This window comes from Notolepis coatsorum, assembly GCF_963971535.1.
Source record: "Notolepis coatsorum genome assembly, chromosome: 13".
Taxonomy (NCBI): Eukaryota; Metazoa; Chordata; class Actinopteri; order Aulopiformes; family Paralepididae; genus Notolepis; species Notolepis coatsorum.
Window position 1 is genome coordinate 103325425 of NC_140177.1, and position 117930 is coordinate 103443354.

The following is a 117930-nucleotide window of genomic DNA, read 5'->3' on the forward strand; positions in this document are numbered from 1 at the left end:
TAGTATATGAAACTCAAAATAATAACTTTATTTGTATAGCACTTTTTCATACATGCCCTTTGTTATTAATGTTTCACATTTTGTTTATCATTTTGGAAATAAATTCTATTTGAATAAATGATATTTTTTAAAGCTAACCTCACCTTTTAACACTTTGATCGCCATGGTTAAATTCATAATTTACCATCCCTAGCCAGCTCTATTTGTCTATGGAGAGGTTCCCCTTCTTTGCAGGGCTATAACTTTTTTAATTCTATTGCTAAATTGACATTATTATGGCCCTTTCAATGTCCTTTATCCATTGTTCAGGGTGTAGCAACGTTATACTTTTTCATTCACATATTCATACTAAAATATGGTCTAAAGTATAAGTATGTTTTTATCATTTTCTGCAGCTTTCTCCAGAACTTGATTTATAGCCCCAAATGCATTATATTGATGATCAAATACAGTTTGGTAGCGATCGTTGCCAGATAAAAAATTTCAACTGGAGGTACTTCTAGAAGTTACTACGTATCGTCTGATGATGACCGGATGGGCGGGGGGTCGTTTATAATTCCGTGGGCAACGTTATATCATTCACCTAGAGTGGGTCATATGATCATCAGAGCAGTTTATATGGAACACGTTAGAAAATAACGCTGGATCTTACCGTATCTTCCTCGCGCCGTTGGACGATCAGCTTGGAGTAGACAGTTTTCGATTATGGGATGTTGATCTAGATGAACCATTTCCAGGTTGTATAATACTATATACGTCCAAATAACGTTGTTTATTGAGTTAGGGCGAGCGATTGATTATCCAGTGTGTCGAGATGGAGTCCGGCTAATGATCGCGAGTGCCCGGACGAAATATGGATGAGCACTTCCTGTTTGGCGCGTCACTTCCTGCACCAGATGGCGCTCTTGAACCGTTAGAGAGTTGAGTGGAGATCAGCAGTATATCTCAGGTCCCCGGAGGAGAAATATGATTTCGATCACAGATTTTTGAAATATTGATATCAAAGACGTGTTACGGCGTCTTCGGCAGAATGAGCATGGCGGGCAATGACGAGTTACGGCGTTTCCGGCGATTAAAGTGTTAATTGCCAAATAATAACATACACTCTTACCAGGGGTCAAAACAATGCCATTTACTGCTTTTTATATAGAAATAAAATGTATATTATGCATAATTGAGTTTGGAATTTTGGACCGGCCCTCCAACATATTTTCAGTTGCTCATTCGGCCCCCCGGGAAAAATAATTGCCCACCCCTGACCTAGGATCACAGATGCATCACCGGTGGCCTCTTACAGACAAAGGATTGGCCTATCTCAAACCCTGTCTGATCACAGTTGTGATTTGAGGATCAAGAAAAGAGGGCGGGTGTGAAATCAATTGGAACGCCACAACTAACGAGCTAGACTTGGATTCATAACAGGTTCAGATTCTTGGACATGCAGCATCAAATATACTTGCCCATTGTATTGTTACTTAATTCTAATTATTAGTGTATATAATTGACCACATCTGCCCAGTTGTACAGCCCTGGCCTATTCCTATTTTTACTTATAATTGTTATTGTACTATATTCTATTGTGCTATATTTAATTTAGTTTATATCCCATATATAATTTTATTCAACCTCTTATTTACAGTTGTACAGCCCTGGCCTATATTTTATTTCATAATTATATTATTCTATTGTGCTTAACTTAGCTCATATTTAATAAAATTTTACTCCACCTCTTTATTGTATTATCTGTCCGCTAATGTCGCACCGATAACGTCCAAAGCAAATTCCTTGTATGTGAAAACTACTTGGCAATAAAGACCTTTCTGATTCTGATCAAAAAAGGGAAAATCCGCACTCACAAAATACGTCTAAAATCTAAATGCTTACCGGCCATTAACATGGTAAAACGTGGTTAAATGCCAGCACCCACTTCAATGATAGCGTTGTGAACGCATAATCTCTGTCTTAAATCATGTCTATGTGTCTAATCTGCCCGTCGTTTATCAATGACTTGTTTGCAGTCAACATTGTCGAAACGGATTGTTTTTTTTTAATCGCTTCATTTCCGTTTTATAGCATTTTGAAAAGCCCTCGTTTTCAAGGAAAATATAAAGATTCCGTGATAATCAGCATTTACTGGAATATTCTGGCATACACAAAAACGGTCATTTTTCTGCCTATTTATGAATCGTTTTCAAATAAATGCTAGATTATCGATAGTATATGTGTGCTCATGCACGCTATAGAAGCGGGCTGAAATGTTGATTCTCTCATTTCCTGATCAGCGCACACACACACACACACACACACACACACACACACACACACACACACACACACACACACACACACACACACACACACACACACACACACACACACACACACACACACACACACACACACACACACACACACACACACACACACACACACACACACACACACACACACACACACACACACACACACACACACACACACACAGGAAACGCTGATATCTCTGTGAAAAAAGCTCTGATTATCCCAAGACTGGTAAAATAGATTCCTTACCTCAGATCAGATGTTATCCAAAAAGATTATTCCAATTCCTGATCGCCATTCCAAATATCGATTGCGTTTATTGATTCAGCGTTGGGTGCTGGAAATACATAATCCACGCTGTTCTGATGGTCGGCGATCACAATGGATTCTTCAGTCGGCTTGACGGAAAAGTAAAATGAGGAAACTGCCCCTCCCCCCCCCCCCCCCCCCCCCATCATCAGTCTAAACTAATGAGGTGCAGTACCACAGGGAGAGACGATAGGGGGCGGCATCTTCCCAATTGAGCTCAGAGAGACTCTGCAACACTAGCGTGAGGCTCGATTGATGAAATATGAATTCAAATCGACGAAAAAAAAATACGACAAACAAACGCTATATAGCGTTGCCGGCACTCAAAGGGCGGCATGAACTAACGACGAAACACGTTGCTGGCACTCAAAGTGTTAATGAACAGCAGCAGACAACAAACCAACAAGTTTCAGACCTCGGGCCTTGTCAGTGTTTAACGAAAAAGAAAAAAAAGCATATACACTTATTTCTTGAGCGAAGTTTCCCCTTTGTGACTCCTCCTAAAGCATGCATTAACAATGGACCCCCAAGCGGGAGTTTCTAATATAACAATAGGGTCCCATATGAAATGATTGGTACATCAAATTATCTAAGAAATTACTGGAATAATCGTATGATCTTGAAAAGATGAATGAATGCCACTATAATGTCAACAGAGTAAAGAAGTCACATCTTTTGTCCGCTTTCAATATTTTGCTTTAATGTCTTTGGACTATTTTGTCTTTATTCAACTGTGAAACGCTTTGCATCTATGTTTTTGTAACTGAATCAGCTTAATATTTTCCAAAACAATAAGAATTTGAATGAAAAGCAATATCTTCTATTACGTGCATATGAGGGCAGGGTACAGACAATAGTAGGATAACCTTTACTTTTGTTTAGTGAAAATAGTTATACCCACATCATGGCCAATCATGGATCTACTCATTTATCCACTGCTGCCACCTAGAGCATGAAAAGGTGCATTACAAACACAAGAGTGGCAAATCTGATTGAATCATTATTGAAATCCTCATAAAGGGTTTCACCATTCAAAGAGACATGACTGATTGCCATTGCCAGTCAAAAGTATCTATGTTGACCAGTTGTGTTTCAGCATAGTCCACTGTGTTGCTTTGTCTATTGCGAGACTCGAGAGATAAATAGGCACTAGGTTAGACACCTCCTACCATTCATGACCCCTGGTCTGCATCCTATCATTCACGACAGTCTGTTTAACACTGCATCCTATCATTCATGACAGTCTCAGTTTAACACTGGTCTGCATCCTATCAGAACTATCACTGTCAGAACTCGGGACGCCCCCCCCCCTGGTGCCCCCACGGTTGAAAAACACGCACTAAAGTGCCCTTTTGAGTGGCGAAAAATGATGGGGTGTGCCCTATTGGTGCTCTTCCAATGGTCTAAACTTGACCATGGGCCCCCACAGTTGAAAAACATCACACAAAAGTGCCCTTTTGAGTGATTTTGTGCCCCACGGTTAAATAATGTCATGCAAAAGTGCCCTTTTGAGTGATTTTGTGCCCCACGGTTAAATAATGTCATGCAAAAGTGCCCTTTTGAGTGGAAATAATTAGAGGATGTGCCCTATTGGTGCCCCTCTAATGGTTAAACATGACCATGTGCCCCCACCCACAGTTGAAAACATTGCGCTACAGTGCCCTTTTGAGTGGCGAAAACTAGAGGACGTGCCCTATTGGTGCCCCTCCAATGGTTAAACTTGACCATGTGCCCCCACAGTTGAAAATATTGCGCTAAAATGCCCTTTTGAGTGTCGAAAATGAGAGGACATGCCCATTGGTGGCCTTCCAATGTTCTAAACCTGACCATGTGCCCCCCACAGTTGAAAAACATCACGCAAAAGTGCCCTTTTGAGTGAAAAAACTAGAGGATGTGCCCCTCCAATGGTCTAAACTTGACTATGTGTCCCCACAGTTGAAAACATTGCGCTAAACCTAAAGTGCCCTTTTGAGTAGCAAAAGCGAGAGGACGTGCCCATTGGTGCCCTTCCAATGGTTAAACTTTATTATGTGCCCCCACAGCTGAAAACATCATTTCTAAAATGGCATTTTGAGTGGTGAAAATGAGAGGACGTGCCCATTGGTGCCCTTCCAATGGTCTAAACTTGACCCAGACGGTTAAATAATGTCACGCAAAAGTGTTAGCTACAACTCTGACCAGCCCAGTCACTATATTCCATCCATTTAAATGTTCAGTTTTACAATACAGTACGGCTCAATACACACAATTGTTAAGGGGATGCAGACCAGAGAAAGACTTTAGTCTTGTTTACATCAGGGTCCCCCATTTTCAATTCATCAGGACATATATGACATACAGATAAACTGACAGCCCTAATTACAACCTTTATTTAATGGTTAATATTTTGATAAAAGGTAATTTACTATATTTGTATGGCATTTACACTTAAAGTAGAAAAACAAAAGTAATCTGTAAAATAATAGTGAATTTCCTGTGAAAAAACATTTATTTTTTACAGTACGTTACACACACAAATGCTACATTATGACACATTTTACAAAGAAAGTATATTTAGATTCAAAGACTATTTTAATAGCTTTCTTTGAATACAAGGTTTCTCTCCTGTGACGTACAAATGTTCAACAAAACCGCCAACATTGACTCAGCTAGACCTCTGTTATATCTGCAGCGCTAACAGAAATAAAAACAACCCAGGCCTATGTTAAAGTGCAGCTTGGCTTAGAGCTTTTTTCCCCCAGGGACCCCCAAACATCTCTGATGAAATTCCTGGAGCCCCCTCCTAATAAAATACCATAAAATAATTTTTTTTTGTCATTTTAATACTTTTTTTGTCATTTTAATAACAAACTGCGTATACACAGGCATATGCATCATAATTAGACCCACTATGCTTCTTTGACTTGTGCCTTCAATCAACAAATCTCATCTTGGACCATATGCATTTCAAAATGTTGGCCAATATTCAAATCCTGTATTCATCCTCTCAAATCAGGCCCTAATGGTGAACGGTTTGCATTTATGTTGAATGAAGTAAGAATCCACTGCAGTAAAAATATCCTCACCTCAAGTGGTGGTAGTAAGGTTGACTGACATGAGAATGTCCTGCTTCAGATCCTCATTTTCGATATACTGCACATAAACGATGAGCACAGCCTCGTCTGCGACAGTTGTAGTTTCATCAAGTTGTATGGCAAATGGACCCTTTCTAAGTTTTTCTGACAGCTGCTGCTCGCAATCACTTGACATCTTATCAATTCGGTCTTTCACTACATTGTTCGAGAGTGGTACTGATTTTAGTTTATCCGCCACCTGTGGGCCGCACAGTTTCTAAACCATTTTGTTGCAGGCTGGTTTGATGAGTTGCTCGCCAATATTGTGCGGTTTCTTTGCTTTTGCAATTAAAAGCGAACACTCAAAGGAGGCTTCGGTAGCCTTCTGTAAATCACTGCCACCCCTGCTCCACGCTACTCTAACATCAACAGGCTTGTTCGCCTTGAGAGACTGTTCTTTCCTCCGAAAAAAGTCTGGATCCTTCCCAACGGTTTCTGGGTGCTTAGACGCCTGATGTCTCTTCAGCTTGCTGGGCTTCAGGCTCGAGTTTGCCAACTTTTCTCCACAAATCACACACTCAGGTCGTTTGTCTGGTCCCTCAGTGAAGCCCATGGTGATGTAATTTTCGCGATTGCTGTAGGTCCCAACTTTTTTTGCAGATGAGCTGCTGTCATCTCCTTTTCGTTTGTCACACATTTTCGCCTCTGGCGGCTGACTGCAGACGAGCCGAGAAAGTTAACTAGCGTGCTAGGCTAGCTACGGAAAGTGATAGTCAACTGATTCGCGTTTTAGCGGCTACCCGGTAGCCTACTGTTAACGTTAAAAAATCATGTCTAGATGTTTATTTATTTATCTTTATTTTTTATTGTAGTGGAGAGACTATTCATGCTTCTGATGATAAAAATATGCTAATTAAATATTTCTCTGAAAGATTTTTTTTTTTTTTTAAATATAAAAAAAAGGGGACCTCAAATCATCTGTGGTCTGGCGGACCCCCTGCGCCCCCTGGCGGACCCCAGGTTGGGAATCACTGGCTTAGAGGATAATGTCTTGTATGAACTACCAGTAATATAAATCATATTAACAACAAAAATGTGTTACGCCTTCATGTCAGATGATTTTCAAAAAGGAAAATGTACTCTGTCGTCTACTCTACGCCATCCTAGGTTGTCAAAGTGGGCAGGGGTGAGGTGGGTTCTAGACCCATGTTACTGACCAGACACTCTATATCAGTGATGTCCGTTTACTGCAGAGTGGCAGCGCTAACAGAAATAAAAACAACCCAGGCCTATATTAAAGTGCAGCTTGGCTTAGAGGATAATGTCTTGTATGAACTACTCAATCAATCATGTACCTCGGCGCGGCTGAATAACAGTAGCAGTGATCGCCTGCTGCGTCCATCGCGTGTATATATGTGTGCTAATATGGCGTGTTAGCGTTAACACTATGATCGCCGGGGACGAGTTAAGACGTCATTCCTAGCCATGCTCAATCTGCCGAAGACGCCGTAACTCGTCTTTGATGTCAATATTTCAAAAATCTGTGATCGAAATCATATTTCCCCTCCGGAGCCCTGAGATGTACTGGTGAGCTCCACTCAACTGTCTAACGGTTCGAGAGCGCCATCTGGTCGCCTATTGCTTAATAACAGCGGAGCAGTGCTGCCGTTGCTTCCGCGTTTTCCCTGATTGGCTGCGACACGCCCCGCGGCAGGCGCGGCAACCGCAGAGCGGAGCAGCAGAGCTTGCGGCATTATGTAACCGCCCTAATCCGCCATGATTTTCATTCGAAGCTCAGCTCACCTGGCAGCGCAGCGGTCCTGCGGTCCGTTGTTGACAAGTTCGAATCCCATCAATTTTTTTTTAACGTGTATTCTTTCGCCGGTTAAGGTTAGGCATGGTTAAGGTTAAGGTTAAGGTTAGGCATTGTTTCGGAGTTGGTTAAGGTTAGAACGGTTAAGTTTAGGCGCTGTTAAGGAGCTGGTTAAGGTTAGAGTTTGTCTTAGAGAATGGCAATATTCTTTCTATGGTTAAGGTTAGGCATGGTTAAGGTTAAGGTTAAGGTTAGGCATTGTTTCGGAGTTGGTTAAGGTTAGAACGGTTAAGTTTAGGCGCTGTTAAGGAGCTGGTTAAGGTTAGCGTTTGTCTTAGAGAATGGCAATAGACAGCCTATTTCCGCACTGCCGCTCTCCCGCGTTGCCGCGGTCACATGGTCAAATTGTCACATTCTTGCACTCCTCCGCTGTTAGAAAGCAACACGCGCGCCAAACAGGAAGTGCTCATCCATATGTGCTCCGGGCACTCGCGATCGGTAGCCGGACTCCATCTCAACACACTGGATGATCAATCGCTCGCCCTAACTCAATAAACAACGTTATTTGGACGTATATAGTATTATACAACCTGGAAATGGTTCATCAGGATCAACATCCCATAATCGAAAACGGTCTACTCCACGCTGATCGTCCAACGGCGCGAGGAACATACGGTAAGATTCAGTGTTATTTTCTAACGTATTCCATATAAACTGCTATGATGAACATATGACCCACTCTGAATGAATCATCTAACGCTGCCCACGGAATTATAAATGATCCCCCGCCCATCCGGTCATCATCAGATCATACGTAGATCATTCTAGAAGTACGTCCAGTTGAAATTTTTCATCTCGCGCCGATTGCTATCAAACTGTATGTCATCATCAATATAATGCATTTGGAGCTATAAATCAAGTTCTGGATAAAGCTGCAGAAAACGATAAAAACATACTTATACTTTAGACCATATTTTAGTATGAATATGTGAATGAAAAAGTTTAACGTTGCTACACCCTGAACAATACATATAGGACATTGAATGGGCCATAATAATGGCAATTTAGCAATAGAATTTAAAAAGTTATAGCCCTGCAAAGAAGGGGAACTTCTCCATAGACAAATAGAGCTGGCAAGGGATGGTAAATTATGAATTTAACCCATGGCGATCAAAGTGTTAATATGTGATTAATTTGAACCAAAGCGTGTTAATATGTGATTAATATGAACCAAAGCGTCGAACCAAGCGGGGATCTCATGCGCATGCGCGAGCACCTGGGCGACGGAAAAGGAAATGCGCATTACCGTACTGGCGTATGGCAAAGAATGCGGAAGCGCTCTTGCATGGGATTAAGCTACACACAAACAGGTACCTTGCTTAGCTGATTCTATGCTAACCTGTGTTCTCAATTTAGAAATAAAGTGTACAAATTATTTTAGGATTATTTGCACAAAATACACCCTTTAAAGTTCAGTGTGAATTGCTTTTTAAAGCTAATTTAAGAGTGGTAGTAAACCCCAAAATTGGCCATTTTAGTTTTAGTTTTTGAGGACTGCATACTTTTTTTTCCAAACCAAAATACTATACTTTATACTTATACCACATGCATGAGCCTGGATTTTGTCACCTGAAAGGGCTATCGACAGGCAACTAATGGGGCTTTAATTCGATATATATATTAATGTATTTAAAAATATGCACAACCGAGCCACTAGAGGTCGCCAAAGTGCAGGTGGGCAAATCGTCCTCAAGCATGTGAGGTTTTAAAAGTGGGTTTAGCATTGGCCTATATCAGGGGTCAGCAACCTTTTTGACATGGAGTGCCTGTTTGAAATATAGTTGTAACTAGTGTGCCTCAACAATATTCCATGCATCGTAATTTTTTTTTCTCATAATCAGGTATTTTTAATGATAATTTTTACATTATTACATCATTATTGTTATTATTAACAATATTATTATGATGGTTGTATCAACCCTAAATCTGAGTTGGGGGGGGGGGGGGGGGGGGGTGCAATGCAGACAAACAGCTGCATACAGTGAGACCATTTCACTCACATTTGCCCAATCATTTTTGGACACATCACACACCATCGGTGTGTGTACTGTACGTGTGCTGTCGTAGCTCCACCTACAGGCCTAATGGAGAACACCAGGAGAACACCAGGATGTGAATGGAGGGTGAATGTGAGGTATATCGTGTAAATAAGTTTTGATTGATCGCAAGACTACACTGTAAAAAAAATAATAATAATAAGTTACCAGAACTTAAAAATATTGAGTTCAGTTACTGTGCATTAAGGTTTTCAGTTTTCAATCCATAATAAGTTAACAGAAAAATAAGTACACAACCACATTATTTCAACCTAATAAAACTATGTTTATTGTCATTGTTTTAAGAACACAAGTTGACTTGGTAATACTCACATTTTGAGAAAAAAAAATGGCTTTTAACATGTGCAATGTTCAATGAAATAGAAAAATAAATAATACAATTTGTTGATTAATCCCACTGGTCACAATGGTGACCGTAATAATGTTTTTGTTATAAGGCTCTGCAAATGTTACTGAATGATGTAGCAATGTATTTCCAGCTAAATTGAAATAATAAACAAATAAAGGGTCTCAATTAAATATGTGGTAGTAAAAAGAACCTGTGGGAGGATTTCAACAAGATAAATGCGACAACAGTGCAAAATATTTCACTATAATATTTCAAAGCAACAAAAAAATATATATATATAATATTTATTTGTATTTTTTATGCTGCCCCCTGTGCCTATGAAAATGCCCCCGCGTGCCTATGCAGGCACACGTGCCTAGGGTTGCCTACCCCTGGCCTATATTCTATGATTACAGAATGCCAAGGAGAGAAAGAAATCGGAAGAATATTAAAAAGCAGCTGAAAAATGCTGCGAGAGGCAGCTTCTCTTTGAAAAATTGGGTCCAAAGCAACAATAGTAAGGGAGGAGATAAGGATACAGGTATGTTTTTGTAAGTTCTCACTACTAGATACGTGTACAAGCTTGTCTCACATAGCCATAGTTTGGATTATAACTGAGAATCTGGTGCTAACATGGTCAATAATGTTTATTTTAGACAGAAAATGTGTCTTAAACATTTAAATTGACCAACCATAGACCCTTTTTATTCAGTTTCAGTTTATTTTTTTTAAAAGGACAGTACACATTGATAAACATTTCTGTAAATGTGTCAGTTTTAGCCAGCTGGCTAATTCGCAACTGTAGTCCTTTTGGCAAGATGTTATGAGACCGACAATATACGTAGAACAGAAACATTAACAGTGCAACACAGTATTTACAACATAATCCAACATAATAATAAAAGCAGTAATAAAATACACATTGAAATGATTAAAAGTGATTACATGTTTGATTGGTTAATAACCAGGTCTTGAGTTTTTTTGTAAAGGTGTGGTAGGTAGCACAGTCTTATTTCAGTTGGTAGGGTGTTCCAGAACTGAGTGGCTCTGACTACAAAACAGGACTGACTGAAGGAGCTGGACCTAAATGGCACAGTACAGTCACCTCTCTGGGTAGATCTTGTGTACCTATTATAAGATGTTTTTTGTTTGATAAAAGTACTGAGGGGTGGGGGGGGGGCTTGCCATTTAAGATCTTGAATAGTAGGCAGGCATCAGTGTATTTTGTGAGGTTTTCCCAGCTGAGGATTCTGTACTTGAGAATGTGACAGTGGTGATAAGTATATGGTTTTCGGTCCAGCACCTTGGGGGCCTGTTTATACAGAGAGAATGGGTGTCATGGTTGTGTTTTTTGCATGGGTCCAGCTAGTCATACAGTACATGCGATGGGAAATGATCATTGCATTCATATAAAGAAGGGCAGCCGTGGATGTTAAACAGTTCCTCATGAATCTGAAATTTTACTAATTGTATTTGACAGTGTGGGTTACTCTCCTGCTTGTTGAATGATAATGTAGAGTCAAGGATAATACCAAGTTATTTAAATTGTGAGACTACTTGAATTGGCTCTCCAGCAACAAACACTCCAGGATTATCAGATGTTGGATTGGATTTTGTGAAGTACATACAAACTGTCTTCTTCACATTAAGACATAGTTTGAGACTGTGAGCCAGTTGCTGACATTCACCATTGCAGCGTTTAGTTTAACAGCTGCCAGTTCTTTGGTATTTGCATGGATATAAATAACAGTGTCATCTGCATACATTTGAATTTCACACTCTATGCAAACAGATGGAAGATCATTTATAAATAAACTAAATAGGAGAGGCCCAAAGATTGATCCCTGGGGCACACCCATTGTATTGCTCAGGAAGGGTGATGTTTCACCTCTGACCCTAACACATTGAATTCTGTCAGCAAGACAAGACTTCACCCAGTTCAGTGCGCCAGTCGAAAAATTATAGTTAGCAAGTTTGCAAAGGAGTATCTGATGACTAACAGTGTCAAATGCCTTCTTAAAATCTAAGAATATGGCACCGACGACACCTCCTTTGTCCATCTTTTCTTTAATACTCTCGAGGAGAAAGCAGTTGGCTGTCTCGGTGGAGTGGTTGGTCCGAAAGCCAAATTGCATTGGGTGCAGAGTGTACAGGCTATTATTAATATGGGAGATTAGCTGTTCAATAATGCATTTTTCAGCAACTTTGGAGATAACAGGCAATATACTGATTGGCCTAAAGTTACTCACTGTGCTTGAGTCTCGTGATTTAAAGACTGGTATAACAATGGCTGTCTTCCAGTCATTAGGGTATTTATATTCTTTAATAGAGGCATTCACTATTTTTGTTAATGGTTCAGTGAATGCATCTGCATTATTTTTTAGAAAAAGTGAGTCCAGACCAAATACATCCTTAGACTTATAGTAGGGTCATCTGTGGCACTTCCGTGACCGTGGAGTGCGAAGGTCCGTTTCTCAATGGATTTGTCATCTAGGAGGGTTAATAAACAAATTTAGCCGGGGTGTATTTTTTAAAAAGGCGGGAAAATTCGTGAGAGACCAAAATCCCAAATGGCTGCCGTGGAAATTAACTTTTTAATGGTTTGACCTATAATGATGCACAATACATGGTTTCAGAGATTATTTTGATCAAGGAATACATATTTGGTGTTTATATAATGATTTGACCTATTGTTGACCTTCAAATGCAAGATGGCTGCCAATTTTGAGCTCCAAAATGGATTTTTTTCAAAATCGTCACAGAGCCTTCATATTAGCTCTAATAAAAGCTCTGCTCATGATGAGTTGAGTTATGGACAGAGGGGATAGGTGGCTATCTTCCACCATACTCCATCCATCTGTGAAAGTTGGAGACATGATCACCCCCGTTTGCTTCAGCAGGGTGGGTTATTGGCCCCAGATGCTGTTTCCACAAGGTTGTCTGACTGCTTTGTCTGACCTCTCACCCTAGACCTGTCCGGTTTGGTAAAACCTGCTAGGATTTTCCTCCTACTGGCATAGCTCTCAGGGTTCACTGAGGTACTCAAGCTCCCTTACCACGACAAGGTGAACAGTCAAAAGGGAGGTGTTTTTTTTCTTCTTTTTTTTAATATATGTTTTGTAACTTTTGTATAACTATGGTGCTTCAACAAATAGCACTCCAAAATAATAATTGATCAACTAGTAGCCTAATTAAGGGCAGATTTGGAGGCAACAGCATCTCCCTCTGGCTGACACAGCAACTGAACCATGTAATGTCAAACTGAAAATATAATTGTTAGAATAAAACACACTAATGTTCACATCAAAATATTAAAAAAGAAAGGAAATAAGGGTAGAGAGAAAAGGCTGGTAGAAAACACAAAATACAGAGTAGGGATGGATATAAAATAAGCTAAGCAGATGATATAATGTAACAACTTGTTGATGGATGATGAGAACGGGAGACAGAATCACTATTCTTCATCAGAATCGGTTGATTCTCCACACCGACTCATTCATCATCACTGCTACTCTTATCTGAGCAGTCATGAGATGTGAGCTGCTGGGGCAAGGGGGGAAGGGTATGACGCACTGGCCGGCACTTCCCATTCACTAGTTCCTAGCCATGACCAATGGGGGAAGGATGTTCTTGAAGGTTGTAATGGAGCTGGCAATATGTAATGTAGTTTGTCCTTTCCACATGAAGATGCAAGGAGTCCTCATCAGGTGGGAGACGAATCATACACTTCTTCAATTTGTGCCACTTGGAAGCTCTGGCCTGGCCACACGTAACATCTGCACTCTCAGCGTAAACAATTGAGAGGACAAATGCTTTCATATCTGCTCTCACTTCATCTTTCAATTCCAGACTTCACCCACTCGTCCCTGGAGCTCTCTTGCCTCAGGAACAACCATCACCTTCTCCAACACCTTTTTCTTTCCATGCCCATAGAAGCCTGAGGTGTGGTCACTGCCACAGAGAGGTATAATGATGTCTGCAACCTCTTCAGAGAGCATTGCACGGCAGTTGATACATGCATTCTTGCGCTTGATCAGCAGATCACCTCCGATTTGTTTTGCGAGACATAAGCTGCTTGGACAAACACGTCTGTGTCTCCGCAGTCTAGAACGGGTCCAGTGTAGTTGGTGGTCCTCACCTTTGCATAGGCGGAGAGCAGCATTGTATCTGCCTCTGGATGTTTGAAGACACTCTCCATTAGCAATGCCAGTGCTGAGGTTGGTTAACACTTCTCCCTCACAGTATATGATATCACCCTGCACTTGACCAACTTGTGTTTTCAGCTGTTCTTTCACAAGTTTTTGCAATCTGACCTTCTTTCCTGAGTTGACCATGAGTTCACTGAATTCAGCAGCACCTGGGAACCTGTCTTCGGGTTTCAGGAAAACATTTGGGATGTGTGGATGTTTTGCTCATCATCATGCTCATCATTCTTGATGCTGAAGGGAAGGTCATACTTGTCGTTGATGAGAATGATTAGGTAAGCATTGGCATGGCGTGAGAAGATGATTGCGCAGATTTTATGCAGGTAGAACCAAACCGCTTCCTAGCCTCTTGGTCCTCAGGTGTGGGGGTGGCAAGCCGCCATATCAGACCCATGTCTACAATGCTCACATAGTTCTGCGGTTCCTCAGGAGCTCTAACAACTTGCTCTTCACAGTCTTGCGCATTGACCCATCCACATTGAAGAGTGAAAGGCACTCCTCTGTCACTCTTCTCTCAAGGGATGATTCAAGTTGTATCATACCAGGTCCCTCTGCTAGGTCCACCAGGGCCGCTAGTCCTGATCTCTCCATATGGGCCACCTGCATATGAGCACCAGAAGGTGTGCAGCTCTTTTCACTTGCAAAATTCCATCTCTTATTCCTGTGGATGGTTGCAGTAAGAGGTTTGATCTTGGTGAACACCCGCTCTTGCAGAAAAGTCTCAACCTGAGCTTGGCCATCTGGAATTACAGTCTTAAGGTCATGCAGTAACTCTGGTGAGGCGACAAGGCCAGACTGTAGTGACCTCAGTGTAGGTGAGGAGATGTCAAATGGATCAGCTTCAAAATCCCTCATGCATGCCTGCAGGTCCTGAACTGCTTGCTCATCCTTCTGCATCCTTGCTGGCTGGCATTCGACATGCTTCCTGTGACGACGCTGGCACTGGAGGCCCCGCTTCACACTTCACCCTTGCAATGTTGTTTGCATTCCTTGTTGTTGAGAACAGTTGTTTCTCATTCTTTAAAAGCTGAGTCCATTCTTGCTTTAGCTTTGAGTTCAGATTCATAGTTGTTTCTATCCAAAGATTGAGGGGCTGGCAGGAGTAGGGTAGCCCTGTCATCGACTGGGTAAAGTGATTGTTGAAGAACTCCATTTGTTCATCGGACAGTGAAGAGAGCATTGCCCAGTAGTCTGGCAACCACCTCCCATAGTCATGGTTGTCATATGCCATCAGTCCTGGCAGCATGTTGTAGGTTGACGATAGGTACTCAGAGCCATTTCTTGCATGACATGCATCAAGACATTGTACAAGTGGGTCAGACATCTCCAAGAACGAGACCCAAAAGTCCCCCATGTCTGTGCCAGGCTTCTCATAAACTCTGTTGATCAGCTCCATGTCGCCATCATTCTCAATATCACAGTAAGCTGTCTGTAGAGCCTCTTGAGTTTCAGTCAGTGCATTCCGCAGAATGTTGAGGTTCTCCTTGATGTCTTCCGATAGTTCTTTGTGCTCAAGAATCTTTGACAGTTGATTTGGGATAAGAACCTCTCTCAAGAGCAGGATGCACTGCACGCCCCGTCTGTAGTGCTTTCCTCGTAGTGCTTGGTCTACCGACCCCTCCACTACTACCCCTGCTGTAACCAGAGTGTCTGCCATTCCAGAGCCCTTGAATCTCTTGTAGATGGCATAGATGTAGGACATCAGCTGGTGGAAAGCTCAGAGGATTGGGATGATGTCCTTGAACATTTCTGGATTCTCCACCTTGAGCTGAGTGATCGTCTTGTAGGTGGGCAGGTCACCAACAAGAAAGGAGAATGGAATATTCTTCAGCCGCATGGCCTCCACATGTTTCACCATGATGTCATTCACCACTGACTTGCTTGGAGGTTCATTGTATGTTGTGTGGTAGTAAGGCTTGCTCGTGTTGGGTGGTGGATGACAGCAGGACTGGGCACCACTGTATCCTGGAACACGCTGCTCTTCAGGTGGTGGTCTTGTACCATGATTGTCTACACGAGACAGTTCATGTATCACAGAGCGAGCACGCTGCGGAGCTGACCCATCCACTGGTGGATCTACCCTGGGACGAGCAGGTGGCTCACTCTTGCTACCAGGGGGGCATCTGTACTGGCAAACCTTTGTCAGTTCTGCACACTTCTGCTCCACATCCATCAGAGCCCAGTGGTCATAGAGGAGCAGTGTATCTGCATAGCTGATGCAGACACCACTCTTGTGCAGAGTGTCTACCAGATCTTTACTCCTCGTCATGCCATGGACATTTACGCCCAGGTTGATAGCAGTGGTAGTGTGCTGTCCAGTGAGGTGGTACATCCGGACCCAGAGTTTTTGTTAACACCAAAGTAAGATAAATAAATAAGTAGCGCACAAGGGTTAAATTCAGCTCAAGCAACTAACCTTGCTAGCTTTGCATACAGAATACTATTTTATGTTAGGCTATAGTGCAAAATCTTTTTTGGTTCATTATGAAAATGTGATGGTATGAACTGGACACCATATTCTCAGTAGCCTACCCTATTTAATGGAAAACCGCAAATCAGTAACTGTTGTTTACACACAAACATTGACTTTATTGACCTCAGAGATTACTTCTGTGTACTTATACTGTATATTATTCAACTCATCATGAGCAGAGCTTTCATTAGAGCCCAATATAAAGGCTCTGTGACGATTTTAAAAAAAAAATCCATTTTGGAGCTCAAAATTGGCAGCCATCTTGCATTTGAAGGTCAACAATAGGTCAAATCATTATATAAACACCAAATATGTATTCCTTGATCAAAATAAGCTCTGAAACCATGTATTGTGCATCATTGTAGGTCAAACCATTAAAAAGTGCATTTCCACGGCAGCCATTTTGGATTTTGGTCTCTCACACATTTCCCCCGCCTTTTTAAAAAATACACCCCGGCTAAATTTGTTTATTAACCCTCCTAGATGACAAATCCATTGAGAAACGGACCTTCGCTCTCCACGGTCACGGAAGTGCCACAGATGACCCTACTATTAGAGCTTTTGAGGGATTTCAGAATGTTGCTAATTTGGGCTTCAGTGACCTCCATCAGGGAAAACACTGGCTGGGATTCATCTCAGAGATTCATCAGACGTGCAAAAAGTGGTCCTGTTTGACTATGGGCACTGTCATGCTAACAGAGTTCACAAAATAGGAGTTGAAAAGAGTTGCGATTTGTACTGGTTCTTTAATCAGGGAGCCACTCTAACACTTTAATCGCCATGGGTTAAATTCATAATTTACCATCCCTCGCCAGCTCTATTTGTCTATGGAGAAGTTCCCCTTCTTTGCAGGGCTATAACTTTTTAAATTATATTGCTACATTGCCATTATTATGGCCCATTCAATGTCCTATATGTATTGTTCAGGGTGTAGCAACGTTAAACTTTTTCATTCACATATTCATACTAAAATATGGTCTAAAGTACAAGTATGTTTTTATCGTTTTCTGCAGCTTTCTTCAGAACGTGATTTATAGCCCTAAATGCATTATATTGATTAGGGGTGCACCGATGTATCGGTCGGGTGGTCGGTATCGGCCGATAAGTGCCTTGTTGACTGCAATCGGCCGATAAGCTCGAATGTGCCGATGGCAGTAGCAGATAAATATCCATCAATTTGTGTAGCGTCAAGACAAAAAAAAGTTCACTCGCGACCTACCTGCACAACGCCGCCCCCGGCCCACACACACACACAAGCTACTGCATCAAAGTTACTACTTATGATTAACAAGGCATTCGTTTTTTCATACTAGCTCAGTTCCTTCCGTTGCTCAGAGCCCTGAGTTTTACCCATTCTGCAATCTGTTAATAACGTTTTCAATCAGACACATGTATAGAAAGGCTTTGTTTTATTATAACATTAGTTGCAGTAAAATCATTATGCCTCATTTAAGTCATCCTGCAGAGCTAAAAGCTAAACGTCGGCCGCGCCGTGTTGTTGTTCTAGAAAACCTCTGTCGTCAAAATCAATGGCGGACAAAAGCAGGAGTAAAAAATGCAACACACTTGCCGATTGGTGGTAACAGCAGAGGCGGGTGCAAGCGGTGTGTGACGTAATTGGCAGAATCGACTGTCTCGCTGCAGCCCAGCAGGTAGACCATGCTGGGAGAACTAGTATCTAGCTGCAGCCCTGCAGAACATACTGGGAGAGAGATAGTGCTATTTCTTGATGTTTCCTTTTTTTAAGTAAGTAAAGAGGCCTATGTTCATATCGGTGAGCACAATTTGTAAGACAAATATACAGTAGTTTCATAAAAAAGAAAAAAAAATAACAAAAAAAAAAAATTACAAAAAAAAATTATATTTAAAAAATATTTAAAAAAAATATTTTGCCACAAATATCGGTATCGGCGGCACATTTTCATATCGGTGCATCCCTAATATTGATGATGAAATACAGTTTGGTAGCGATCGGCGCGAGATGAAAAATTTCAACTGGACGTACTTCTAGAATGATCTACGTATGATCTGATGATGACCGGATGGGCGGGGGATCGTTTATAATTCCGTGGGCAGCGTTAGATGATTCATCCAGAGTGGGTCATATGTTCATCATAGCAGTTTATATGGAATAAGTTAGAAAATAACGCTGAATCTTACCGTATGTTCCTCGCGCTGTTGGACGATCAGCGTGGAGTAGACCGTTTTCGATTATGGGATGTTGATCCTGATGAACCATTTCCAGGTTGTATAATACTATATACGTCCAAATAACGTTGTTTATTGAGTTAGGGCGAGCGATTGATCATCCAGTGTGTTGAGATGGAGTCCGGCTACCGATCGCGAGTGCCCGGAGCACACATGGATGGGCACTTCCTGTTTGGCGCGCCCCTCCCTCTTGGCCGATCTGCCGATCGGCCACCAGATGGCGCTCTCGAACCGTTAAGACAGTTGAGTGGAGCTCACCAGTACATCTCAGGGCTCCGGAAAGGAAATATGATTTCGATGACAGATTTTTGAAATATTGACATCAAAGACGAGTTACGGCGTCTTCGGCAGAATGAGCATGGCTAGGAATGACGTCTTAACTCGTCCCCGGCGATCATAGTGTTAATTTCAAGCTGTTTTGTTGAACTTTGACTGCTGCCTGATAACCTTTTCAAATTGTTGATTGAATTCCAATCAAGGCAAGAGGGCTAGTGGTGGTAGTGCTATATGACATATTATTTTATAATACAATTATAACATTGTAGGCTACAGTACGAATATTATATACAGTACAATTATATTACTATTATAAAACAAATATTATTTGCTCCACATTAGATAAAGACAGTACAGACAATGAAGATGGAGATATTCAAGAGGGAAATAATGATATCAGGAAGAGAGATGGTGAAGAAGTGGAGGAAAGAGAAAATGCAGATGATTCTATGGAGAGAAATTATGAAGAAGTGGAGGAAAGAGAAAATGCAGATGATTTTATGGAGAGAAATTATGAAGAAGTTGAGGAAAGAGAATGCAGATGATGCTATGGAGAGAAATTATGATGAAGACGGTCATGGAGATGCTAAAGAAAGTGAGGATGAAAATGATGATAGGGAGAGAAATTATTCAAACGACACAACAACAAATAACTTGAATGCTCTCCTGTTGCCATTAAAATATCCCACTGATCCAGCCAGTATCCAGGTACAATATATTAACTTTAATGGAGAGAATGGGGAAGATAGAAAGGGGGGAGGGAGAGATAGAAGAGAGAATGAGAGGACATGATGAGAGAAGGAGAGGAGAGGACATGAGGAGAGGAGAGAAGGAGAGTACAGGAGGAGAGAAGGGGAGTACAGGAGGAGAGAAGGGGAGTACAGGAGGAGAGAAGGGGAGTATAAGAGGAGAGAAGGAGGGAATGGGCGGCTACGTGGCGTAGTGGGCAAGGCGCTCGCCACGAATGACGGAGACGCTGGGCTTGCCTGTTCGAGCCCAGCGCTCCACATTGCTTTCAGTTTAGCTGGTCGTTCATACTAATACACATTGGCCGTATTAGGGGGTGGGAAACTGATGGGTGGGGATCGGGCGTTGTGGACAGCGACTCCTACAGGTCGGTTGGTGCGCCTGCGCAGTAGAATCAGGAAGTGTCGGGGGCAGCGTGAGCCTCCCACGCGTTACTCCTCGCCACTGAGAGATCGAGCTGCGCAGGTGAAAAGATGCGACTGCTGTTACCTCAAGTACCGGAGGGGACTTGTGCTATGTATGACTTAGTCCACATTGCAGCCGGCTTGTGGGAGGCAAGAAACAGCGTTCGTGACAGGGGAGGGTTGAATTGGATGATACGAAATTGGGATGGGAGAAAATATAGAAAAATGGGAGAAAAAGTGGATCAAAAAAAGAGGAGAGAAGGAGAGGACATGAGGAGAGAAGGAGAGTTAGGAGAGAGAAAGGAAGAAGCTCAACGGCACTCAAATTAACTTTAACTGTTAAACTGTTTTATATCCTGTAAAATATATGTTGTAAATAGCTTTTAAAGAATAGCTTCACTATTTTTCAACCCAGACCATATAAAATGCTGTTTCCCAAATATTTATATTCCTCTGATATCTTTAGCGTTGAGAAATGTACCAGTGCAGCAATGGTTTAGGCCAGGGATCGGCAATAGGCGGCCCGCGGGCCGACATTGGCCCGCCAGCAATAATTTCTGGCCCGTCAGATTATTTTGAGAATATGATATTTATTTTACGCGCAGGAAATATTCACTCGGGACGCCAGGGTGTCTTTTATTGTGAAGCTGTATCTATCTACCGGCAGTCATCAAAAGCATGTCTGTCACTATAGCCAATGGAAATGCTAGAAATTGTCACGTGGACTGGGAGAACCAATGGAATAGTCCCACCGGGTCGCATGTATATTTTCCTAACGCACTTTCACTTCCGCGTTCGAGATGGAGCGAGTAACAAAATGTGTTAAAAAAACAAAACAAACATCTTTTGCAACGGGGAAATATAACGCTTCTTTTAATAAACAGGAGCCATACTTAAAATACGGGTTTATCGCAACAGGTCGGTGATTCTTGCGTGCCGAGCCGACGTCCTCTCTGCATAATATGTGGCGACAACAACAACAGCAGCGAGGCAATGATGACAACTGTGTTCAAATTGGCATATAAAGTAGCTGCATTCAACGGCAATCTGGAATTGGAGGGCGGCGAGTGGATATGTGACATGTTTCAAACATTAGCAGGGATTTTGGAGGACTTAACAACAAACAAGGTATGGTGAGTTGTGTTTTCATGCATTCTGTCTTCTGATCTGTTCATCACGCGCCGCGGTGATCTGCAACAGCTGAATGAATGAATGAATGAATGAAAACTTTATTTAACAGATTGCAGAATGGGTACAATACAGTACGGCGCAATACACACAATTGTTAAGGGGATGCAGACCAGAGAAAAACGTTTGTCTTTTTTCACTATATTAAATTAGCCATTGTTTTTGATCCTGGCCCGCCAAGCAATGGCTTGGGGGAAATCTGGCCCGTGGCCAAACCTAATTGCCGACCCCTGGTTTAGGCCTTCAAACACCATGATAATCTACTTTTCAAACACCATGATAAATCTAAGTTTCAAACACTATGATAAATCCACTTTTCAAACACCATGATCATTTACTTTTCAAACACCATGATAAATCTATTTTTCAAACACCATGACAATGAGGTGAAATAAACATTTGAAAGGTGTATTGTTCCCTGTGTGTTTTTATCATGGAGGTGTGGTTATACTATTAATCTGGAGTGTCTATGTTATTCTAATGTTAATCTTAATCAAGGATGAAGACTATCTCACCATACATGACACATCATATCTTTTTGCTCACTGATGGGGTCCCATGTTGTGCAGTAGGTGCCCTTTTTTTCTTTTCACCCCTGCCCTTCAAACAGCCTGAGTCCGCCACTGTACGTGCGACTTCTGTTCATTGATTTCAGCTTGGCGTTTAACACCATCATCCCCTCCAAGCTGATCACCAAGCTCCACGACCATGGCATTGACCCCTCCCTCTACAACTGGACTTCCTGACCGACAGACCTCAGCATGTCAGACTGGACAGCCTCAAGTCCTCCATTCTCATCCTGAACACTGGTGTACCGCAGGGCTGCATGCTGAGCCCTATTCTCTACTCCCTCTTCACTCACGACTGCAAACCGGTGCATGGCTCAAACACCATTGTCAAGTTTGCAGACGACACCACCGTGGTGGGACTAGTCAGCAACAATGACGAGTCGGTGTACAGAGAGGAGGTCTGGTCCAGTACCTAGCTCTGTGGTGTGCTAACAACAACCTGGACTTCAACACCAAAAAAAACGAAGGAGATAGTGGTGGACTTTAGGAGAAATAAAACAGGCACGTACAGCCCCATCCACATCAATGGAGAGGAGGTACTTGAGCGGGTCTGTAGTTTCAAATTCCTGGGAGTCCACATCTCTGAGGACCTGTCCTGGACCACCAACACCTCGACCCTGGTCAAGAAGGCCCACAAGCGCCTCTTTTTCCTGAGGAAGTTGGCCAAACTCCACCTACCCCCTCCCGTGCTAGCAAACTTTTATCACTGTACGATTGAAAGCATCCTCACCACCTGCATCTCAGTCTGGTACGGCAACTGCACCGTTAAGGACCGGAAATCACTGCAGAGGGTAGTGAAATATAATTATTATTATTTAAAAAAAAATATTACAAGTCGATTATTAATTTCAATATAGAATATTTCACGCCTGAGTGGAACATGGAAAGCCAAACTTTCCCCCACTGTACCAAACCCGTACCAAACCGTGACTTCAAAACCGAGGTAAGTACCTCTAGTATATATAGCCATAGCTTATGTAGACTTTATTTTAATTATAATTTTTTATTCTCACCATTGTACATTGTGCTAACCATTGCACTTTACTCTACAGTTTTATTTATATGTGTCTTATATTGCAACTTACTGTTGATTGTCACATCCTGGTTGGACGTACACAATCTCGTTGCACTGTCTTGTACTGTAATGACAATAAAGTGAATCTAATCTAATTTATCTTGTATTTTGCACTAGAGACTCATATCACTGGACTATCTTGTGTTTGTACTTTTTTTTATTATATATATTGTATTTGTATCTATACTTTAAGTGTATCTATAGCGTATATAGATACTGGACTGTAGGACTCTGAAGCTATGTATCCCCCACCCTGTATCCCCCCCATGCTGCCTTGACACCCGAATTTTCCCAAGGGGATTAATAAAGGATAATCTTATTTTATCTTATGCATGACAGTCTCAGTTTAACACTGGTCTCCAGCACTGGTTATCAAACTCTTTTTTTCAGGATATTTTCAAAATAAATACATTTGGACCCAAAATGTATTTGACTGATTTTTTGGAAAGGCTAATAGGCCTAGTAGCCTACAATGTTTTATTCATGTCTATTTTACAATGGACTTAAGAGCTTTGGCTTCATATGATGCTTCCAGAGAATCATTTTGGGACCCATTTCAATCTTCCCAAGACCCACACGTGGGTCCCAAACCACACTTTGAAAAGCTCTGCTCTACAGTAGATATTCCCCCATAGTTTACACAGAGAGGGAGGTGACCTCACTCACAGCAGCCCCCCCCCCCCCCCCCCCCCCAGAGGAGAGACGAGCCATCACAGAGGGTCAACGAGGTGAATGAAATGCTGTCCCAGGCGGCCCTCTGCTGTGCACCGTTTGTAGTCCCAATAGGTGTCAGCAAGCCATGGCCTTACTTGCTACAATTTAAAATCCCTTGTACAGGAGGTAGGTCTGGAAAAACATCCACAAGCCTGTAATCAAATGGGCAACGTTCCTCTCACAGTCCATCAGCCACTTATTGTCCAAAGGGTCAATAGCCCACAGTTGTCCAACAGTCCACAAGCAAATGAGCCAATATTGGTACAATAGTCCACAACAGCCATCCTGGTTTAAGTCAGCCTCCTCAGCTTGCACATGTAGATGGGTCCAAAATTAGCAACCAGGTGTGGCACGACCATTTCCCCCAGGTGGAGGTCTGTGGCGAAGTTAAAGGTGTTCCTAAACAGGTGCGTCAGGGGTCGAAGGTCAACGACCTGAGAGTGGGTGTGACCAGAAAAAAATTCATGAAAATCAGGGCTTCACCTACATTTTACATTTCTAGTTTTGGGCTTATTCAGAGAGACTTACAAGTGAGATATAAAGTGTGTGTAATTGTGTATAAACCTAGTTAATTAGTGAGTCAGTGAGTGAGCATGTAGGTATGTTGTTAGTCAATTAGTGAGTCAGTGAGTGAACATGTAGGTAGGTACTAGTTAGTCAATTAGTAAGTCAGTGAGTGAGCATGTAGGTATGTAGTTAGTTAGTTAATTAGTGAGTTAGGTAGTGAGTAAGTCAACAAGTGAATATGTAGTAAATTAGTGAGCGAGTATGTAGTTAGTGAGTAAATCAGTGAGCAAGTATGTAGTTAGTGAGTAAATCAGTGAGCATATATATGTAGTTAATTAGTGAGTAAATCAGTGAGTATGTATGCAGTTAATTAGTGAGTAAATAAGTGAGTATGTATTGAGAGAAAACGGGGTTTATTCAATGTATGTGATGTATAGATTGGGGGGACCACAGCTAAAATGGTAGATCGAAATGTGCATGGAAGCAGGAGACGGTGATAGAACGGTGACCAGTGGATTGAATACACTGCCAGCGAGGGTGTTTTGTTTTGCATTCCTTGGAAGAACACAGATAAGAGTGTACTGTAGGCCCAGAGCGAGGGAGAGGGGTTTATTTTAATGCAACAGTGAATGAAACGTTTAATGTGTGAAAGGTTAGCAGTTGTCATGACAACACGTCGCATGACAACCAGAAGGCGGGGCCGTCGTTGCGACGACGAACATCTATGAGTCGAACGGTGTTTCCGGGTGTAAGGCAGACTAAAATCTGACTGAGACTAAGAGGGAAGGAACCAGGAGAGACTCTTCCTCCTCCACCACGGAGGGGGGGGGGGGAATGGGAGAATGCCACATCATCATTACAGTAGCTTCGGCTAACACGAGGAGGGTTTCAGGCTAACGACCAGGCCTGACCACTATTGGACATAACAACAAAAGGACGATAGACGAACACACCGAAAGATCATTAGAATAGACTCTTCAAGGACGATACAATTTGATAACATCCGATTATGAGGTTCTGTTTATAGCAATAAAACAACGCTTTTCCTCATAAGGTATCTCACGGTGTCGAAGTGTCGAATTCTTACGGAGGTGGAGAATTATTATGGTTTATGGATTGCACTAACGGGGGGAGATAAGGATCTTATCTACCAGTATCGGAGACGTCAGGACCATTAAAAGTACACAACGCAGAGGAATTGGATGGAGGGCCAAACAGACGAAGACGTGATACTGGCCAGTTTGATCAGAATCTTACAGTTGGTGCCGATGACAGCCGGATTTGCAAGAGATTAAAACAACGGGAACAGTTGGTTGTTGATGACAGCCGGATTTGCAAGAGATAAGAACAACGGATAAAGACTTTTTCAATAATGGGACGACAGTGGACGACAGTCATCGTGTGTGGGAGAATCATGATCGAGCAAGGCCGGCCAGCCCTGGGAGAGAGCGGCAAGTCGAGCGGTCAGGAGGCGAACCAGCGCTGTAGGGGAAACAGCGCTCCGATCAAAAATGTGAGTTCACTGTGCACACGGTTGTTTTGATCTTTTAAGCCAAATAAAAACGAATAGATAGTGCATCCGTAAATAAGGAGCGACAGAGAAGCCAGCTGTAATAATATGAACAGAGAGCCATGGTGTTTTGAAAATCGAGGGTGTTATCAACAGGATAGAATGAAAAACAAACGGGACAGGCTGCACGGTTTCTGGTGTTGGGAGTGTAAATGCAGGAGGAGAAAGGGGGGGGGGGGGGGGAATGCTGAACCAGACTGAAATCTGTTATGGCGGGATTGTTATGACAAGACTGTCGCCTGAGACGGCCCACCTTAAACTGGTCGCTGTGGTCTCAAGACGGCCGGAATTTGTCGTAGCGGGAGGAAAGTCGATCGGGTGTTTACCTTAAACTGTGTATTATGTCCGATAAGCAAGAGTTTAGTCCGGGAGAAGCGTCCCCTGATATGGAGGAAAACAGCAGTGTTTTTAGGCCTTGGAAGGAAGGGCAGCGTTTGTTTGTTTGAGAGAGTAGCCATTATGAGCGAGTCAAGATGGCCGCAAAAGGGACCACGAGGAGATAACAAAGGATAAAGAACCAGGAAGTGACACGTCAACTAAACCACCATGGAGGAGGAGTAGGTCGCCACCTAGTGGCGGAGGGGGGGGGTAGTGCTGGGGAGTTTTCATTACCCATAGGGGAATATTTAGATATAGGCCTGTACGACCATCTAGTGGCGGAGTGGGGGAGTGATTCAATAGTGAATCTAATGAGCACAGAGAGTGGATCTATTATAATAATAATATTAGATATAGAGTTTAATTATACAATGGATTAAATGAGAATTGCACAGAAAGATGGTGCAGTTATTTGAATGGGTTAATTATGGAATTAAAGAGGGAGTTTGAATTCCAGTGGGGCCTTCTCACACCTAATAAATAGGCAGAGTCTTGAGGGGACACGTCACCAGAAAGAACTGGCACGCGCTGGGGGTCACCCGTGGGACAAACGTAGAGCGCCGAGTGGGTATCGTTTAGCTGCTGGTGTCACGCCGGAAGACAACAAAACAGGGAACAGCCCTGTAGGATTAGATATGGGTGTTGAGAAGGTGGGGGACTAATAGAGAACAAATAGCGCCATGGGCTGTAGGACACTCACATCGTCCAACAGTCTGAAAGGGCGTGGCCATGGCAGGGGCTTGCAGAGGAAAAAAATATATAGAACGAGCTGCAGACCCAAAGCCACGGTAGACTAATAGCAAAACAAGGGAAGTCGAATGGACAGACGACTGCCGGTGTTGTGTTTCTGCTTTCAAGGGGGGAATGACACCGACAGCGATGGAGATGACCAGGAGGACAGACTGGAGGAGGAGGAAGCCGCAGGGGCCAGGCACCGCAGCCTGGTACACAGATCATCCGCGACGAGAGAGGAGACGGCGGCGGTGGAGGAGCAGATGTGGAGAGGACAGCCAGAGACACTGAGCAGGAGCAGACCAGGGGAGACATTTTTGCCTAGGGGACCGCGCCCTGGGAGGGGGACCAGCTCAGGAAAGGAGCCGTCACTGAAAGGGGCCCTTGCCCTAGAAGATGGGACCGGCCCAAGATGGGAGGTGTACTGTAAGAGAGGGAAGGGAGCGCTCTGATTTGGACGTGGGGTACCTAATAGGGGGGCCGAAGGGTTTTAGGTGTGTCGTCTGAAAAGTTGCAATCTGTGTTTTTATCTGTCTCTCTCTCTCTCTCTCTCTCCTCCATGACCGTTGTTTATCCTTTCTGGTTTGGGTGTGATGCGGGTAATGGAAAACGAGGAAAAACAGCAGACGGCGGGGCCCTAATTGTTATGAGTCTATTTTTGGGTATAATTAATTGAAAAACCAAGTAGTCTGTTGATTCTGAAAGTTGATTGAGAATCAAAGGGGGGAATGAGAGAAAACGGGGTTTATTCAATGTATGTGATGTATAGATTGAGGGGACCACAGCTAAAATGGTAGATCGAAATGTGCATGGAAGCAGGAGACGGTGATAGAACGGTGACCAGTGGATTGAATACACTGCCAGCGAGGGTGTTTTGTTTTGCATTCCTTGGAAGAACACAGATAAGAGTGTACTGTAGGCCCAGAGCGAGGGAGAGGGGTTTATTTTAATGCAACAGTGAATGAAACGTTTAATGTGTGAAAGGTTAGCAGTTGTCATGACAACACGTCGCATGACAACCAGAAGGCGGGGCCGTCGTTGCGACGACGAACATCTATGAGTCGAACGGTGTTTCCGGGTGTAAGGCAGACTAAAATCTGACTGAGACTAAGAGGGAAGGAACCAGGAGAGACTCTTCCTCCTCCACCACGGAGGGGGGGGGGGGAATGGGAGAATGCCACATCATCATTACAGTAGCTTCGGCTAACACGAGGAGGGTTTCAGGCTAACGACCAGGCCTGACCACTATTGGACATAACAACAAAAGGACGATAGACGAACACACCGAAAGATCATTAGAATACTCTTCAAGGACGATACAATTTGATAACATCTGATTATGAGGTTCTGTTTATAGCAATAAAACAACGCTTTTCCTCATAAGGTATCTCACGGTGTCGAAGTGTCGAATTCTTACGGAGGTGGAGAATTATTATGGTTTATGGATTGCACTAACGGGGGGAGATAAGGATCTTATCTACCAGTATCGGGAGACGTCAGGACCATTAAAAGTACACAACGCAGAGGAATTGGATGGAGGGCCAAACAGACGAAGACGTGATACTGGCCAGTTTGATCAGAATCTTACAGTATTTAGTTAGTGAGTGAATCAGTGAGTATCCATGTAGTTAATTAGTGAGTAAATCAGTAAGCGAGTGTCGTTATTTATTAAATCAGTGAGTGAGTATGAGTATGACGTTAATTAGTGAGTACATCAGTGAAAACAAGTATGTACTTAGTGGGTACATCAGTGAAAACAAGTATGTACTTAGTGGTTACATCAGTGAAAACAAGTATGCACTTAGTGGGTACATCATTGAAAACAAGTATGCACTTAGTGAGTACATCAGTGAAAACAAGTGTGTACTCAGTGAAAACAAGTGTGTACTTAGTGGCTACATCAGTGAGCAAGTATGTGTCTATGCTTCCCACTAACCTGCAGGTGAATGCCGTGCTCCTCCTTGGCCAGGCGGAGGGCTTGCTCCACCACATACTGGTTCTGGAGCTGGGACAGAGAGCAGGTGGAGTAGACGATCTCCCCGCCTGGACAAGCTGCCATGACACCAGCCCTGTGGGTGGAGGTGGAGGGACACAGAGATTAGAGACACACCGATGCCTCTACTTCACAGTCCATACTGATTCTAAGTATTAAACATTATGTATTGGTTAAGACGGGTGCCGACCTCATCCATTACTTTCACTGTACAACATAGACTGAGCATTCGCTTGGGGTTGGTTGATGACTGCATTTATTTATGGATCCAAAGACACAACAAATCCAAGGGATGACATGCAAAAGTGACACTTATTTCCAGCATGGTCCCCGATGTTATCACCAAAGGACATACACAAATAACATAAAACAACACGTAAAGCAAAAGTCCAATACAAGAAATCCATATCTAAAAACAAGACTATTTTTATTTCTTTATTTCAGATCCCCATTAGTCACTGCCTCATCAGCGACTATTCTTCCTGGGGTCTGGATCCAAACATATAAAATTAAACAAGAATAATCAATAAAACAACCTAAAAAACAAAACAAATATCAATAAAACACCAATCAAATATACAAACAATTATAGAACATTAAACCAATCAAAATCAGACATACAAACAAATATGTATGCCAAATTTTCTAATATAGAACAATAACAAATATCAATAAAACAACAAACGAAGACATCTCAGAGAAAACTAAAACGTGCTCAAAAACAGCACGACATTCCATACACTCATACTCTAATACTCCTCATAACCACTAGACAAAGACATTCCAAATCAACACATAACCCAACACAAGAACCCATTCATTAGACACAGATTAGACTAGGGATGTCCCGATCCGATCACGTGATCGGAATCGGCGTCGATCACGTGCTTTTCAGAGTATCGGGGATCGGGAAAAAATAATAATAAAAATCGGCAGTCAAAAAAAGAAAATTTTTATTCAACAAACATGACCATGTCCACGTCTTAAACTCATACGGAGGCCTTAGTTTTGGTTTTAAATTACATATAATATATCATCATTAATGTATTTATTGTCACACAGAGCAGAATAATTTTCCACAACAAACACATTCCCCTTTAATTTTCACCGTTGCAACAAACACCCCTTTAATTTAGACGCTACACGCTACACGCGGCTCGACCACAACAACAACAACACGTCGCTCCCGAAACACGGTTAATATCCACTGACTTGAGCAGCTAGACTTAATGTCAGAGGTTTGGAACTAAGCATTTAAAAATAGAAAGTCAAGCCAGTTGCAATGTTTGCAAGGAGGACAGCCGGCTGGAGGCGAAGTTTTCAGACTAACTTTTGGAGGATAACGTTACGTGACTGAGGATGATCGTCGGCGTTTCAGACCAGAATGGACCATTACGTAAGTCGAACACTGAATGTATACTAATGTGCAAACATATATTGAAACTTTTAATATTTCTCATATGAAGCAGAAGCACATTTCTCAGGGTGAATGTAATAACAAACGCCTCCGCGCTCGCGCCCCGGATATAGGCAACAGATGGGCTTGTCTCGCTCCACCAGTTTCTGACAAATGCGTCAAAATTGATTACTAATGTGAAAGATCGGATCGGAAACGATCGGATCGATAGATATTTAAAATCACATGCTCGGGATCGGATCGGAAGCAAAAAAAGGCGATCGGGACATCCCTAGATTAGACCCAACCAAAATCAATCTCTTTCTGCATTACAGCTACTCTTAGTCTCCTCTTGAATCCCACCTTACTGGTAATTGAAACCAAATATTGTGGAAGTCTATTCCAGTAGGACATTGCCCTGTACATTACAGTTCTACAGCTTCAGTTCTGGGTCTCTGCAGGGCGAACCGACCCCTCAAGGCTTGTCTAGTGCCATAGCCATGACCATCACTAATAAGCACCAGCTGCAAAAAGAGGCACACAGGTTTATGTAAAGTATAAATATTTCTCATAAACAAAATAAGACTACACACTAGTCTCTCCTAGTGGGGATGGATCGGCCACACACTACGCAAACCAAACACCAGCACCACCAGACAGGCCCTTAGATGGAACCCCCAAGGCAAAAGGAAGAGAGGCCGGCCGAAGAACACCTGGCGCAGGGACTTGGAGACAGACATCACACAGAGCGGACTGACATGGAACAAATGGAAAGCAAAGCACAGGACAGAGGACCCTGGCGAACTGTTGTCGACAGCCTATGCTCCCCCAAAAGGAGCGATAGACGTAAGTAAGTAAGTAAGTAACACTAGTCTCTCATTGACTCATCCATGACAGTTCCTTGTGCATTTTTTCAACACCGTTTCTAATTGAGCTATGCAATGCAAGTCTTGCAGCTCGAGTAAGCTGTATTTGTCTTGTTTGGATGCATTTGACCAGATTGCTGGACAGTAGTCCAAATGTGACAAAACTAGTGATTGTATGACTTGCTTGGTAGCTGTGTCAGTTAGAAAATAGGCATTCGGTCTAATAATTTAAATACTTCTGCTCATTTTTGTTACAATATTGTTAATGTGAGTTGACCAAGAGTGTTTAATCCATTATAACTCCAAACAATCTGGCCTCCTTAACTTGTTCAATATCTGCACCCGGCAAAGAAATATTTAATCTGTGATTCTCTCTCTGAGCATGCTTTGAACAAATAATTAGACATTTTGTTTTGGATGCATTTAGTTTCAGCTTATTTACCGTGACCCATTCAGAAATCTGCATTAACTCGCTTTGAAGAAGACTGCTGAGGTCTTTGGCATTGCTTGCCGAAGCATATATTGTAGTGCAGTGGAGGTTTCTCTATGACAACACGTGAAACACAAATTCACTCATAATTATTATTAATTTACATATACCTATATATATAAAAATATATATATATATATATATACATATATTTTTTTTTAAATTATTATTATTATTATTTTTTTTTTATTATAAATGTTTTCCTCTGTAAAAAAATGCCAGTGAATTTTTTTTTCTTCAAAAATGGCCAAAATTGACAGCTCTGAGCAGGCCTGCACTGCAGTATTGCCTGCAGTAATTATTCGTGAAGAAAACTTCACAGGTGTGACCCATTGTTAAATAAATAATAAATAACAGCGAATCAAAATAGGCTATTAACTTCATCTAAGAACGGTCTGTGCAGTTAAACTCTTGCCATTGAATGGAGGATTGATTGATTGACAGCCCTTGACATCCAATACACGGAGGTTGAATATGATTGGCAGCCTTGCAAATCCAATCAGAGATTTCTGCATTGCAAAGTCAAAATGGGTCCAGCTGCATGTGAGGAGGATAGGTTTAGCTCGGGCCAATCTCAAGTTTCTCAAGTTTCTTTATTAGTTGTCATACAGAAGTACAGAATACTTTTATACAAAATGTAACATAAAGAAGCATTTTGTATAAAAGTATTCTGTACTTCTGTATGACAACTAATAAAGAAACTTGAGAAACTTGAGATTGGCCCGAGCTAAACCTATCCTCCTCACATGCAGCTGGACCCATTTTGACTATGTGAAAGTTGAGACTATGAGAAAGTTGTTGTTTAGTAGTTAGTAAGCTGTACAGCTATAACAAGTCAGGCTAAATTAAACTTTGCGCCAACATTAGGACCGAAGTATAAACCAGCAACTGAGCAACATGAAGAAGTGGATTTATGCATCTGGATCAGAAAAAACGTTGTGGATGAAAAAGTAAGTAGTCTACAGTGCTTGTATGCTAACAGTAGCTAGGCAGCTTAGCCTACATCACAATGATAATCACCAAGCTAACTTACTGTACACACTGTAGGGCTGGGCAATTAATTGAAACAGAATCGCGATATCGATTCATAGACCTATGCAATCTAATTTCTAAGTTATGACTATTTTCTTTTATTAAAAAAAAACGTTTTTTTTTTTTTTTTATTATTATTATTTTATCTGGGTTGAACATGATTTGTGGAACTCCCTCTGGTGTTGTGGTCGTGGTATTCACTGACCTTTGGGAAGTATTTCGACATGCACATGGGTATCTTAGTGGTGTAGTGTATCTTGTAGACCAGGCCCATTGCAAGTTGCTGTACTCTGTCGTCTACTCTAAGCCATCCTAGGTTGTCAAAGTGGACAGGGGTGAGGTGGGTTTTAGGAGTAAGGTCAAGCAGTAGTCTGACCAGTTTGTTTTGTGATGTTTGTAATCTTGTTTTTAGTGCCTTTGAGGTGCTTTGGTACCATGAGGTGCAAGCATAGTCGTAGTACCCTTGAATGAGTGCTCCTGTTAGAGTCTTCAAGGTATTCTTGTTTACCAGAGAGGAGATCCGGTACAGGAATCTAGTTCGTTGGTTGACTTAGTTTTATTACATTGGATCCCATTTTGTCACAGGAAAGATTTGCCTCTATAGGATGGAACCCAGGTAGGTAATTTCATCTTTCCTTTTAAGATAAGATAAGATATTCCTTTATTGATCCCCTTGGGGAAATTCAGGCATCATAGCAGCATGGGGGAAGGGTACAGGTAGTGAAAACAACACAAGCAGTGTAAACAAATAGGTCAATATAATTTACTATCTAACTAACTGAAATATACATTATTCATTATTCACAGTATCACAGTATCCACATAAGGTGCAGTATGCATAAGGTAGTGTTATTGTCCTACTTGGGTTCCTATTAGTTCTAGGTCGATGTCTGGCAGCAGTCGCTGCCCACTGTTGTGGAGCCTGATGGCCACTGGTATGAAGGACTGTCCGAGGCGGTTAGTTGAGTGTCGGGGGGGTATGAGTCTGTGGCTTCCTTGTCACCTTCACCTAATATGTTTTGATCTGGTCAGGTGTGCTGTCACCTAAAATGTTTTGATCTGATCAGGTGCGCTGTCACCTAATATGATTTCATCTGGTCAGGTGCGCTGTCACCTAATATGTTTTCATCTGGTCAGGTCCGCTGTCACCTAATGTTAATATGTTTTCATCTGTGTCCACTGACCACTGACACACAGTGGGGGATGTTTTAAAAATATTATTTAATATATAATATAATATAATAATTTGGTCAGCAGCCTCCACTGTTGTAGTGTCATCTGCATAAATGGAACTGCTTGCATTTTTTAAACTAAGTGGCATATCATTTACAAATATTGAATATAATAATGGTCCAAGGCAACTTCCTTGAGGAATGCCACATTGTAGAGTTTTAACGCTTGATAAAGTTCCATTAAACAGGACACATTGTTGTCTCATGAATAAATAACTTTTCATCCAGTTAGTAGCCGAGTGTTTGAAACCATAATCAGCTAGTTTTGTAAGCAGCAGTTCATGATCAATGAGATCAAAAGCTGCGCTAAAATCTAACAGTACTGTACCAACTAATAATTTACAGTCAATATTTCTTAGCCAATCATCAGCCAATTGTGTAAGTGCTGTGCATGTTGAATAGCCAGGTTTATAAGCATGTTGAAAGTCAGAATTTATGTTATTAAGGGAGAAGTAATTTTGAATTTGTTTGAATGCAATTCTTTCCATAAGTATACCTAAAACAGGTAAAATACTGATTGGCCTACTATTTGGTCCAGTGAATGATTATTTTCTATTTTTTGGTAGAGGAGTGACCTTAGCTATCTTCCATATTTGCGGATAAATTCGTTCCTTAAGACTCAAATTGAATATATGACATATCGGACCAGCAATACTTTCAGCTGATCGCTTAAAAAGTCTACTGTCCAGATTGTCGTGACCAGAGGGTTTGTCACATTTTAATTCAGACAATAGCTTTTCAATTTCTGAAAGATTTGTGACCAAAAATTCAAATTCACATTCTTTGTCCTTCATGATCTGACTTTTTATAATTTAATCTGATAAGTTACCATTTACAGGTGGCATGGTATTTACTTTATTTGTGAAATAGTTATTGAAATAATTTGCAATATCCATTATAATATGATCTCCATTAACGTGACGTCTCGTCTTTTCGTCAGGGGAAAAAGCTTTGTTGACGACCATATTTAGTAATAATTTTCGTTGACTAAATTAACACTGCTAGTATGTAACAAAGTGTTTTTTTGCATCACCTGAAGTTTATTTTAAAATTTAGTCAACAGACCACTGTCGCTCGCGTAGTCAAAATGACACTGAAGCAAGGATGACACTAACAGCTTTTATTTTTTTAAACTTACATTTTTTATTAACATTTATAGACAAACAACACTTACACAATACCTACAATGACATCAACAACACAGCAGTACATCCACATGGGCCCCTTGAATTCGGCCACGCTCAGCCTACTAGACCTCCATGAGAGGGACCCCCCCCCCCCCCTCCCGCCATCCACCCCCAGAAAAAGGGCTCCCCCACATCCCAGGGCCGTCCCCCGCGGGGCAGAGCACTCAGCGACACGGGTACCTTGAATTTGATTGGGCCAGGCCCAGCAGGGGTTCGAGGGGTGGCACTCCCCCCCACCGAGCCAAGCCTGCTACCTCCCATGTCACCAAGCACCCCACCCCACGGCCGATGACCCCACAACATCCAAGACCCCCCCCTTCCCGGGCCAAACCGCGGAAACGATGGTCCCCCTCCCCCGACATCCCCTCCCCTGAGTTAAGCCCATTGGAGCCCCCCATATCCCAGGCCGCTGCGCTCGCAGCCGGGCCCCCAGCGACACGGGTCCCTTGAATCAATTGGGCCAGGCCCAGTAGAGGAAAGGATAGGGGACTCCCCCCCACTGAGCCAAGCGCGCTATTTCCCATGCCACCGAGAGCCCCACCCCACGCCCACCGACCCCCCAACACACAGGGCCCGGCCGGGCAAAGCCCAGCCGCTCTGATCCCCCTGAGAAACCCCTCCCTCCCGCCCTCCTCCCCGAGAGACACCCCCATTTCCTGGTCCACCATGCGCGGAGCCAAGCCCCCAGAGCCCCCACCCGCCCACCAGGCCCCCAAGCCCAGGCCAGCAGAAGGCCAAAGCACCACGCCTCAATGGCCCCCCGACCCCCTGCGACCCCAAGCCCGGTGCCCCCCCCGGCCCGGTGACCAGACCGCCCCGGCCACGGCGGCCGAGGACCCCAGGAACCCCCCCCCCCCCACACCAATCCCACAACACGCAAGGCCCCCCCCTCCCCCGGGTCGAACCGCTGGAACGATGGCCTCTCCCCCCCGACACCCCCCCACACAGAACCCAGCCTGCCCACCTCTGTACCTCCTCCCATGTCACCGACATCACCGCATACATTTATGAAAATAAAACTAACACAAGAAAAAATGACATGAATATAAATGGTTATATGGTTCGCACTATTTCCCCGGTTGGCGGTTTGGAGGGGGATCAGCCCTCCCACTGGAGAAGCCCCCCCCCCCCCCCCCCCAGAGACGGAGATATCCCCCAAAGGAGATTCTCCAAGCCTCTCTTCATGTCCAACATTTTTAATTCTTCTCCTTCATATTTGTCCATGTGCACATTTAAAGCAACTGCTATTCTAACATAACTGAAGAAATAATATATAAGAAGACTAAAGACAATTGGCACTTCCCAGGTAATTATTTTTAACCCCGTTTGACCCCCGTTGGCGGGTTGGAGGGGTAAGGCTCTCCTGGAGAGGGCCCCTCCTATAACGACGGAGATATTCCCAGTGGGGATTCTCCAATGTCCCTATTATTGTCCAACATTTTATTTGAATTTTTATCTTTCATGATGGTACATTTCCCGAGCTCCCGGTCAGGTCTCTGAATGTGATTACTCCCAGTGGTCTGTGTGTTATCCGCTGTGTGTCTCAAACCATAACCTCCATTCACTATCAAATAATATGCTTAGTTGTGCGTCCTGTGTGTTAGTGTCTACAGTTTAGTCCAGTACGTGTTATTTGTATTATATGTCTCGAATCAAGTCCCAATTTCCCCAACTAATGTGTTTACCTTGTCTGTATTGCCAGTGGTCTGTGTGTTGTCTGCAGTGTGTCTCGAATCATTGAATCTTGGTCGGTGTGTATGACCTCAGTGCTCGAGTCCTGCTTGGTGTGTGAGACTTTGTTATTAGAGTTCTGGCTGGTCCGGTTGATCTCGGTGCTCGGATCCCGGTTGGTGTGTGTGGCCTCCGTGTTGGTATCTTGGCCGGCCCGGGCGGCCTCCGCGCCTGCATCTCGTGTGCGGATGGTCCGGCCGACCTCGGTGCCCGAGTCCTGGTTGGTCCGATTGTATCCAGCGTCTCCCTGTCCCTCCCCCGGGGGCCGTCCGTTTCACCTCTCCCAAACCAGCCTCCATGCTCCTCCGAACACCCCGCACTGCATCGAGTCCAGTCCGCGTGTTGGTCATGTTAGCTTGCAGCTCCTTCTCCAGCCAGGCCTCGCTGCGGTCCAACATCTCGTCAGCTTGTATCCCTTGCTGCGCCATTTTCATCGTGTTAACCTCCATGTTAGCTTGCAGCTCCTTCTCCAGCCATGCCATGCCGCGCTGCGGTCCAACGTCTCACTAGCTTGTATCACTTGCTGCGCTACATTCATCGTGTTAACTTCCATGTTAGCTTGTAGCTCCTTCTCCGGCCAGGCCTCTCTGCGGTCCATAGCTTGGATAGCTTGTGTAGCTAACGCGCTAGCCCGTGTGCTCGCCTGAATGCTAGCTGCCCCCCACTCCAAGCTAGCTATTAGCTCCTCTGCCCACCGCGGCATGGTCGCTTCTCTCTCGTTTTTTCTCGTGTTCATCCTTCCTCTTCTCTTATATCCTTGAATTGTCACTTTTTATTTCGTTTTGAGCTGTTTTACTTCCTCTTTTTCACTAACAGCTTTTTAACAGCAAATTCAAAAAACCTGGTATTCCGATACAGGAACTTGAGTTTTCCTGCACACTTAGATAGAATGTTGGCAGCACTAGATTCACATGAGAGAGACTGCTCTAGTGTATGTCCTAGGTACTTGACGCAAGTTTTCCCTGTGATTACTGCTCTGTTACAGGGGACTTCCATGCGATCGGCTTTGCCTAATCTCCTTGTTGTGCCAAAAAGGATCTACTCAGTCTTGCCTAGATTGGACAGCTTGTTATCTATGAGCCATTCTCTGGCACTTTCTAGCTCAGAACTCAGAGCTCTCTCAGGCCATGTTTAGACAGAGAGAGTCTGAACAGAAACCGCAAAAGTCATCTTGCGGTCTCACTTTTAATGTTGCGTTTAGACTAGTGTTTTGGGATGGAATTCTGCGTGCAGACGAGGCTGTAACGACTCGAGACGACGGAGCCCCGCTGTCACACGATTGGCGCATATGTCACATGACGTGCTGTGAAGACCCGCCCTACTCTGCCTCTGATTCGCAGACTGTGGGTGGGGGAATGTGATTGGACCAAAGCAGAATCACTCACAGACAGTGGCTCCAGTCACTAATAGTTGCGATAGCCGCGGCACAGATTCTTGTGTATTTAAAAGTACTGCCAATGTAGCCTTCAGGTGATCGCCATGGATAGAATCAGACATGCTTTGTTTACGCTTCTAGGCTACTGGCGCATGCCTGTGATGTAAGCAGTACGCAACGAGAGTCTTGAGAACCCTTTCGTCATAGTTTTATGCGGTTTGACTGTTCAGATGAGAGCGCGAAGGTTTATCGTTTCTAGGATTTCCACCCAGGAAGGTGGTCTCACTTTTTTGCCGATTCTCCCGGCAAAAACGCTGTTGCCGTATAAACAAAAGGCACATTCAAAGAAATATTTTGCCGGTTTCACCCGCGAGCGTTCCGTCTAAACATGGCCTCAATCTCCCTGACATCCCTACCTGGCACCAGAAGTGCTGAATCATCTGCATACAATAACAGTTTATGTTTCACAGATGCTGGCATGTCATTGACATATATCAGAAATAATAGAGGACCTAAAATGTATCCTTGAGGCACCCCACATTAGGGCTGGGCGATATGGCCAAAAATGATATCACGATATCGATAACGATATCATATCACTCGATATCGCTCATTATCGATTTTTTTATGCATTTTTTTTAACACTTTGGCTGCCATGGGTTAAATTAATGATATACCATAGATTGCCAGCGCTATTTGTCTATGGAGAAAGTCCCCTTCTTTGCAGGGCTATAACTTTTTAAATTCTATTGCTACATTGCCATTATTAGGGCCCATTCAAAGTCCTATATGTATTGTTCATTGTGTAGCAACGTTAAACTTTTTCATTCACATATTCATAGTAAAGTATGGTCTAATGTATAAGTATGTTTTCATCTCTTTCTGCAACTTTCTCCAGAACGTGATATATAGCCCCAAATGCATTATATTGATGATGAAATACAGTTTGATGGCAATCAGCGCGATATAAAAAATTCCAACTAGACGTACTTCTAGAAGTTACTACACGTCATCTGATGTTGACCGGATGGGCGAGGGGGCGTTTATAATTCCGTGGGCAGCGTTATACCAATCATCTAATGTGGGTCAAATGTTGATAAAAGCAGTTAGTATCGAAGATGGTAACGTTACACGCTGAAACTCACCCCAGTCTCCGCGCGCCGTTGGGCGATCATCGTCGAGTAGAAATTTTATCATTATGGGATATATTATTACCCGGTCCATCTCCAGCTTGTATAATGGTATATACGTCCAAATCATGTTGTTTATCGAGTTATTGGCAATCGATCGCTATGTAGAGTGACGAGCTAGAATGCCGGAACCTATCCCGAGTGGCCGGAAGCAATACGGACATGTAGCACAACCTCCACTGTGCTTCCTGTTAAGCGGTTGCGCGATCGGCCACCAGATGGCGCTCCTGAACCGCCAGAGAGCTCAGTGGGTCCTGCTGGTGGTTCTCAGACCAGCGGAGGGACATTATGGATCAGATCGCAGATTTTTGAAATATTGATATAAGGACGCTGTACAGCGTCCCCCGGCAACTTTAGCATCGCCAGCAATGACGCTGTAAAGCGTTTTTAGGCAGTCAAAGTGTTAACAACAGATGTATGTTTATTTTGCAGCAGTTCTTTGTCGTTGCCGCCATCTTTAGTGTTACATCCCCTCACACTCCAGTTCTCAGGCTGCAGCTGGTTTGAAAAAGAAAGTAAACAAGCTTCTCTGCTGGCTGTGGCTCCAGGGGAGTTGAATAGGTCTGGCTCTGCTAGTTTCTTTTCTATCTTTTGGCGCTTTTTTGGTGGACAAACCACTGCACATGTGCACCGTGATTCGTCACTGGAGACTAGCTCTGCTAGCACACATAGCCTACTGTGTACAGACGGTTTCAAACTGTATTTTAAATTAGAAAGCAAACAAAATAAATGGACAAGAGAAAAATAAATCTCAATTTGGTCAGTATTGTCATTTGGACAAGCAAAGCCATTACTTAAGTTGCAGGCAAGAAAGACAAGTCTGTCCACTGTCTCTGGTTTTAAAACTGCCCTGTTGCAGATCACAAAAATAATAATACAAATAAAAATAAAAATCATGCACTCTAGCTTTGACGACAATATAGTATGGTTCACGGTCTAAAAAGCTTTCTGGAGGCCAAGCAAGATTATTCCAACATAATTACTATCCTCAACATTTTGCTTGATGTAGTCAATCAGATGAATGAGACAGGTCTCTGTGGAGTGGGCTGCTCTGAACCCTGACTGGTGTTCATACAGACACTTGTTGTCTACTAGATACTCCTCAACCTGCTCATAAACTAGACGGTCAACCATCTTAGACGTAACTGTTAAAATAGAAACCGGCCTATAGTTTCCAACTTAGATTTCAGTGAGTTTTTCTTCATTAAAAAGGATGAAACTCAGGCTGCTTTGCTTTGCCAGTTTGCAGTATTGGGTATATTCAATGGTATAAATTCAATTATAAGAGGATGGGGTCATAGAAACGTTGGGACAAGGTTCCCCCGTTACCATGGAGACAAATCACACTGTAGCGCTCTCTCCCAGTGCTGAATACTTTGCGAGAACCGTCCACTCCTTGGAATTCCAACTCTCACAAACTGATATTTAGGGCTCGTTTGCAGCCTTCATGGTGCATTTCAATCAAAACCATCTTACATTAATGATAGAATCGCAACATCCTGTTGCAGGTGCATTTTCGAAGCGGTATTGCCCCATACGGACAGACGCTGCCCTCGGACCAATATCCCGTACCAGTATCGGTACAGTCCCCCTACTTACAGCAGCAGGTCCACCTGTAGCCGTGGTAACCTCCGTCTCTCCTGAGACCTACTCTTCTGGAAGATGTTGTTGTCTTCCTCAAGCACAGAGTGTCTGTCTGTGGTGCAGGGCGCGTCCACCAGGACCTGAGGACACACACAGAGTGTTCACAGAGTGTCTGTCTGTGGTGCAGGGCGCGTCCACCAGGACCTGAGGACACACACAGAATGTTCATAGTGTCTGTCTGTGGTGCAGGGGGCGTCCACCAGGACCTGAGGACACACACAGAATGTTCATAGTGTCTGTCTGTGGTGCAGGGGGCGTCCACCAGGACCTGAGGACACACACAGAATGTTCACAGAGTGTCTGTCTGTGGTGCAGGGCACGTCCACCAGGACCTGAGGACACACACAGCATGTTCACAGAGTGTCTGTCTGTGGTGCAGGGGGCGTCCACCAGGACCTGAGGACACACACAGAATGTTCATAGAGTGTCTGTCTGTGGTGCAGGGGGCGTCCACCAGGACCTGAGGACACACACAGAATGTTCATAGTGTCTGTCTGTGGTGCAGGGGGCGTCCACCAGGACCTGAGGACACACACAGAATGTCCATAGTATTCTCATGACATGTCATGCCTACCAATATGGCGCTATGCCACAGGTCAGTGGCCACAGTTGTCATTTAATGTTAATCACCCGTTATTACAATCACCAGTTGAATACCATTAATAGCCTACGGGGTGACACAAGTAAAGGTAGGGTGAGACAGATATACTGTATAGGTCAGCTGATATTATCAGCCCATATATAAACCTTTTACCCAAATACTGGTATCAGGTAAAGTGCTGTTGGAATGTGTTCCACCATTAGAATTCCTCGCAATACCAGAATAAATGCCGTTGTTGTTGTTTCAGTTCTGATGAACGTGCATCACCGTCTATCTTTAGCATTGATACATCCAAACTTATTTTATTCAGAAATCATTGTATTTGTTTGAGCTTGCTTGGGAATGGTGTTGTGTAATAAGAGATCTGGCTTTATGCAAATCATGTGTGGTGGTATGCCACTACGTGGAAATTATCAAAATGACATAATTAATAAACAGCTACAATAAGGTCTGGGTTATGGCAGCTGAACATATACAGGTGCGTGCAGCTCAATAAATTAGAATATCGTGGAAAAGTTATTTTATTTAAGTAATTCAATTAAAAAAGCTAAACTCTCATAGATTATAGATTCATCACACACAAAGTGAAATATTTCAAGCCTTTATTTGTTTTAATTTAGATGATTATGGCTTACAGCCCAAAATTCAGTATCTCAGAAAGTTTGAATATTACATAAGACCAATCAAAAAAGAAAGATTGTAATATAGAATATGTCGGCCTCATGTATGTTTACTCAGTACTTGGTTGGGGCTCCTTTTGCACAAATGACTGCATCAATACAGCGGAATATATTGACTTCCACGATATTCTAATTTATTGAGCTGCACCTGTATATATAGATCATTATTATTTGTATTTATTGTCACTTACTCTATGAAAGGTGTCTTTCTCAATCTCCCCCCCCCATTGTGTACCATCGAAGGACGTGATGCGAAGACGCTCTGCTGCCAGCAGCTCCTTGGGAACGTAGCTGTTCAACACCCTCTTCAGACGCAGGGTCCGAGAGATGGAGCTGTCGTTCACACACAGAAATCCTATGGTGTGTATGTACACACACACACACACACACACACACACACACGGCAGTTAGTGACAATTGATCAGTGAAGTGGCAGTATATATATTATTTTTAAAGTAGAGTGTTTTTGTCCACTGAGACAGTAGGAAGGCTGAGTAGGGGAGACACAGGAGAGAAGGTTCTTTATTGAGACAGTAGGAAGGCTGAGCGGGAGACAGAGTAGGGGAGACACAGGAGAGAAGGTTCTTTATTGAGACAGTAGGAAGGCTGAGCGGGAGACAGAGTAAGGGAGACACAGGAGAGAAGGTTCTTTATTGAGACAGTAGGAAGGATGAGAGGGAGACAGAGTAGGGGAGACACAGGAGAGATGGTTCTCTATGGAGACAGTAGGAAGGCTGAGCGGGAGACAGAGTAGGGGAGACACAGGAGAGAAGGTTCTTTATTGAGACAGTAGGAAGGCTGAGCGGGAGACAGAGTAGGGGAGACACAGGAGAGAAGGTTCTTTATTGAGACAGTAGGAAGGCTGAGCGGGAGACAGAGTAGGGGAGACACAGGAGAGAAGGTTCTTTATTGAGACAGTAGGAAGGCTGAGCGGGAGACAGAGTAGGGGAGACACAGGAGAGAAGGTTCTTTATTGAGACAGTAGGAAGGCTGAGCGGGAGACAGAGTAGGAGAGACACAGGAGAGAAGGTTCTTTATTGAGACAGTAGGAAGGCTGAGCGGGAGACAGAGTAGGGGAGACACAGGAGAGAAGGTTCTTTATTGAGACAGTAGGAAGGCTGAGCGGGAGACAGAGTAGGGGAGACACAGGAGAGAAGGTTCTTTATTGAGACAGTAGGAAGGCTGAGCGGGAGACAGAGTAGGGGAGACACAGGAGAGAAGGTTCTTTATTGAGACAGTACAGTATGAAGGCTGAGAGGCAGACAGAGTAGGGGAGACACAGGAGAGAAGGTTCTTTATTGAGACAGTAGGAAGGCTGAGCGGGAGACAGAGTAGGGGAGACACAGGAGAGAAGGTTCTTTATTGAGATAGTAGGAAGGCTGAGCGGGAGACAGAGTAGGGGAGACACAGGAGAGAAGGTTCTTTATTGAGATAGTAGGAAGGCTGAGCGGGAGACAGAGTAGGGGAGACACAGGAGAGAAGGTTCTTTATTGAGACAGTAGGAAGGCTGAGCGGGAGACAGAGTAGGGGAGACACAGGAGAGAAGGTTCTTTATTGAGACAGTAGGAAGGATGAGAGGGAGTCAGAGTAGGAGAGACACAGAAAGTTCTGGCAAGACTCAATCCTATGCTAGCATGGTGTTCCAGAGGTGAGTCTGGCCATCTCTGGGTAGAAAGAGAGAGATAGCGAGAGTGAGAGACAGACTGTGCTGGCAGCAGCACCATAGTGTTAAATAGAGAACCAGAGACAGACTGTGCCATCAGCAGCACCACAGTGTTAAATAGAGAACCAGAGACAGACTGTGCTGGCAGCAGCACCAGTGTAAAATAGAGAACCAGAGACAGACTGTGGTGTCAGCAGCACCACAGTGTTAAATAGAGAACCAGACTGTGCTGGCAGCAGCACCACAGTGTTAAATAGAGAACCAGAGACAGACTGTGCTGGCAGCAGCACCACAGTGTTAAATAGAGAACCAGAGACAGGTGTGGGATGAGGGAGTTCTTCTTACGTACGTATGCCCTGGCTCTGAAGAAGTGCCAGAGTCTTGCCCCCCGGAGCAGCACAGAGGTCTAACACGCTGTGGCCATGCTGGACGTCCAGTGCCAGGCAAGGCAAGATGGATGCCGCATCCATCAGGTAGTAACCTAGCAACCCACAGACATCTGGCCTAAAGGGGAGCAGGGAGACAGAGCCAAGTGGCTGAGATTAAAATAAGTCACTGTCTGATATTTTCTTCTTCTTTGATCTTTGATTTTCCCAGTGCAGGCGTTTCAGCTAGTAGGTTATTTTAAAACAGTGCTCACTGACAGTCTTGGTAAGGCGATGTTATAGAAGAGCTTTTTGTTGACTGCGAAATCTCTGGTAGAGGCATGGGTATTTGAAACATTTATTCTATACACACCCCCTTCCCTCTGGGAGGCACTCACTCACTCACTCACTCACTCACTCACTTGTGGCAACAGAAATGTCCGGTCCGCGTGAATGCCTTCTACAACAGAACTGCGTTTCCGCGTTGCTCTGATTGGCCACTGACCCCACGTGACCCTACCCAATTACACGCCCCCTTATCGATGCGTGTTATGCGACGCTCTACAGCTCTTTCGCTGACTTCCTCGCAGAACAGCTGTTTGCGTATTTATAATATTGGAAACGCCGCGCTGTGAAGCACCTCTGTATTAAATGCCGACAGCACATCTGTATTAAATGCTGACTCATCAATCAATCAATAACAACATTAACGATAACGTTAACGTTAGCATTAGGCTAACGCCAAGCTGTAATGTTACCAGTCTCGCGTCTATCTGCTAACGTTAGCATTAGGTAATAACCAGTTTAAAATGGATGGTGATTACCTCACGTTGTGTCTATTCTGCTAACGCAGACTCATCAATAAATCAATAACAACATTAACGATAACGTTAACGTTAGCATTAGGCTAACGCCAAGCTGTAATGTTACCAGTCTCACGTCTATCTGCTAATGTTAGCATTAGGTAATAACCGGTTTAAAATGGATGGTGATTACCTCACATTGTGTCTATTCTGCTAGCATTAACGTTACTAGTACAAACAATCAAACCAAAACATTGACATCTAACTTATCTTTAGATATTTACTCAACCTCTAATGTCTAACTATGAATGAACACAACACTCTAACTTAACATCTTTAGCTGATAAAGTACTCAACCTCTACTGTCTTTAACTATGAACAAACACAATACTCTAACTTACCATCTTTAGATAATAAAGTACTCAACCTCTACTGTCTTTAACACTTTGAATGCCACCCACAAGTTTTCTCGTGTTATTACCACCCGGGTTGAATGCCCACTCACGAGAATATTGGTTTTATTAGTTTTAATTTTTTTATTAGCGATCTGAAATCATATTGCATCAAGCGAGCCTACCATTGGAGATCCAGTCACCCCAGGCGCTCAGATGTGGAAAAAAGCGCCCCCTATCGTCTCCCAGATGGTAAATCACCCTTTTGGATTGGACTCAATGAAAGTGAATGGTAGAAAGGATTTCTGGCTCCACATCTTACGTCTCACTCACGCAGCCGGCATCGACCGGCATCACTCCGGAGCCTGAAGAGCAGCGGGATTATGTGTTCTACTGTATACACGGTTGATCAATACAATGATCGAATTTTTCGAATGGTGATCAGGAATTGGAATAATCCATTTGGATACCATCTGATCTCAGGTAAGGAATCTATGTTATCAGTCTTAGGATAATCAGACTCGTTTTCACGGATATATAAGCGTTTCCCCTATATGTGATATGGCTGTTTTGACTGTAAAAGCCATCAGGAAATAAGAGCAGCGATTATCAGCGCGCGGCACGAGCGTGCGTGCGCACACATATACTATCGATTATCTAGCGTTTATTTGAAAACGATTCATAAATAGGCCGACAAATGACAACGTTCTAGAATATTCCAGTAAAAGGCGATTATTATAGAATGTGTTGTTTTTTCCGCGAAGACGAGTGATTTTCAAAATGCTATCAAACGGAAATGAAGCGATAAAAAAACAATCTGCTTTGACAATGTTGACTGGAAAATTAGTCTTTGATAAGCGACGGGCAGATTAGACACAGCCATAATTTAAAACATAGATTAGGCGATATTAACATTAACATAGGGCTGGGCGATATAACGATAAATATCGCGATATATTTTAATAATCGATATCGAAATAAAAACAAATCGAAAAATCGTTTTTTTTCTTTGTGACCTGCAACAGGGCAGTTTTAAAACCAGAGACAGTGGGCAGACTTGTCTTTCTTGCCTGCAACTTAAAGTAATGGCTTTGCTTGTCCAAATGACAATACTGACCAAATTGAGATTTATTTTTCTCTCGTCCATTTATTTTGTTTGCTTTCTAATTTAAAATACAGTTTGAAACCGTCTGTACACAGTAGGCTATGTGTGCTAGCAGAGCTAGACTCCAGTCACGAGTCACGGTGCACATGTGCGGTGGTTTGTCCACCAAAAAAGCGCCAAAAGATCGAAAATAAACTAGCAGAGCCAGAACTGTTCAACTCCCCTGGAGCCACAGCCAGCAGAGAAGCCGGTTTACTTTCGCTTTTAAACCAGCTGGAGCCTGAGAACTTGAGTGTGAGGGGATGTAACACTAAAGATGGCGGCAACGACAAAAAATTGCTGCAAAATAAACATACATCTATTGTTTAAAAAAAATTAAAAAAATAATCGATAATTATCGATAGAGAAATATGATAACATTATCATATCGTTATCGCGATATGATTTTTTGCCATATCGCCCAGCCCTACGTTAACATTGGAGTTGATTTGGGCATTCAAAGGGGGTAAAAAGGAAAACACGAACTGGCTCTCAAAGTGTTAACTATGAACAAACACAACACTCTAACTTACCATCTTTAGATAATAAAGTACTCAACCTCTACCGTCTTTAATTATGAACAAACAGAACACTAACTTACCATCTTTAGATAATAAACTCAACCGAGTAAAGTGTAGACAAGTACACTCAGTCCTACTGTAAGAGCATGGGTCTGAGCCCCAAGTACACTCAGTCCTACTGTAAGAGCATGGGTCACACTGAGCCCCAAGTACACTCAGTCCTACTGTAAGAGCATGGGTCTGAGCCCCAAGTACACTCAGTCCTACTCCTACTGTAAGAGCATGGGTCTGAGCCCCAAGTACACTCAGTCCTACTGTAAGAGCATGGGTCACTCTGAGCCCCAAGTACACTCAGTCCTACTGTAAGAGCATGGGTCACTCTGAGCCCTAAGTACACTCAGTCCTACTGTAAGAGCATGGGTCTGAGCCCCAAGTACACTCAGTCCTACTGTAAGAGCATGGGTCTGAGCCCCAAGTACACTCCGTCCTACTGTAAGAGCATGGGTCTGAGCCCTAAGTACACTCAGTCCTACTGTAAGAACATGGGTCACTATGAGCCCCAAGTACACTCAGTCCTACTGTAAGAGCATGGGTCTGAGCCCTAAGTACACTCAGTCCTACTGTAAGAGCATGGGTCTGAGCCCCAAGTACACTCAGTCCTACTGTAAGAGCATGGGTCTGAGCCCCAAGTACACTCAGTCCTACTGTAAGATCATGGATCACTCTGAGCCCCAAGTACACTCAGTCCTACTGTAAGAGCATGGGTCACTCTGAGCCCCAAGTACACTCAGTCCTACTGTAAGAGCATGGGTCTGAGCCCCAAGTACACTCTGTCCTACTGTAAGAACATGAGTCACTCTGAGCCCCAAGTACACTCAGTCCTACTGTAAGATCATGGATCACTCTGAGCCCCAAGTACACTCAGTCCTACTGTAAGATCATGGATCACTCTGAGCCCCAAGTACACTCAGTCCTACTGTAAGAACATGAGTCACTCTGAGCCCCAAGTACACTCTGTCCTACTGTAAGATCATGGGTCACTCTGAGCCCCAAGTACACTCAGTCCTACTGTAAGAGCATGGGTCTGAGCCCCAAGTACACTCCGTCCTACTGTAAGAGCATGGGTCACTCTGAGCCCCAAGTACACTCAGTCCTACTGTAAGATCATGAGTCACTCTGAGCCCCAAGTACACTCAGTCCTACTGTAAGATCATGAGTCACTCTGAGCCCCAAGTACACTCAGTCCTACTGTAAGAGCATGGGTCACTCTGAGACCTAAGTACACTCAGTCCTACTGTAAGAGCATGGGTCTGAGCCCCAAGTACACTCCGTCCTACTGTAAGAGCATGGGTCTGAGCCCCAAGTACACTCAGTCCTACTGTAAGAGCATGGGTCTGAGCCCTAAGCACACTCAGTTCTATATCAGGATCTCCCTGTGAAAGCATACCACGAGAAGACTTTAATTTGAGACAATCTCAGATTGTCACATCTCCCCCTCTTAACGTGTGCTACGACCCTGCCATAGACCCGATACAGTCCAGTGATTGCCTTGCTGGACAAACCATAAGCCCAGAACATAGAGTGTTGTGTTTGTTCATAGTTAAAGACAGTAGAGGTTGAGTACTTTATTATCTAAGGATGGTAAGTTAGAGTGTTGTGTTTGTTCATAGTTAAAGACAGTAGAGGTTGAGTACTTTATTATCTAAAGATGGTAAGTTAGAGTGTTGTGTTTGTTCATAGTTAAAGACAGTAGAGGTTGAGTACTTTATTATCTAAAGATGGTAAGTTAATGAGTCAGCGTTAGCAGAATAGACACAACGTGAGGTAATCACCATCCATTTTAAACCGGTTATTACCTAATGCTAACGTTAGCAGATAGACGCGAGACTGGTAACATTACAGCTTGGAGTTAGCCTAATGCTAACGTTAACGTTATCGTTATTGTTGTTATTGATTGATTGATGAGTCTGCATTTAATACAGAGGTGCTGTCGGCATTTAATACAGAGGTGCTTCACAGCGCTCACAGTGCGGCGTTTCCAATATTATAAATACGGAAACGGCTGTTCTGCGAGGAAGTCAGCGAAAGAGCTGTAGAGCGTTGGATAACGCGCGCCGATAAGGGGGCGTGTAATAGGGTAGGGTCACGTGGGGTCAGTGGCCAATCAGAGCAACGAATATTCACGCGTCCGGTCCTGGTGTTTCTAAAGGAATCTACTGTGTGAAGGGTAGGATAAGGAGATCATACTCATCAGACAAGATATAAAACTAACGTGTCAACCAACAGCCAGAAACATATTTACAATAGAATAGGCAGACAGAACACAGGTGGACAGCAAAACTGACAACATTTCCCCTTATTTGGTTCACAGCGAATGTTCATTAAACAACATGATCAGAAGACCTTATATCAAAAGCGAAGTCACTCAAAAGTATGCACTTTGAACTGCAATCCCCTGTATGAAAGGTGCTATACAAATACAGTTTATTATTATTAAAAGTGAAGTAACTTGAGGATATGAAACTAGCAGTGTGGCATCAAAGTCTCAAGAGGTGCATCGTCCTGGGAAGAATAATAAATCCTCACCTAGCGGGCTTGAATTGTGTGATATCCCCTTCAGGAAACACTAGACACTTGATGTTGGGGCTGAGGCGGAGGGATGACAGCTCTTGACTGGCACCATCACTGTCCAATGGCTCAACTGGAGAATGAACGGAACATTATACAGTAGTTAGTTCAGACCTTGCATGTGATTGGCTGAATTCTCAATCTGCACGAACATGCCCTCACTGATAAATATCATTACCATTTAGTGACTTTTGAAGTATGTTTATGCAACACTAGAAGTGGTTAATATGCCATTGGGGAATCTATACGTGGTGATGGGGCCGGTCTGTGGCAGCCCTTCTACCATGCTGAGCTGGGTCACAATTAAAGATGAATGGAACACAAGGCCCATTTACTGTCCTAGTGGTTGATATTTTCACTCTGCCCCAGCCAAATCAGTGATGGCAGAATACCTATTTTTTCCCCCTAGGTTAATAATCATCAGTGTTGGGCAAGTTACTTTAAAAAAGTAACTAGTTACAGTTACTAGTTACTTCCAAAAAGTAACGAAATTACTTACTCAGTTACAAATTATAAAAGTAACTAGTTACTTCAGAAAGTAACTATTGCGTTACTTTCAAGATTTTTTTTACATAAACAACATACACAAATCTAAACTATTTTAATGTTGCTGTGGGACAAAGTGAGACTAGCCTCCAATCAAATGCCATGTATGTAGATATTATAATTACTATGTTTATATAGTGGATCATACAAATACAAACAGAATAGATGTTTTGGAACTTTTGATATGTATTGCCCCTCAACAGGCCACAACTGGGCAACATTAAATTATGCTTGTTAAGCAAAAATAGATAACAAATATATACTGATTGATTGAACATTTTAATTAACAGATTGCAGAATGGGTACAATACAGTACGGCTCAATACACACAATTGTTAAGGGGATGCAGACCAGAGAAAGAGTTTCGTCTTGTTTACATCAGGGTCCCCCATTTTCAATTCATGACATTTATGACGAAAGTCTTTCTCTGGTCTGCATCCCCTTAACAATTGTATGTATTGAGCTGTACTGTACCCATTCTGCAATCTGTTAATAAACTTTTCAATCAATCAATCAATCAATGACACACAACATACAGATATAAGAATCTAATCGAATCATCTAAACAAATCTAATCATGACATTTAAGACATGCATGACATACAGAGATATATATATCTCTGAGCACCTGAAGCCTGTGCTATTAAACCAGGAAGTGCAACACTGTTGATAAGGCTGTCGGCACTGCAGTAGAGCCACTCAGTGCCCTGCGCTGCAAAGAGTGAACACAAAACGCTCATGGACCCGCGGTCTCATGTTGACTGAGTCGCTTGTGTTGTTCGTTGGATTCGTTTTGGATTATTTGGGCTCAAAACGTACACTACACGGACCGCGGTCTCATGCTGACTGATCAGTGATCGCTTGTCTTGTCGCGCTGTGTGTCAGACTCTGGATGCTTTAGACACCCGCCCACCTCCACCTCTGATTGGCTTACCATGACATTTTATTCAACCTCAGCCAATCGTCAGACATGACATTTTATTCAACCTCAGCCAATCGTCAGCATGTATGCTTGGCTCGCGCACTGCCCACTAAACAAGGAAGAACATATTATTGCCTCTCGGCGCAGAGATCTGTCTGATGAAAGAAACAAGTTCATTCATAGTAACGCGCCGCATTTTTTTGCAGTAACGCTAACGGCGTTATTAAGATTGGAAGACTCGTTACTGAAAAAACGAATGCCGTTAGTAACGCCATTACTTATAGCGCCGTTATTCCCATCACAGATAATAATAGATTGGATTTTAAGAGAGAAGCGCCTTTCTCAGAGTCAAGGACACTGTACAAGGAAAGGATGGAAAAAAAAAAGATAAAAAAAAAAGAAAGATTATGAATATCTGTGTATAGTAACAGGAAAAAACAAATAAGATAAAGAGATAAAAAAATTAAGCAAGGTGCTGTCCAATTGGATGAAGTGGTTGAAATTAACAAACAAAACAAGCAAACAACAAAACAAAACAACGGAATCTGTGGCTTAAAAAGAGTCAGGGGTGGGCTACTTGGGAGCGGGGCCGTGTTGCGTGAAGGCAAGTATGAACAGGTGGGTTTTTAGCTTGGTTTTGAAGAGGTTGATGGTGTCAGAGCCTCGGATGAGGGGGGAGAGGGAGTTCCACAGTCTGGGGGCAGCTACAGCGAAAGCTCGGTCTCCCAGTGTGGAACGCCTGGTGCGGGGGATGGTGAGGAGGTCGGAGTTGGAGGAGCGGAGACCTCGTGCTGGAGTGTAGGGGTGGAGTAGGTTGGTCAGGTAGGAAGGGGCCAACCCGTGCAGGGATTTGTAGGTGAGGAGGAGGATCTTGTAGGGGATTCGGTAGTTGATGGGGAGCCAGTGGAGTTTTTGCAGGGTGGGGGTGATGTGCTGCCAGGGTTTGGTGCGCGTGAGGAACCTCACAGCAGAGTTTTGGACGTACTGTAAGCGATCCAGGACCTTCTTGGAAGCACCAAGAAGGATTCCGTTACAGTAGTCGAGGCGGGAAGTGATGAAGGCGTGAATGAGTGTTTCCGCTGAGGTGTCGGCGAGTGAGGGGCGGAGGCGGGAGATGGTTCTGAGGTGGAAGAAGGCGGATCTGGTGACAGACTTGACGTGAGGGTGAAATGAGAGGGTTGAGTCCAGTATTACGCCCAGGTTCCTTACCTCCGTGGAGGGGCAGATGGAGTAGCCATCCACGGAGAGAACAAGGTGGTCGATCTTTTGGAGGAGGGCTGGGGAGGCTACAACTATTAGTTCGGTCTTCTTGCTGTTGAGTTGAAGGAAGTTGGTGGTCATCCATGTTTTTATGTCCTGGAGGCAGGCAGTGAGGGAGGGGGGAGGAAGGGGAGCCGAGGGTTTGGTGTGGAGGTAAAGCTGCGTGTCGTCTGCGTAAAAGTGGAAGTGGAGGCTGTGTTTCCTTATGATATCACAGAGTGGGAGGAGGTAGATCATAAAAAGGAGCGGACCTAGCACCGAACCCTGGGGAACACCCTGTTTAACAAGTGCTGGAGCTGACCTGGACCCCCCGAGGGAAACATACTGCCACCTGTTGGTAAGGTAGGATGTGAACCAGGACAAGGGGGTACCAGTGATGCCAAGGACACTTTCCAGGCGGTCTAGGAGGATTGAGTGTGAGATGGTGTCGAAAGCAGCTGAGAGGTCCAGGAGGATGAGGATGTTGATGTTGCCAGCATCAGCAGCCATGAGGAAGTCATTTGTTACCTTGATCAGGGCGGTCTCGGTGCTGTGTTTAGCCCTGAACCCAGACTGGAGTGGTTCAAACCATGTGAGGCCATGTGACTCTGTAGCTGGGTGGCTACTGCACGCTCAAGGACCTTGCTGAGGAAGGGGAGGTTTGAGATGGGGTGGAAGTTGTTGAGGTTATCGGGGTCCAGACCGGGATTTTTTAGGATTGGGGTGACTGCTGCCACCTTCAAGTCAGCAGGGACGGAGCCAGTGGAAAGGGATGAGTTGATGATGTCTACCATGAGAGGACAGAGGGCAGGCAGGCCAGCCTTCACCAGGGTGGTGGGCATGGGGTCCAGAGAGCAGGTGGAGGATTTAGAGCCCGACACCAGCTTCGTAATGGAGTCTGTGTCCACCAGGGAGAAGGATGAAAAGGATGGGGATGGGGCAGAGGGTCATGTTTAACAACTGGAGGTGTGGGGGACACAGGAGTAGACTGTCAAGTCAAGTCAAGAGTTTTAATTGTCACGGCATACAAGTATACAATGAAATGCGGGTGGTCTTGCCCGCAACGATGTGCAATACAGTGGTACAACATATAATAGAATCCAATAAACAACAACATTGTGCAATAAACAGGCAACAGGTAACATGGTGTGACATCTCGGTATCTGTACATAGTTATTTACAGAGCATATAGCAGGGCTGTACGCTAAGCTTTTTCACTAGGGGCACACTTGCCCCTAAATGAGAAATTTAGGGGCAAATAATATTTTTTAGGGGCAAATTTTTAAATAACTATTTTACCATTATAGTAGGGCTGGGCGATATGGCCTCTAAATGATATTGCGATATTTTTTGGCCATATCACGATACACAATATATATCGCAATATTTTGACATTTCCTAAAGCACTTAAAAATGCTTGATTTAACCCTTTGATGCATACAGTCACGCCAATATGATGATTATAATAAGTCCCTGCAACATATGTTTGCATTATTAAACCATGAAGATGCTTTAAAAAATAATTTAATGAAAATGTACTAAGAGTAGTCTACTGACACACTAATAAAAAAAATTATTTACATCTAAGACTATTTATATAAAAACTCTTGGGTGCCCTTTTTTTGCACAGTACTGTGTTTTCTATCCACTTTAGCCAAACACACACACACATATATATATATATATATACTACTGTGAGAAAATAATAATTACACACAAAGGGATAATGGCTTATAGCAGACTTAATGATTTTAGAATATTTCAGATAATGAAATTAAATGTTTATCATCAACTATCCAGTTAGTATTTATACTGTCTGTAACGTTTGGCTACTTTAAATCATTGAATGTAGAGAGAGAGCGAGAGAGAGAGAGGGGGCGAGAACGCACAAGAGAGCCAGCCCCCCCCCCCCCCCCCCCCCGGGTTTTGTTCTAGGTTCGCGTTTTGATCGTCTAAGCTGCCGTAGGTGATGACGTCACACTCGAATGTAAACAGGAAGAGTCTAACACGGAGATGGAAAGTCACAGTGGTCGATGATATACAGAAACGAATAACTAATAAATATGAAGTTATGTTTAAACTTCTGTTGTCAAGCGTTGTCACTTGTCAATATAACCCACCCCCTTTCCTCACTTTTCCACCGTCCCTGCTTCACTCGGGACCACCAGCTAACGTTAGCCCATTGCTCGTGTCAATTAAATTGCATGTTATTAAATGTCCGCGCTGGTCTGTCTAATGAAATTACAACCGCAACATTATGTCGCCTGTACAGCCCTGGTTGTAGGCTAATGTTAGTGTAGTGAAATGCGAATGAAGGGGTGAAATCACTATTCGCAAGCTTGCGAGTAGATATAATTTTTCATTCGCACCGGCCAAATTAGGGGGCAATTTGCGACGATCTCGTCGCAGCGTACAGGCCTGTATAGGACATGCTAGGTAGCTTTGGTAGTGCAACACACTGTTCCTGTTGTTATACTAATTTAAAGTGGCCTTTCCTTTTGGCCATAAGTGTGCGTGTGCGGCATGAGTGTGTGCCCGCTCATGTTAAAGTGTTAAAGTGGCTGCTAGTGTGTGAGCGTGTCGTGTGTGTGTTCATGTGTGCTTGTGTGTGGATAGTTCAGTGTTCTGTGGCACTCAATGTTCATTGTTCAAGGCTCTGATGGCCTGGGGGAAGAAGCTGAGCCTAAGCCTCTCTGTCCTAGTAGCTGGGGTTCGCAGGCGTCTGCCTGACCTCAGCAGCTGGAACAGGCTGTTATTGGGGTGGTGGGGGTCTTTCATTATTCTGCAGGCTCTGGATTTGCACCTCTTGTTGTATAGAACCTGCAGGGGAGGTAGTGCAATACCCGTGGTACGCTCGGCTGAGCGCACCACTCTCTGTAGGGCCTTCTTGTCCTGTGCCGTGCTGTTTCCATACCAGGCAGTGATGTTTCCGGTCAAGATGCTCTCTACAGCTCCTGAGTAGAAGGACTGGAGTATCTTCCCCGATACTCTGAACTTCCTTAACTGTCTCAGGTGGTAGAGGCGCTGTTTCGCCTTCTTTACTACTGTGTCTATGTGTGTTGACCATGTCAGATCCTCTGAGATGTGGACCCCCAGGTACTTAAAGCTGCTCACCCTGTCCACGGTAGCCCCGTTAATCATCAGTGGTGTGTGTGTCTCCTGCTGTCCTCTCCTATAATCCACGATCAGCTCCTTGGTTTTATCAATGTTCAGGAGCAGGCTGTTGTCCTGGCACCAGCGTTCGAGTACCTCAACCTCCTCCCGGTAGGCCTTCTCGTCGTTGTCCGAGATCAGCCCCACCACCACCGTGTCGTCTGCGAACTTCACTATGGAGTTGGAGCTGAACTTGGCCACACAATCGTGTGTGTAGAGTGAGTACAGCAGGGGGCTCAGAACACAGCCCTGGGGGGACCCGATGCTCAGGGTGATGGTGTTGGAGGTCTGACCCCCCACCCTGACCGCCTGGGGTCTTTCACTCAGGAAGTCCAGTACCCAGGCGCTCAGGGCGGAGCTCAGACCCAGCTCGATCAGCTTGTCCACCAGTCTGGTGGAGACTATGGTGTTGAACGCTGAGCTGTAGTCAATGAACAACAGTCTCACATAGCCCCCCTTCTGACGGTCAAGGTGAGAGAGGGTGCTGTGCAGTACCTGGGAGACCGCGTCGTCAGTGGACCCGTTTGTCCTGTATGCAAATTGCATAGGGTCCATATCACTGGGGAGGGAGGCACAAATGTGGTCATTGACCAGCCTCTCGAAACATTTCATGACCACAGAGGTGAGTGCCACCAGTCTGTAGTCATTTGGACATGTTGGGGAGGGTTTCTTCGGTACAGGGATGATGGTAGACATCTTGAAGCAGGCAGGGACCACTGACTCCGCCAGGGATTGATTAAATATGGCGGTGAACACCGGGGCAAGCTGGTTGGCACAGGACTTAAGTATGCATCCTGTTATACCATCTGGGCCAGCAGACTTCCTGGTGTTCACCTGCATAAATGCTCTTCTCACACTGTGTTCCGACAACGAGAGAGCGTCCCCGCCCCCCCGCGGTTGCCCCCCCCCCCCCCCCTCCACAACAGCCGGCGCGCCAGTGACGTCACTAGCCAGAGAGCTAGCGGCGACACTGTCTACACCAAACCGAGCGTAGAAGGAGTTGAGTTTGTCCGCGAGAGAGGCGTCGTCGCTCCCCATTGAGGGGGCGCTGACTTTGTAGTCAGTTATTGTCTTCAGTCCCCGCCACAAGCCTCGTGTCGTTTTGTGCCATTTGTGTCTCCAGTTTATCAGCATATGTCCTCTTAGCAAGTTTAACAGCCTTGCGCAGAGTATAGACTGAAGCCTTGTACTCTTCCATGTTTCCTGACTCTCTGCCCAGGTTATAAGCCATGGTGCGAGAGTTCAGGGCTGCTCTAATAGTACTGTCCACCCACGGTTTCTGGTTTGGGAAAACCCGCACCTTTTTCGTGGGGACAATACTATCAGCGAGTGTTGATATGAAGCTCACAACGGTATCCGCGAACTCATTGACGTCACTGGCGCTTTCTCAAAACATATCCCAATCCGTGTCTTCGAGCGCATCCTGGAGCGTGGCCTCTGATTAGTCAGACCATTTTCTTGTCTCACGTGACACGACGGCGTCACGTGATCTTTGTTTGTAGGCAGGGAATAATAAAATGGAGTCGTGATCGCTCGCGCTTGCAGCACCCATCAATGGCGGAGCCGCTACAGCTTTGTAGCCGGCTCTGAACGGGGTGTAACAGTGGTCGAGTGTGTTCCTCCCTCTCGTGGAGCAGGCGATGTGCTGAAAAAAGGACGGCATCACTTTCTTCAGATTCGCCTGGTTGAAATCCCCAGCCACTATCAACGCCGCGTCTGGGTGCTTGATCTGGTGTCTGTTGAGGTGGTCGTGTAGTTCCACCAGCGCTTTGCCAGTATTTGCCTGTGGAGGAATATATACGGCGGTCATGATGTGGAACGGACGGCTGGAGACTGGAGCTGCTGGTAGATGGCTGGTAGATGGCATCGATCTCGTTTTGGAAGAATTCCGTGAATCTGTTGCAGAGATCAGAGGAGGTGGTCTGGAGGGGGTTGTCGGGGGGCTTGAGGAGTTTGGTGATGGTGGAGAAGAGGGCTTTGGAATTCCCTTGGCCTTTGGAGATGACATCAGAGTAGAAGGAGGACTTGGTTTGGGTGAGGGCGAGTCTGTAGGAGATGATGTGGTCAGAGTAGGCCTGGGCATGGACAGCGAGGCCTGTTTTCCTGCAGCGCCTCTCCAACTGGCGGTTCCATTCCAAAGGTGTATAGATGTGCTCGTGTCTCTTCCTTTTTTTTCTCTTTTTGGTCTTTTTCCCCCTCCATTTTCCTCCGATTTTCTCCCATCCCAATGTTAGTCGTATGCCAATTCCCAGTCCCTTCCTGGTCGCTGCGCACTTACCCCCCACAGTCAGATCATCTGGGAGAGTGGAGGCTACCACGTGCTTCCTCCGACACACGTCCAGCCAATCACCGCTTCTTTTCACCTGGCAGCGCGGATTCTCATCGAGAGGGCGTAGCGTGTGGGAGGACCACACTATCCCCCTCGAGTCCTATCCGCGCTTAGCAGGCGCCCCGACCGAACTGTAGGAGTCGCTGTTTACAACGACCCGGACCCACCCCGCCAGCTTCTCCCACCCTCTAATACAGCCAATTGAATTAGTGCAGACGGCCAGCCAAGCTGGTGACAACCCCGGAGCTGTGAGCTGGATTCGAACAGGCAAATCCAGCTCACAGCTCCGGGGCTGGTGACGAACGCAATCTCCGCTCGGCCACCTAACCGCCCTGCTCGTGTCTCTTCCTCATGTCTCATCATCAATCCCTCAGTGAAACATCACAAGGAAAAAATACAAGGAGACGAGGCAGAGGAAACAAACTACTACTGGACATCAGAGATCTTTGAAAACTATTTCTGCATGAGGACAACACACACACACATCATCAACTGGAGGAGACAAGCGAGGAAACCTCAGGCTTCATCTGTGCATTTCCTACAGTTTCAAGTTTCAAGATTCTTTATACAGAAATACAGAATACTTTTGTATGAAATGCTTCTTTCTGTTTTGCTCCTGAGAGTGTGCTAGATAAAATAGAAGTATAATATAAGTACAGCTTTGTAACCGCCTTAAAGTTGGTGGCACACTTCCAGCTTCCAGGAATCGAGGACTAAGGGCCCTTTCTCACTCACCCTATTCGTTTCTATTTCGTTCCGTTCTGGCCCGTTCCGAGATCTGAATCGAACTCCCCCCCCCCCCTCTCCCCCCTCTAGTTTGCGTACACACTGCAGTCTTGTTTCGTTCCGGGTTCTGTTTACGGTTTGCCTTTTGAGCGTTTACGCTTGCCGTAGGTGATGATGTCACGTTCGAAAATGTAAACACAGGAAGTGTTAACATGGTGCTGGAGACTGAATACTGATATAAAATGAATAAATAAGCAATAAATATGAAGTTATATTTGAACCTCTGTTGTCAAGCCTTGTCAATATAACCCACCCCATTTTATCACGAATGGATGGTGTTGTAGAGTTCGCTTTTGTGCGTTTCCCAGGGCTAACGCTAAGCTAAGTTAGCTTAGCCTAGTCTAGTATAGCCTGTAGCACTTTCTTTTCAGCAAAGAACGTGCAATAAACAAAACGGATACATTCACTGTGTGTTCTGCCTGTCATTTGTTGATGAAACAAAACTAACATCAACACAAGTGACCACCAAGAGCGGATAGTTTAGTCTCAAAAAGGATCGGTAGCATTGTTAGCTGCATGCTAACGTAGGGCTGGGCGATATGACCAAAAACGTTATCGCGATAAAATTATAAAATAATTTTCATATAATTCGATATCGATAATTATCGTCGATATAATGTATGTCAAGTTTAATTAACTTATTATGCTGCTGCGAATGTCTCGAGTCGAGTTGATGTCGTCATCAGTCCGCGCACGTTAGAAGTTAGCCGACAAGCGGAATATCTCATGGCAATGTAATAAATATGACACTAAAATACTCTCTTCCGCCACAATATATTGAAACGACGTCCACTGTATACCACACACTACTATGAACGTGGCCTCATAATTCACGCCGCACACATACTCTGCACGTAAATATATAAAACATCGCCGTGCAAGCTAGTTAGCCTAGCCAGCCTGTTGTCTTATTATGCTGCTGCGAATGTCTCGAGTCGAGTTGATGTCGTCATCAGTCCGCGCACGTTAGAAGTTAGCCGACAAGCGGAATATCTCATGGCAATGTAATAAATATGACACTAAAATACTCTTCCGCCACAATATATTGAAACAACGTCCACTGTATACCACACACTACTATGAACGTGGCCTCATAATTCACGCCGCACACATACTCTGCACGTAAATATATAAAACATCGCCGTGCAAGCTAGTTAGCCTAGCCAGCCTGTTGTTCCTAAGCGGTGTATTCCATGACAATGTGCTCAATATGATACTAAAATACTCTCTTCCGCCACAATATATTGAAACGACGTCCACTGTATACCACACACTACTATGAACGTGGCCTCAGAATTCATGCCGCACACATACTCAGCACGTAAATATATAAAACATCGCCGTGCAAGCTAGTTAGCCTAGCAAGCCTTGTTGAGTGAGTGCTACCTCTGGGTCTCCTTCCTGGTCTCCTTCGCTCTCGGCCATCTCCTTCACCGATTGGTTGTTAGTGCGTGCTCATATCCAAGCTTGGAAAATCGATATATCGAAACTTTGCGACCACGTTTCATGTTTATTTCGAGGAAATAATTTATCGCGATAGTTATCGTTATCGTTTTATCGCCCAGCCCTATGCTAACGTCAATGGAATTTGCCATTATAACAGTATAGCATTGTGGCTAGAAGCTAACGTTAGCTCACGCTACTTAGCCAGCACCAAAACTGATGATATCGAGAGCTATCAGTAGTTAGATAACATTAGAGACAACGCTGTGTGTATTAAACAAAGGTGAATAGATGACTGGGCCATTTTGTTTAATGCTTGTTAAGTTGAAAGAGGAGCTTTGAGCTAACAGGGTTTGATAGCTAACACTAGCTCATGTTATCCAGTGGCAGTGCCAATCGGTAATGCTAGCAGAATGAATGGATGTAAACTTTATTTAACATATTGCATATGGGTACAATACAATACGGCTCAATACAAACAATTGCCCATAAATATCGTTTTTGTGGGTATTCTCCAGTTGTTGCTGTGTGTGGTGTTATCTGCCCAAAATTCAAGCAAGCATGACAGTAACGACGTTGTGTGTGTCACGCCCCCCGCGATTCCGAGACCACCTCATCGAACATATCCCGTTCAGCGGGGGGTGAAACGAATCAGCGCCGTTTCGCATCGCAAAAGGGGTGAGTGAGAACACTGCCCCCCGTTCTCGGGAGCAGTGATTCGATCTCCAAACGTGAGTGAGAAAGGCCCCTAAGAGGAAGGGGAGCTTTTTTTCTTTTTACTCTGGAATGTCCCTCTAGGCCTCTCTGACATCACCGGTTGGTGTGGGACAGGGTGGCGTGTATCCTTTCCGCAACGGAATTCGGTTTCCTCTGATTGGCCGCGACCCCCACGTGACCCGCCCCCCTATCCACTGCTCTGGCGCTGCCACGGCCGCAGACTCGCTCGCTTCCTCAATTTATACGCATGGAAGTATTGACTGAATGAATGAATGAATGAAAACTTTATTTAACAGATTGCAGAATGGGTACAATACAGTACGGCTCAATACACACAATTGTTAAGGGGATGCAGACCAGAGAAAGACGTTTGTCTTGTTTACATCAGGGTCCCCCATTTTCAATTCATATAGAACGACTACGCCGTAACAAATCATTAAAAAAATATACCGTTAACTGGAATATGTTGTGCCTTTACACATATGTTGGATTATGTAATTGGGTTGTCATGACAAACAAATAAAAAAATCGCGATTTACCCGCTGGCTACAACAACACACAGTGATCGCTGAGCTCTGGCTCTGACTACATGCAGTCACTGAGTGTTGTTGTAGCCAGCGGGTAAATAGCGATTTTTTTTATTTGTTTGTGATGACAAACCAATTACATAATCCAACATGTGTGTAAAGGCACAACATATTCCAGTTAACGGTATATTTTTTTTAATGATTTGTTACGGCGTAGTCGTTCTATATGAATTGAAAATGGGGGACCCTGATGTAAACAATGAGGAAGCGAGCTCTGCCGCGCACGGCAGAGCGGTGGATAGGGGGGCGGGTCACGTGGAGGTCGCGGCCAATCAGAGGAACCCGGAAACCGAATTCCGTTGCGGAAAGGATACACGCGGCAGGGTGTGAACTAAGCAGAGTACCAATATCAACAACCAGGGCAGCAAAAGGACCATTTGTTTTAATTACTCTTTAATGATGTAGTGAACTGATAGGTATACATGGTGTCCACATGGTATACATGGTCCACACAATGCTATGAGTCTCCCCAGTCTAGTCATATTCTAATATATACGTGACTGGGAAGCAGGTCGAAAGGTCAATGTGGTGTGCTGTGCTTGTCAGACCAAAATATAAATCATACATTAAATAATGAGTTTATTATAATCACACATCATATAACCCAAGGACACATGTCGGTGTGCACAACATACAGGGCTGTACAGTGCGATGATATGATCGCAAATTGCCCCCTAATTTGGTCCGTGCGAGTTTAAAATAATATCTGGGGGCAAGCTTGCGAGTGGTGATTTCAACCCTTCATTCGCATTTCACTCCTAAATTAATCCATACAAATTGTAGTAAAACATTAGCCTACAACCAGGGCTGTACAGTGCAATATAATGTTGCGGTTGTAATTTCATTAGACAGACCAGCGCGGACCTTTAATAACATGCAATTTAATTGACACGAGCAATGAGCTAACGGTAGCTTCTAACCAAGGTATCCATTAGGATTATGCTAAGCTAACTAGCGATCTCTGCTAACCCTGGAAAACGGTCAAAGCGGACTCCACAAGACTAGTTCCATTCGTGAGGAAAGGGGGTGGGTTATATTGACAACGCTTGACAACAGAAGTTTAAACATAACTTCATATTTATTGGTTATTCATTTCTGTATATCATTCAATTTCGATCTCTGTGTGTCTCCATATCTTCCTGTTTACATTCGAGTGTGACGTCATCACCTACGGCAGCTTAGACGATCAAAACGCGAACCTAGAACAAAACCCGAAGAGGGAGAGTCAGTCTCTCTCTCTCTCTCTCTCTCTCTCTCTCTCTCTCTCTCTCTCTCTCTCTCTCTCTCTCTCTCTCTCTCTCTCTCTCTCTCTCTCTCTCTCTCTCTCTCTCTCTCTCTCTCTCTCTCTCTCTCTCTCTCTCTCTCTCTCTCTCTCTCTCTCTCTCTCTCTCTCTCTCTCTCTCTCTCTCTCTCTCTCTCTCTCTCTCTCTCTCTCTCTCTCTCTCTCTCTCTCTCTCTCTCTCTCTCTCTCTCTCTCTCTCTCTCTCTCTCTCTCTCTCTCTCTCTCTCTCTCTCTCTCTCTCTCTCTCTCTCTCTCTCTCTCTCTCTCTCCACACAGTATAAATACTAACTGGATAGTTGATGATATAAACATTTAATTTCATTATCTGAAATATTCTAAAATCATTAAGTCTGTGTGATTATTATTTTCTCACAGTAGTGAGTGTGTATATATTATATATATATATAATATATATATATGTATATATGTGTGTGTGTGTGTGTGTTTGGCTAAAGTGGATAGAAAACACAGTACTGTGTAAAAGGCACCCAAGAGTTTATATATAAATTGTCTTAGATGTAAATAATTTTTTTTATTAGTGTGTCAGTAGACTACTCTTAGTACATTTTCATTAAATTATTTTTTAAAGCATCTTCATGGTTTAATAATGCAAACATATGTTGCAGGGACTTATTATAATCATCATATTGGCGTGACTGTATGCATCAAAGGGTTAAATCAAGCATTTTTAAGTGCTTTAGAGCAGTGGTTCTCAAACTGTGGTACGCGTACCACTAGTGGTACTTGGTGGTACTGCTGGTGGTACTTGAAAACATTTCCAAAAAAGCAAATTTTTTTTTTTGCAGTCAGGCCACTGAATTTAGAAGCAGGCCAGGCCAGTGTTTCTGGTTGCGGCAGCGCAATAGTTAGATAATCTAAGTGGGGAACAACCAGGAGATCACTGTGACAGAGAGTAATGCAGTCTAAACAGTCATAAATCTTTAATTCAACTTCAGCCCTGATCATAACCATTTATTTTTAGATTTCTTGTAATGTCAGATAAAAAATGAAATACTCCCACTTTTCTGAAAAGAGTTGGTGTTAAATCTGACATTACAAAAAATCCATCAAAATATGTGTTGCTGCTAATCATTGACACATGCCTAGCCTGTAATAATCCCCCCAGAAAAATGTACTTTGCATTTGATATATTGTAAATATTTTACTTTTTGTGTGTTTTTTTTAACAATAATTTGTGATGCCATCACACAAACTGGCATTTAAAGGGTAAACATTCAAAAATGTATTGAATGTGTTTTATTTTCTTTTTTACAATAATTTGTGATGCCCATCACAAACACTGGCATTTAAATGGTAAAAATTCAAAAATTCCTGCACCAGAATACAGGAAATTAAGTTTTTGTAACAAAATAATTGTGTGTGTGTGTGTGTGTGTGTGTGTGTGTGTGTGTGTGTGTGTGTAGAATAGAATAGATATTTATTTGTCAAACCGGAATGGGAAGGGGCATCGGTATGGAATGGTACGGAGTGTCGGTTCTGAGCCTGAGGAAGCATTGAGAAGAAGTGTTCTGGGGATCGGTTCTGGGGACTGAAGGGACAAAGGGGGGGGCTGACGCAGTGGGCAAGATGGGCACCTCCCGTCCTGGCATGTCGTGACATGTTTGTACAGGACTGGAGGTGTGAAGATGGGGGGGGACACGTTGTGAGGTCGGGATCAGCGCCTCCCGTCCCGGCATGGGGACATGTTTCTACAGGGACTGGAGGTGTGGCGTGGTGGTTGCTGTATTGGCAAAATGTGACTTTTGGCAATACGGTGAAGAGACTATGGCGTGGGCATGGAAGGGGGGCTGAGCGATGGACACTAGGACTCAATGTTATGGAAGAGACAATGTCATTTTTTTGGGGAGGGATGTTCTATGTTTAGTTCTGACGGTCAACTTCTCCTTTCCCTGATGAGAGTCGCGGTTTCCGGCCGGAACTGTGGCTCATTTGGTAAGCGGTGGAGGTTGGGGGGATTTGTCTGTCAGGTTAGGATTATAAGTTGGGGTATTTTGTTGATGTTTTATTATTACTCTTGTTTTGAGCGGTTTTGTGTTTATTGTGAGAACGGTAGTCAGCCTTTGTTGGTCCGTTAGGGGTCCAGTGAATGAAGTAAGGTTTCTTGTTTAGTTAGACATTTAAAATGTATTATATGGCTAGGTTTCTTGTTTAGATTAGGCATTTAAGCTTTTATTATATAAATATGGTTTCTCGTTTAGTTAGACGTTCACATTTTCTTGGTTATATGATTTGGGTGGGACTAGGGATAGCCCCAAATGGGGGAATGTTGTGGAAAATGTGTATACGGGGTGGACTAGTTTAATATAGGTCAACTAGCAGTGCTCAAAGACACTAGGGCGACAGTCCGGCTGATGTTCTTAAAACAACTTCAAGTATGGGATAGATAGGGACAGATAGACATTTCGAGTACATCACATCTTGTTCTTTTCTGCTTTAATCTTGTACATCACATCTTGTTCTTTTCTGCTTTAATCTTGATTCCAGACTCCAGCTTTATCTCTCTTCGATGTTAAATCTATGTGTCATCTTAATGTACGTCATGTCATATCTGATATAATATGTCACGTCATCATATCTGTCATGTTGGGGCAGGGCTGGGAAGGTATTATCTGGGGGGCACGGGGGTTGGGAGGTTAGAGTGTTTTTCTTCAGCTGTGGTGACCGTCTGCTGATCCATAGCTCTTCTGTTAAAAACTTCTTTCCTTAAATAAATTGCTTGTTGAAATTGGAAATAACGTCTCCTGCTGTGTTAACGACTACTAAGCCACAACACTAGTTAGCCAACACTAGCCAACTACTGTGAAAACAATTGCCAAAATGATGATATCAGACATTGATATCAGTAACTATCAGTAGCTAGCCAGCTAGATAACATTAGACAATGCCTCATGTATTAAACTAAAGTGAATAGTTGACTGTGTAGTTTTGTTTAAACAGTAACGTTAGCTAGTATCAGGGCTCTACGCTAACCTTTTCCCCAAGGAGCACATATGCTCCTAAATGAAAAGAAAATTTGGAGCACACAAAAATATTTCAAGTAACAGAGTTTATTATAATTTTTTTTAAATAAATGTATATTTGTACTGTGCGTGCATGTGCAAACGGGAACGGGACACACATCTGTGCAATAGCACATACCACCAAAGTCACTGGCCCACTGTGTGCGTGTGTGTGTATCTGCGCGTGCAAACGGGAATGGGAAACAGACATTTGAACTATTAAGTGCTTAATGCCTACTGTGGCAAAGTTGTAGCCAACAACTAGGCCTAATAAAAAAGGCAGTGACATTATAATAATAATAATAATAATAATAATAATAATAATAATAATAATAATAATAATAATAATAATAATAATAATAATAATAATAATAATAATAATAATAATAATAATAATGGATTGGATTTATATAGCGCTCTTCGTGACACCCCAGTGACCCCAGAGCGCTTACAGAGTCCATTATTCGTTCATACACAGTCATACCGGTGGTGGTAAGCTGCAATTGCAGCCAGAGCTGCCCTGAGGCAGACTCACGGAAGTGGCGAATAATCATCACCTACGGCCCCTCCGACCACCACCAACATTCATTCACATGCATACACATTCATATGAGGCAAGTAGGTTAAGTGTCTTGCCCAAGGATACAACAGCAGTGGGATGGACATGGGCTTGAGCGGGATTCGAACCACCAACCCTTCGATCATTGGACGACCCGCTCTACCCCTGAGCCACGCCGCCCCACAAACATTGAACAAAAAAGAGACACTGGCATTACCACCAGGGCCATCAGTAGAGTAAGGTGCCTTTTCGGTATACTACCTTTGCTAAAACTGTGTTCTCTGTTAAAGGTGGTAACTACTGGAATAGCCTACCAGTTGTGATTACCAGAGTGCCCCACATACTCTATGTTCAAGACCCTTTACTGCATCTTAAGGCAAACCAGAACTGTGATAATTTTTTATCGGATTTAGTTTATGTAACTTGTTTCTTGTTTTTATTGTTGTTTTTATCATTGATTGTCATAATGCTTTTACCCTAAGCAGGCTATTTATTTATTGAAAGAGTTTTGCTGTCTCCTGGTGTAAATTAGCTCTTGCTACAACCCTGCATGTTTACATTTTGTATTTTGTACTTGATGTTCATTAACATGTGCTGTCCCGGTTCCGGGTCGAGAATGGGGTAGACCTCTCTGAGCCACGCTGTGACTCCCAAACTTTTATTTTACTTTAAGAAGCCTCTTTTTTTTTTATTCCAAAATAATTGAACCATTACCATACGTCATCCATATTTCTACCCGTCTTATTCGGCCAAAAAAATTTAAGAAAAAGCGTAATGGCTGCGCGAGTCTTAAGAAGCGAGACTGGCCCCGTGGATGGGCCCACCATGGTTAAGCTAATGGATGAACTCAAGCTAGCTTTCAGCACAGAGTTCAGAACGTTTGCCGCCTCGCTCGAATCCAGACTCGACGTCTTCCAACTGGCGGTCGCAGACTATACTCAACGCCTGGCCTCCGTAGAAGACGGCCTGAATACATGGTCTGGTAGGATGGAAGAGCTGGAGGCCAGATGCACAGCTCAAGATGAAATCATCGGCAAACTAAAAACCAAGCTAATTGACATTGAGTCGCGCAGCCGGCGTTCTAACATACGCATTCTGGGCCTAGATGAATCCCTGCACAGCAACCATCCCAGTGTCTTTTTCGCAGAAATCATGGTGGAAATCATGGGGAAAGACGTCCTCGCTACGCCACCTGAGCTCGACCGATGCCACAGGATGCTAACACCCAAACCAGCGCCAGGCTCCAGGCCTAGGGCAGTAATCGCCTGCGTACACCACTATAAGATTATGGAAGCTATCATCCTGGAGGCTCGTAAAAGGAGAGGGAATCTGACATACAGAGGGAAACCAATTTCAATCTTCGAAGACTACTGCCCCGAGGTGGTCGAGCAGCGATCACACTACCGAGATGTCATGGGGCCCCTGTACAAACGAGGATTTAAACCATCGCTCCAGTTCCCTGCGAAACTCGTCATCAGGGCCAAGGATGGCACGAGGATACATCTACCATCACCCAAGGACGCCGTGGACTTCCTGAAGACCCGGCCTAAAGATCCCCGACACCGGCATCACCAGATCCGGACGCGGATCCGACACCGGCATCACCAGATCCGGACGCGGTAGTAGCATGATTCTGGGCCGTTAGCATTCTGCTACGGCTATCACACAGAGCGGGGTGGCATATAATATTTTATCACATACATATGTAGTTATGGATGATTACTTGACGTTAGGCTTCGCCTGGAAGTTTATCTTTTTTTTCTCTCGATATCTGACATAAGGGGTGGGGGGGGACAATTCTGCTGTATATGACTTTTGTACTGTTGCATGGCTATAGCACATGCCACAGGCTGGGGCGCTAAGTGCTAGCGTTCCGTTTCGGAAGAAACAGGACCTATTTTGTTTAGGCTATTTCTACCACGCTTATAACTTTTACGCGCTACACCAGCATCCAGCCGTGTTTTGGTTCATTGCCACCGGGATGCGTTTACCGTTGCTTGCACATTTAACAAACTGGGGTATTGTGACTGCGCCAGCCGGGCCTTGTCGGCTACATACAGCTAGCCACCCGCATAGCACTCGTCAATATCTGCTGTCGACAGGTGCCCGCTGGGGTGGCAGACGGCCCCCTGCACAGCACCCTCCTCTGGCGTGGAGGCCTAATCGCACAAGGTCAAACCAGCACCATGGGAGATAACAGACCTACAGACAAAGTATCGCCCCCTCCCGGCCTGATGGATGTACTGCACGCCTGTCCGATTGCAACATGCTTGAAAGATACAACCCCCCCCCCCTTTTACCACTAGTTCTGGGCTCCAGTCGTTGACCTTACTAATATCTTATGAATTTTCTTGTTTACTCTACACTTTGAGGCACTTTTGTGTATAGGGGAGTGTGGCAGTTAGCCACTGAGAGATGGTTCTACGAATGGTAGGTTTGAAGTTTCTGGAAATGTTGGTAAGTCCCTGTGATGTTGGGGAAAGACCCACTGGTCCCACACCTTTATATGTTTTTAATATCATTAATATGTGTTTTATGTATGGCTCAAGGTACATGTGCTTAGTGTATAAAATAAGTGAATTTGGCATGCCCACAGGCCTTTCCAGGTCTGCTCTGTCTACACACCCACTAATATTATATGGCTATGGCTAACTCAGAGCTTTAAGCTCTGCTCCTGGAATGTTCAAGGTCTTCAGAAACTAGCGAAGAGGAAGGCGATTGACTTTTTTAAAGAAGGAGAATGTTTCTATTGCTTTATTACAGGAAACCCATATGGGACCCAACAACGCCGCTAAACTCCAAAAGAGTTGGGTGGGACAGGTCTTCGCCACAAACTATTCTACATTTAGTAGGGGAGTGGCCATACTGATCAATAAAAAGATCCCCTTTAGACTCATAACTTCCTCTGTAGATAGCCACGGCCGCTATGTGATTATCAAAGGGGTTCTTAAGGGTAAAGAAATTACATTTATGAATGTATACTGTCCCCCAGGCTACTCCCCTGACTTTCTATCCAAAGTATTTACTGAATTGAATGGCCTGGCCTCTGAGAATGCCTTTGTGGGCGGAGACTTTAACTGTCACCTTATACCGTCTCTTGACAAACTCCCACCCAGTTTGGCTCCCCCCTCTAGGCAAGCAAAGATGCTCTCCTCCCTATGTACAGACATCGGATTCTCAGATGTCTGAAGAACCCTTTGCCCATCCAAAATGAAGTTCACCTTTTTTAGCTGCCCACATAAGAGCAACAGTAGAATAGACTATTTCTTCATCCCTTCCTCTAAGCTCTTTCTAGTATTGTCCTGCACAATCGGAAGTATTGTTTTATCGGATCACGCCCCTATATATCTGGTCTACTCCTTGTCAGAAGAGAGGGCACTGTCGAGACGTTGGCGTCTTAACCCATACCTCCTCAAGGATGATAGGTTTGTCTCCTATTTCGAATCGGAATTTAAAATGTTCTACTCAATTAACTCACATTCTACGGATAAAAGTCTCTGCTCTGGGAAACATCCAAGGTCTTTTCTCGCGGACTGATTATGTCTTACGTATTGTAATGGGAGTCATTATTAATAATAATAAGAAAGTTTATTTCACCGTGGCCACAATGAAAGGACAGTCTATAGTCAGAGACAATATGTTAACACATTAGCGTCTGGCCATAGACAGACCCAGAGCGCTGTTCAGACATATGTTAAATACACAGTTGTCAGACATAACATAATATCAGATATAATGATGAAGGTAAACAAAAATGGTTCTCAGTCACTGGGAGCAACAACAAAGAAGTTATGGCTGGGGGGATGTCGGAGTCTTCTTAAAGAGACATACACACATTAACCAGTCAAGCTGGTCACACTGAAAGTCACGCTGTATAACATGATGTCTCAACACAGATCTATAAGAACATGATAATATATTCCACGACAGTATCATCCAAGAAACGCAAGAAAAATTAACAATGCAAACTTCTTGAATCCAAACTAGCCGACCTTGAGAATCAACATGTTTCAAACCCAGCCCCGGCTGTGCTTATAGAGCTTATGGCCACCAGAACTGCGTTAAACACTAGGGCTGCAACGATTAGTCGACGACGTCGATTATGAAAAATCGTCGACGAGATATTGTTGCGTCGATTAGTCATTAAAAACAATAACAATAACAATTAATAATAAGTAACTGCAATGCGCAAATGTTCATTTGTAACTGCAATGCACTACAGGAACTGCTGGGGGCAGTATAGTTTCCATTGTCTGACTGCAGTGCATTCTGGTACTTAACGGCGCAGCCTGCAGGTAAGAACTTCACTTCAGAAGAAAGAATGAACGATGGCGGAAGGGAGAGAGAAAGACAGAGGAGATGAGATGGCGGAAGGGAGAGAGAAAGACGGAGGAGATGAATTAAAAAAAAGCGAGACAGAGGGCATCAAAGGTGTGGGAATTCTTTACAGATGACAAACCGAAGAAAACTGTTAAATGCCAATTATGCAAGGTGGAATTGGCATTTCACAGCAGCACCACGGCGATGCACGAACATCTAAAACGAAAGCACCCCGGAGCCACGGTGACGTCGGAACATGGGTAAGTTCTAGAATAGTAGTTAGCCATAGTATTGTATTTTTTACGTTGGAAAACAGAACGTCTCATGGATATGGATATAATGCTTGCTATGCGAACTCTATTGCTGAGGCTTATAGAGGCTGCGCTGCTGCTGTATGTTGTAAGTAACGTTAAACAGCGCCATGCTTAGTAAGTTAGTACAGGTGAGGTTACAGCGTTGCTGGCGCTGCTTCACTTTTAGTTTCGTTTGTTATGCCGACCAACCGGATACAGAAATACCTCACGTATATATCTGTAGTCACTCTGTCTGTAGTCCACAAAATAATATCCCTTAAGCGATAACTCCCTCTAGTGGGAAAACATAGATATTGCATCTCAATATTATTAATTCTAGCCTAGGTATATATAAGGCTGACTATAATTAATAAAAATAAACTGATAGTCTGATACTATAGCCTACAAATTCTGATGATAATTAATACAGCTTTCTGTTTTTTTTTGTTCTCTTTCTATTGTAGGGCAAAGCAAAACACGTGTGGATGAGTTTGTCCTGAAGAGAGGCTCATGCACCCCTCAAATGGCTGGAGTCTTCACAGAGAGCATCCTCACCATGCTTGTTAAAGACATGAGACCATTATCGATGGATTCAGGTTACACCTTACCTTCCAGAACTCATTTTACAAAGCTCATGGAGAGAAAGTATGAAGCTACTTTTGCTAAGGTTAAAATTGCTCTTAAAGCAAACAAGAACAAGATTGCCCTGACAACTGATGCCTGGACCAGTGTTGCGACAGAGTTGTTATGAGTGATTGCACTTGACTCAATGCACTGACTGACTGTATTGTTCTTGACTTCAACATTTCAAATACATTTCATTTAAAGTTGCAAGATCCAAATTCAAATGTTTCATGAGTCATTATTTTAATTTGCTATGGGATCATCATGTTATGATGTTGTTGTTTGGTCCTGACAAGAGTCTCAAAGTCTGGGGTGATGGTAGACAAGCAACTATGTACGAACACAGTGACAAGCCTGGCAGGTGCCTAGCTAACTTGGCAAAAAAGAGGGCTGACACCCAAGTAATAGCCTCAATCTCGGACTCAAACGGGGTCAGGTCCTTTGACACCAAAATGATTAATAAAGAGTTTGCCTCTTTCTATGCCCAACTCTATAGGACTGAACGACCCGATGGTGCGCTCTGAAATGCAAGCTTTTTTCGCTGACTTGCACCTCCCTAAGGTATCGAAATATCAGAACTTGCTCCTTAACACTTTGAGCGCCACGCCTGGTTTTCCGTTTTACCGCTTGAATGCCACCATCGGCGCCAATGTTAACGTTAATATCACCTAATCTATGTTTTAAATTATGGATATGTGTCTAATCTGCCCATCGCATTATCAAAGACTATTTTCCAGTCAGTGCTGTGAAGGCAGATTGTTTTTTTATCGCGTCGTTTCCGTTTCAGAGCAGTTAGAAAAGCCCCCGTTTTGATATAAAAAACAGCTAATTCTGGAGCATTCTATGAAAATCGTCTTTTAGTGGAATATTCCACAACGTTGATATTCGTCTGCCTTTTTATGAATCGTTTTCAAATAAACGCTAGATGATCAATAGTATACGTGCACGCAAGCACATTACGGCCGCGCACTGATAATCGCTCCGTTGATTTCCTCACGGACTTTTACAGTGAAACCGAAAGAAGACATTTCACAAAACAGCTTATAACTTCATCAAACTTACTCTGATTATCCTACCACTGATAACATAGAGTCCTTACCTGACATCAGATGGTATCCAACTGGTATATTCCAATTCCTGATCACCATTCGAAAAAATCGATACGTGTATGGATCCAACGCGATACAGTAGAACTCCATGATCCGCGGGGCTCTGAGGCTCCAGAATGAACTCTGGTAACCCCGGCTGGATCAGTGAACTGGAAAATGTGGAGTACCGAATTTTTTTCCCCATTCATTTTCATTGAGTCCATTCCAAAATCACTTATGTCATCTGGGAGACGACAGGGGGCGCTTTTTTCCACAGTGATCACCGGCGCCCCTCGGCTATACTCGGGTAGGCTCGGGTGATGCAATAATTTTTCAGATCGCAAAAAAAAAAAAAAAAAAAAAAATCAGAGAAATCTCGTGAGTGGCATTCTACGTCACTATTAAAAACCAGAGAAATCTCGTGAGTGGCACTCAAAGTGTTAATGCCCCAATTACGAAGGAAGAAGCTCTGTGCACCCTTAAGGGTATGCCATCTGGTAAGGCTCCGGGCCCGGACGGTTTCGGATGCGAATTCTATAAGGAATTCGGTCTCTTGGATACCCTGCTGGCAATGCTTAATCATTCCTCTGAGGTTGGGATATTACCCCAGTCCCTACGGCTACGGGAGGCTAATATTTGCCTTCTCCTTAAAAAGGATAAATGCCCTGAAAAGTGCGCCTCCTATAGCCCTACTTATACTTATAGCCCTACTTAATTCTGACCAAAAATTGCTCTCCAACGAAGATACCGACAACATAAGACGGCTCCTTAATATCATCCAAATGACTCGTGAGATAGACCACCCCACGGCGGTTCTGTCTCTCGACGCGGAGAAGGCATTCGACCGTGTAGAATGGCCGTATTTGTTTCTAACCCTCGCTGTATTTGGCCTAGGAAACACTTTTATTGACTGGGTCAAGGTTCTTTACGACTCACAGATGACGGCGGTTCTGACTAACGGGCTTAGGTCTAACAACTTTCCTCTACAACGGGGGAACACCCAGGGGGACGCTCTTAGCCCTTTACTATTTGACATGGCCATTTACGGCCGATTCTTGTACCGGATCTCCTCACTGGTAAACAAGAATACCCTGAAGACTCTGGCAGGAGCACTCATTCAAGGGTACTACGACCTCATGGTACCAAAGCACCTCAAAAGGCGCTAAAAACAAAATTACAAACATCTCAAAATTAAATGGTCAGACTACTGCTTGACCTTACCCCCAGAACCCACCTCACCCCTGCCCACTTTGACAACCTAGGATGGCTTAGAGTAGACGACAGAGTACAGCAACTTGCAATGGGCCTGGTCTACAAGATACACTACACGACCAAGGTACCCATGTACATGTCAAAATAGTTCCCAAAGGTCAGTGAATACCACGATCACAACACCAGAGGGAGCTCCACAAATCATGTTAAACCCAGATTCAGCTCAAACAAGGGACTAAACACGTTTCGCAGTTATGCCACATCAATGTGGAACGCCCTACCCAAAGCTGTAAAGCAGTGGTCACCAACCTTTTTAAGCCCAAGATCACTTCTTTTTTTTTTGGTGAAGGCAAGATCTACCTATTGAAGCGTTGAGAGAAAAAGACAGCCAAGATTGTACTTTAAACTAAATTACTTGTATTTGCCTGTATTCTAATTACATGCAATGCTTTGGTCCAACATTAAAACGTCAAAGTAGAACTATTATGTACTTCGTCAGTCAGTGCTAAGTGCAGTCATCTTATGCAGCATCACTTTTCACATCAAAACAAAAGTAGAACTGTAATGTGGACTCTCATATTATTAACATTGACAAACATATTTACAATTAGCATTTTATAAAGTAGAACTGTAATGTGTCTTTCTCAGTCAGTGCTAAGTGCAGCATCACTTTTCACATCAAAACAAAAGTAGAACTGTAATGTGTACTTTCTCAGTCAGTGCTAAGTGCAGTCAGTGCTAAGTGCAGTCAGTGCTAAGTGCAGCATAATTTTCACATCAAAACAAAAGTAGAACTGTATGTGTACTTTCTCAGTCAGTGCTAAGTGCAGCATCACTTTTCACATCAAAACAAAAGTAGAACTGTAATGTGGACTCTCAGGGTAAGATCTTATAAAAAGAAAAAAAAAAAAAAATCATGGAAAGATCTACAGGGACAGTCTCAAAGATCGACCAGTCGATCAAGATCGACGGGTTGGTGACCACTGCTGTAAAGGAATGTGAATCACTACCCACTTTCAAAAACACTCAAAAAACACCTACGGGAGACTGCAATTCGAAACTGGCCCCTGTAAATGTCCTAACACAACCCCCTCCAATGTACAGTAAAAATTACCAAGTATGGTCTTGTCAATATTCCAATGTACAGTTTTGCTTGTACAGTTGTACAGTGTCCCCCACCCACCCCTCCTACCCACCCCCCCCCCCCCCCACTCCTACCTAACCCCCCCCCCCCCCCAACCAACCACCTCCAATGTACAGTATGCCCCCACCCACCCCCCACCTACCCAACCTCCTCCAATGTACAGTTTCTACGTCAAATGTATATACTCTTTTTTCTGGACTATTTTCGTATCACAAACAGTACTGTATTTGCAAATCTGGTATGTCATAAATGTATAGATGTAGCAGTACTGTCTATCTGTATGTCATATATGTTAGGATGAATTGAAAATGGGGGACACTGATGTAAACAAGACGAAAGTCTCTCTCTGGTCTGCATTCCCTTAACAATTGTATGTATTGAGCTGTACTGTACTGTACCCATTCTGCAATCTGTTAATAAAGTTTTCAATCAATCAATCAGCCATAGAACCACTCGCTCAGGCCATTAGGCAGTCAGCCGCGGTCTCAGGTATTAGGGTGGGCGAGAGGGAGCACAAAATCACTCTTTACGCGGACGACGTACTGATCTTTATATCTAAACCTGACTCTTCCATTCCATGTCTAAGCCGCATGATTTCCACATTTGGAACCTTCTCGGGTACAAAATTAACTTTTCCAAATCCGAAGCAATGCCACTTGTGACACTTAAATCCATCCCGATTCTGCCCGAGCCCTTCCCATTTCGCTGGTCGCCCTCCGGCTTTGTTTACTTAGGAGTATTTGTGACACCCACCTATGATACATTGTTTAAGGCCAACTTTCCCCCCCTCTTAGACACCATAAGGGCAGACTTAGTTAGATGGGCCCCTTTACCAATCTCCTGGCTGGGTAGGATAGCCCTCGTCAAAATGAACGTACTCCCCAGACTATTATACCCTGACCTCTACTCTTACCCCGATCGTAGGCAATCCTGACTTTAAGCCAGACCAAATTGGCGGCGGCTTCAAGACCTGGCATACGCAGGGCATAACTGATCTTGGCCACTTGTTTGATGGCCAGACCCTAATGTTCTTTATACAGCTGCAGCAGCGGTATGGCCTATTGAAAACGGAATTTTTAAAATACTTACAAATTAGGCAGTTTATCACCAAGGACACCTCACTGTTAATTAACAGCTCCACCTCGCAGGTGGAGAAAGCCCTCTCCTTGCAGATTCCTAAAAAAATATCTATCTTCTATAGTACTCTAAACCTTAATTCATCTTTATCTTCCCTTGTCACTAAACAGTCCTGGGAAAAAGACTTGGACATAGATATCACGGACGAGGACTGGCAGGATGCATGGACCTACGCAAAAAAAATCTCTGTTTGCAACCGCACCAGGTCCATCCAAGTTAGAATCTTACACCGCATTCATATTACCCCTGCCCTTAAGAGTAAAATGGATCCCAATGCATCCCCACTCTGCTTTAAATGCAAGATAGAGATTGGAAACCACGTCCCACTGCTTTTGGTCCTGTGTAAAGCTCCAGAGCTATTGGTTCGACATCGTAGAGGAACTATCTGATATATTCCAGACCCCCATCGAACTGGATCCCCTCTGCCTCTTACTAGGCCTCCCAGATATTCATATTGCCAATTTCAAACATAGGTGACTGTTCAATTTGTCGACATTTGCTGCTAGGAAAAACATTCTGTTGTTCTGGATCAAGGACGAGGTCCCATCAAAGAGGTCATGGCTAGGGATGCACCGAATGGGAAATTCTTGGCCGAAACCGATACCGAAAATAGAAAACAGTTGGCCGAAAACCGAAAGGCTGAAAATGATTCATAGAATAGAATTTTTTTTACCAATGTTGTGGAACATTATGATTATGGAAAAATATATGATTATGGCAAAACTTAACTTAAATAATAAATACCGTAATTCCTCTAATAGTAACCGGGTCTCAAATACAAGCCGGGTCTCTATTAATGGCCGGGTGCGCTCTTGAGCTAAGCAATTATAAGCCGGCCTCCTAATACAAGCCGGGTTACTAATATACTGAGCTGCATACTGAGCTAGTTACTTGATTTCACTTTGAAAACGTTGAAATGACCAGTGACCACCTGTAATTGCACTGTTTACTATTTCATACAGTACTTGGTTTCAATAAATGAACCCAGTACATTTTACTGGGTTCAAACTGACACAAAATGTTGATTTATTCATTATGATCCGTTTGAAAATTTGAAATATAGGCCTCCCTCTTATACAGGGCCCTCCTCCTAATACAAGCCTGGTACCCGCTACAGTTGAAACAAATACAAGCCGGGGTTACTATTAGAGGAATTACGGTAATCACTATTATGGGTCCATAAAACATTTATTCAGCACTTCTGAATGCATGCATACAGTACATTAATTCCATCTTTTCTCTGGCTGTCGCAGCGGACATCTGTGCTCTACTGAGCGCACCTTTCTAGTCCCCACTGATGAATGTGCTCTCTTGACTTTGGCACAGTAGACGCGTCAGACAGACAGCGTCAATGTGAGAAACACAATCCCCCCCCCCCTCTCGCTCTGAATAATATGCATATTAGATCACTCAGTGATTAACCGCAACGGGCATATAGTAAATAAGGATATAAAAGCATGTTAAAGACGCATTTATTGGACGTGTTGCGCGCAGAGTTTACATAGAAACAGCGCGACTCCCGACAGCGCGACATCATCACAACAACACGCGTTAGGTTACAGGTTGTTTCTGTTTCGGTGATATATTTTCGGTGAAAAAACTCGGCCGAAAGCCGAAAGGCAATTTTTTGCCATTTTCGGCCGAAAACTTTCGGTGGCCAAAATTTCGGTGCATCCCTAGTCATGGCACAATATTATAATGGAATGCATTACCTGTGAATACATCACGTGCATGCTGCACTCTAAACTGGACACTTTCTATGAAATATGGGACCCATATCCGTCTCATATCGGGCCTGCACTGTCTGCCACTGTACTTGGTGGGTTTCCCCATTACCCATAGCCTCCTTGTGGACCAATGCTGCCTTGTGTTGTTTTGTTAATGCTGGTATCGTTGTTGAGGGTATCATGACAATTGTAAAGGTGCAAACGTGTTCATGCCCACATACACACACACAACACACGCACGTACACACACAGAACACATATGCACTCACACACATGAAGCATGCACACATAAAATGCACAAGACTTACTAATCACACACACATAAAACGCACACATAGGGTACGCACAAGCACATAGGTAAAACACACATATAGTACACATACACGTTGCACACTTAGTCTACCGTACTTTTCGCACTATAAGCCGCACCTGACTATAAGCCGCAGCAGCTAAATTGAATGATGTGTACATATATAAGCCGCACTGGACTATAAGCCGCAGGTGTTTTAATGTTTAATTACCATATGTAATTACCATTGGGACACAATACTGTCGGACAAATAACAAGAATTAACTCATTTACAAGTTGTATTAAGTTTAGCAAATAAGGGAACAGATAAATAACATTTCAATGCAGTCAAAAAAGCAATATTTTGATTTGAACATTTTCGGGTTTGGTCACGTCGAGTCACATATAAGCCGCACCGCTATATAAGCCGCAGGGTCGAAAAATGGGGGGAAAAGCCGCGGCTTATAGTCCGAAAAGTACGGTATTTTAGTACATTTGTCCTAACACTGGCAGGGATCCGAATCCTCAAGAGCCACCTCAAGGATACACAAACATGGTTCCGTTTCATTAGGGGATCCGCTCGGCATCACTCATGCACTCCCTCGCGTACGTGCACGCGCACTGAATAAATTCCACAAATGTACCTTTAATACCAGTATTAGTCTGACCACACCCCTCATCAGCTTACCTTCATAAGCAGGTGTGTGGTCACCTGCTCTCCTCCTTCTCGCTTTCACCACAAGGAAGTGCCTCGGTAGTACCCCACTTGACGTGTTGTTAGTTGAAAAGAGTTGTGACGAGTCTACATTGTGCTTAATTTTTTCTTCTCTCATATCTGTTGTAAAGAAAAGGTTTGGGTCATAATGTATTCTTCGGAGAGTAGACCCGCTAGACCTACTCTTCACCAGCGGTTCTCCATTCCCGCCTCCGTCGTGCGTTCTGGTGCTGGGCTGTTGCCACTTTCGTGGTTGCCGACCCAGCCCAGGAGGCAGCCGATGGATAGTTTGCCTCTCCGAAGAGCCGAGGAGTCGGTGCCGTCGCTCCGGCGGTGGCCTGATCTCGACTCTGGTTCCTCTGGTTCCAGGGAATCGTCCGTTGGTGAACGGGGGGTTGTCTTGGAGCCGGAGGATTTGCGACGCAAACTTTTCGCGTCTGCCCGTTCACGTCGCAAGATGGTGGCATGCAGGCGCGAACGGCCTGGTTTTGGGGAACTGCTGGAGACCAGCGAGGATGCGTCCGGCTCTGGATTTCCGATGGAAACTGAGGACTTCATGGAAGAGTCGGACGGATTCTTGTTTGATGGTCCCGTGGAGGAGAGTATCACTCCTATCCAGGAAACACCGGAGGGGGGAGAAATGGCTCCGTGGGACGCCTTTTTCGAAGATGTCGAGGAACCACCTTGGCCTCATCAGCAGGATGCCCTACTATCGGCCACATCAGACTGTGGCTCCTTGACCAGTTGCAGCCTGCTGCATGTGAGGGATGCGGGTTCGGTGGAGGAAGGTCCGCAGGGGGAACTGCGGGCTTTGTTTCCCGAGCTCATGGCGGCAGCCGCCGCCGCAAACGGTGTGCCGCTGCCGCTGCCATTGCCTGCTCCTGTCCCTGATGATCTCATAGGTCATCTCTGGCAGCGTCGCCCGGTGAGAGGGGTGGACGTTGTCTACCCATTTTTCCCCTCAATGGGGACCTATGTTCGTCAGGGTCAGGCGGTGTCTCACATCATGGGACTTACCCCCACCTACGTACCAGTTACGCGGGTGTCGGGGTTAGTCAAAGGTATGAGGGAGGGCGTGCCTCGGCTTGATAGTCCGATGGCCGCTCTCCTCTGTCCGGATATGGTGTGGGAACCCTTATGCAAGCCGGTCCTCCAGGGTAGATCGGCTAGGCGATTGGCATATTGGGGTGACCAGTCATTCATCGCTGGTACACAATCGCTGGCTGCGGCGTCTAACATCGCCCACCTAGCTAGATTTGTATCGGGGATTATGACGGGCGGCACGGATCTGACCGAGGTAAAATGCGATCAGATCACCCAGGCGTCAGGAGCTGTCCTGCACCTTACCCAGGTGCTGGCCATAGCCATGGGGAAAGTGCGCGCCCTGGCCACCCTGGGCCAGCGTCATCTTTGGCTGGAGCAGGCCCGTGTGCCGGAACGGAAGAGAGCCCCTCTTCTGACGGCCGCCCTCTCCGACGCTGGTCTGTTCGGGAAGGCCCTGCGGTTGATGACCTCAACATGCAGAGATGGCAGAGGAGAGATCCATCCTTCAACCCCATTTTCCGCCTCCCGTCCTTGCCGGTGGAGTCAGAAGGCTTCCACGACGTCGAGCTGTCTCCGTCGTCCCTACCACTGCCTCTACCGCCGCTGCTGGCCCTTCCAAGAGGGCCAGGTGAAGAGACAGCGTTTCTGCTGCCGCCGGCCCATCCACGACCGGAGGAGACGGTAGGGAACGTCGAGACCAGCAGACAGTAACCTACCGTCCCTCCGGGGCTCCTCGGGGTGGCAAGACTCGAGCGGCGCGAGGTGGCAGACGCCGCTGAGAGTGACTTTTCCCCTCTGTGTCCCCTCTCCTTTACACCCTCCCCGGCCCCTTTATGATTGTGTTTTTGTGCCTTAAAACTTATGACAATAAAAAGTTCCCCGACATAAGGGGGACTATGTTTTTTGGCCAAACAAACTGTGTGTTTCTTCAACAAATCATATGGTGGGGTTGTGTAAATATGAATCTGCACTTTTACGTTGTGAGATGAGTCGTGTTGTGTTACGAGATTAAGCAAGGTCTGCAACATACACTCAGTCATAGGGGGTTCTATTAGCCTGACGCTCCACATGCAGGTAGAAACTGGTGTTATTCCGTTGCTTAAACTAAGCATATGTGTCTCACAATGCTGTTGTGTTAGTCAGGGCTGTACAGTGCGACGAGCTCGTCGCAAATTGCCCCTTTAATTGGCCGTTGCGATTGGTAAATAATATTTGGGGGCGGGCTTGCGAGTAGGGATTTCAAGCCTTGCATTCGCATTTCACTCCTAAATTATCCAAGCTGTGTGATGACGCCACTCACGCGAGCTGAGCACTCAGGTATGAGAGTGGGGAAAATTGATTGAGCACTCCGATAGACTGGCTGACTGTCTGATTTAGCTATGCCTATGAAGAAAAGTAAAGTTAGTATTGCTTCATATTTTCGACGCGTTCCACCTCCTAGTGAGCCGTCGAATGAAAATGTGACCGTCGAGAACATTGAGCCAGCAGTGGCAGTAGCCACCACCGCAGACCTGCCTTTGTACTAGGGTTGGATGCAGTTCCCTGTTGGTCAGTCTGTGTCTGTTATTCCATCTTCTTCTGCTCTGTTTAACGTTATACACTTCAAATAGTGCAGCATGTTTGAGAGTGCTCCCTTGACTGAGAGGATGGCTAGAGGATGGCCGGAACCATGAGAACTTTTATTAAACATTCTATTAAACATTCTGATATTTCCGCGGGTCTCGTGCAGTGGTCTCGTGCCACTGTCAACTAAAGCGAGCACTCTGAAGACACGCACCGTTTGACAGTGATATGCGCACTGACAGTCGGCGCAGTTGACATTTTCCAAGTGGGGGAAAATAAATCCTCTTCGTCCCGACTGTGTCCCGGCCCCGTGGAGGATTTTTCTTCATCCCAAATACATATTTTATTTCCCCCGGGACGACGGGACGGTGTTAGTCTCAAGCCCTGTCGTCGTATACCATTATCGATCCCCAGGTACTGGTTCAAATGTGAATGGTACCCAACCCTAACTGTTCAAAACTAAACGTCCCATTAAACTAAATAGTTCAGATAGCTCCTGATATCAATGTCTTATAACACTGAGTCGATGCGTATTCGAGCTGAGGGCACGCTGAATATAGTCAATAGGGTCCAGCTGCAGCGCCAGAGAATCCTGGCCGTAGCTGGAGGCTACAGTATAGGGTCCAGCTGCAGCTCCGGAGAATCCTGGCCGTAGCTGGAGGCTACTCGAGTACACACAGACAGTGGAGCTGGTTGCATATAGCGAGCATTTTGACTTGTTGCGTGGTGGCGATGTCTCGCAGATAATACAACTACAAGTATGATTATATAATATATATATTTTATTAAAAAAAAATTATATAAAATTACAAAAACAATCGATATAAATAATGGTAAAATTGTTATTAAAAAATGTGCCCCTAAAAAATATTTTTTGTGTGCCCCTAGTGAAAAAGCTTAGCGTACAGCCCTGTTAGTTGCAGTAATACTCGTACACACACGTTCCACGGCCTAACCATTACTCTCGTCAGCGTTTTTGCTATGTACGACATAGTCAACGGGTGTAGGATTCACACACATACGACTTGCTTTTGTTGTAAATCCTGTTCACATTTTGTGGGTAGCGGGCATTGTATTAGCTTACGCTATACATTAGCATTCTACCGGAGGTTTTCAAAATGGCTACAGTTGTTTTTTGTGTGTAGGGAAAGAAGGGTTTTTTGTGAGGGGGTGTCGAATAAACCCCTCCTTCCCACTTGATTGGTTTAGGAGATTTTATCTCTTCTGCTGAGCCAGTCAGGGCCGAGCCGTTAGGACGTCTTGGCAGGGGGGGGGGGGTTATCCTGCCGACTCCCATTACAAACAGGAGCCGTGTGCAGGGTGCATTGGGGTGACCAGTCATTCATCGCTGGTACACAATCGCTGGCTGCGGCGTCTAACATCGCCCACCTAGCTAGATTTGTATCGGGGATTATGACGGGCGGCACGGATCTGACCGAGGTAAAATGCGATCAGATCACCCAGGCGTCAGGAGCTGTCCTGCACCTTACCCAGGTGCTGGCCATAGCCATGGGGAAAGTGCGCGCCCTGGCCACCCTGGGCCAGAGTCATCTTTGGCTGGAGCAGGCCCGTGTGCCGGAACGGAAGAGAGCCCCTCTTCTGACGGCCGCCCTCTCCGACGCTGGTCTGTTCGGGAAGGCCCTGCGGTTGATGACCTCAACATGCAGAGATGGCAGAGGAGAGATCCATCCTTCAACCCCATTTTCCGCCTCCCGTCCTTGCCGGTGGAGTCAGAAGGCTTCCACGACGTCGAGCTGTCTCCGTCGTCCCTACCACTGCCTCTACCGCCGCTGCTGGCCCTTCCAAGAGGGCCAGGTGAAGAGACAGCGTTTCTGAGGGGGGGGGGGGGGGGGGGGGGGTTATCCTGCCGACTCCCATTACAAACAGGAGCCGTGTGCAGGGTTTCCCCCCGTCGTAGCGGTGTTGCTATGGCGACGCCTTCCATGAGTTACAGAGTATTAAGGTGTCAAGTTAGAGCGTAGGGCTCACGGGTCTGCTACGCTCGATTTATGTGTAACTTGAGTCAGTTGGTCACGTGACTCACAGTTGGCATGTCTTTCTCATGACTACAACTCGTGTGGGAAGGTTTCTGGGAGGGTCTAGTCTTTACTCTCTGATTAAAAAGAGTGACTGGATGTAAAATCATGTGAAAACGGGTTTTTTACTCCCAGCTGTGCAGTTGGGTTCATACGGGTGATGCTTCTTCTTTATTATTATAAAGAGTTGGATGTGTCTATATGAATTGGAAATGGGGGCCCCTGATGGAAACAAGACTAACGTCTTTCTCAGGTCTGCCTCCCCTTACCGATTGTGTGTATTGAGCCGTACTGTGTTGTACCCTTTCTGCAATCTGTTGGTTAAAGTTTTCATTCATTCATTCATGGAGTTGGTTGCATCCCGCCCTCTTGTCGTTCCCCTGGGCGTCTTGGGGATTCAATAAGATGGTCTAAATAGCCTATTATTGATGTGGATATGCCCAACGCACACATAGTGCTAGCTCAGGATGTTCTGTTGGACATTAGGTAACTGACTGGTGCGCCTTGGTTGCTTGGGGTTAAAACAGCGTTTTTATAAAGCAATTGGGATGGGGGTTTTCCTCTTCCGACGACCTGTGTGGTTGTCGACGGGTTCTCGTTCATATCAGGGGATGATAACGGAATGGATCTGAACATGTGTGGAAGGGTCTCACGCCCTGGGGGTGGGCCGCCGGGCGCGGTTCGCACCGAAATTTCTGAGTGGCGCCTTCTTTTTATGTTTAAGATCAACACGCATATCTGCCCCTTCTCCTGGAGTTGGCATGTCGGCGTGGTTAGGGCACGGGACTGGTTCTGGTCGGGGATGCAGATCTGCTGTTCTGGTACCCTGAGGGACTTGGGCTTTTTTCAGGGGGAAAAATGCTAGGTTGGTCCGTGTGTCACAGGGTTGAGCGCTATGGAACCCTTGTTGGGTACATTGTATTCTACACTGTCGTAATGGCTTACGGCCGTGCCAACCTGTACGCGCCCGATCTCGTCGGATCTCAGCCGCCACGCAGGTTGGTCTTGGTTAGTACTTGGTTGGGTGACCTCCTGGGAATACCAAGTACGGGGTGCTGGGGCTGGTTTTCCATTCTTACGCTCTTCTCTTACGCATGGCGAAGAGGGGCCTGTTGGGGTGGTCTTGACCTCCTCGGGGGACCCTGTGCTCCCCGTATCACCGGGCCCGGTCCGAAGTAATGTTTTCGTTGACCCGCAGGCCCGGGATAACCCTGTTGGGAACTGGAACACGGGCTGCGGCAGTGCCGCAGGTGTGTTTTGGAGTTTTTTCCTGAGGGGTTATGGGACCAACCACCGCATAAGGTAACACCTGGGTGGTTGGTTCTCTGGTGTGTTGCTGCAGTGTCAACTCCCGGGTTAACCGGTTGAGGGTGCCCCTGCACGTTCATGACGTCTGCCAATCGTGTCAGCCTTCTCTGCCTCGACCCCTCTGGGTGGGGGTTTTTAAATGGAGGCTTGGTCATGCAACAACGCCAGCATACGCCCCTTCCGCCGGGGCGGCTGTGTTCAGCTGTCCTTTCTGGCGCCTGTCTCGTCCGCAGTCTCCAGGCTAGGGTTAACAGCCTGTTGCCTGGTTTTTCCCCGGTGCGCTGCCTGCTTCCGTTGGTTAACCTTTTTTGTGTGCTTACAGCCATGCTGACTGCCTGTTGCAGGGTCAGTGTGCCAGGCGGTGTACTGTTGGGGAGGACAGGGCCCGCTCGGCTGAGGGGCCTTTGTCCGAATACGCTGGCGATGTGGGGGGCGGGGTCACTAAGTGCCCACCTGGTGGGGTCTTGATGCTGGCATCATGGACTTCTCCGGGCCCCCGTTCCAGGGGGTCCAGTCCCTTTGGTGGGTCTGGGTCTTCCTTCGCACTCCGCTGCTACGGCCTTGCCACTGGTTGGGTTTGCCCTTGACCCCGTGATTCTGGGGGCAGTAACGAGGTTGTTCCCTCCGTTCGTTCCCGGGTGGCATGCGGGTTGTGCGTGTGTGTAGTCGTGGGGTCAAGCCACGGTCTGCTCACCCTGTGCGTTGAGTTGCTTGAGTGCCTCTTCGCACGGTCGGGTCCGTCGCCCTCCCGGGAAACCTCTAATAGGGGGGGTGCCCTCCATTAGGGGGGGTCGGGGGGGCTCGGCCCTCCCTGTTCTGTTGGTTGTGGGGGGCTTTCAGCAGGGTGTATTTGTCGTCCGGTGGCTCCGCTCGGCCTCCCTATGTGCATGAGTGATGCCGAGCGGATCCCCTAATGAAACAGAACGATAGGTTATGACTATAACCAAGTTCTGTTAATTAGGGGTGACGCTCGGCATCCGACGCCGCTGCAGCCCTTGACCTCACCTTGTGGTGAAAGCTTGGGAAGGAGGAGAGCAGGTGACCACACACCTGCTTATGAAGGTAAGCTGATGAGGGGTGTGGTCAGACTAATACTGGTATTAAAGGTACATTTGTGGAATTTATTCAGTGCGCGTGCATGTACGCGAGGGAGTGCATGAGTGATGCCGAGCGTCACCCCTAATTAACAGAACTTGGTTATAGTCATAACCTATCGTTGCTAGTGCCTGAGCCACATTTATTTTTAATTTTATTTTTATTATTTTACTTTTACTTGTTTGTCTGTCTCTTGTCAAGGTCATTATGATTCATGTTACTGTTATTATTGTTGTCGTCGCTGTTGTCATTGTTATTATTATTATTATTGTACTGTTATGTTCTGTTTTATGTATGAAAAGAAAAGAAAATAAAAACATTTATAAAAAATGTGCTGTCCCTATCAAATAAACGATAAAAAGTAACAGTCACTTAACTTTAGCTTTTGCCCCTTTTATGCATACAATGCCTATGTTTTGACTAGTGTTGCTCTTCTAGAAAAATAATCCTTTCAGGGTTGCCTATTGAAATACTGTACACCTCCAGTACAGAAACATTGTTTATGAGTTTGCGTATCAGGTAGACCATTGATTGACAGTCGATTCTGCCAATTACGTCACACCGCTTTCACCCACCTCTGCTGTTGATAACGCTAGCCAAGTTAGCACACACACATTATGACACACACACACACGCACAGTGGGCCAGTGACTTTGGTGTAGTGGTGTAACAATGCATCGATCCTAAGGGGAAAATTCAACTGCATCGATTTGAAAATGTTAGAATCGATTATGGCAATTTTTATGTGTACACAGTGTCATGTTATTCTCGTGTCCGTTACAGCCAACACAACGACATACGCTACTGCATCAACGTTATGATTAACAAAGCAAGGCATTCGTTTTGTTGCATTAACACTTTGAGAGCCCACCACGTGATAACATGTGTTATCAGCCCGCCCCCTGAATGCCCACCACGACAATTAGCGTGTGATTTTTTTTATTAGCGCTCTGAATTCATATTTAATCAACGGAGTCTCCCGTTGGTAAACCAGCCCCATCAGGAGCTCAGATGTGAAAAAACCGCCCCCTATTGTCTCCCAGATGGTAATGCACCCTTTTGGAATGGACTCAATGAAAATGGATGAGAAAAGAAAAATCCGGAATCCACATTTTACTTCTCAGGCATGTACCCCGAGCCGATCGGATTCATTGTGGACCATCAGAACAGCGTGGAATATGTGTTTACAGTATGTAGTGTTGGATCAATAAAAGCGATCGATTTTTGGAATGGCGATCAGGAATTGGAATGATCTTTTTGGATAACATCTGATCTCAGGTAAGGAATCTATTTTACCAGTCTTAGGTAACCTGTTTTCACGGAGATATAAGCTTTTCCCCTATGTGTGTGTGTGGCTGTGTGGCTGTGAGAGCGATCAGGAACTAAGAGAATCGATTTTCAGCTTGCGGCCCCAGCGTGCATACGTACACATACTATCGATAATCTAGCGTTTATTTGAAAACGATTCATAAATAGGCCGAAAAATGACAACGTTCTAGAATATTCCAGTAGAGGGCGTTTATCACGGAATCTTTTTATTTTCCTTGAAAACGAGGGCTTTTCAAAATGCTATAAAACGGAAATGAACCGATAAAAAAACAATCCGCTTCGACAATGTTGACTGGAAAATGAGTCATTGATAAGCGACGGGCAGATTAGAGACAGCCATAATTTAAAACATAGATTAGGCGTTATTAACGCTAACATTGAAGTGGATGCTGGGCATTCAAGCACTAAATCGTGCGCCCCTTGCTGGCACTGAAAGTGTTAACGTTATATTACTATTGCTATCGATAAATCTAGGTGTTCTAAAATCTATTGCTATTGGTAAGACTAGAATAAGTTACTGTCTCGGAAAACTCTCGCATATCGCAATGGCGGACTTTCAGGAAGTAAAAAGGCAAATGAGAGCCTCCGATTGGTAATTTCCTTTTCCCCCCTTGAAACCAGTCACGTCACTCTACTGTGATTGGACCGTTGGCTTGAGTGCAATGTGGGACTTGTAGTTTTTTAACGATTATCAGCGGAGAGAAAAAAGCACGACTGAGGCTGCAATCTTCACTCGCACACCGTGCGAGTAATTGATTTTTCCGGTTCGCACACACATATTTCTAGGGGCAAATGCGAGCAATATGGTCGCACTGTAGAGCCCTGTAGTATCACTCGAGGTGCACTCGACTCTGCCGGAGCATTTGTTGACATGGGTCTGTGAGGGGGAGGGGCAAGGCGTGCAGCAGCAGCAGCTGTGAGCAAGAGAGACAGCGAGTGAGAACTCTGCTGAGAATTGGATCATGTTTTTCGCGCGTGTCATCGATCGGTTTTCACGATCGGCGAAAATAAAGCGTTATCGGAATTCACTGATCTCATATTTATACTGAATATCGGCCGATCGATCGGGGCATCCCTAATATGTGCCATCTTTTGACTGTGCGACTGGCGGTCTCTATAATATATGTACCCTCTTTGACTGTGTGACTGACAAAGTCTCTACAGCCCTGGTCCTGGAGGTCAGCCATGGCAGTTTCTTGGACAGAGAAGTTGTTGACCAGGGCTCCGTACTTTCTCTCCGAGAGCAGGCTGACGCGCACCGAGGGCCACTGCTTCCCCAGCTGGAGGCTGTAGGTGGCATCAAAGTTTTGCAGGGCCATGCTGGTGGCAGAGTACTTGGGCAAAGAGGTGGCCTGTTCAAAGAAAAGAGGGGGGGGGGGTGAATGAATTAATGAAAACTTTATTTAACACAGTGGTTCTCAAACTTTTTACACCAAGTACCACCTGAGAACGTAGCAGGCTCTCCAAGTACCACCATATGACCGGCGTTAAAATACAGTCTATTCAGCTATGCACAGTTCACGCAGGAGGCAAATGTATTCCTAATACCATTATTTATTGTTAACTTTTGTCAGACACAGCCACAATGTACAAAGGGATAGCACTAGAACTAGCAAACGCTTCCACACAACTCATACAAGGCAAGGGGCATTGAGAACATAATAACTAACATTCACTAGAAAATTAAGAACTGTATTTCAGAAAATGTACTTAATTCTCTCTCTATCTCACACAGCAAGCAATTGTCCGTCATTCACACACACACACACACACACACACGCACTTATTTTGTTACAAAAACTTAATTTCCTGCATTCTGGTGCAGGAATTTTTGAATTTTTACCCTTTAAATGCCAGTGTTTGTGATGGGCATCACAAATTATTGTAAAAAAAAAAACACAAAAAGTAAAATATTTTCAATATTATATCAAATGCAAAGCAAATTTTTCTGGGGGGGATTATTACAGGCTAGGCATGTGTCAATGATTAGCAGCAACACAGATTGATGGATTTTTTGTAATGTCAGATTTAACACCAACTCTTTTCAGAAAAGTGGGAGTATTTCATTTTTTATCTGACATTACAAAAAAAATCTAAAAATAAACGGTTATGATCAAGGCTGAAGTTGAATTAAAGATTAGACTGAATTAGACTGAATTACTCTGTCACAGTGATCTCCTGGTTGTTCCCCACTTAGGTTATCTAACTATCGCACCGCCGCAACCAGAAACACTGGCCTGGCCTGCTTCTAAGTTCAGTGGCCTTTTTTTTTTTTGTAAATGTTTTCAAGTACCACCAGCAGTACCACCAAGTACCACTAGTGGTACGCGTACCACAGTTTAAGAACCACTGATTTAACAGATTGCAGAATGGGTACAATACAGTACGGCTCAATACACACAATTGTTAAGGGGATGGAGACCAGAGAAAGACGTTCGTCTTATTTACATCAGGGTCCCCAATTTTCAATTCATACATTTGTAACATATACGATATGCAAATATACAGTACTGTTACCCAGAATCCTAACAGATAAGATAATATATACATATGATGGGGAGGAGACTGTACATTAGGAGGGGGTGGGAGAAAATATATACATAAGGTGGGGAGGAGACCGTCCATTAGGAGGGGGTGGGTGGGTGGGAGGGGGGTTTGGACATTTACGGTGGCCAGTTTCGAATTGCAGCCTCCCGTAGGTGCTCTTTGAGAGCGGTTTTGAATGTGGGTAGGGATTCACATGTTTTATGGCTGTGGGTAGGGCGTTCCACATTGCTGTGGCATAATTGCAAAACGTGTTTAGTCCCTTGTTTGTGCCGAATCTGGGTTGTACATGATTTGTGGAACTCCCTCTGGTGTTGTGGTCGTGGTATTCACTGACCTTTGGGAAGTATTTCAACATGTACATGGGTACCTTAGTGGTGTAGTGTATCTTGTAGACCAGGCCCATTGCAAGTTGCTGTACTCTGTCATCTACTCTAAGCCATCCTAGGTTGTCAAAGTGGGCAGGTGTGAGGTGGGTTTTAGGAGTAAGGTCAAGCAGTAGTCTGACCAGTTTGTAATCTTGTTTTTAGCGCCTTTGAGGTGCTTTGGTACCATGAGGTGCAAGCATAGTCGTAGTACCCTTGAATGAGTGCTCCTGCCAGAGTCTTCAGGGTATTCTTGTTTACCAGAGAGGAGATCCGTACAAGAATCTAGTTCTGGTATTGGTTTCGTCTTTACCAGGGAAGGATTACTGAGCACATTATGCTTCTTTTCCAGCAAGACTCCATAACCATTCATACACTGGCCCTGGCAGGAAGATCAAACTTGCAGGACTAGTTGCAGTTCGAAACAGTGGGTCCTTGCTAGCATAACGGATACCTCCAACTGTTGTACTCCTATAAGAGTGAATAAAAATACTTTATTCATCCAGAGGGAAATTTGAATATTAATTAATACATACATCTCCTTTTTAGCACATTGCACCATATAATTCCACGTACAATGATGGCAACCTCTAGGATCACAGTGGCTAATGTCCATAGCATAGTCTATGTAAGATGGTCTAATTTTGGGCCCGGGTTTGAGATAATTAATACATACCACCTAGTTTTTTTTAATGTCCTATAATGCCATATCGGTAGCATACCCATTTCCCCTTCATTCGATTCCGTCGAAGCGTTAGGCACCGCAAATCTTTGATTTTCCTGAGGAGGATTCTCGCGTCCATGAACGTCGCCATGTTGCCGTGCAACGATTTGATATTCCGTGTGATCTCCATCAACTAAAATGATGGTTCCGTCTTTGCATCATCAGGTGGGCGGGCCAAATAGCTAAATCTACGGAGATGGTTGGACGAGACCCATCGAGGGGAAACCTCTAAACCAATAGGAGCGTTCATCCGGCAAAAATTCTGTCTGTTTCCTGCGTGTGACCTAACGCGTCCTCCAAGATACAAGTGCTCGAGCTTGGACATAATTGCCCTTTGGCTTAGACATTTTGGCGATTTTTTGCAATATAATCATGGTTTTTGAAAATAAAATGATCATGTACGGGGAGCCAGATGACGAGGTAAGGACATTTGTTTAAATAGTGTTGTATTAACGCCTGTATTAATGTGTATTTGATCAAAGTTACACAACTCTGCCCTATTAGCTGCTCAGTTGGCCAGTGTGCTGCTATCCTAGTTTGGTAATGAACATACCTTTGCCGGTTGGACATGACAGGTGTATGAATTGACTGGGGAATCTTACAATGAATTGATTGTATTTCTTGGAAAGTCACGTTAGCCTGTCTGTTCTGTCAGATGTTGTTTTGCCATTGGTGGTTCACAATCACATCACGATTTTCTTCCTCTTTCCTTTCAATATTTTTTGATTGATTGATTGAACACTTTATTAACTGATTGCAGAATGGGTACAATACAGTATGGCTCAATACACACAATTGTTAAGGATATGCAGACCAGAGAAATACTTTCGTCTTGTTTACACCAGGGTCCCCCATTTTCAATTCATTTCATATTGATGTGAATAACGTTACATCAATGTTAACTTACGTTACATCAATCTTAGGCCGTTTCGACATTTCTTTTTTTTGTCATTCATCCTCATTCTTGCTAGCTATGTCTTTTTTTTCCCCGAACCCCATAACATATAGTACCGTCATTTAGATGTGTATATTTGAGGATGCATTGATTGTTGTGGGGTTTTGTATAATGTATATAATGCTATATATAAAACAAGTTGAGCTTGCATACGTATGAGTAGACTAGCCTATACTTTAGAGTTTAGATGTTACAGATAAAATTAAATGTGATTGCTCTGTGATTTCTGTGGAGCAGCTCCAGATATTAAACTACACCTAGATGACATTGACATCACAGGGTTGAAACCTTATTTCTCTGGCCTCAGGGACAGAGTTGTTCATGTATGAGCTCTAACATTCTGGAGAATAACTGGAGAATACTTCAAATTGAATGACATGGCATTCCCATCTAACTTTTCTTTTGATGCTGTCATTGACCAGGAAGAGGAGGAGGAGGAGGCACCAGCAGAAGAGGAGGAAGCAGAGGCAGAGGGAGGCGGAGGAGATGAGGAGGAGGAGGAAGAAGAAGAAGAAGAGGAGGAGGAAGATATGGTGGTAAGTTGTTGTTGATCATGTTGTGCTTTTTATATGTCCAGGCCAGCCACAGAGATGTCTTAAAGGGGAAGGCAATTAATCTACACACAAACCTGGGGCTCTCAGGGACTTTGATGGTCCGAGGCCCTTGATGGTCTGGTCAGTAATCCAGGCATGGCTTGATTCTGTGTGATACAGCTCCTTGGTGTAAACTGAAATACCACACTTCTGTTTAAGTCTGACATATTTAACTATCTCTGGTCATAATGTCCTGTAGGCTGTGACATCACCTTGACTCAAAAACAGTCAACAGCTTGGCGCTGTCCACATTGCTGAACTGGACAGTGGGGCTCGGAAGGGTCTCTCCACTTATTTAACCCGACTCACGGAGCTTGGAGGGTCTCTCTATTTATTTAACTGGATTCAACAGCACAGGCAACAGTCCGAGTCTTCCATCAACAACATTATCGCTAGTCCTACACTAGAGCCATATGAAATCCGTTTTATTTGTTTCCAAATTCCCCCCCCCCCCCCCCCCCCCAAAATTCATTTTTTTCCGTTTTAATATTTCAGAATTCTGTATTTTGCTTTGTACGCTCATTTTACCATCAGAAATAGTGTCTAATAAGTGGGAATGAATAAATGTAAGATATAACAGTCTATTTAATGTTAAGTGCTGCAACTCAGAAATAGTTACATTTTACACAATATTTTTTAAATAATATTGTGACAAAATAAAAATACACATTTCAAGTGTAAACAAACAATATACAGCTAGCTACTACTGACATTATCACAATGTAAGTAGCCTAGCTATATCTATTCTATTGTGATGAAATAAAGTAATGCATAATTTAGGCACCTTTTAGTTTCGTTTATAAAGGACAGTGTGTACTGACAATCATTTGCATTAAACAAATAGATGGGTGCACCAGATTTAGCAAGAAGCTATAATTTCTAGTCCTGTGTACTTTCTGTACTGCAACGTTACATAGCTATTTCATCACAATAGTGTCAGTGATTAGCCTCGCCCTCTAGCTGTATCTATTGTGATCACCAGGGATCATCGTTAGAGAGCTGGTGTGTATGGGGCTGCGGCACTGCAATCTGCAGATATACCCTACTCTGTTTTGAAGCACAGTGTTTTCCCGCGTTCCTGACATGGCTTTTGGAGAGTGATCTTCGCATGTGTTTTGCAAGTCCAGTCCACGGCATGTTGACAGAATTAGCAAAACACCTTATCGCCGGTCATATACAAGTCATTAGGATACTGCGCTGCTCTGAATTTAGTGTGGAATTTCTTTCGACGTTAACGCTAACACCGAAGCAGCTAGATGCTTGGTAATTGCTGCGTGTTGTGTGTAACACGCTGTAGCGTCCCCGGTCATGTTTGTGTTGCACCAAACGTTCCATGTTCTCCCGAACACGGAATTTCAGTCCAGATTAGGGCAAATTCTGCAATATTCCACGTTTACAGCTGATTCCATTTTTATTGCTCAATTCCGCGATTCCGTCCACGATTCCGTGAACGTGGATTTCATATGGCTCTATACCTACATCCCAACTTTGGGGACGAGTTACGCAAAAGAGTCTATTGATGGTGGGACTTGTTTTATTTGGAATATAATGTCTTACCTTTCAATAAAGAAAAATATAATATTTCTACATGCCTTGATGATGTCAATATTTATATAGCCTATATTGTTTTTAAGCTCAATAAACACAGATAATATTTGACCAGAATTTCTCACATTTGTCCGGGACATTGACATCTTCTGGGATGCGTGGACCAGCACCAAAACCATGGGGGATCAGATAAAACTGTGCATTCAACACATGTGGTCACATGCTTGTGTTTATGTTCACTGTTACACTAATGTTACTAGTGAACCCAAAAAACGCCTTTTCACGACCCCCAACATGGTCAAGCATAGGTGCATTTTGACAACAAAGAATAATTATGTGTCCCCTTCGTTACAGGACATTTCACTTTATTAATCATTGGAGGAGGGCTTTAGTAAAATATTCCTTATTTCACAAGAAAAAAGCATCTGTACCAGAGACTATAAACACGATGATGTAATGGTAGATCTTCTCTTTAGAACCATGGGTGTAAATGACGGAGCAGCACAGAAACTGCTAGTGTGTCTTCAGGGCTGTATGCTAAGCTTTTTCACTAGGGGCACACTTGCCCCTAAATGAGAAATTTAGGGGCAAAGAATATTTTTTAGGAGCACATTTTTTAATAATTATTTTACCATTATAGTAGGGCTGGGCGATATGGCCTCTAAATGATATTGCGATATTTTTTGGCCATATCACGATACACGATATATATCGCAATATTTTGACATTTCCTCTAAAGCACTTAAAAAATGCTTGATTTAACCCTTTGATGCATACAGTCACACCAATATGATGATTATAATAAGTCCCTGCAACATATGTTTGCATTATTAAACCATGAAGATGCTTTAAAAAATAATTTAATGAAAATGTACTAAGAGTAGTCTACTGACACACTAATAAAAAATGTATTTACATCTAAGACCATTTATATAAAAACTTTTGGGTGCCTTTTTTTTGCACAGTACTGTGTTTTCTATCCACTTTAGCCAAACACACACACACACATATATATATATACACACACACACTACTGTGAGAAAATAATAATCACACACACAAAGGGATAATGGCTTATAGCAGACTTAATGATTTTAGAATATTTCAGATAATGAAATTAAATGTTTATATCATCAACTATCCAGTTAGTATTTATACTGTCTGTAACGTTTGGCTACTTTAAATCATTGAATGTAGAGAGAGCTGTACTGTATTGTACCCATTCTGCAATCTGTTAATAACGTTTTCAATCAATCAGAGAGAGAGAGAGAGAGAGAGAGAGAGGGGGCGAGAACGAATGAGAGAGCCAGCCCCCCCCCCCCGGGTTTTGTTCTAGGTTCGCGTTTTGATCGTCTAAGCCAGTGGTTCCCAAAGTCGGGGTCGCGACCCAAAGGTGGGCCACGAGCAGCCACGGGTGGGCCGCGAGATGATTAAAAAAAAAAAAAAATTATTTTTTATTTTATTTTTTATTTTTTGTCAGGCCACTGAACTTAGAAGCAGGCCAGGACAGTGTTTCTAGTTGTATTCTAAAATTCTATTCTATTGTATTCTAAAATGTGACTATATGGTTTTATATTAACTTAATAAATAAACAAAAACGAAAAATCTACTTATTTCAACGAACATTTCAAACTAAATAACAGATTATGCACATAAAACGCTGAAAACAACCGAAGCAACAATAGTATTTTAATGAGGCTATTATTATTATCATTATTATTTTGCAACAAGTTAGCCCTCTCATAAATAGCACATATAAATGAATAACTAACTTGAACTAACTTAATAGGATTGAAGTGATATTTGGCTTAAAAAATCGGTCACCTGGCAAAAAAAAAAAAAAAAAAAAGCCTGACGATGTCCATTGGGCCGCGGCTCTCTGACGCCTTATTTTCTGGGCCCTGGCCTGAAAAGTTTGGGAACCCCTGGTCTAAGCTGCCGTAGGTGATGACGTCACACTCTAATGTAAACAGGAAGCGTTTAACAGACGGAGATGGAAAGTGGATGATATACAGTAACAGAAACGAATAACCAATAAATATGAAGTTATGTTTAAACTTCTGTTGTCAAGCGTTGTCAATATAACCCACCCCCTTTCCTCCCGAATGGAACTAGTGTTGTGGAGTCCGCTTTGACTGGTGTCCAGGGTTAGCAGCAGCTAACGCTAGTTAGCTTAGCATAATCCTAATGGATACCGTGGATAGCAGCTAACGTTAGCCCATTGCTCGTGTCAATCAAATTGCATTTTATTAAAGGTCCGCGCTGGTCTGTCTAATGAAATTACGACCGCAACATTATGCCCTGGTTGTAGGCTAATGTTTTATCCAATTTGTATGGATTAATTTAGGAGTGAAATGCGAATGAAGGGTTGCAATCACTACTCGCAAGCTTGCCCCCAGATGATATTTTCCACTCGCACCGGCCAGATTAGGGGGCAATTTGCGACGAGATGATCGCAGTGTACAGCCCTGGTCTTGTCCTTAACACTTTCAGTGCCATTCACTGATAAACACGTTTCTGACGCCCAACCGTTGAGTGCCAATCACGTGTTAACACGTTTCTGGATCGTTATTTCTTTTATTCGATATTTCCATTTATAATCCATCCAGGGAGCCCTGTGTTATCATTGGGAATGGGTCTGGAATCGCAAAAGTCCAATACCGCCGCCTTGCGGCCAGTATTACACTTCCTTTGAAACTATGTGGCTTGGCGTGTGTGTCGATCTACAGTCTCCGGGCGGAGTCTTCCTTGTCGGGCAGGACAAGCGGTTATAACTCTTGCATTGAGGAGAATCGAGCGCTCCCGGTTCATGTTCTTTGGTGGATTATGTTGGCAACACGATCGACATCAATACTTGGAATGGCGATCAGATAATTGGAATATTCTTTTTGGGGCAGATCCTAGTCAAGGTAAGGGCTATATGGTATCAATCTTGCGTTGATCCTAAAATTCCTTCATTGCGATCGGAGCGTGTGTGTGTAATTTGTGTGTGTAACGTATTCCGTTGGTGACGATCAGAGCATGAAAAAAAAAAAAAACTAGTCCAGGGAAGAAACGAGAACGCTTTTAGTAGAATACACGCTAAAGGCTACGTAGCCTTTTGGGAATTACCCTAGACCACGCTATAACTATACTTATATTCATCACAGTATAAAACGGGAACGTATGGAAGACATTTTCTTTTTCTTTTTTGCATCTTGACCGGAAGAAACTCAGTGTCAAATGACCATATTACTGTATCCATAGCTATAATATAAAATATAGTTCTAGCTCTACAAACAAGGTGACAGACTCTATTAGGTTAATCCTTGGCACCGCATAGCCGTATCCCGGAAGGGGCGTGGCACCAATGTGTTAACGTTAATTCCACCTGCCTGTGTGGCAAGAAAACAAGCTGCACTACTAGGATGAATGAATGAAAACTTTATTTAACAGATTGCAGAATGGGTACACCGTACAATACAGTACGGCTCAATACATACAATTGTTAAGGGGATGCAGACCAGAGGGGATGCAGACCATAGGGGAGGATACTGTACATTAGGAGAGGGTGGGAGAGAAATATACGGTGGGGAGAGAATATATACATACGGTGGGGAGGAGACTGTACATTAGGAGGGGTGGGGGGGTTTGGACATTTACGGTGGCCAGTTTCGAATTGCAGCCTCCCGTAGGTGCTCTTTTAGAGCTGTTTTGAATGTGGGTAGGGATTCACATTCCTTTACAGCTTTGAGAATCTGGTTTTAAGTTTTTTACTGCAGCCTAGTTGATTATTGAGTAATTTCCAAAGTTCATGTGGACTAGTTAGCCAGGCTCTGCTTGGCTAACTAGTCATTTAATCGGTCATAAATAGTGATGCACCGATGATAACCGATATTAATATTGCTGTTCTGGCCGATACCGATATTTACCGATGTCGATATCTCTGTATAGAAAACACTTTTTTATGATAATCAAATAAAGAGCTATTTTCCAAAACGCATTATTTCTTTTTACTTTTGTAACTTATTTTCAGAAATTACTGATATTTTGAAACTATTTAAGGCCAAAACATGTAAAAAATAATATATATATACATATATTTTTTTATATCGCCCTATCTTGATATTGGACCGATACCGATGTGTAAAAAAGCTGCCATATCGGCCAGTATTATATCGGCGGCCGATATATCGTGCATCACTAGTCATAAAGGTTACAGTCGTCTCAAAGGAACACGCTAGTTATGTGAATATAGAGAGATGATAAATTAAGTAAACAAAAAAAAATTGAACGTGCGTCGATGTTAACCCATTCTCCGCCATTCACGTGTTAAGGCGGGTTTTTCCGCCATGTGTTGTCTGCCAATAACTCCGTAAGGCGTTTTTGAGATCAATATTTCATATTTTCGTCATGGTATTCATATTTCACCCCCTTGGGTGATGCTGTCTGATCCATCACAACTCCGCAACGCTTCAATACCGCCACCTGGTGGCCGATCGGCGAGTTGCCAAACCGGAAGTTGCCCGAACCGGAAGTGGTCCGTCCCCTATTTTCGTCCGGCCACTCGCTTATCGTCCCGGGGCTCAATACAGACACCGTCGATATGAATCTTTGCCATAACTCAATAATCAACATGATTTGGACGTGTATTAGTAATATACAAACCGGAAATTGATCGCATCGATCAACATCCCATAATAGCGATCTTTTTGCTCCAGTGTGATCGCCCAACGCTACGAGGAGACTGGGTGAGTTTCAGCGTTTTTCTTTACCATTTTCGATACAAACTGCTCTGATCAATATATCACCCATACTACATGAATCATTTAACGTCGGTCATTGAATTATAAACGAATAAATTATTATCTACCGGCGTGGGGGAAAAACCTGCCTGTGTGCGAGGGCTCACGCATTATTATTATTATTATCTAGGCTCATGTGCTCGCTCATACCGGCGTAGGGGCGAAACTAGCGTAGATCAGTGGCCAATCAGAGCAACGCGTAAGGACAAGCCAGTTGCCTAAGCATAGACGCGGACCGGCCGGCCTTCTTTTTCTTCATCCCTGCCGTTTTAGCGATTTCTCAATACAAATTGAGTGAACCTTCCAAGATGGCGACCACCGGCATTCCGTAGCGACCGTCTGACTCCCCCTGCCCAAGTTCAAGTTTCAAGTTTCTTTATTAGTTGTCATACAGAAGTACAGAATACTTTTATATAAAATGCTTCTTTCTGTTTTGCTCCAGAAATTGTGCTAGATAAAAATAGATAAGTATAAAAGTATAGTAAGTATAAAATACAAGTCAAGTACGTAGCCAAAAAGTTTTCAATATATACATATATACAATGTACATGCAGAGTAGAAAGTAACTGAGTTACAATACAATATACTATATACTATACAGTACAATGCAGAAATGGGATGAGGTACAATTTAGGTACAATTTACAGTAAGGTGTAATGAGGTATGGGTTGTAGTGCAAATTTGTTGCCAATAAATCACGTCACATTCTCTATACAGTTGGCATGCTTTCCAGGAATATAATCATAAGTACTGGAAGAGCCAAATCATTTTTCCATTTGCGATGTGTAGAAACACAAAGTGGTGTTAGTCTTTAAGGTGACCCATGTAGTGTATGGCAAAACAAGGTGACTTACCGGTATCACCTTTATAATATCTCCTTCATGCTTGCCATGCACACTTTGAGAGTTATTGGGGCTGAATCTGTACTGTGAACTAAGTTTTTAGTTTAAAATCATACATGTAGGTAGGCTATCTACCCATAACCACCAGAACGCTTGCATGTCTTATCCGAGTTGGCTCAAACTTGGTGGATTAGGTTGACAGTCGACCAAGAGCATGCACTGTTGAATCTTTTTCAAATCGGTCAAAGATAAATCTAAACATTTTAGCCATTTGGTGTATATAGCACTAAGGGCCAAGATGGCAACCAACAAGATTTAAATTCTGAATGAGGGATGCTAGGTGGGGACACAATCGTGGTTGACACGAGGAATACACAATGATCCGCAGAGGCAGCATCTCTCTGAATCAGTGTGCCATTGTCATTTTATTCGTAAACAAACCAAAAAAGAAGTATTTTTTGTTGACTCAAATGTGGTGTATTTCACCCTGCTCTGTCTGTGCCACGCAGGACCCCCTAGATGCGGTCCGAAGCAAGTGTGAGCAGGCGGAGCACTGTGTCCACTACAAGGAGCGTCTGGAGAGCTGTGCAGCTCGGGTCGGCTCCAGGTCCAACACAATAGAGGACTGCACAGAAGAACTGTTCGATTTCCTGCACGCACGGGACCATTGTGTAAGCATCGTTTCCCATTCATTCCTAGGTTACGTATGATGGTGGCAGTCTAGTTTGGTCATGACTAGAAGGTGTCCGCATTTCGTAGATTTATTTGTTTGTAAACTTAACCCTTACCTTTTTAAAGGAACACATTATGGGAAATGTGCTCACTTGTCTTTTCTAGAGTTGGACAAGAAGACCGATAACAATTCCTGTGTGTTCAGTAGAAAGCTATCTGGCTGCAAGCTAGCCTAGGTTAGCACAAATTAATGGAAGTGGATACGGACCACTAGCCTAGCTGTTAGCCAAAAACACCTCTCCCGGAGTTTTATGCTAAGCTAGTGGTCTGTATCCACTTCCATTAATTTGTGATAAGCTAGGCTAACTTGCAGCCAGATAGCTTTCTACTGAACGCACAGAGGACATTTATTATCCATCCATTTGTCTGACTCTGAAAAAGACGGTAAGCACATTTCCCATGATGTTGGCCTGTTCCCTTAAAGGGATAGTTTGTATTTTAGTTACGTGGTCTGGAATACTTGCTAGTATAGTTGATGCCATTAGCTTAGTCACCGAGAATGATTCTGGCCCGCTACCGTCAGACATCCAGACCTGCAAACGCTCCAGTCATCAACAACAAAATCAAATCAAATAAAATGTATTTGTAAGGCCTGACGACACACATTAATGTCCCCAAACAGTTGGTAAGCATGCAAAATCATATGTGTAATGAAACACAGATAAGTGCATGCCATAGCAACTGAACATTGTGTCTGTGTTCCTCAACCATTTCTATGCTTGATTCATGTCGGAACACATCCCATTGCTATTGCTATGAATGTGTGAACGCACAAGCTTAAAGGCATACAGAGTAGTTTCAGCCACTAGATGTCACTCGAACGCCACCGAAACAATGTGCTGCTTACATAAGAAACGCTGTACCATCGAACTAAGTTCAAACTGTCTCAAACCTAGGCATTGCAGATCAAATATGACTAATGATCCAGCGATATATCAAACTTGCCACAAAGAATGTTGTCAGAAACATATTTTGGGTTCACCTTTTAGATAGAAAACTAGAATGTTGACAAGCGAACAAGTCAGCATTTCTGGGGGGGAAATGGGGGAGGGAATACATGCATGCATGCAACGTGCACATAACGCCCAGAAAAATAAGAAATAGAGGCAGGGGGAGGTGTCTCTGCAGTTAAAGAGACCGCCACACACAGTCATAAGTGATGATTGAGAGGGATTATGTTTGTATACATCGGTTTTTTTTAGGATAATTCTACTCCGTATGCCTTTAAAAGATCATAGATAATGAGATTAGAAGACGTCGCTCATCTTAATTTGAATACTGACTTGTATGTCTTTAACTTAAACCTTCAGCTGTTAATTCTGTTTTGTTTCTTCTCTTCACAGGTAGCGCACAAGGTTTTCCACCATGTCAAATGATACTACTTCCTCCTCCCATCATTGACCATATTCACACTGTGGCCATTTTGTTCTTGTGTCATGCTCAGGTTGGGTTCCTTTCCACCCTGTTCCCACCCCAAGGCATCGAAATAAGAGCAAAATGGCCTCAGTGTGAATGTTACATTTCTAGTAGTGTGTTGGCGGCTGTGGAATCTATTTAAATGCTACATTTGTACATTTGCTGTCTGAGGAAAGGGATTCGAACACTGCTATTGCTCCTCTGTGTATTAATGTGAATAGATGACGCCTCGTGTTAATAATTCTCGAATTTGTAAATTGCTGCTTGTATTGGTGATACAAAAGAACAGATATAAAACAAACAGACGGTATTGCTGTCCATTGATTTGTTTTTCAATTATAACCTAATGTAATTATGCTGTTTGTAGAAACAACAGCCTTGCTAACGGACAGTGATGTATTCTCCAATATTTTTCTGTCCATCAAAACACACATCCTTAACCCCTGTGAAAAAATAAATGAATAACCCCAGAAAAATTTAAAACAGAGGTATAGACTAACAGATCAGCGGCCCCAAGTTGTAAACACTCAGCAGGATACTCTTCTTCGCAAGACTCATGTTCAAATATACAACCAGCACGCCGCTCCGACACTCGATCTTATAACCATGCAACCTCAGTTTTATAGATCACTAGCAATAAAGTTGAATTATTTGTTCTTTCTTTCATTATTTGTTAGTGTCCAGTACTGTGTCTTTATTAACAGGACAATTACGTTTAGTTCCGAGTGTCAATATCATGACATGGTGTTTCATTCAACAAATGTATTGAACATTTTTTAACCTTTTTAGAGCTGGAGTAGAATCTGAAGCATCAAAATTGGTATGAAGAAAATCTTGTTGACACCCTGTTCATCTGTGGTACTGTATATGCATGATTGTCTACTGGATTCACTCTATTAAAACTCCTGGAATACTGTAAAGGCTTTGACTTTTTAGTTGTCTTGTGCGTCTGTGTGATCCTGTAGCCTTTCCCTCAGTATAGGGCCCCAAGTCTTCACACAGCCATATAGGGCCCCAAGTCTTCACACAGCCATATAGGGCCCCAAGTCCTCACAGCCATATAGGGCCTCAAGTCTTCACACAGCCATATAGGGCCCCAAGTCTTCACACAGCCATATAGGGCCCCAAGTCTTCACACAGCAACTACCACTGCGAGAGGATAGTATTTGACAAATCAGGGTTTGTGTCTTTCAATTTAGGGGAATTTAATAGAATGCTTGTAGGGTGTGGTCTTGACAATGTTAAATCAATTATGGCAGTACTTTATTGAAAATAGTTCCGGAGCTAGGAACACTCCCTACCTAATCTACTGGCCAGTTCAGAAGTGTGTGTGTGTACAGGGGCAGCCAATCAGGGCAGATAATAATGAAGTGGGTACAGGGAGTAATGAAGTGGGTACAGAGAATAATGAAGTGGGTACAGAGAATAATGAAGTGGGTACAGGGAGTAATGAAGTGGGTACAGGGAGTAATCAAGTGTGGGTAGGGTACAAGGCAGATAATTATGAAACCCATAAGTGACGGCCCTTTTGAATTCTAAGGAAGTCGGATGTGCAAAAGAAATTATGAACACATTTAGATTGACTAGACACTTAAGAATTGTGTGGGGGTTAAGATAAAAGTAGGACCTTTAAATATTTAGGGGTGAAAAGTCAGGATTAGGGAGAATTTCTCTTCCAAGAATTGTGGAGTTACTAGGAATAGGTGTGCAAAAATGTTAACTGGAGGAATCATAACTCATGTAGCCCTTTGAACTAGAGCAAAGTTAATTTCCTCTCTGTTTATGGCTGAGTCAGGGGTATTTCACTGAGAAACAACTACTTAACACATTTGGTAAGCACACGATTTAAAGAGGTATCCTGTATGTGGGAAACAAGTTTACAGATTTGTCAATGAAATCAAATAGATTAGTCGACATACTCCTATGGCTATTAGTTAATTTAAGAATGTCTTCAGTGGAGGACAGCCCTGCTGAGAGGCCTACCTTTGAGTCTGTGTTTAGACGGAGAGAGTCTGAACAGAAACCGCAAAAGTCGTCTTACGGTTTCACTTTTAATTTTGCGTTTAGACAAGCGTTTTGGGATGGAATTCTCCGTGCAGACGAGGCTGTAACAACTCGAGACAACGGAGCCCCGCTGTCACACGATTGGCGCATATGTCACATGACGTGCTGTGAAGACCCGCCCTACTCTGCCTCTGATTCGCAGACTGTGGGTGGGGAATGTGATTGGACCAAAGCAGAGTCACTCACAGACAGTGGGTCCAGTCACGCCGCGGGACAGATTCTTGTGTATTTAAAAGTACTGCCAATGTTATGTAGCCTTCAGGTGATCGCCATGGATAGAATCAGACATGCTTTATTTACGCTTCTAGGCTACTGGCGCATGCCTGTGATGTAAGCAGTACACGCGACGAGAGCCTTGACAACCCTTTCGTCATCGTTTTATGCGGTTTGACAGTTTAGATGAGAGCGCAAAGGTTTAGCGTTTCTAGGAATTCCACCCTGGAAGGTGGTCTCACTTTTTTACGGTTTCACCCCGTAAAAACGCTGTTTCCGTATAAACGAAAGGCACATCCGAAAAAATATTTTTGCGGATTCACCTGCTAGCGTTTCCGTCTAAACGGGGCTCTCTTCTTGAAAATGGAAGAGAAAACCATACAAAGCAGTAAATTAACACTTTGATTGCCTAAGGCTAAATTCATGATATACCATCCGTTGCCATCTCTATTTGTCTATGGAGAAGTTCCCCTTCTTTGCAGGGCTATAACTTTTTAAATTCTATTGCTAGATTGCCATTATTAGGGCCCATTCAAGGTCCTATATGTATTGTTCATTGTGTAGCAACGTTAAACTTTTTCATTCACATATTCATAGTAAAATATGGTCTAAAGTATAAGTATGTTTTCATCTCTTTCTGCAGCTTTCTCCAGAACGTGATTTATAGCCCCAAATGCATTATATTGATGATGAAATACAGTTTGGTAGGAATCTGTGCGAGATAAAAAATTTTAATTGGACGTACTTCTAGAAGTTTCTACGTATCATCTGATGATGACCGGATGGGCGGGGGATCGTTTATAATTCCGTGGGCAGCGTTATATCATTCATCTAGTGTGGGTGATATGATCATCAGAGCAGTTTATATCGAACACGTTCAAAAATAACGCTGAATCTTACCGTATCTTCCTCGCGCCGTTGGACGATGAGCGTGGAACTGAAATATTCCTATTATGGGATGTAGAAATACGCAATCTATTTCCAGGTTGTATAATAGTATATACGTCCAAATCATGTTGTTTATCGAGTTATTGGCAACGGATCGCTATGTATTGTGTCGAGATCGAGTCCCGGGACCTATAGAGAGTGCCCGGAAGTAATATGGACGATCAGCACTTCATCCACATGACTTCCTGTTTGGCGCTTCTGCCGATCGGCCACCAGATGGCGCTCTTGAACCGCTAGAGGGTTGAGAGGAGGCCAGCACTGTGTCTCAGGGCTGCGGAGGAAAAATATGATTTCGATCACAGATTTTTGAAATATTGATATTAAAGACGAGTTAGGGCGTCCTCGGCAACTTTAGCATGGCTAGGAAAGACGCCTAAACACGTTTTCGGCACTTAAAGTGTTAACTAAAACTTTATTTGTATAAAAATATAAAAACGCAGCATCCACAAGATCATGATAATAAATAAAACAAATATATAACAATAAGCTCTTCCATTCTTTGGCAGACGTCCACAGAAAACCCCTGTGATCCCCAGCAATTCAAACACATGAAAGTGGTGTGTTCACATAATGCCAGTTAGTTACACACAACTTGCTGTACTACTAAGTGCATACAATTTCTTCCCCATCCCTTGGGGACAGATATCAAGATGGAGCTCGTCAGGGACCACTGTGTGTAGGGTAGACAGGACTGTAGCTCGTCAGGGACAGGGGTGTAAAAAGTACCCAGAAATTATAAGTGAAAGTATGGGTACCGTCTCAAAATTGTACTTAAGTAAAAGTCTAAAAGGTTTCTTCAAATGTACTTAAGTACTAAAAAGTAAAAGTAAAAACATTTTTTTAACTGTCTATTCTTCTGATAGCAGATGTTTAATCAAAGATCCCAGCTTTCTAGTCTTGCACAAGGACCAATCAAGGGGTGCACCGATGTATCGGTCGGGTATCGGTATCGGCCGATAAGTGCCTTGTTGACTGCAATCGGCCTATCGGCCGATAAGCTCGAATTTGCCGATGGCAGTAGCCGATAAATATCCATCAATTTGTGTAGTGTCAAGACAAAAAAAAGTTCACTCGCGACCTGCACAACGCCGTCCCCAGTCCCCCCCCCCCCCACACACACACACACACACAAGCTACTGCATCAAAGTTACTACTTATGATTAACACTTTGACTGCCATGAAACGTCTTTTCACGTCATTGCTGGCCATGCTCAAGTTGCCGGGGGACGCTGTACAGCGTCCTTATATCAATATTTCAAAAATCTGCGATCGGATTCATATGTCCCCTCCGCTGGCCTGAGATCCACCAGCAGGACCCACTGAGCTCTCTGGCGGTTCAGGAGCGCCATCTGGTGGCCGATCGGCGCAATCGCCAAACAGGATGTTGAATAGAGGTTGTCATGACGACCGTAGTACTTCCGGGCGCTCGCTATAGTTCATGGGACTCTGGCTCGTCACGCTACACGGTGATCGATTGGCAATAACTCGATAAACAACATGATTTGGACGTATATACCATTATACAAGCTGGAGATTGACCGGGTAAAAATATATCCCATAATGATAACATTTCTACTCGACGATGATCGCCCAACGGCGCGCGGAGACTGGGGTGAGTTTCAGCGTGTAACGTTACCGTCTTCGATATAACTGCTATTATCAACATTTGACCCACATTAGATGATTGGTATAACGCTGCCCACGGAATTATAAACGCCCCCTCGCCCATCCGGTCAACATCAGATGACGTGTAGTAACTTCTAGAAGTACGTCTAGTTGGAATTTTTTATATCGCGCTGATTGCCATCAAACTGTATTTCATCATCAATATAATGCATTTGGGGCTATATATCACGTTCTGGAGAAAGCTGCAGAAAGAGATGAAAACATACTTATACATTAGACCATACTTTACTATGAATATGTGAATGAAAAAGTTTAACGTCGCTACACAATGAACAATACATATAGGACTTTGAATGGGCCCTAATAATGGCAATGTAGCAATAGAATTTAAAAAGTTATAGCCCTGCAAAGAAGGGGACTTTCTCCATAGACAAATAGCGCTGGCAATCTATGGTATATCATGAATTTAACCTTAGGCAACCAAAGTGTTAACAAGGCATTCGTTTTGTGGCATTAACGTTATATAGTTAGTGTTACACGTTCAATAACATCAGCATATTATTTACCCGAACGTAGCAAGCATTCATACTGGCTCAGTTCCTTCCGTTGCTCACAGAGCCCTGAGTTTTACCCATTCTGCAATCTGTTAATAACGTTTTCAATCAGACACATGTATAGAAAGGCTTTGTTTTATTATAACATTAGTTGCAGTAAAATCATTATGCCTCATTTAAGTCATCCTGCGGAGCTAAAAGCTAAACGTCAGCCGCGCCGCCATTGTTGTTGTTGTAGAAAAGCTCTCGTCAAAATCAATGGCGGACAAAAGCCGAAGTAAAAAATGTATACGCGCTTGCCGATTGGTGGTAACAGCAGAGGCGGGTGCAAGCGGTGTGTGACGTAATTGGCAGAATCGACTGTCAATCAAAATTTCATTGGTTGAGACAATAGTATCTAGCTGCAGCCCAGCAGGTAGACCATGCTGGGAGAACTAGTACCTAGCTGCAGCCCTGCGGAACATACTGGGAGAGAGATAGTGCTATTTCTTGATGTTTCCTTTTTTTAAGTAAGTAAAGAGGCCTATGTTCATATCGGTGAGCACAATTTGTAACACAAATATACAGTAGTTTCATAAAAAAAATAAAATACAAAAAAAAATTATATTTAAAAAAAAAATTTGTTGCCACAAATATCGGTATCGGCCGATTGTGTTAGTTGAACAATCGGTATCGGTGGCAAATTTTCATATCGGTGCATCCCTTGCATGGGTATGGGCGGGTTCATTTTCCATTGATGGGGACTTGATTGGCTGTTTTTAAATAAAGTGCGGCCGCAGGATTAATAACGTTAACGTTAGTTCGGCCAGAGAAACAAATATACTAATTAAAATAGTTGGACCTGCGAGATTTGTACTTTGTAGGTCTGCATTTTAAATGTAAGGACTATGTAAGTATGTTTTTTTTCTCTGAAATGTAATTGAGTAAAAGTACAAGTATACAAACCTAATAATACTTGAGTAAAGTACAAATCCCCCAAAACAGTACTTAAGTATTGTAACAAAGTACAATTACTCAAGTACTTTACACCCCTGGTCAGGGACCACTGTGTGTAGGGTAGATAGGACTGTAGCTCATCAGAGACCATGGTGTAGGGTAGATAGGACTGTAGCTCATCAGGGACCACTGTGTGTAGGGTAGACAGGACTATAGCTCATCAGAGACCACTGTGTGTAGGGTAGACAGGACTGTAGCTCATCAGAGACCATGGTGTGTAGGGTAGATAGGACTGTAGCTCATCAGGAACCACTGTGTGTAGGGTAGACAGGCATGTACCTCATCAGAGACCACTGTGTGTAGGGTAGACAGGACTGTAGCTCATCAGAGACCATGGTGTGTAGGGTAGATAGGACTGTAGCTCATCAGGGACCACTATGTAGGGTAGACAGGACTGTAGCTCATCAGAGACCACTGTGTGTAGGGTAGACAGGACTGTAGCTCATCAGAGACCACTGTGTGTAGGGTAGACAGGACTGTAGCTCATCAGAGACCATGGTGTGTAGGGTAGATAGGACTGTAGCTCATCAGGGACCACTATGTGTAGGGTAGACAGGACTGTAGCTCATCAGAGACCACTGTGTGTAGGGTAGACAGGCCTGTAGCTTTTCATTTGAAAATGATTATCAGACTACGATGTCATAATACCAGATTGTTTTGAAATTAAGACAAAATCCCAAACACAGATGAGCATCTTAATATCTGTTCCCACGAATAATGTGAAACAGCCTTTACTGTTGTAATAATGGGATTTTTCTTGCCTCAATTCACCTGCTAAAAAAAGATTGAAAAGCGATACTATAGACAGGTTTCTCATCCACGTCACTCAGTGTGTGTGTAGCAGAGTGAAGTTGTTATGCTAGAATCATGGACAGAAACTGTTATCTTTCATCTTAAATAATTAGGTCAAGACGGAAACACTCTTACTTTGAAGGAACAAAGTGGACTGATCTCACTAGAGTGTTTTGGAGGGGTGTCTTGGTTACTAGTTTATATTAATTTCCTCATATTGAGTTATTGATTCTCCAAACGAAATCCCTTTTGGTCTTTTATAATGGGTTTAGAGAGGATAGGTCATCTTTCCAGTTGAGTATTTGTTGTATAGTAAATACTTTCAACCAATGTACATAATGGTTTAGCCGGTTCGTCGGCAAGGGACACGCCGGCGGAAGTGGGCGTTCTCTTTGAGTTTACCGTGAAAGAGCATAGAGGTACGCACTTTCGGTTACCTAATATTTGATTTAATTGCTATGTATAACTTGTAAAATTGATTTATGTTCTGGTTTTGGTACTGAAATTGTCCTGTGTGTAATGACATTAACTCGCCCTGTGTAAAACAGCCACAGTACCGTTGTGTGCTAACTAGTATTCTGTTTGGCAATCACAGGTGGACTACACGGTGATGATGGTAGCTCACGCCATGTTTTGTATGTGCTGTTTTGGTTCGCTAACAGGTATGAACCGTTGTTTTTGTATTTCGGTTTAATTAATGCTTACACACTGTCTTTCATTTCATCTTATTTCATATGTTTTTGCTGAAGTTGACTTGTACTGAGTTACATGTATTTGATAGTAGCTAACAATTGCTGTAACTATGGATGGCGCACTGTTTTGAGTGTGCGCGCGCTCTCTTTGAGTTTACCGTGAAAGAGCATAGAGGTGGACTACACGGTGATGATGGTAGCTCATGCCATGTTTTGTATGTGCTGTTTTGGTTCGCTAACAGGAGATCACCAATAAAACAACCATCAATTGAGTACCGTTGTCGGAGTCTACTTCCACCTCACACCAGACACAACGCAGATTGGATCACGCTACAAACTGGTGCCGTGACCCGGATCAACTGGTCAGCGGAAGCCGACCACCGGTGTTGCTGGAGAGACGTGGAGGCTTCATGTGCGGCCTAGACGCGTGGATGCAGCCGGCGCGGCCTGGTCACGGGGACGCTGCATTCGCCGTCTGTTCCTGAGGAGGCTGGAGAGCACTGAATCCTTTGAAAAAGATATGGTCTCTAATCAAGTTTATTGATTTCGAGTGTGTTACCTAAAACACGCTGTGAGTATAACGGTAAAAGTACCATTTGATACTGAAAATGACTTTGAATGTAGGAAACACTCCTACAGGGAACTTGACTGTGGGGAGAGGGAGAGGGGTTCTAAGTTACACACCGGTTATGCAGTCTACTCCGGCGAGTCCAGGTGGTTCAGGTTCCTCTAGTCCTGGAAGGGGGAGTGTAGAGGGTCACTCTGAGAGAAATGCCCAATCGTTACTTTTCACCCCGGTTGTTCCCTCACCTGGTGAAATGAACAACACTAGTGTTGAAACATCCCCCAGCCAAATGGCCAATTTGATAAAATCCATTGGGTCAGAAATAGGGGAAGCTATTAGAATGACGTTAATGCAGAACACAACCTTAGGGACTTCACCTGCATTAGCTTCTCAAAATCCCCAACAGATGTTCCAACCTGACCAATGTGGGAATACTGTGATTGATGCATCCAAAATGAATCTTGTGTTACGATCAGATGCAAATGCCCCACCCTATTTTAGAGGGGACAGCACAGATAAGTGCTCTGTTTTTGAGTGGGAGGAACTCATGAGGACGTATATCAGGAAGAAAAATAACTGTACTGGAGCTGAACAAGTTGAGGAGGTTATGAACAAGCTAATGGGGAGGGCCCGGGACGTTACCAAAGTATGGATGCGTAGCAACTCAACTGTCAGTGAGGTGGGTGTTATTTTTAGCATTCTGAGGCAACATTTTGGTGATATTATTCACTCAGATCTTCCATTAGCTGACTTTTATGCAGTCAAAGCATATGCAAGCGAGAATCCTCTTGACTATTGGATTAGGCTTAACAAAGCAGCAGAAGCCACAGAGCAGTGTCTTCTTAGTAAGGGGGAACCTCAGACTAGCCTGAGCCAGCATCTAGTTCTCATGTTCATCCGTAACTGCCCCGATAAGGAGTTGTCTTTAGTGTTCAAAAGTAAGCCATCTCGTGAGTGGACAGCAGGTGAGGTGCAGGGACATTTGGATGAATATTTGAGAGAGCATAGAGCGAGTCGAGGTCGGTTGACACAACATGTGGTCGCCATTGAGTCATCACAGGAGAGGGTGGTTGTTAATCACGAACAAAGCGTGTCACCTATGGCTGTCAGTAGTCCAGAGCTAGAGCAGCTGTCGTCTGTATCTGAGAATAACACAATGGATAGAGTTTTGAGAGTATTAGAAATGGCTTTAGGCAACAACACTCAGTCTGTACAAAATGGTCCTTATGTACAAAATGGCCCCCATAAACAGTTCCCCAAACATTCTCAAGAATGTCAGGTTTGTGGCAGTTTGGAGCACAACACTAGGACGCACTGTAGGACGCACAGGCTGTGTTTCAAGTGTCTGGGTCCAGGGCATATTGGTATCTATTGTGGGCAGACCACTCCTAGACAGCCCCCTGGTCAGAGACAGGCTGGTCCTCCCCAGGAAAACTAGCTGGCCCCCATTCAAAGGAGGACAATGTGGGCCCCTATGGTTTTTCCTCCAATTGCAATGATGATATTCAGTCTGTATATACGTCCGTTTGTGAAGCAGCACCCAAAGACAAGACAGTAATTATGCAGAATGTGACCAGAACATCCCAAAGTGACAGTTTATTTTTCACCACCGTATTAACAGGAGACAAGGTTGAGTTACAGGGGATGTTAGATAGCGGATCCATGGCTACTTCTCTGCGCGCCGATGTGGTTCCTCGGCTGAGGGAGGCAGGAGTAGTAACGGGTGATTTGATATCGACTACCAATGTTGTTCTTGTGGGGTGTGGTGGGAAACAGACTAGTCCGGTGGGAACGTGTGAGCTGAAACTTAAGCTTTATGGTTTTGAATACATAGTATCAGTCCTAATAGTGGAGGGTCAGGTTGATGAGCTCATTATAGGCACCAATGTGATGAAGCCCTTAATCAGACAGTTCAAATCCACGGGGGCCTACTGGCGCATATTGGGAACAGCTGAGTCACCATGTCAGGACGAAAACAGTCAGTTTATCAGGTTCATGGCCAATCTTGAGAGATGGAGGGGGGAGGAAATTCCTGACAAAGTGGGAACAGTCAAGTTGAAACAGGCCGTAACACTTGAACCGATGAGTGAGCATGTAGTGTGGGGTCGTCTCCCACCCAGGACAAAACTTTCTATGGGAAGTACTGTTATTGTTGAGCCCAGCGCCTCTCGTTGTGTGCACCGTAACATACTAGTTGGCAGGGTAGTTACACCTCTCTGGGGGGATGGGTGGCTTCCTGTCAAGATTATAAATCCGACTACCAAAGCTATCACCTTGAGAAGGAATGCGAAAGTGGCTGACGTGTATCCATGCATTGCATTAGAAGATTTTGACAGGTGATACGAACACGTCAGTCCACCAGAATGCCGGTAGAGTGAGTAGTGGCAGCTCTCACGGCAGTCTTACAGCTAAGAGTTGTGCTAGCAACAATGTAGCTAGGGGGAATGATAGACTGGCTAGTCTAGGGCTCCAGAACCTGTCAGTTGATGACTGTCAGGTCTCACCAGTCTGGAAAGATAGACTGACTGACCTAATTGAGAACTATGAGGATGTGTTTTCTAGACACCGGTTGGATTGTGGTGAGGCTAGTGGCTTCTGTCACCGTATCCGACTGACTGACGATCGGCCCTTTCGGTTACCTTACCGGAGGCTCTCCCCCGCCCATTACCAAAAGTTGAGAGAGACTCTGAACGAGATGGAGGACAGGGAGATAATTAGGAAGTCGAGTAGCGAGTATGCATCCCCCCTTGTTCTTTGTTGGAAAAAGAATGGGGACTTGAGACTGTGCACGGATTTCAGGTGGTTAAATGCTCGCACTGTGAAAGATGCACATCCATTACCTCATCAAGCAGATGTACTTGCAGCGTTGGGAGGCAATGCCTTTTTCAGTTCTATGGATTTGACATCCGGATATTACAATGTCCCACTGCATGAGGATGATAAGAAATACACTGCTTTCTCCTCTCCTCTCGGTTTACATGAATATAACCGTATGCCCCAGGGGCTTTGTAACAGTCCAGCTACGTTCATGAGAATGATGCTCACAATCTTTGGTGATCAGAACTCACTGAGTCTTCTCTGTTATTTAGATGACCTTCTGGTCTTTGGCAAGTCTGAAGAAGAGAGCTTGCAGAGGCTGGAGATGGTATTTCAGCGTTTACGAGAACACAACCTGAAGTTGTCTCCATCTAAGTGTCAGTTTCTGAGAAAGTCACTGAAGTTTTTGGGGCATATTGTTTCTCGGGAAGGGATAGCCACAGACCCCGATAAGGTGCAGGCTATAGTGGGTGTGACGGAGAGCGATATTATGGAGTCGGATGGGGTCACTCCGTCTGCCAATAAGATCCGGTCATTTTTAGGAATGGTGGTGTATTATCAACATTACATTGAGAACTGCTCTGTAGTTGCAAGACCACTGTTTCAGTTGACCACGGGTGTGAAAAAGCCACAGAGAGGCAAAGTTAAAGGGAAGAGAGCTGCCCCCCTTCGTAGGCTTAGTGCAGCAGATTGGACTGTGGAGTGTAGGGAGGCCTTTGAGGCGTTAAAGGCTGCATTGGTGGGACAAGCTCTGTTGGCTCACCCTGACTTTTCTCAGCCATTTTTATTGTCTGTAGATGCATCCACTAGTGGACTGGGAGCTGTGCTTTCACAAGTGCAGGAAGGGTGTAGCACAGCCAGGCCCATAGCTTTTGCTAGTAAATCTTTGAATCATGCTCAGTCTAAATATCCAGCTCATAGGCTTGAGTTTCTCGCCATGAAATGGGCTATACACGACAAGTTTAGCCATTGGCTGCGAGGACATAAATTTACAGTGTGGACAGATAATAATCCACTTAAGTACATCCTCACAAAGCCAAAACTCGATGCATGCGAGCAGAGATGGGTGGCTAAGCTGGCACCTTTTGATTTTGACATTCAGTACATTCCTGGGCCTATGATGTCTGATTGAGGGAGGCTAAGGGTTTGGAGGTGGATGACGTGCAGAACATGTTGCGTCTTACCTGTGAGGAACCAGAGGTGAGGAGGAAGGGCCTAGGGTTGTCCACTCAGAGTTCCCTTAAGGCCAGTGGTGAGGTGGGTAGTGACAGTGGGAGCATATCCCGTGAAGAGGTATCTGCTGTACTGCACACACATCGCTGTTGGGAGGATGGCGCAGCTATGAGAGCAGTCTCTCATGTGCAGCAGTTAGAAAGGTTGGTGTCCATGGGACAGAGCCCATTGCCTGTCCTCACTCATGAGGAATTGTACGACAAGCAGTGCCAGGACCCTGTTACTGGTAGAGTCAAATTCTTTGTAGATAGAGGCCGCCGCCCATCTCGAAGAGAGAGAGTTCATGAGTCGAAAGAAACAAACCGCACACTGAGACAGTGGGGAAAACTCACAACCAAATTAGGAGTGTTGTACCGTGTTTCAAAACACGTTGTGAGTAAGAAGAAGGTCTTTCAATATGTTGTACCGAGCGCTCTGAGAGGACAGGTGCTGAAAGGGGTACATGATGAGGCTGGTCACCAGGGCCAGCAGCGCACATTGTGGCTCACTAGACAACGTTTCTATTGGGACTCCATGGAAAAGGATGTCAAAGAATATGTGAGTCATTGTAAGAGATGTGTACTGAGCAAAGCACCTGAGCCGGAGGCTAGAGCTCCGCTGGTATCTATAGTCACCACTGCACCACTGGCGTTGGTGTGTATTGACTTTTGGTCGGCTGAGGATGCCAATAATAAGTCCATTGATGTGCTTGTTATAACTGACCATTTTACCAAGCTAGCATGTGCTTACCCGTGTCCCAATCAATCTGCCAAAACAGTGGCCAGAGTGCTCTGGAATAATTTCTTTTCTGTTTATGGTTTTGCAGCCTGCATTCATAGCGACAGGGGGGCTAATTTTGAGAGTGCACTCATAGCAGAAATGCTTCAGATGGCAGGGGTTGAAAAATCCCATACCACGCCGTACCATCCTACGGGGAATGGACAGGCAGAACGTCTAAACCGCACTTTAGGTAGTATGATCCGTGCTTTGCCACCTCGTTCCAAGGTGAAATGGCCTCAGATGTTGAACATTGACGTTTGCTTATAATTGCACGGTGCATGAGACCACAGGGCTCCCACCCTTCTTTTTGATGTTTGGCCGCACCCCAAGATTACCTGTCGATGTCATGTTTGAGAGTGTCCTTTTGGATGGAGATACGGTGGATGTGGATAAGTATGTCCAGTCACTGGGAAAGGATCTGAGGGAAGCAATGGCACTTGCTCAAAAGCATGCTGAGGAGCAACAGACCAGGCAAGCTGAGGTGTATAATAGACAGTTAAAGGGACACTCGGTAGAGAAGGGGGATCGGGTCTTACTGGCAAATAAGGGGGAGCGAGGCAAGAAAAAGCTAGCTGACCGCTGGGAGAGTGCCGTCTATACTGTAGTGTGTAAAAACAGTGTGCTGAACATATACAGTATCCATCATCCTGTCACAGGGAGGATTAAGACTGTTCATAGGAACTTGATTATGCCCGTCAATTTCCTGCCTCTGCCGTCATGGGACGAGCCAGAGATTGAGGTGTCTATTCCTGGCACTGTTCCGAGTGAGGAAATGACAGATGATTCTGATCAGGATGAGCTCTGAACTGCCCGGTGGGTTGCTCATCTTCCTGAGTCCAGTATGGAGGGGGTAGTAGATACCGTGACAGGGACGGGTGTATCAGAGCCGGCAGAGGAGCAGGTGGGAAGTATGGGTAGTGATCAACATCAGAGAATTACACTTGAGACACATAATGGTGGGGAGCAGGAGTGTAAACTGAAGAAACCACGCCACTTTTGGATGGAGGGACCAGATGCAGATGTTGAATCAGAGGAGTCATACTCTGTAATTGTTTATCAGGATAGTGATCAGTCGTCAGACACGACAACTGTGGAATCATTCACTGGAGACATGATGGCTTCGGAGGAGGCCCCTTGTAGTTCATCCTTACTTGTACCAGTGAGTGAACCTGAATCGGCCATTGTCACTGTCATACCGAGTGTAGTTGGGGTACCTCAAGGGGTTTACACTAGGCTGGGGAGGCTCATCAGGCCAGTTAACAGGCTCATTCAGACGATGGCTGTACAAAGAGTCAGGGCTCTGCTGTCATCTTAAAGGATGACACAATTTTTTTTGTTTTCTTTTGAGTAATTCTTTTTATTACTAAATTTTTTTTCTTTTCTTTCATTGATTTTGCTGTTTGATTTTCTTTGAGTCATACTGGTAGTTACGGTTGTCTATTGCATTAGACATGATTTGGTAATTTTGGTGTATTCCATGGTATAAATATGTACATGGCATGTTTTTTTCTATGGTTAGATGAGGGATTAGCTACCCTTTATTTTTCCTGATCCTTCATCGGATAGCTTTTGAGCTGGTCAACCTATTTTCTAGGTTTGGAATTAAGGGAATACACCGAGTTACATGTGACGCGTTGACTCATTGTAATTTTTTTATTTTCTATTTCTTTGGTTTATACTTACGCTGTTGAGTTGATTGAAGGGAACACTGTCCATGATCTGGCATAAAACAGTAGGGGTGAATGTAGCAGAGTGAAGTTGTTATGCTAGAATCATGGACAGAAACTGTTATCTTTCATCTTAAATAATTAGGTCAAGACGGAAACACTCTTACTTTGAAGGAACAAAGTGGACTGAGCTCACTAGAGTGTTTTGGAGGGGTGTCTTGGTTACTAGTTTATATTAATTTCCTCATATTGAGTTATTGATTCTCCAAACGAAATCCCTTTTGGTCTTTTATAATGGGTTTAGAGAGGATAGGTCATCTTTCCAGTTGAGTATTTGTTGTATAGTAAGTACTTTCAACCAATGTACATAATGGTTTAGCCGGTTCGTCGGCAAGGGACACGCCGGCGGAAGTGGGCGTTCTCTTTGAGTTTACCGTGAAAGAGCATAGAGGTACGCACTTTCGGTTACCTAATATTTGATTTAATTGCTATGTATAACTTGTAAAATTGATTTATGTTCTGGTTTTGGTACTGAAATTGTCCTGTGTGTAATGACATTAACTCGCCCTGTGTAAAACAGCCACAGTACCGTTGTGTGCTAACTAGTATTCTGTTTGGCAATCACAGGTGGACTACACGGTGATGATGGTAGCTCACGCCATGTTTTGTATGTGCTGTTTTGGTTCGCTAACAGGTATGAACCGTTGTTTTTGTATTTCGGTTTAATTAATGCTTACACACTGTCTTTCATTTCATCTTATTTCATATGTTTTTGCTGAAGTTGACTTGTACTGAGTTACATGTATTTGATAGTAGCTAACAATTGCTGTAACTATGGATGGCGCACTGTTTTGAGTGTGCGCGCGCTCTCTTTGAGTTTACCGTGAAAGAGCATAGAGGTGGACTACACGGTGATGATGGTAGCTCACGCTATGTTTTGTATGTGCTGTTTTGGTTCGCTAACAGGAGATCACCAATAAAACAACCATCAATTGAGTACCGTTGTCGGAGTCTACTTCCACCTCACACCAGACACAACGCAGATTGGATCACGCTACATGTGCGCGCATCAAGGAGACAAAAATCTAGGTAAT

At 43.9% G+C, this 117930-nt stretch overlaps 2 protein-coding genes across 2 annotated transcripts; one reads left to right on the forward strand and one right to left on the reverse strand.

The window, feature by feature from the left end:
- Positions 1 to 23775: 23775 nt before the first annotated feature.
- Positions 23776 to 91145, reverse strand: nsun4 (NOP2/Sun RNA methyltransferase 4). Its single transcript, XM_084327012.1, has 8 exons — positions 91039 to 91145; positions 88537 to 88759; positions 49859 to 49973; positions 44397 to 44551; positions 42576 to 42739; positions 41059 to 41183; positions 28904 to 29036; positions 23776 to 24214 (listed from the first exon to the last, which is right to left on the reverse strand). The coding sequence occupies exons 1-8, from the start codon at positions 91129 to 91131 to the stop codon at positions 24071 to 24073; spliced, it is 1152 nt and encodes a 383-aa protein (XP_084183138.1). The 5' UTR covers positions 91132 to 91145; the 3' UTR covers positions 23776 to 24070.
- Positions 91146 to 91340: 195 nt separating this feature from the next.
- On the forward strand, positions 91341 to 102831 carry LOC311239099 (cytochrome b-c1 complex subunit 6, mitochondrial-like). Its single transcript, XM_084327342.1, has 4 exons — positions 91341 to 91460; positions 92418 to 92531; positions 100272 to 100433; positions 101838 to 102831. Exons 1-4 carry the CDS (start codon positions 91413 to 91415, stop codon positions 101868 to 101870), a joined length of 357 nt encoding a protein of 118 aa, XP_084183468.1. The 5' UTR covers positions 91341 to 91412; the 3' UTR covers positions 101871 to 102831.
- Positions 102832 to 117930: the final 15099 nt, after the last annotated feature.

Bases quoted from the DNA above. Each gene is read 5' to 3' on its own strand.
- nsun4 (XM_084327012.1), bottom strand. From the start codon at position 91,131: ATGGCGACGTTCATGGACGCGAGAATCCTCCTCAGGAAAATCAAAGAT. The intron at 44,552-49,858 runs GTGAGGATTTAT...GCTCCCCTTTAG, and splicing joins ACACAATTCAAGCCCGCTAG to GCCAGATGTCTGTGGGTTGC. The intron at 41,184-42,575 runs GTAAGTGACAAT...GTGTGTCCTCAG, and splicing joins AGAAAGACACCTTTCATAGA to GTCCTGGTGGACGCGCCCTG.
- LOC311239099 (XM_084327342.1), top strand. From the start codon at position 91,413: ATGGTTTTTGAAAATAAAATGATCATGTACGGGGAGCCAGATGACGAG. The intron at 92,532-100,271 runs GTAAGTTGTTGT...TGTGCCACGCAG, and splicing joins AGGAGGAGGAAGATATGGTG to GACCCCCTAGATGCGGTCCG. The intron at 100,434-101,837 runs GTAAGCATCGTT...TTCTCTTCACAG, and splicing joins TGCACGCACGGGACCATTGT to GTAGCGCACAAGGTTTTCCA.